The sequence below is a fragment of the Canis lupus genome, chromosome 21 (assembly GCF_003254725.2).
Source record: "Canis lupus dingo isolate Sandy chromosome 21, ASM325472v2, whole genome shotgun sequence".
Taxonomy (NCBI): domain Eukaryota; kingdom Metazoa; phylum Chordata; class Mammalia; order Carnivora; family Canidae; genus Canis; species Canis lupus.
Genome location: NC_064263.1, coordinates 45,748,221 through 45,892,399, shown reverse-complemented (window position 1 = coordinate 45,892,399; position 144,179 = coordinate 45,748,221). Strand labels below are relative to the sequence as shown.

General features: G+C 35.2%; 1 long non-coding RNA gene across 1 annotated transcript; it reads left to right on the top strand.

Moving 5' to 3' along the window:
• Positions 1-28,878: 28,878 nt before the first annotated feature.
• On the top strand, positions 28,879-139,543 carry LOC112667970 (uncharacterized). The gene is made up of 4 exons (XR_003141356.3): positions 28,879-29,001; positions 31,866-32,048; positions 41,945-42,198; positions 139,072-139,543. It is a non-coding gene; the product is annotated as an uncharacterized LOC112667970 (long non-coding RNA).
• The last annotated feature ends 4,636 nt before the right edge of the window (positions 139,544-144,179 follow it).

Below are 144,179 nucleotides of genomic sequence, written 5' to 3'. Positions count from 1 at the left end.
TTTATCTAATAAACTATGTTCTAGATTAAGGACTGGCAATGATTTTCTGTAAAGGATCAGATAGTAAATACTTAAGAGTTTGAGTCCTATTCCCTCTCTGTCACATATATTTAAGTATTGTATTATAAAATAAATCATAGACATAAATAAATAAATAAATAAATAAATAAATAAATAAATAACAATATGAAAATAAACAGGCACGACCAAATTTGGCCAACAGTGGACTAGATTCAGCCTGAAAACCATAGTTTGTTGACTTTTGATCAAGTGAGATTTCCATGCAAAATGTGAATGCGTTGTCTGGCTGCCTCTTATATAAAGATAGAGGAGTGAGATAAATACAGGAATAAATGTCTGGTTTTTGAGTGGAACATGAAGAAAAGGTACAAGGTGCAACACCATCTTTTTCACATAGAAAAGGATTTTCAAAGTAAAAAAGTGTCTGAGGTTTAAGAACCAATCCAGGGTTGGACTTAGTATCTGTGGTTGAGAACTCAGACTATCTGAGGCGATGACACATAAAACATTTTGGAGACACAAGTGGCCTTCTAGGATCTTAAAGTTGTGCCTTATAGATTCTGTCTCTGAAATAATAAGGATTCTAACATATTTAAGGAAAGGATCCCAGCAACCTTATGCAGAGTCCAAGGTAAAAGATTCTTTCAAAGAGATTTGTGGGCACAACTTTTGTCTAATGGAATGGATTATACCCAGTAGAAAAAAAATACTTGTAAAGAAATCATAAGAGCTTGTACTGAATGAGACAGAGTATCAAATGAAAAGAGGCTTTTGAGTTCCAAATATTTTATGAGGAACAGCAGGCAGAGGATGTTTTCAGAGAAGCTGCTTCTTTGTATTTTTGGTTTTTTAAATATTTATTTATTTATTGAAGCCACTTCTTTTTTATTTAATTAATTTTTAAATTTTAAATTCAATTTAACATACAGTGTATTATTAGTTTCAGAGGTAGACTATAATGAGTGATTCATCAGTTGTGTCTAACACCCTGTGTTCATTATAGCAAGTGCCCTCCTTAATGCCCATCCCTCAGTTACCCCAACTCTCCTACCCCCTCCTCTCCAGCAGCCCTCAGTTTGTTTCCTAGAGTTTCTTATGGTTTGTCTCTTTCTCTGTTATCTTATTTTTCCTTCCCTTCCCCTATATTTATGTATTTTGCTTAATAAATTCCACATATGAGTGAACTTTTATGATATTTGTCTTTCTCTGACTTATTTTGCTTAGTATAATACCCTCTAGTTCCATCCACGTCATTGTAAATGGCAATACTTCATTCTTTTTGATGGCTGAGTAGTATTCTATTGTAGACATACACCTCATTTTCCTTATCCATTCATCTGCTGATGGACATACACATTAGGGTGCAGGTGTCCCTTCGAGTCACTATGTTTGTATCCTTTGGATAAATCCGAAGTAGTCCAATTGCTGGGCCATAAGGTAGCTTTATTTTTAACTTTTTGAAGAACCTCCATATTGTCTTCCAGAGTGGCTGCAGCAGTTTGCATTCCTACCAACAGTATAAGATGGTCCCTTTCTCCACACCCTTGTCAATTGATTTTTATTGAAGTTACTTAAATGAAAAATGGCCTGTGGGGCAAACTTAAAGTCTAGAAGATGAACCTAAGAGCTATGGAAAACAATTCATTGGGAGGTAGAATGAGTCCTAATCAACAAATTAACAATATATGTAGATTTAGAATCTAGAAATGGTATATGCATCAATTTCTCCTATGCCTTCTTATTTTTCTCTTCTTTGAAAGTATCTATTGAAGTGTTTTTTTTTTTTTTTTTTTTTATGTCTGTCTCACTCTCATGTGCTTTGAGAGGTGGTTACTATACTTTGCATTAGAATGAGTATAATTTGTTGAGGCCAGGAGGATGGGCTCAATATTCCAATAGCATCTGTCCCAAATAATTTTCTAGAATTTCTACTCAATAAAGAAATGATATCTATGCCCTTACCTTTGCATATGGACAGTTTTATGATTTCTTTGTTATCAGTAGAATGCAATAGATATGACTTTGTATGACTTCTGAGTCTAAGTCAGAAAAATAGAGTCAGACTTGTATCCTGGCGCCCTGTCTAAACATATAATTAGATTAAGGTTATAGTCCCAAGAATATCTACCTTCAAGAATCAAAAGTACATCATCTCTAATGGAAGAAAGTATTATCGAAAATTCCATTTAAAAATCCATTTTACCTTTTTTTAAGCATATAAATGTTGTTACCCAATATAAATAGCAAGATACACAAAGAGATAAGACAATGACCAAAAAAAAAGGAAGGAAGGAAGGAAGGAAGGAAGGAAGGAAGGAAGGAAGGAAGAAAGAAAGAAAGAAAGAAAGAAAGAAAGAAAGAAAGAAAGAAAACATGATAAAACCAGACACACAGAAGATGTAGGCAATGCAATTTATCAGTTATCAAAGTATGTCTGTAAGATGACTCATATCTAGAATACATAGGGAACTCAGTCAAAAATAAAAAAGGCAAAGAACCAGTTAAAAATGTGGACAGAGGACGTGAATAGACATTTTATTAAAAGTGCATAAAATTTACTTAAATTATTTAAAATACAAATTAAAATCACAATAAAGTATCATTTTACATACTCTAGAATAGCTAAATTTTAAAAGATTGGGAATATAAAATGTTAGCATGCATGAGAAACAACTGGACTCTCTTAATGTGTTTCTGGGTATGTAAAATTACATATAATCATATTGAAAATGACTTGGAAGTCTCTTATAAAGTTAAATATAAACCTATCTCCTGTCCACACCTGGATATTTACTGAAATTAAAAGTAAATGTATTTATAAAATACTTGTACAAGGGTCTCATAGCATCTTAATTCATAATAGCCCAAAGGTGAAAACCAACCGAATGCTTAGCAGTAGAAGAGCAGATAAACATATTGTAGTAGATACAGTGAAATGCTCCTGTACAATAAATGTTCCAACAACTGGTGCATGTATATACAGCCTGTTGTGCAAAGGAATCCAGACATGAAAGAGTCCATGCAGGAAGATTCTATATTTAGGAATCTCAACAAACAGTGATAGACCTCAAAATCCTGGTTATCCCACTGGTGGGAAATTTACTAGATAAATGCATGAGAATTGTCAAGAAGGTGAAAGTGATTCCTATATTTATCTGGTGGTGGGTAAAACGTGTTAAACTGATTGAATTCTATACTTAAGATCTTTGCATTTCATTACATGCAGATTTTTTAAAAAGTGATTTATGACACCTGGCTCACTCAGCTGGTAGAGCATGTGACTCTTGATCTCGGGTTGTGGGGTCATATCCCATGTTGTGTGTAAAGATTTCTTAAAAACAAAATCTTTATAAAACTCAAGTGATTTTTAAAGGTTAACCAAATGGTTTTGAAAAGAAAATGAAATTTGGAGTATTTAATCTATAGAATACCAATATTTGTTTAAAGCCAAAGCAATTTCCTACTGTGGTGCAGTCACAAGTACAGACAAATAGAATAAAGGACCCAAACTATAAAGCTCTAAATATTTTATGTGCCTTTCTGATCCCTTTGTGTGGAGAAATATAAATTACATGATATGCACAAAATTGGAGTTTTTCAAGATCCCAAGATTACTCTAAAACTTTTTGGGGGATTTGTACCAGGCTGTGTGCATTGTCTGTGCAATATCATAAAACAAATTCTGGCCTTCAAAAAGTATTGTTTTTATAGTAAAAAGGCTTTTGATATCTTCACTTAAATAAGGGTGGTGTTATGAAAAATATGTTGTGCCGTCTTATTAAATAAAATGGTTACCTAAAAGTGTACCAGGTTTTTTACATATTTAATGCTCACAACAAGCCTGGGATAGGTTTTAGGTGAAGAAACTAAAGCTCCTAGAGCTAGGTGGTATCTCCAAGATCATACGATAGGACCAGGATTTAAATCCAAACTAACCAATCTGCAAATCTCTGCTACTTACTATCAGTTTCTTTGACAAGCATTTTTTTAAAAAGTATACATAAACAACAGATCATCTACCTCTAGATTAGAAACACATTTCAAGAAATTAGCAGCATATTTTAAGAATAGTTTAAAATGTTTTGAAATGAAAAAATAACTAGCAATAAACCAGTACTATCTCTCTCACAGAAGGACCAACCAATGTTTATGATATTTGTTTCTGGTTTTTTGTTTGTTTTGGTGAAAGAATGCTGGGTTTGTATTTTATCATGGCTACAACTGTGTTTTTTCCAACCACCAGTAACATGAAGAGAATCACTTTGGCCGACACATAATTCTGGAAATAACTTCAAAAAGGAGCCTTATATAGGAAACAGACATTTCTCTAGGACCATCTTTACACTGAGGATATCACCTTTTCAGATTCCCTCATCACTTCAGTTTTCTTATGTTTCTTATGTTTTGTCAACATCTCAATATTGACATTCTAGTCATGTATTTCTTATAGCATTATTAAAGCTCAATTTCGAAAGAAAAAATAAAAACACCAGGGCACATCAGTTAAGCTGTTTGACTAAATGTCTAGATCTCCAAAATGAGAGAATGAACCAATCAATGATATAGATTTAGATTATAATATTTTCCATAAAATAATACAAAGGATCTCTGCAAGATACTGCCTTTTAGGAAGCACTTAAGGATAACAAATTTACATCAAAATGTAAAGTTATATTCCCTTCAATTGACATATTTTAATGCATGCTGAGATTTGGATTACTAAATTATGAAAACTAGTTTCATCGTTCAAATACCATTGTTAGGGATAAGTTACTAAGAATTTTATAATAAATGCTGTGATGAGTATTTAAATGTTACAAAGGAAGGTCTCACTGTCCTCAGGGATCTCAGATGTTCTATGAGGAAATGAGGTTGGATTATGTGAACAATATTGAATGCAAAAGAACCAAATAGCATCTGTGAGAGAGCAAAGAACTCAGACATGAACACTAGGAATGTAGACAAGAGAGCTCTTAGGCTTCTCTAGAGAAGCAAATTTGATTTTCTTCTACTTAAAAAGTCACTAGAGTTGTAATGAAATACTTATTGACATAATTTCATGACCTAATCCAAGCTTCAAGTTGAGATAATATTTTCTGTTACTATGGATCCTACTTTCCAACCAACTTTCTTCAATGTCGCTCAACCAGTCTGGGCATTCCTGCCTATATGCCTTAATATATGTTTTTCCCCTCTTCTTGGAATGCCTTTCCCTGTATTTCCTTATGTCCTTCATCAAAGACTTACCAAGGTTTAGTTCAAACATCACTGAATACTTCTATGATCCCAACACCTAGTCGAAATGACCTTCCCTTTGTGATATTATCATACCATTTTAATATATTGATTTATATTTCCATTTTGACACTTTTTTGTCAGCTATGAACTCTTTGGAGTTAGGCTATGCAGTTTCTCATTTCTAGCACCTACATGACATAGTTCTTGGCACTTAGTGATATTGAATAAATAAACAAAATCTTCAGAGAGTTGATATAGTTAATTTAGAAATTATTCTTAAGCTTATCAAAGGCATGTGCACTGCCTGTTTTCTCAGGCATATTCTCAACTTTGCAATCCACCAGGAAGTCCTGTCCCTAACACTACTCCCAGTAGCTCAACTAGCCTGTGTTAAAATACCAAGAAGCCATCACACAATAAGTTCATTATATGTTTTTCCATTCTGTGAAAAAACTCAGCTGGTTGACCTGAAACTAAAAAAAGGAAAAGTGCCAGGTGAGTTTTAAAAATAAGCAAAATAAAACAATAAAATAAATAACTGCAAGCTTAGTCTTAACCAGCTCAAGCTGAAACAGGACAATGTATAAAGAAAGCCAAATGAGGCCTGGTTGTGCCAGAAGGTTCAACAATCCTCTCACCTTCAGGAAAAAATAAAGTATTACACCCTAGCCACAATCCACTTCAAAAATCCATGGAAAATTGTGTCTAAACCCCTGTATTTCTCCTTGCAATTATTCTATACTGTAGGAGCAAGTTTTCTCATTAAGTTATGAATTAAAAGTAATATAGTTGTAAACTCACAAACTGGGCCATCATATTCAGCCATATACAGTACTTTATTGCTGCTATTCTGTGCTCATGGGATTTTCTGTAGACTTCTAAGGAAATTTATAACCTCCCTGAGAAATAGATATTCCCATTCCTTGATGCTTCAAAGGATTAGCAATAGAATATGTGAATCGAGTAAATGAGATTCTACTGAGTTCCTGTGGAATTTTTCTTAGTGCATTTGATTGCATTTCTACATATTTTGGTTTGTTTATTATTCTCCTTCTATGCCTCTGTGTCTTAACCCTGATGTTTTTCTTAACTCTATCTCTGTTTCTTTCAGTTCCTATGAGGATGTTCTATAATAAGTTTTTAGAGAATGAACATATCTTTCTGATAAAACCAAATATGTAAAAAAGAAAAACTTTTAAATATAGGAAAGTCCCAGTTTGGTTCAAACTATGTTTTATTTCTATCATCATGTTTATTTTATTGAAATGTATTTTGATTGTGTGATTATGCAGAAATTTTAAGAAATATTCCCAGTATTACTCCCAACCACATCGTTTAGAGGCAATTCAGGACTGTTTAATCTCCCATTCAAGATTTTTCTATTACCCAAACATTGTATAAATTTTATTATCTGCTTCTATTATTTTCCTTTATTTTTGAGGTTATAATCAATCATATCTACAACCTCCCATCAGGATATATATTTGACTTGTTTTAAGTCACAGAATAGAATTCCAGAAATTCACTGTTGAAGTGAGTTAATCTAGTACCAAATTTCCTACTTCAACTCCCTATGCTTTCCAAAAATTTTGGATCACTAGAAGATCTTTTTTTTTAATTAACTTTATGGTAATTATTTTTTGTTTTGTTTTTAAGATTTTACTTTCTAATCATTTCATTACCTCAGAAAGCCAAACATAAGGAGGCCGAATGATTTTCCAAAGTTTGCAGATATCTTTGGTCTTCCTGAGTTTTGTCTTCTCTCCTATAAAATGATTTGAGTCCTATATTATTAGTCTCTCTTTTCTCAAATCTTTTTTCTGTTTCTTTAAAATATGAATTCAGAACTTAACATTACATCCTAAGGATGGTTCGATCAGTAGAGAAGTGAAGTTAATGATAGACCTGGGATGATCAAATAAGGAAGCATAAGACCTCCTGGTATTTTATTTTTCAAATCATACAATATCTATCTTACTTAGCACCTTATCTTTGTCTTAAGATTTCTCAGCAGAGTTGAAAAATCATCACTTGAACTGACTACTTTTATTGATAGAAATGTGTTTACACTTATAAACAGAAGTTTAGAATCATTAATGTATGTAATAATATCCTTCTATCAAACTTGGCCCACACAACAAAACAAAACTAAATTTTGTGCACATCTGTGTTAGTTAAAGCAAGTTTTCTTATGAGTTTTTCATTGATTATGTGACTTGAAAACAGGATCCAGGGTTAATTACTTTTAAAAATTAAAATAGAATCTTTGGAAGTGTGGTAGTATAAGAATGAGCTTACAAACTCTTCTCAGAAAGATACAGAAATGACCAAAATAGCACATTTTAAATCAGGGCATTGTCTTAATTTCCTAGGGATGCCAGGACAACTTACCATACACATGTAGACTGAAAACAACAGGCATTTAGTCTCTCCTAGCTCTGGAGAACAGAAGTCCAAAAACAGGGTATCAATAGAGTTACACTCTCTCAGAGGCTCAAGGAGAGCATCCTGTCTCGCCTTTTTAAGCTTCTGATAGCTCAAGGTTTTTCTTTCCTTGGACTCCAACCTTTGCCTCAGTCTTCCTCTTTTTTTTTTTTTTTTAGGTTTATTTATTTATTTATTTATTTATTTATTTATTTATTTATTCATGAGAGACGCAGAGATATAAGCAGAGAGAGATGCAGTCTCCTAGTGGGCAGCCTGATGCAGGACTCGATCCCAAGACTCCGGAACTATGACTGAGCCAAAGGCAGATGCTCAACCATCGAGCCACCCAGGTACCCCTGCTTCAGTCTTCATGGAGATTTTCACATGACGTTCTACCCTGTTTCTCTGCATATCCATTTTTGTCTCTCATCAGGACATGCTCATTGGATTTAACATCCATCCTAATTCAGTATGATCCCATATGGATCTTGACCTCAATTACATCTACAAAAACCCTATTTCCAAATAAGTCACATTCTGAGGTTCAAGGTACACATTATTTTGAGACAGAGAGAGGACAATATTTAACCCACTACAAGTATGGTGACAATCTTATCCCATAAGCTTTAAGAGATACCTGATAGATACAGTCCAGTTGGGGAATACTAGAAGTTTACTTATATATTTTCTTTTCTTTACAATACTGGTTAGCAAGCAGGGAAACATTTTGTAAATCCTACTATTCTGTTTTGGGAAACAAAGGTTAGAGACATTGGCACTTTGTGTGATTGATGTGGACCACAATATATAGAACATTTCTGCTACAAATAAATACCATTAAAAGCTTGAACTTACTGGGTAAGAATAAAAATTACATTATTATTCAATATCATTTTTAAATCTCATTTTACAATTTCTACAATATTATTCTAAAATAGAAGTACTCTTGCTAATTGGAGCTGTTAAATATTAGAGGGTAGAGAAGCTAGTACATGAGTTGAGAGCTCACCTCTTGATCTTTTTACAAACATCATGAGAATCTTGAAGGAAATTGCACTTGGTTTGACATTTTTTTGAAAAAACCTTTTATAGGGAATATGATTCGTTGAGCTAATTTCATTCCATTAGATATGTCTTATTATTATTAATCTGTTGAGTAGTTAGTTTAAAATGGGTAAATCCCAATTAGCTCAATTCACTCCTTGACACAGCGCGATGGACCTTAGGTTACTGTTAGAAGACAATTAAACAAAAAGGACAGGAAAGACATGAAACAAACATATTAGAAGCTAAGTTTCCTGATTATAAATTCTAAGAACCCCCAAACTCTTCCTTATATCTCATAAGACTGCTACTGTTGAAAAAATTAGAAAAGAAAAAAGAAAAGAATGGATACCCATTTATCAAACAGTATCTTAGTTTAAATTCTGACAGGAGAATTTTTCATGCATAAATAGGAAGTGGTAAAATAGTAATGTAATTTTTTCAAACCCACAAAAGTCTTGGGTAGATGTACCACCTGTAAGAATGTGAAAAGCTGAATGTAAGGTATTAAAATATATATATATTATATATATATTAAATATATTAATATAAATATATTAAATATATATATAATATATATATATACACATACATATGGCAGCCCAGGTGACTCAGTGGTTTAGCACCACCTTCAGCCCAGGGTGTGATACTGGAGACCCAGGATCAAGTTCCATGTCAGGCTCCCTGCATGTAGCCTGCTTCTCCCTCTACCTGTGTCTGTTCCTTTCTCTCTCTCTCCCTTTCTCTCTCTCTGTCTTTCATGAATAAATAAATAAAATCTTAAAAATTCAAAAATATAAATAGTAAACACAAAGCTTTGTACATGAAATTTATATATATGTATGTGTGTATATATATATATATATATATATATATATATATATATATATCCTCCCCAAGGGAATATAAATTGTTTTGATAGTCTCAAATTATTTTAGTGTTTGACCATGTGCATTATGAAACAAAAAATGATTGATAAAATTGAAATCTGAGGGCAATGGAAATTGGAAGAAATAAAGATGTATAGTAAGGAGGAAAAAAATTATGTCATTGCAGAACTTAAAATGGCATTAGAAGCCAAAAGAGAAGGGGAAAAAAACTAGAGAAAATGAAACTGATAATGTGAACAACAGGTTTGAGAAATTGACTGAAATTCAAAGTGAGACCAAAAAAAAGTATTTTTAGAGAAGTATATAGATAGATATAAATGGTTGGAAGTACAGAACCAAAACATAGGCTTAAAAGAGACAGACACAATTGTCCTAGATATACTGGAAGAAAATTGTACTGACATATGAATTAGACTAACTTTTGAGAGAACTAATCCAATGATAAGTGAAACAAAGATATGTATTGTGAAATTATCAAATTTAAAATTAAAAAAATACAATAAGTATTAAGGCAGAAGAAGTAAGCAGACCGCTATGTCTCCTAAAAGGAGAAAAATGCATTCATATATCACATAAATATATAAAATGTTGAGGGTGCAGAAAAAGGAGTTTGTGACATCAAATTCTAAATATAATTCCCAGGATGTTATCTACATTTAAAAACTACAAAAATATTTTTTTTAATTGTGGTATCATTCATACAACACACAATCTATAATCTTAACCATTTTGAAGTATATTGTTCTGTAGTGTTAAATATATTCATATTGTTATACAATGAATACAAAAAATAATTTTTAAATATCCGAGGTCTCATGAATTTTACTATCCAACTAATCTTCCTAAAACTCTGATTTCAATAAAACATAAATTAGAATAAAGTATTAAGTGTTGGGAGACTCATTAATGAAAAGAAAATATGGTCAATTCTATTTAAATAATCAAGCAATCTAAATACAAATTTATATATAGCCAATGGATAAAAATTTAATTTGAACCCACTAGAATTAAACCTGTTATTGCATATCAACTAAAACTGGAGTGGAGGTGGGTAAAGAGGTAGAGAAAGAGGAAAATATTTATTTTTCATCTTGAATAAGAAAAGATATATGATTTCTGAGTGTTCTGAATTAAAGTCAGAAGTTATATTTATTTAAATATATAGCATTAGGAGCACTTAAAATAGTTACAAATTATCAATTATAAATCAAATAATTGAAGAAAATTATACATATATAGTAGCACATATATACATAGAAACAATCACAGAAAAGGAAGTAGTAAAAACTATAACATGTAAAATAAAATAACATCGATCAATCTGTTATGACACTAAAGTAAAATGAGATAAATCTACCTCTAAATGTTAACTCAAAAAATACACACTTTATGAGAGATAAACCAGATATAACAGCACTGAAATAAAAAGATCAATGTTCCTACTTCAGGGTAACGGGCCTACCTTCACTCATAAGAACATTGGAAATGACAATAAAGGGAACTACAAATGGGGATAGATTGATAAATGATTGAGAAAGTGTTCTACAATTTCTTAAAGATAGAGCCAATTGTGTTCATATTTGTGGATGAATCAGGGCTGAGCGATCTACAGCTCAGGATACCCCAGAGTAGAAGGCAGAGGACAGGGCAGCTGGGGGGCTCAGGGGTTGGGCATCTGCCTTCAGCTCAGGGCCTGATCCTGAAGACCAGAGATCCTACATCAGGCCCCCTGCATGGAGCCTGCTTCTCCCTCTGCCTGTGTCTCTGCCTCTCTCTCTCTCTCTCTGTCTCTCATGAATAAATAAATAAAAAATCTTAAAAGAAGAAGAAGAAGAAGAAGAAGAAGAAGAAGAAGAAGAAGAAGAAGAAGAAGAAGACGACGACATAGGGGCAGTTTTCTCACAACTGGCTACCAATGAGATCAGAATATAATATATAAGAGTTATAAGCTGTTATAATCTATTTTACTGAAAATACTTTAAGGCCGGAAAAAAAATGTGCAGGATAAATGTAAATTTAAACAGAAAGGAAGCAGATACAGGACAACCCAGGTGGCTCAGCTGTTTAGCGTCGCCTTCAGCCCAGGGCCTGATCCTGGAGACCCGGGATCGAGTCCCACATTGGGCTCTCTACAAGGAGCCTGCTTCTCCCTCTGCCTGTGTCTCTGCCTCTCTCTCTATGTCTCTCATGAATAAATAAATAAAATCTTTAAAAAAAAGAGAAAGAAATCAGATACAAATATTAATGCCTGAGAAAGTAGATTTTGAAATAAAAATTATTAAATGAAAGAATTGTGTGAGTTTTATTAAGCTATTTTCTCCTTACAGTATAAGCCCCAAGTCATTACATAATAAATAGAAATCATTTTGTAGATGTGTATGCATGTATAAGTAAAGATGGATTTTAGATAGAAAGAGAAGGGATAGACAGATAAAAGAAATAGTTGAAAGGCGATATTAATGATTTTTCCCTTATGGGTCTTTGCAACACACCTAATATACATTTATAATCATTTATTTATCTATCTTGTATAGGTTTTTTTTAAGTGTCCTCTAGATACTATATTTATAAGAAAAATACAGAAAATTCATACTCTTTTGTGCATAGTTAAGGTATGGCATGAATGCAGTTGAAGTTCCAATGTCAATATAAGTCTTCTTTAAGCTCAGACTTTTCTTTCTTAGTATGTGGCTCATTCATGGTAAGTGGCTCATTGAATACATTGTCCTGAAAAAACCAAACAAACAGAAAATCATCTTCCATTTCACGAGTGCTTGATGTTTCCTTTTGCCTAGTTCCCTGAGCTGATGGGGCCTGGTGTTAATCACTCTGTCACGTTCAGACTGTACCTGCAATGCTAGAGAGAAAGCCAGTCAAGTGTTCACTCTTATTCCCCATCACCCCCGTGACAGTCTCATTCTCCCCCTTAGAGTCAGTTAATTTGAGAAATATTTCTGCTCTGACTTTTTATTTTTCCCCTAGGATTAATCTAAACATAGACTTGTTTTCCCTTCTTATCTGCTCAGCCAAATCATGGAAATGGGAATGTCTCTCCTTGGTGTGTTGGAGGACTTCTGATCTCCACATTTAAATGTATTACTTAGGGTTGGAAAACATGACATTTGGAAACTCAAAGACAAAATCAAATTTGCTTTCCCCTTATCTTTGTGTGTATACTCAGTAAAATTTTATATAAATTGTACCTGGAAGTTAGAAGTAAGAACTCTCAGGATTTCTTGTGTTGGTTTTGTTTTTATATACATGTACAGAAGGTAAAGAAATCTTCTAAGCCCCTCTATGGTATGTGGCTTTGCATTTCAATAGCAGTTCTATGAGATAGGTAGTAACATTCTGACTTTTCAAACGAAAAAAAAAAAAAAAACAGGATCTCTGATATGAAATAACATGTACAAGACCCCAAAACTAGTGACCAGCAAACTTGACTTTTAAACCCAGGCTTTCTGCCTTGAAAAACTATTTTATTTCTGATTGCACCCTATTATTGTTTCATCCTAAATACACATTGCAACGAGAATGAAAATTAAAGACCAGCTCCTCTTCCAAACTCTGTTGTTCATGGCAGGTTGTGCTGAGAAAAGCTTTCCTGAATGCTAAACTGGACCATCAGGAGAGATGCATACTACCTGCCAGGCCAATATAAGTACTTGGGGTCAGCTGTGGTGTTTTGTTTTGTTTTGTTTTAATTTTATTGTTTCCGACTATGATGAAGTTGGACCACTTAACCCTAACCATCATGATTCTATGGGTTTGATGAAGTAATGTTACTTGCTTCTCTCCGCTTACTGGAAGCAGTGTCTTAACCCTTAAATTGGTGAATTTGCAAAACGAAAATTTTCCTCTTTTCCCTTCTTCCTGCCGAGCCCTACCTGAATGCAGGTAAAAGGCATTTTAGTTGGTTCTCTGCTGTGTGGTAAAAGAGGTCTGCCTCAGTACGGGCTGGTGAGTACTCCTTGAGCCCTAAGGGGAATTATCAAGCCCATATTCTACAAGGCCTAGCGTATCTATCAAGCTACCATTTGCTAGTATAAAAGTTGATACATTTCCCCCATCTGTGTAACTCCCGTGTCTGCTCCTCCCCTCCTCCTCCTCCTCCTCCTCCTCCTCCTCCTCCTCCTCCTCCTCCTCCTTCTTCTTCTTCTTCTTCTTCTTCTTCTTCTTCTTCTTCTTCTTCTTCTTCTTCTTTTCTTCTTCTTCTTTTCTTCTTCTTTCTTCTTCTTCTTCTTCTTCTTCTTCTTTTCTTCTTCTTCTTCTTCTTTTCTTCTTCTTCTTCTTCTTCTTCTTCTTCTTCTTCTTCTTCTTCTTTTCTTCTCTTCTTTCTTTTTCTTCTTCTTCTTCTTCTTCTTTTCTTCTTCTTCTTCTTTTCTTCTTCTTCTTCTTCTTCTTCTTCTTCTTCTTCTTTTCTTCTCCTTCTTTCTTTTTCTTCTTCTTCTTCTTCTTCTTGTTCTTCTTCTTCTTCTTCTTCTTCCTCTTCTTCTTCTTTCTTCTTCTTCTTCTCCTCCTTCTCCTACTTTTCTTCTTCTTCTTCTTCTTCTTCTTCTTCTTCTTCTTCTTCTTCTTCTTCTTCTTCTCCTACTTCTCCTTCTTTCCTTCTTCTCCTTCTCCTTCTTCTCCTTCTCCTTCTTCTCCTTCTCCTTCTCCTTCTTCTTCTTCTTTCTTCTTTCAACTGGCTAGGGAAATTATCAATTGAATCCTTTCCTGATCTGATTCATACTACCTCCTAGACCTAATACTTAACCCATCTTGCCTCAGACATTGATCCTGCTATTTCTGTTTCCTGTTCTTCCTAGAAGACAATCTCTTCTCCCTCAGAATTTTATACTTGATGCTCCCTGGGTCTCCTTCCTTTACATGATTATCTAACTTAATTCGGATCCCTCCTCAAATGTCACTGACATGTGAATACCATGTCTGGTTTCTGACATAAAAATAGAAAACCTGCTGTAAATATCACTGTATTTTGCCTTTCATTCTTGACACAATTGAAACTGCATTGTATGTTTATTTGCTTGCTTATTTGTCTCTGCCACTAGTATATAAACTTAATGAGGGCAAAAACTTGGAAAACTTAGGCTTTTTTTTCTTTCTTGCAGTCTCCAAAGTATGTATTTGTATATATATATATATATATATATATATATATATATATATTTCTTTTTTTTCTTTCTTGCAGTCTCCAAAGTATGTATGTATATATATACATGTGTGTGTGTGTATACACACACACACACTCACACTATATATGACCAAAGTATGTATTTGTGTATATATATATATATATATATATATATATATATATATTTCTTTTTTTTCTTTCTTGCAGTCTCCAAAGTATGTATGTATATATATATACATGTGTGTGTGTGTGTGTGTGTATACACACACACACACACACTCACACTATATATGAAACATCTCTCTTCCTCCTGTTTCAGCCAATTCTAAACCTAATTCATTCAATTTTGGTGATTCCTTTACTATTTATTTTGCCAGTAATAAACTGTTTTATGTCCATTCGCAACATGCAAAAATTCCTGAGACAAGAGAATGCTGCGGCCCATATAAAACAGATACCTTCTTATTTTACCATGATTTACTTAAATATTTTTTCCAATACCACCTAGGTGTATATATGTATGTGTTTTTCAGTTATAAATATGATGCAGTAAGTATCTGTATGAATTTATGTCTGCCCATATATCTGATTATTTGTTTGGAAGAATTGCTGAGTAAAAAACATCAACAGCTGACAGTTCTTTAACTGTCAACCTGACATCTTTAGGATTGTAACAATTTGCATATCCAGTGACAAGAGTATGCCTCTGTGTGCGCATGTTATAATTTTATATTGCCATTCATTTAATCTGTTAGTTCCATAGATGAAAAATGAAACTTCAATATAATTTAATTACTGAAGAGGTGTAATTGTGTGTGTGTGTGTGTGTGTGTGTGTGTGTATTCATTGGTCACTTCCATTTGTTCCCTGGACAATTGCCTGTCCACGTGCATTTAAAGACAATCAAGGGATCCCTGGGTGGCGCAGCGGTTTGGCGCCTGCCTTTGGCCCAGGGCGCGATCCTGGAGACCCGGGATCGAATCCCACATCGGGCTCCCGGTGCATGGAGCCTGCTTTTCCCTCTGCCTGTGTCTCTGCCTCTCTCTCTTTCTCTCTCTGTGACTATCATAAATAAATAAAAATTAAAAAAAAATAAAAATAAAAAAAATAAAGACAATCAATATACCAGACAGGTAAATAACTAGGTATGTGTGATTGTGGGTAAGAGCTCTTCCAGTTACTTTACCTCTTTTGTGCCTCAGGCACTCTGCTTTTGAAAACAACTCTACATTTAGATTTTTATAAATATATTTCATACATGCCGCCAGACTAATTCTTCCTGCTAGTCATTCTTATCCTGATGATATTTCATTTGTTGGTATTCTTTGGAATATGAGATAAAGTCTACACATTCCTTTGTTCTGTTACAACATATTTTTGACTGCATTTTCATCATTTGTGGAAGTCCTTAGAAAATAATATGTCCTCCTTATAATCTCCTCTCTGTTCAGGGTCATAAATTTATATGCCTAAAAGTAAAAACAAAAAACAAACTAATTAAAAACATAACTAACCGTACCTTATTCTAAATGGTTAATACTAGTTCTATCCATTGACATTTATTCACTTATAAGAAGAATCTAAGGTGACTAAGGTGATATTCTTGGAAAATTTGGATTTTTTCCCATCATGTGATACATGTGATTTTATGTTTTTGTTTTATTTTTACTTTCTTTTTCTTCTCCTTCCTCTTCTTCTTCTTCTCCCTCCTCCTCCTCCTCTTTTCTCCTCCTCCTCTTCCTCTTCCTCCTCCCCCTCCTCCTCCTCCTCCTCCTCCTCCTCCTCCTTCTTCTTCTTCTTCTTCTTCTTCTTCTTCTTCTTCTTCTTCTTCTTCTTCTTCTCTTTCTTCTTCTTCTTCTTCTTCTTCTTCTTCTTCTTCTTCTTCTTCTTTCTTCTTCTTCTTCTTCTTCTTCTTCTTCTTCTTCTTCTTCTTCTTCTTCCTTCTCCTTCTCCTCCTCCTCCTCCTCCTCCTCCTCCTCCTCCTTCTTCTTCTTCTTCTTCTTCTTCTTCTTCTTCTTCTTCTTCTTCTTCCAAGAAACTGTTGATCATCCATCAACCTTATTTCCATTTTCTGTGCCTTTGTGGAAAAGCAGCTTAAGGCCACTCAGTGGTTGTTCCTACCCATCCAGTGGCCGGAGTAATGGGAGCTGTGTGCCAGTCTTCAGTGGCAGGCAGAGCAGTCCAGTCTTCAGTAGAGAGATGCTGAGTAGGCACACAGGCCCCTGTCTGCCTTCAGATCAAACTGTAACTTCCGGTGGCCTAACAGTGAACTCAGGAGCTGGAACAGTCCATTCACTCTGAAATTCCTTCTTTGTCACAGTCTTTTCATCAGTGGCTGCTTTTCCTTTTCAGTCTTTTCAGGGTCTCTGCAGAAGGAGAGATCAAGAATGACCTCCCATGGGTGTCCACACAAGCTCAGAGCTTCCTGGGCCAACACCCAGCAGGCCAGATCCTTTGAGTGAGCTCCTTTGTTGCTGCGAAGGATGGCTGTGTCCACATAGCACAGAGGACAATCTCTTGGAGAGGCTCTGTGGGAGCCCTGTGGAGGCTGGTGGTCAGCTCTGGTATCAGTAACCATCAGAAGCCTTGGCTCGTGGAAAGCTGCCTGGACCTGATTCCTGAAGGTTCCAGGTGTGAACAGCCAGCAATAGGAGTGGCTGCAGGAGCAACAGCAAACTCCAGCACAGCTTAATGGCCACTATTCCTGGGTAATATGACATCGGTATCATCCGGGTTTTATATGGCAACAAAAGCACAAGCTTCCCGAAGCTTCAGATTTATGATGTAGTTACCATCACTTTTCCTTTTGGAAAGGATGCTCTATTCCAGTTGAAAGTCAAGGTTGGTACCACCTAAATGGGTTCCTGCTGTAGGAAATTCTCCTTCAGGCTCAAGGTCTTTGGATATAGTGAAAGTTTTCCTTTAAGTTGTGATGGGAACAGGTAACAGTGCTGCATGGCTTTCCTTGGGTAGTGCAGAAAAGCTTTACTTTCAACTTAAAGTCAGGCTTGTGGCTACTCCAATCTTGACTTCTTAGACTCAGGTTCCTTTTTTATCACCTGTGTCAGGGATACATCTTCTCAAACATAGTCTTGAACATGGTTTTCTTCTTTCTTTCTTTCTTTCTTTCTTTCTTTCTTTCTTTCTTTCTTTCTTTCTTTCTTTTTCTTTCTCTTTCTTTCTTTCTTTCTTTCTTTCTTTCTTTCTTTCTTTTCTTCTTTCTTTCTTATTTTTCTTTCTTTCTCTCTTTCTTTCTTTTTTTTTACATTAAAAAAAAGATTTTATTTATTTATTCACAAGAGACACAGAGAGAGACAGAGACACAGGCAGAAGGAGAAGCAGGCTCCCTGCAGGGAACCCCATGTAGGACTTGATCCCAGGACCCAGGGACCACACCCCAAGCCGAAGGCAGATGCTCAACCACTGAACCACTCAGGCATCCCTATACTTGGATTTCTAGAACTAGTAATGTTTCTAGTCCTGCCAATACCATGTCCCTTATATTTTCCAGTGGATTTCCTGTTTTTTATTTCCAGATCATTGTCTTTCTAGGAACTGACTGCTGACAATTACCTCTAATTCCACTCTTTGTTCCTCTTTCAGGATTAAGATGGCTCCGTCTGCCTGGGGCCTAGCCTTTTTTTCAGCCATGCTATCAAGAGTTCCTTTCTGTACTCCAAGTGGGTGTTTTCCTCTAGGGATAGCTCCACCCATGAGCAAGATTCCAGTACAAATTATGGCCTTGCAATTCAACCCGATTCTACTGTAGGTATGCAACATTTTTGAGGAGTAAAGAAGCACGCTGAATCTGCCAGGGCTAAGTTAAGTTTTTATGTGAGATAGTTATTCCTCTTTTAAGTGACTTTTTTTTATATGTATTATATTTCTTAAGTCACCTCTCTATCATTGAAAAATCCAAGATTATAAAAAACTGTTCATCCTTTGCTAATTGATAAATATATTTTGGTGCCAGAGTTGCATGGTCATTGAAATGAAATGCATGGCAGCCTTGCAGAGCCAACAGCCCACTATGGAGTGATAATTATTTTGTCCACAGGACTTAGATTGACCCAGAGTTATTTGGAATACCTATTTCTTCTCCTGTGTGTTGTGGTTTCTAAGCTTTTACCTATAAAGTCAATAACAAATAACTTAGAAACTCAGAAAAACTTAGCTGCTGTTAATATAAGGAAATTAGATGTGCACATGGCTTGAGGATCTCCTTTTGTTTTGTTAAGGCACAGAGTGCCAATTAATTATATCTATAGCAGCCATGAAAGTTTTCAGAAAATTATTAGGTTAAAGAGGACTTTGACAACTGAATTTAATTTGTTTTCCTATCCTATATAACTATTACATATCTTTTGTACTTATTAGATTGTTTTAAAAATGCATAGATCAAATACAAATTTGATTTCTAACTTTTAAGAGTTCTAGTGCACAGAGATGATGACTGAGTTGAATGTGAATTGAAGAATATTTTAAGTGGCTTATGATATTTCAATTTGAGGGCTAACATGCATCAGTAACATCAGAGATCAGTTGAGATGTGTGAGGACTGAGATTGCAGGAGAAGATTAAGAAGGTTAATGAAAAGGGTTAGGTCAGAACTCCTCTTGTAGAGCAAATTTTGCAGTAATTTTTTTCTCATGAATAATGGAGCTAGGCTTCAAAATAAATAAATACATACATACATACTATATATATATATATATAATATATATGTATATATTATATATATCACAATCAAAATCCACCATGCTCAGAATTCAATTTTTTTTTTCTCAAGTAAATAAATTTTGGTTTAGTTTTATGTCTTTTATTTCTTTTTTTTCTATTTGGGTCAAAGATATTACATAGTCATTTTTCACAGGTCCCTAGAAGTCTCTTTAGTCAAATGAATTATAAGTTTATTTCCATTATTCTAAAATGTAACAATTTTATAGATGAATAATTATAAGTATTTGACATCATCTATTAATAAAAGGGTTATTACCATGGTCTATTGATTAAATATATAATTTCATTTTATGTTAAGTTTAGCAGCACTCATTTTTTCCATAAGTTGTTCTGAATAATTGCAGAAAATTATGCATGGGTCCTCTTTTATATGCAGAGAGTTAGTTAACAGCATAGCTACACTAAAGGAAATTTTAGAAGGTTTTTTTTTTTTTTGGAAGTTAATAACTCAGCTGAAAAGAAGGAATGGGGGAAAAAGAGAAAAGATAAATATGTAGAATAAGGTAAAAATACATGCTGACTATAATTATAATGTCTTGTGTGGTTGAAAGTAGAAATAGAATTAAAATACATTATAATTAATTTGAAAGCAGCACAATAATTTGCTGTGGACCAATCTATTCACTGAGAACAACTAACTGAGCTGGAAAAAAAATAAGGCAAAAGTTATATGTAAGAGCACACTACAACAAAGACTTATTAATTTATAATTTTGAGAGAAAAAGGAAGCTAAGCAAAATGAGCCAGACATTTGGAAACACTTTTCCCATTAATTTTCCAATTTGATATGGGGGGTGGGTGAGGGAGGGATGGTTCTTGTGCTGAGAAACTAAGCAGAAATCTGAGCCTGAGCATCTGAGTGTCCAAACTGTACCTTCATTCTATCAGAACACTGGTAGGCTAAAAATTAGAGTTGAGCTCCTGTCATATTAGAGAGGTTCTATAAACACCCAGGATTTTCTACTGAAATCCAAATGACTATATCCAAGGAGTAAAACTAGACTAGAGTTAAACCAGTTGTCACTGAAAATACATTTGAAGCACCTAGTTTTTGAGAAGATTAAGGTAATCTACCCTAACCAAGTTTCCTGCCAGAAGAAAATTAAACCCTATCTGGAACGTATGTACCCAGATACCAATGAGCTATATAGTTTTTATCTACAGTTCAGTCAAACAGCTCCACAGAAACATTTCCAGGTAAGATGCTGCAGTTTGCAGCAGACTAATGTCCCTGTTCCACCTAGTAAAGCCACGTAAATTAGAAAAGCATATTTTTAAAGGCATCAGAGGACTTTAGGGGCAACAAGGCCTGGATAAGCTAAAATCCACAGAAAAAAAACTGTTGGGATGTTAAGGATGCCCAGCTGTTTTTGCATTCCTTGTAACATTGGCTGGTTTCTGCATGTAGGCTGATGATCAAGCTTGTTCTGGATAAGATACTTTCCACAGGCAGAAGGATTATCCAGTAGTGTATTTTGCAGAAACTTGGGTCTAGAGTGACATGTGAACCTTTCAATGGTCTGAAATTTGAAGCTAGTTCTGAGTTTTAAGGTTGCGTACAAGGCTGGAAAGCTAAGCCAAAAACTTATATATAAAGGAGTTCACTATCTTGCATGCTTAGGGGCAAAATAGATACTCATGGGAGAGGTCCTGCTTCATGATAAATATAGTCTCTCTTAGTGATATTTATAAAATTTGAAATTGCATGGGCTGGGAAGCTGAGGAGCTAACTTAGAAAACCAAGAATAGCTGAGACATATTAATTATTACAGGACTGAAAGACAAGAACTCTTAGCCCTGAAAGATTCATGCAGGAAAAATATAGATAAATGTGCTGTAGACTGAATCTCTCTAAAAATTATTAGATATGGAATGAGATAATAAACAAAGACAATAAAGACAGACTTACCAATGAACTGGATATTGGAATTTAGATGTAAACATTCAACTTGGAACACAAAAAGAAAACTGGAAAAATATAAAAGCATAAGAGACATATGAGACACAGTCCAATGTGTTAACATACATGCAAATCAAGTTCCATGGAGGAAAGAGAGAGAAAATGGAGAAAAGCAGTTCTTGAAAATACAACGGCTGAGCAGTTTTCTAAAACAAGTGGAAGACATGAACACACAGACTCAAAAAAGCAGCAGACTCAGAGCAGTATAAACACACACACACATACACACAGGCACAGACACACATAAACACCTCACTTCTACACATCAGGTAAAACTGCTAAATACTGACACAAATGGAAGTCTTGAGAGTATACAAGGGAGAAAAAAATATATTACTATCAAAAAAAGAAATATTTGTTTATGCTGACCTCTTAAGAGAAACAATGGAAACCAGTAGCAATGGTATGGCATATTTAATGTACTAAGAACAAATAACAGCCAACCTAATAATCTATGCTCAGAAGAAAAAAAAAAAAAAAGTCCTCAAGAATAAAGGTAAGATAGAGAAGGAAGAAATTGGAAGTGAATAGGCTTACATGTAAAGAAAGGAATTTTTCATATTTTAGTCAAAAGATAGCAATGAAAATATGGATATATAAGAGAAAATGAAGAAAGCTGGAAAGAGTAAATAAATGGATAAATATAAATACATGTTGATTAAAAATGAACAATAATAACTTAATAAAAATGAACAATATTTATACTACTTTGATGAGTTTAACCCTATATAGGACTAAAATTTATGGCAACGAAAGATGCATATAGTGGATATAATTTAATAGATATAGGGCAGTATTAGAAAGATATAAATATTGTTTTTATTAGACTATAATAAGATAATGGTTGATGTTACAACACTTTGAGTAATGATTTAAAAAAGAATTAAACAATGTGTAAATATTAAACAATGTGTAAATAATTTAAAGAAGAATTAATGTGTAATATATAAGCAGTGTTTAAGTTAAAAAAGAGATAAATGCATGATTTATTCAAAAGAGAAGGAGAAAAAAAACGAATATAAGCCAAATCACACAAATGGGAATAAATAATAGGAAGGTAAAAAAAAAAACATAATTACATCAGTGATTATAATAAATATAAATACATATTATACTCCAAGTAATTGACTCAATTTGGGGACTGTATAAAAAATAAATTCCTCTTATATACTGCTTACATGAGATGTATTTAAATACAAGGATGAGAACTTTTTAAAAAATGCTATATAGAAAATTGAAAGCAATTTGAGACAACTACATTATAAATATAAATAATATAAATAATATAAATTTACATGACAAATATCAGAGAATTTTTTTATTTTTTAATTTTTAATTTTTTTAATGTTTTAAAAGAATATTTATTCATGAGAGACAGAGATTGAGAGAGAGAGAGGCAGAGACACAGGCAGAGGGAGAAGCAGGCTCCATGCAGGGAGCCCGATGTGGGACTTGATTCTGGGTCTCCAGGATCACGCCCTGGACCCAAGGCGGGGCTAAACTGCTGAGCCACCCGGGCTGCCCTATTTTTAATTTTTTTTATAAAACTCATGACCCTGAGATCAAGACCTGAGCTGAAATCAAAAGTTGGCTGCTTAACCCACTGAGCCACCCAGGTACCCCACAAATATTATGGTATTAAGTTTATATTGAATATTCACAAAATTGACCAGATTCTTACCATAAAGAAAGGTTCAGTAAATTTCAATAGTTGAGAATATTCGTGGTAAGTTCTCTAACCACAATGGATTTAAATTAAATAAAAATCAATAAAAATTAAAATATAAAATATCAAGTAAGTGGAAATTAAACAACATACTTTCAAATATAAGGCACAGAAGGTGTTAGCAAATATCTTAAATGAATGAAATAATTAAGATATAGGTAAAAATGTGTGTCAGTCTAATATATAGACTTAAAAGCATACAGTACAAAAGAAGAAAAGTGTATGTAAATGATGAATCACTAAATTCTACACATGAAACTAATATACTATATGCTAATTAACTGAAATTTAAATAGAAACTGGAAAAAAGAAAAATAAGTGATTTAAATTTTTATATCAAGGGTAGAAAAAATTATCAAGTAAAAATGAAATAAATTAAAAAAAACACAAAATGTTAAAGAAATAACAGAAAATCAGTGAGACAAATAATGGGTTCTTTGAAACAATACAAAAATTAATAAGTCTTTCAAAGAACAATTAACAATAATAAGGGATAAATATAAGTATCAAAAATGAAAAATTATAGAATCACTAAAAATTATATAGATTGTCGTTACAATGGCTCGAGTTAAAATATTTTGACTTCCTGATATAGTCAAAGCAATATGCATTTAATAGAAATCATATTTTGAGCTTTGAACACTATGATGCAGTAAAAGCAATCCCCTTTTCATAGAAATCATATTTTGAATTTTAAATTTTGATCTTTTGCTAAGCTGCAGATATGATAATATCCTCTGTATTGATTCCGGGCAGAGGCAGTGAGCCACAGCTCCCAGTCAGCCCCATGATCACGAGGACAAACAACTGATATAACTGGTTTGTACCTACACAACCATTCTGTTTTGCACTTTCAGTTCAGTATTCAATAAATTACATGAATTATTCAACACTTTATAACAAAATAATTTTCATGTTAGATGATTTTGCCCAGCTGTAAGCTATCATAAGTGTTCTGAGCATGTTATAAGTAAGCCAGGCTAAGCTTATGATATTCAACAGGTTAAATACATTAAATGCATTTCCTGATAGTTTCAACTTAAAATGGGTTAATTAATTAATTAATTAATGTATTTATTTATTTATGATTTTATTGATTTATTCATGAGAGACACACACACACAGAGAGAGAGAGAGAGAGGGAGAGAGAGAGGCAAAGGGAGAAGCAGGCTCCATGCAGGGATCCTGATGCAGGACTCAATCTTGGGGCTCCAGGCCTCCTGGGCTGAAGGCAGGTGCTAAACTGCTGAGCCACTCAGGGATCCCCACAATGGGTTTATTTTATGTAACTCCATCATAAGTTGAAGAAATTATGTATAGAAGTAAAATTAATATATAGATACTTTGAACATTTTAATTTTATTATATTTGACAATTTGGAGAAAGTGAACAGATTTCTTGATAAATACAACCTTACAAAGATGACAACAGAAAAAAAACAGAAAGTCTGAATTATCCGATGTCAACTGAATAAATTATCTTTGAAAACTTTTCCATGAAGACAAATCAGAAGATTTTACAGTTATTTCTTCCAAATACTTTAACAGAAGACTATAGCTCTTTAATAAACCATTCCAGAAAATATAGGGGAAAGAGAAATTCCCAACTCTTTTTAATTTATTTGTTTGTTTGTTTATTTTTTAATTTTTTTTATTTTTTTAAAGACTTTATTTATTCATGAGAGACACAGAGACAGAGAGAGAGAGAGGGGCAGAGACACAGGCAGAGGGAGAAGCAGGCTCCATGCAGGGAGCCCAATGCGGAACTCGATCCGGGTCTCCAAGATAACGTTCTGGGCTGAAGGCAGACGCCAAACCACTAAGCCATCCAGGGATCCCCCCAACTCTTTTTAATAAGACCAACACAAATTTACTTCTAAAACTTGGAAAAGATAGAGCAAGTAAGGAAAATGTGGGACAGATTTTTCCCTTGAATGTAGATGAAAAAAATTTTTTCTAAAATATTAGCTAATCAAATATAATCATAAAAATGACCATTATTAACAAGTAGGGTTTATTTTAGGTAAACAAAGATAACATCATTAGATAATCACATAGTATAATTCAGCACAATTGAAGAAAAAATCATATAATTACTTCAATAAATATAGATAAAGCATATAACAATTTCTTATAAAATTCAGTAAAAAAGGGGAGTGAAATTATAACTGTCACATTTGCTTCTGGTCTTGTTTTTTTTGTTTTATTATTTTTTAAGCCATTTAGCTTTTCTTCTAAACAATAAAAACACACAACTAATAAAAATAAAATAAATTAGAAAAATTTAAATTAAGGGAAATATCTTTCCTTTACATACACATACACACACTAATTCCAACACTTAAAACTCAATAAATACTAAGTGAATTCAATGGAGAAATAGTCTATGTATTCTCTAAATTCTCTAAGGCAAGAAGCAACACATGAATGCCTTTTTAGTTCCAGTGTTATAAAACAGGGAGAAAACACTGAAAGAACAGGAACTAGAATAGGAATAATAAAAGAAATTCACAGACAATATAGTTATTAATGTTGGACTTATCAGAAAATAAATATTTACATTAATGAGTTAACTTAGCAATATACTTCAATCCAAGTTCTCTGTATAATAACAACCAATTTTTATTTTTATGTGAATGAAAAAAGGCTGAAAAAATATAAAAGTTATTATACAGTAGCGAGAACTTCAGCAATTACTAAAAACAGATTAAACATAAAATGAACAAGACGTTAGTACTAAAAAGTCCAAAAACTGAGAAAAATTTAAGATTTAATAAAGCAATACACCACTATGAATTTAAAGACTAATTTTTATAAAGATAGCAGTATCCTTTAAATTGATCTAGAGAGCCGAAGCAATCTCAATTAAAATCCTAACAGATTTGGTTGTTAGTTTTTGTAGCCATTAACAAATTGACTTCAGGAATTTAAACATAAATGCAAAGGGCAATGTTCAGACAACATTCTGAAGCTAAACAAAATTTGTTAGCTCTCCACTACCAGATATAAGACCCATTATAAATACACATAAAGGAAAAAAATAACTTGTACTGTTTTAAGGCAAAAAAAAAAAAAATCAGATCATCAAATGACATCATTAAAATGCACGATAATCAAGCTGCAGAATTGAAGATATTTGCAATGCATGTTCTGAACAAAGGATTTATATTCAAATCCATAAAAATACTACAAATCAAAAAGAAAATGACAGACAGCAAAAGAAAAATGTGCAAAAAATATGAATTGGCACTTTACAAAATAAGAACATGAACAGGTGATAAAATAGAAAAAGTTGCTTAGTCTTATTAGTCTTTGGAATGTGCAATTTAAAGCTACAACTTAATATCACTACACATTTACTAAAATGGTTAAATTGAAAAATTAAAAAATCCTACCAAATGCCAGCAAGGATATGGAACACCTGGGGCTCTCCTAAATGAACTGTAGAAGTATAATTTGGTACTGACATTTTGGAAAATTGTTTTCTAGTATCTACTAATGCTGAATATATGATCCACTTGTACATATATACACAAAAGGTATGTCTACATATGGTCTTAAATAAATGCACATGTAGACACTCATACAGACGCTCTCAGGAAAATTATTTGTAATAGTCGAAACTGGAAATACTCTAACGCCTATCTAGCACAGAATGAATGAAAAATTGTGGCATATTCATATAATGATATACTACATATCACAAGAATAAATGAACTACAACTACACAGAACAGAATGGAGGACTTACAAGTATAATATTGAGCAAAAATAGCCAGACACAAATAGGTTATGCTGTATGATTCTATTTATGAAAAAGTTTACATCAGGCAAAACTAACGTAAGTACTTAATAGTTAAGATAGCACTGACCGTGGGCTGAGCAGTTATTACTAAGAGAAGCACAGAGACCTCTGATGTCTCATTATATAATGTTTCTAAATATTGGTGCTGGCTACATGAATGGGCTCCCTATGATAAAAATATTTGAGCCCTAACATAATGATTTCTCCATTCTTTGGTATATAGGCTCCAGTAAAATTTAATAAAGAAAGCAAACAAACAAAAACCTTGTAGAATGCAGCTGATACCATCCTTAGACTGAAATTAATAAGGCTGTACATGCATATTTTAGAAAAGAAGACTAAAAGTCAATGGTCTAAGGAGCCATCTAAAAATAAGAAAAGGAACAGCAAACCACACATGCAAGAATGAAGGAAATAATGAAAATAAGAACAGAAAATAATTAAATAAACCTAGAGCAGAGAAGATGTATAATGTAATCTATTTCACAATTTTGTTTTGAAAATGTGCATTTTATGAAAGATAATGCGTGCTTATTTGGGAATAATTTCAGATCTACCTTTAATCAAATTATTAAAGACTTCTTCTACCTAAATTCTCTCAATTCCACATAGAGAAGTGACTGTTAAGCATTCCATGTGTTTTCTTGTAGATAATTATATAGACAGGTGAATATATGATATGATACCGACATAATTATTTTCAAGAATGGGATTACTTTTACATATTGTACACCTTACTTTCTTATTTACTGTAGCTCATATACATCCTTTTTCAGCATATATGATATTTATATGCCTATATCTATATAAATAGGTTCCGATACATAAAATGATAGGTTGTCTCTACAAGTTCTTTTTTTTAATTTTTTTAAAAATTTTATTTATTTATTCATGAGAGACACAGAGAGAGAGAGAGAGGCAGGGACATAGGCAGAGGGAGAAGCAGGCTCCATGCAGGGAGCCTGACATGGGACTCGATTCTGGGTCTCCAGGATCAGGCCCTGGGCCGAAGGCGGCGCTAAACCACTGAGCCACCTGGGCTGCCCCTACAAGTTCTTAATTTAACTATACCATGGGTACAAAAGAAATCCACCTATCATAAATGTACAAATCAGTGCTATCACAAAATAACCAAACCTTTGGAATTATCTCCAATTCAAAAAACCTAAAGCAGGAGCCATAACAAGCATATATAAAATTCATTTTTTTGTTTTGTTTTGTTTTGTTTTTATTTTTTTTATCTTGTAACGAGAAGAAGTTTTCAGGAAAACATATATAATTGCTCAGTCTGTCTTATTTGCTCATATCTTTAAGCTTCCTGCAGTATTTTCTCAGGAATCCAATATTATCTTTCTTCACAATATTCTAGACAGTCTGACAGAGAATTCCAACTCAATTCTATATTAGGAGAGGGGAACTGTTAATGATCTTGGAAGTATTAGAATTCAAATTCTTATGAAATATAAGGTTCAAATCTTGTCACCTTTGAGACTTGAATTGCTTACTAATTCAAAAGGAATTGAAAGCACCTTGTAGCAATTGGTGAGAAGGTCATTGATTTGAAGGTGAACTTTGAGTGACTCAAAGTCAATGGTCTCATCTTCCAGAGCAAGGGGAGCAACCTAGGAAGGAGCCTCATGATTCACAAATTAAGTTAGCATAGATTGAGTCAGCTAGAGTTGAATGTTGGACTCATCTTTTGGGGCAGAGTCAGTATAATCTTCTGATCACAAAGAACCTTAGATTTCAAAACTAGAAGAGAGAAGTACTTGGCTTTGGGGACTTTATCAGTTCATCTCTATTGGAAGATCCAGACCTCCCATCCCTCCAATGGAATTTCTCAATTCCTTTTTAGTTTCCCTGGTCTCTGTTGCCACGGTGACTATTCAGAGCCCCTACAGTTTAGTTCATCACTGAAAAGGCAGCATTTCAACAGTTTCTGACACAAATTGCCAAGATATGTAGCTGCTGGCAGTACTATCTCAGTGGGACCCTGGTAATCTAGTAGGAAATGTGTGGTAAGGCAATTAGAAAACACGGGTAGATAACTGAACATTCCATGTATGAGAAAATGCCTTTGGGAGATCTGCTACGGTACTCCTAGTGTTTGGAATGCAATGCAGTTTAGCAGCAATCTTCAATTCAAGGAGCACTTTTTGTGTGCATACAGATATCACACCGGCTGCAAATTGCATAGGAACAAATTGACGTGATCTCTCACCTCAAAGAACTTGTACTCTACTGGGTACAAATACCATTTATCCGATCACAGTGAAACCAGGTCTTCGTGTGCGAGCACAGAGATAGGAGAACTTATTCTGAGTGAACTATCCCAGGAAGGCTTCAAATATGTGATAAAAGTTCTAGACGGCCTTTCTTGTCCCTCTCATAGTAAGGTTAGGGGGAGGGCACTGGAGACAGCAAACTGCAACAGTAAAATATAAGCATGGACACTCTTTGGCCAGATTTGCTAAAGAAAGGCAGAAAGTCCCCCCACAATGAATGCAGAGTAGGTATAAAAAAAGTGGTGGAAGATACAACGGGAAACGTAGATAATTATTCATTTATGTATATTTTACACTAATCTTTCAAATTACTCTATAACAAAAGCTAAGTTATTTTTTTTCCCCAGTAAGTAACCACAGGACTCACAAAAAAGAAATAGATTTTCCTTTATTCAAGTTAAAAAAAAAAAATCCAAATACTATTAATACTACTTCTACTAATAGTATTAATTAACATCAGCTTGATGCTAAAATAAAACATAAGATTAGATTGAACCACTTAAAATGACCAGTTTTAGAAGTACAAAGTTTGATGTCCAATCATTACATCAATTTAATACATAATACATAAGTATTCCATATGCTTCAGCATTGATCAATTCACTAATTTATAATTTTGCAGGAATTTTTAACATTCAAAGACATTTGCAAAATTGCTTTTTCTTCTGAATAACTGGGTCCTGGGACTACATACATGTACATTTATGTATATATTTTATATGTGACAGCTGCTCTAAATGTGTGTGAGGAAGTAGCTCTCAAACAGCACTGGAATATTTCATGTGTATGGTTCACGAATATGAAGGGATGTATCTTTGGAGAATAAGAATATCAGTTCACACTCATCCAGGCTGCACAACACAATCAAATGATGGAAACAATGGACTAGAAGACCTCGTGACTCTGATGGTTTCTAACTCAATAAAAGTGAAAGTTCTATCAAGCATCATTTTTCTATACTTTTCTAAGGACGTGCTTCCTGTCATATTACTAGGGCTTTAAATTAAGCTAAATTGTGCTGTTGGTTTTGGTTTTGTTTGGCTTAGACTTTGCTTTCTGAAAAACATGTGCAACTGATCACTTTCTACTTTGAAGCAAGGTAACTCATATTACTGATTGGTGCCTGAGATGAAGGTAGAAAATAACATGTCACTCATGAAAAGGGATTTTTGTTGCACTTATTTAGAAGAAAGATTATTTCCCTTAGACTAATTTCCTTGTAGAATTTTTGAAATTTTGAATTACTTAAAATATTAGAGTTTTGTCATGTTTGGGATTAAGTGTGTTTTTCTTCTTCTTCGTCTTCGCCTTCACATTTCAAACTGTTTTACAATAAAGATGGAATTTCCCAGAGAAGAGTGTACATAGGTTCAAGAGATCTTTGGAATTGTCACCTTCATAGAAAGTAATTATACTTACTTTCTTCTATTCCATTTGTTTTTATTTTTATTATTTTTTTTGTTTTTTTTTCCATTTGTTTTTATAGATGAATAGAATTCCAACAAATGACAAACTTAGTGAAGGACTATTTGAAAACTATGAAACTTTAGCTATATAAGATAGAAACTCCCCCAAATGGTTTTCATTACTGATGTATGAGGCAAACTGCAGATGAGATTTTCACCTAGAGACCAGAGAGAGATACAGCAGAGGCTGGAAACAGGGTTCTAGAACGGCCATGGCAGTAGGTGTAACATACTACACCCCCCATAGGAGATCATTTGCAGAATGTCACTCTCAAAAGAGATCCTTGTGCCATCGACGGAAACATCCAGACAGATTGCTAAACCTCAGCATAGCAACAATTGTCTATGGAGTTGGTGGCTGTGCAGTAGCATATCTCTTAGGTGCTCATGGCAGGACTTGTTCGTAGAAAAATAATAGTGTGATAGGAAAGATAATGTATGTCTTGGACACCAGAAGGATTTGAGTGGTGCTCTAGGCAGCACCTTAGACTGATCCTCAGTGACCCACGGCCTTCCGTAATCCCCTTCCCTGGAGTAACTGTGAACATGAAGGCATATTACTCCTTTGGTTATGCTGCATTATATGGCAAACGTGAAGTGATACAGCCACGCTGATATTTTATTTCCTCACTAATAATTTAGATATAAAGAAATACTGTGTGGAATGTTCCTTGCACAATGTCTGTGACAAAACAGTACCAAATGATAGTTATCATCATTTGTATTAACATAAAAAACCCTCTATCATTCTATGACTCTTTGTTAAGCTTCTGTACATAAATCCTACCAAGCTACCTTCTGTAAGAAGGCTTCCTTGATCCCTAAGACATATATAATGTTTTTTTAGGATCTTATTTTATTTATTTATTCATGAGAGACACAGAGAGAGAGGCAGAGACACAGGCAGAGGGAGGAGAAGCAGGCTCCCTGCGAAGAGCCCAATGTGGGACTGGATCCCAGGACTCTGGGGTCATGCCCTGAGCCCAAGGCAGACGCTCAACCACTGAGCCACCCAGGTGTCCCGAGACATGTATAATTTTGAGAGCTTTTTAAATGTGTACTCAATGCAGTTTTGTCATATTCTAGTTTGTATTCTGGTACTAATTCTGGTTTCTCCCTTCTTCACTGTAGTGCATTGTCTACCAGATTTAGTGATTGATCAAGTACTACTGAGTCTACCCCTGAAAAACTCTGACATCACAGAAAGTTTTGAAGTTGCTGGGACTGCTGAGGTCGAGAAATAACAAATTTCAAACATTACATCATAAGATACAATCTCATCATTAGCCAAATGTGAAGATGGGTGCTAACAAGGTAAGTCCTGTACCATCAGAGGTCTGGGTCCACTTTAGACCTTTCATAACAAAAAGATCTTGATTTTGTACATGCAACTTGCCAAGATATTTGAAGCAGATTTTCAGTAGATCACAAATAAAATTGATACATAAAATCCTTAAAACCGAAAAATACGGTTTTCATGTGAACTCTTTTTTTTTTTTTCCTTCCTAAAATTCTCTTATGCTCAAAGCCAGGAAAGGTTGAAATATAGGAACTTCAGAGTGTCTATTATTTCTCAAAATCATCAGAACTTAATGCTGAACTTCAGATCTCTAAAAGCCTAAGTGGCAGTTTTGCTTTTTATTTTGGGAAAAGTGTGAATTGAATAGAGTAAAAATGAAAATGGAAATGTAATATATTCATAAGCAGTATTTACATTTCTATTATGTGCCAAGCATTAAGCCTGATGGCAGAGATTCAGTGGAGACTAGCAGGGATGTGGCTTCCACGTACTCAACACTTACTGAAAAACCAAAATACTGTTGTGTGTGCACCTGCTTCAAATTTTCAGTTGGCTCTTATTGTTTATGTTTCTTTGTTTTTACTTTTCTTATTTGATTTTATGTATATTGTGTTCATTGGGCTCCAGGTATAAATCCCATTGCTTTAGAGCCCAATATCAATACTGTCTTTTATTCCAGAGTGTTTATCCCCAAATGTTGAGTCTTCACTGAGCTGCAGAGATAGGCAATAGAATTAACTGCATGGGTTTAAAATATATCTTTAGTAAGATTTTTAAAATAAGCTAGAATATTGTATGAGTTTAGAATCAAATATTAATATTGAATATATTCTCATTTATAAGCACTCTATTTCTTTTATTATCTATTTACTTTTACTTTTTATTTTGGAAAATATTTTTTCTCAGCTTCCTCATTTTTAATTTATGTTTTTTTATTTCTTTATATTTCTATATGCAAATTTATCAGAGAGAAGATTCTGTACTCAATGTCTTCTCAAATACAGTACTTTTTCATTTGATTTAACCTTATAACTACAGTATCTCTAATCTGACCTCACCTCCTCACCTGACCCTAATTATTGTGGTAATTAGGTTTTTAGTTAGTTTGTAGTCTCAGATTCCATCCCATACACTATTTTCCGGAGCAATCTCCACCATTTTCTGGAGACTTATTCCTTCTTTTCCTGCTCCTGTCCAGATAGCCTCCAACTAGCAAGGTTTTTGAAAATAAATTTTATAATAGAGCAAGCACTGTGAGGACAGAGTTTTTGTTTCATTTATTATAATAGACAATGCCAACAAATGTTTCTCAAATCTGTGTGCTCACTGAAATATATTTGTTAAACGGAGATTGCAATGAGTCCCTGTAGCGTAGTATCTTGTAGCGTAGCATCTACCATTCTCTTCCTAGTCTTCTCAATTTGGGAATTTTTGCAGCAACCTATTGACAGACCATCCTGATGTCATCTATCCTGAAAGGGCAAGACTAAAAAACTGAATCAATTTTATATATATTTACTAAATTGAAGAAATTATTCTACTCTTGACATGAACTTCCCTGGGAAAAATCCTTCCATAGACAAACATACCATCTTAACCTGTTAATTTAAGTCTATAAAAGCCCTCGTGCTTTCTGTTTCCATTCCTGACAGCTATACTGGCCTTTTGAGAATTTATTTCAGTAAAACAGTTAATTTGATTTTTCTTTTTCCAGTCTCTTTTACTAATGCTAATCAAGTCCTTTGTTTCCCGTGCCTCTGTTTTCAGCTTCCTAAATGACATGGATATAGCCGTCTACCTTGCTTATCACTAGGGGTTGATAACTGTGGCCCTGGGGGAATCAGGTTAGATGCCCTGCTAGATTTCTGGACCTGTTAGACTCATGAGCGAGAAGCTTCTTAATGTTTCTATCTTTACAACATGGGTCAGAAATTAGGGCTTTGGGGCATTTCTTCTAATTTCTATTCCAAAAAGCAGAGTTTGTCTTTTCCGGCCATCTTTTGATGTATACTTTAAAGATCCTACAGTTTTGCAAATTATATCTTGATAAAACTAAAAAATATATATATATACACCTCTAGACTGTTGCCTCTCAACCAACGGTGAAATACATATCCACCAAACTTGGTTATAAATTAATTCTATTGCTGTTATCAATTGTTGTACATGTCCTACGGTGCAGACCTGCAGATGCATAGCAGTGGAAGTCCTGGGTGCTGATGCAGACAGAAGTTGGACCTTAGTAGCTATTATTACTGCTTGTATCAGTTTAAACTCCCACTAGCCATACGAGTATTCCTGATGCTGAACATTCTTGCCAACACTTGATGCTATCAGTTTTCTTTTTGTTGGTTTAATTAATTTTAGTGATTCTTCAGGAACTGGGGTGACATCTCATTGGAACTTTAAATAGCATTTCCTTGATGACTAAATATACTGAACATCTTTTCATATACGATGTTTTCTTATTCAGATGTTTTCATCCATTAGGAGAGCTTTTATGCTTTCATTTTTCTCAGTATTTTTTATTATTAAAATTAAAGTAAATTTCACAGTCAATGAAAGAGATCAGTATCATTTCTATTTTGAAGGTTACTTTTGAAGATTATAAGATTTTATCATAGAAGTTTATTCTTTTACCATTTGAAAAATATATTCTATTTTCCATCATCTCTTTTGATTGGTCACCAGTCTTATGTTGCGCCTTGAATATAATATGTCTTGTGTCTTTTTTTTTTAACTGCATCGAAAATTTTATCTTTGGGATTTTTATCTTTAGCAGATTTATTATAATGATCTGAGTATTGATTTTTTAATTTATATTCTTTGGGTTTGTTGTAGCTTTATGAATGTCTATCTTAGGGTGTTATATATGCTTAGGAAAATTATTGTTCTATATCTACTGAACTATTGTTTCTTCCTCATTTTCCCCTCCTTCTATGGCACTGTAATTATATTTGGTTAGGCTTTTTGCCCACAAGATCATATGTCTTTTATGAATTTTTCCCATTTCCTATTTCGTATATTAACCTGTCTTATGTTCTTCTGATCCTCTCCTCTGTTGCATCTAGTTTATGTGTAAACTCACCCATTTTAAGTTTTCTATTTCAATTATTACATCCAGTTATTTTAAATTTCATTTAAAAATTGGAAATATCCAGGGCACCCGGGTGGCTCAGCTGTTGAGCGTCTGCCTTCAGCCCAGGGTGTGATCCTGGAGACCCGGGATCAAGTCCCACAACAGGCTCCTTGCCGGAAGCCTGCTTCTCCCTCTGCCTGTCTCTCTCTCTCTCTCTCTCTCTCTCTCTCTGTGTGTCTCTCATGAATAAATAAAATAAAATCTTTAAAAAGAAAATTGGAAATATCCTCAATTGTCATCTATTTTCTTGAAAAATACAACCACAGGTATTTTGATATTATTTTTGAAAACTTCAATAACTACCTCGTCTGGCTGTGTATTGTTTTTGTTTTTCTCTCTCTTGGTTCAACTTGTTGTGATGTGTGGAAAATGTTTATAAAAATTGAGGAGATCTGAATGATAATATATTCTTTCAGTGCAGGTCTATCCTATTCTCCGGTAGGTTGCATAAGTGAAGTCAAGTCACTTCATGCCAATTAAAAAAACAAAAACAAAAACAAGCTCTAGTTGGCCACAGTTATTATAAGGTCAGTGATCACCTCCTTTTGCCCTCTCCAGCTGAGCACTCATTTTATGTACTAGGGGCTCTCATTCTTAGTGAACCATCCGTCTCGCCTCCCCCTGTAATACTATAATCCACTCTGGTTTTTAACAGCCTTTTGCTGATGCTGTGGCCTTTTGCCTGATGCAGCTTAAGACTTCAGCAAGTGCCTCAAATGGAAGAAAATACAGTATTCAGTTTATTTACTTGCATTTCCCTCTTGGAAATCTTGGCCCTTCAGATCCGCTCTCTTGATAGCTTCACACTTTAATTTTTTCTTTCACCAGCCTATGAGGTAGCCCAAAGCTATGCCAGCTACCCTGCTTCTTAGCTGAAATTCTCCCACTGAAATCCCCCTCATCCTAAGACTGGGCCAGGTTCTGAACTTTCAGAATATCATTTTCCATCCCTCTAGGTGCCTTTTCTCTATGATCTTCTATCCTCGAGTTTTCATTGTCTCAAAAGCCCCTGTTGCCTTGAAACATGGTATTTTTGTTTTGTTTTCTTTTGTATTCAGCTTTTTTTTTTCTTCTCAGAATACTATTTTTCTGCAAGGATATATGCCATAATTAGAAATGGAAGACTGAAGGATTTAATTTATATGAAAAATATTGGTTCAAGAATGACTGGAATTTTTCTTGATTTCAGAGGCTGAATTTCTACCTCTATTAGATCGGGCTGAGCAACATGGTATCTGTGTTAGATAGATCTTTCCTTCTCTTTCTGGCTTCCAAAACTCCTAACCTAGCTATGTACAGATACAGATGGAGGCCAAAAGTTGAATCCAATATTTTCACTCAGTTTCTAACAACTGGAGCTGTTGAGGAGTTAGGAAAGAGGAGAAGTTGTATAGTGTCTTAAAGAAAAACAAAACTGTATGACTCTGCGCTAAGAGTTATCAATAGAAGACAACTTCATTTTTACTACTTGATTCTTGTTTGCTTGTTTTAGCTTAGCTAGTACTAGGATCCAACATCCTTTGCAATAGCATCAGGGTTGTCCTGCAGGATATCAACAGCCATGGTAGCAACGTAATTCAGAATTCAAGTGGCTTTTTGGACAGAAGGCATCCAAGAGGAAGCTGAGAACAAATGTATGGTAAGAATGTTGATTAGTACCTGAGAGATGCAATCTGGGATTCCAGCAGGCTAGTGGGAAATGAAGTAGCATGAAAGGGAGAAAGGTTTAGTGAAATTTGGTGAGATGAAGACGTAGTCTGTTTATGTATGTTTAACTTTAAATTTTGAAATTCTGATGCAAAGTCTATCTCATTTATGCTGTATATTACAAAAGACCTTGATGTTCTCTGACTATACACATTCTTCTCTTCTTCCCTTTACCCACATTTAAATTAATTTTATACATTCTCTTAGGTTGTAATTTCTAACTATATAATTAAAGAGAAATAAAGGTGATGATACAGTGTGCATTATATTTTTAAAAGATTCATTTATTTATTTTAGAGAGAGAGAGAGAGAGACTGAGAGAGAGAGAATCTCAAGCAGACTCCCCATTGTGTACAGAGCCCCATTGGGGGGGACGCTCAATCCCAGGACCTGAACCGAAATCACGAGTCAGATGTTTAACTACCTGACCCACCCAGGGGTAGAGTGTGCATTATTATCCTATTTTTGCTGTAGCAAATTGCCACAAACTTAGTGGCTTGAAACAATGAAAATTTATTATCTTGCAGTTTTATAGGTCAAAGTATCACTCAGCTAAAGTCAAGGTGTCAGTAGGGCTGTATTCCTTCTGGATGATCTAAATGGAAATATCTTTCCTTGTCTTTTTCACTTTCTAGCAACCAGCTTCATTCTTTGGCTTATGATCTTGTATATCACTCTGTCTTCTGCTTCTATTGTCATGTCTTTCTGTGATTCTGACTTTCATGACTTCCCCCTTATAAGGAACCTTATGATTACCCTGAGTTCACTCAGATAATCAACAATAATCTTTTCATTTTAGGGTCCCTTAATTACATCTGTAGAATTCCTTTTCCTATTTTCAATAATACATTCACACATCCGAGAGATTAGGGAATGGACATACTTAAAGTCCATTGATCTACCTACCACACTGAGTACACAATTTCTTTTATATTCCTCCTAAATCAATTAATAAACTATTCTAAAAAGAATAAGGTGCTCAGAATATCTGTTGGCTCATTAGAATAATCTTAAAATCTAGTGGGTACTTAGAAACTACTTGGAAAATATTCACTAAAGTAGACTGATGGTTGGCAAATCTTCACCAAAATTTCTGAATAGAATGAGTAGGCATCAATGGCCTATTTAATATAAGAATATTTTTATCATATTTGACATTGAGAAATGGTATCTCTAGAAGGGTCTGTAAAAATGAGCGTATAAAATATGTTCAAAGGATGAAGATTTCTATTTGAGCATAATAAAATTTTATTGCTTGTCCATATAGACTATACTCTGGGCTAAATTGTTCTGAGCTCTAGGCTTGGGAAACAGGCACATCTGTATAGTTTGGATAATCTTTATTGTATTTCTGGCTTGATTCTTCTATTGAATTGTTCACTTAGAAATATCATGAAAGTTCATTACTATGCAATCATATGTACATTGGGGCCACACATATTGGATCCGATCCTATGTTTAAATGCATTTTATACTTTTAAAATTCAATGACTTTTCCCACTCACCAGCTGGCTTCTTGAAAGGGCTGGTTCATACCAAAGAGCTAGTACTATTCTTGAAAAAGAGAACATATTTTACTCATCTAGTTACCTCATAAGACTGGTATCATTAATTTAACAACATATTTTCATGGATTATTTTTTGTTTAATGAATTAGACTATTAACTTTGGAACTGTGAACTTTGCAAATAGCAGATGGTCATATAGAAACTTCTAATTTTCCTTAACACTTACATAACTTAATACGCTATGGTTCCCAGTGTTAAAAATATAATTATAAGGAAAATAGTGATTGTGTGTTAAAACAAAATAATTCATTAGAATGAAAATACATATTTAAATGTGAAAAGTGTGTTTATAACATCAGATTTCAATGTTATTGAAGCAGGTCAAAAGTTTTTTCAGAACAAAACCTTAACTTTGTCAGTGATTAACCAACAAGAAGATAATTGGTGTGCTGCTTTTAATGCCAAAACACTTGGTTGAATTTTTTTTAAATTTTGTTTTAAAATATCTATAGAGTTACATTTCAGAGTGATAGTTCAATATATGGGGCAAATAAAATTGTGCAGTGAAGCAAAAATAATGACAGTAATAAAACAGCAACTACAATGTTGAGTGACAATCTTCTAGGCAGTAAATTACATATTTACCTACATTATTCCTTAAACCTTCACAATTAATTAATCAATCCAGTGTATCAGGTAGTAAAATCTCCATTTCAAAGATGAGAGTGTGAGGAAGGTTAAGAAATGTGCCCAAGATGATCCTGTTGTTGTTTCAGTACTCCAATTTACAAGTTAAATGTTGGCAAAGAAGGTCTTAACATTCCCCTCACCTTGATTAAATTTTGGGCAGGCTTTTTCTTTTGCTTTTGTCATTTTAGGACCCAGGTCTGTTTTTCTCTAGGCCCTGGAAGTTATCACATTGAAATGTAATCATCCAGAAAGATAACTCCCCTGTCTCCCAGTCTCTGTGAGAGGAAGGGAGCCTAACATGGGTGGGTGCCTTGCTCCAAGCTGCAAAACTACCACTTGTCATGAAGATACAAGAGTTTAATTTTCCCTTAGTTAAGGCCAATTAGCAAACACACATGTCCTACAATGCCTCCTACCCTAACTCTTAGAGATCCTTCTACATTTTATTTCAGTGAAGATGAGTTCAGAGTGTATCTAGTCTCTCTCCCCTACTGCAATACCCTTGAATAAAGACTTCCGTACCCATTCACATTGTCTAGGGCAATTGTCTCAGTTTCTGAAACATTAAGCCCATGCTTTCTTTCCAGTATGATGATATTACAGGAACAATGATGTTGCTTCCTGGAAAAAAAAAAAAATATATATATATATATACATATGTATATCTCTTTGCTTTAAGGTATACATCAAAAATGTTTACACAAAGTTATGGAGTTACATTTTCCTCTTTTTTTTTTCAAAGCCATATATCTGCATACACCATATTGTGCATGTGTGTATGTATTGTGTGTTTTCTGATCCCCAAACACACTAAAATTCTGTTGATATGCATGAGTGACATCTTTACTTCCATTCACAGCTTAACACCCTGCTTTTTGTGTATCTGTGCAGACACAGACACGAATGAAATAACTACAAGGAGATAGGTTTGGCATCCATGCTAAAAATAGAGCAGCAGGGATAAAACAAAATCATATATATTCTCATGATGTGACAAACAATTTTAAAGCACTTTTTGGATGTTTATTCATTTATTTTCCCAAACAAAACTATCCCTAATCCACAATGTGGACATTAACCACATTGTGCATTGTAGATGAGGAAACTGAGACACAGTGAGGTTTCTAAACCATTTCAAAGGTAAAAAATACCAAAGCACAGTGAATTTAGTAAATTCCCCAGGTCAGAAAGTTAATAACTGACACAACTGGGATTTGAAATCCTGACCAGTTTACCTCTATAACCTGAGGACTTAATCTTTCTGTGACACTACTCCATATGCCAGGCACCATGCAGAGGCCACAGAACCTACCAAGAAGTCATCCATCTGATTCTTGAATTTGTATGATCATGCAACTCTAATTGTTCATGATTATCCTAGAAGCCCAATTAACTCCAGATAAATTGTAGACCCCTCTGAAAAATAGACTCTGAACTGAGTCTGCAGACAAAATTAAACCTCTAGAGGTCATAAGGCAAGAACATGGTGATCACTGTGACCAATAACAAGTACCTAAAAGATTTAACCACTTTAGATTTCCATTACAGAGCAGAGGCTGAGAATGGAGCTGCTGCTCGACTAAGCTGTTGCAGAGAATTATTCCAAAATTGGTCATTTTAGATGTCTAGCCCAGAGTTCACAAAGACTACAACTCAAAGAGCATAAAAATACTCCTTAAATAGGATTGTCTGTGGTTTACATTTGTATGGCCTCTTAAGACCAGGTAATTAGCACAACAGATTGACACTGGATATTTTTCAGGATAGTCAGAAATATAATTTCTCTCGTCATATTATGGTTAAATAAATTGACTGGGGAAATACAAGGTCCCACATTCTACCTACGTGCAATGTAACTATAAGATGCAGAAGGCAGGGGTCACATGATTCACGTTAGGAAGGGAGACACTTGTCTTCAGCTGGCAGTCAATGCCATATCTGTCAGGGGTCTGATGTGCCAGTCTTGCCCGCTCACCTAAATAATGATGCCAGCTTAAGTAGTGGGAGTGTTACATACAAAGAAGTACCAGGACATGGGGTGAGGTGGTGGGGGAGGTGCCTGACCGGCTTCAGTCAGTAGAGCACATAGCGCTTGATCTCAGGATCATGAGTTCAAGCTCCATGTTGGGTATAGAGCTTACTTAATAGAAAAAAAAAAAAAAAAAAAAAAAAGCACCACTCCACACTGTATCTGTTATCAGGATATCCTTGAGTTAGCACAATCATTAGAGAGAGCCACTCTTTATAAGAACCATGTAAATGAAATCAAATGTATTCAAGAGAAACCAGCTAGGCTGAAGATGTGTCAAAACTATTTAATGAACAAATTAAAAAGCTAGGGCAAAGTTCAGCCTGGGGAAGTACATTTGCAGAAAAGTGCTGAACATTCTGTATAACTTGTCATGACCTGGTAACAGGTGTTGGAAACTCTAGAGACATACACTTTTCAATCAGAGCTTTTGCTACAACAAGCTACCCCAGTGTCTCAGTAATAGGCCCCTTAAGGTTCATGCCTCACTTTACAATTTGAAGAAATTGTACAGGATTACATATTCAGGTGGAAAGTCAAATTAGATAGCTGTATTGTCCCCTTTTAACTTTTGATTCTGCAATTCCATTAAGTGAATTTGTTGAATATGATATGGCAATTTGCAACATGTTAGATGTAAGCTCTCAGATGATGAGGGGAATGTGATAAATTATACTTTGGAAATAGGATTAGTAGCTGAATTTCAGTCCATTTGTAATATCCCATGCATGGCCTGGATTCTAAGAGGTTGAGATAATTGCAATTACTAATTTTTGTGCCTTGGAAGAAAAAAAGGCAAATATACGGGATGCAGTCACAATACTTTTTTTTTTTTAGGATAAAAACCAAAGGAACAACTGAAGTTGGTAAAGCAGACACAGCCACGGTCAGTTAGAGGAGGTGTTTCCACCAACAAAATTTCAGCTCAAGGAGTCCTCGCAGCAGAATTTAACTTGAGGAATTTCCCGAGGCTCGGGTGGTCGTTATTCTTGTATTGAAATAAGATGACAAGGCTCCCCTCCACCTCCACATGGACTTCCATTTTATTGGAGCCCTTAGGAAGCCAGAATAGCAAGCAGATGCAGTTTGTGGTGAGTAGGGGATTAGAGAAAATTCAGGGATGGGGGATAGACTAAACTTAATTTTCTATGTTGGTCACTTCCTTTCTCTGAGACTGTTTCTTTCAATTTAATAAACCGGATAGTAGTTCCAGTGGGTTTGGCGAACTTTCTATCTCATCCCATTGTTCGTAGATTTGATTAGTTTAAATCTCAGAGGTCAACTCTATTTTCTTTCTTTTATATCTGCAAGATCCTGTGGAACATCTCACTATTGCTTATGTGCTGTTCACAAAGAACAACATAAACTATAAAGCCAAATACCAGAAATCCATTGGAAAGACTATAGTAAACCAAATGATTACTTCCATCACTTTTCTCCTCAAGGAAATACCTCAATCTCTCCAGTAAACATTTATTATATAGCGAATGAAGAAAATGAAATATTTTTATCACTTTCAGCTCTGTAATATATTTTTAATCAAGCTACAGTAAGAATCTCAAGTGGATCGGACACCTTCAGGCACCTCTGCTAAGATAAGTTAACCAAGGTGACTGAATTGCGGTCCTGGCTTAATATTTTTAAAGAAATGAAAAACCTTTTGGCCAGAAAGTGCTTCAGTGGATAAACCCATGTCCTCATCTCCTTGCTAAATGCCTCCATTTCTGTGTTAGGAAGGATAAGAGAAAATCTCTTCCCTAGTGCTTTATCCAGGTTTTATTTTTCCTAAATTCAAATTACGTTTTATATTAGGTGATTTGATCAACTACAGAAAATAATGCAAAGTTAGTTTATAAGATCAAATTATCTTTTAATATTTCCCTTCTCACTTAACATTCTCTGATGACTTACAGAAGGCCTACAATATTCTGGGCACATAGGTTAGCATAGGTGCAGAGCATATGCTTAAATAGAACTTATAGGGCCATTACATTAGTATTCTCTAGACACGCAGAGGAGGACATAACCATACTAGAGTGATCAGGGGCATGGTCAGGAAGGCTTCTAGAAAGAAGAGATTTTAGTTTTGTTTTGTTTTGTTTTGTTTTTGTTTTTGAGCTGAGGCTTGAACCAAAGAGAGAGGATTAGAGGTAAGGGGATCTTGGCAAGTGGACTAGCAAATGTGAAGGCCCAGTGAAAAGGAATAGCATATTCAGAAAATAATTGGATTTTAAAACTTTCTTAAATATGAGATTTTATATTTTAAAATTAAATCCAGTCTAATGCCATAGATTGTTCACGTAACACCAGGCTTTCTAATACACATTTTTGATCTGACAGGGAAGAATGAACAAGAAAACATAGGGCAGAAAGTGACATAGAAGTAGTTTCATGCACTTTACACAAAACATAGGTTGAGATTAATGTCAAAGGCCAAAGGGCAGAGCAAGCACTTCTAGTCCAGGGTTTTTGTCTATTCTTTTTCTATCTTCTGCTGGATCAGAAAACCCTTCCCCAAGAGCAAACCTCGAGTGTCTTAAGTAACTTGTCTGCTGTGGCAGCAAAATCTTCATGCTAAATTGGCTTAATTACGATATAGATAAGGAATTAGGTTTTTACAGTTTGTGTATATTAACTATTCTCTACTTGTGCTCAGATCTCAGAATTGCCAAGTGCCTTAGCCTTCCTGAACATTAGCATTCCCAACCATAGGATGGGAATATAATATTTTATCTATTCTGAAACACCTTTGATCCTAAGGTACTCCATTCTCTGATAAAACTGTAAGAAAAAAAAAAATCTGCCAACTCAACTTTATTTTTAGTAATTTTTATTTTATACTGATTGAAATAATTATTTTAATCTTCATTAGGTAGAGGTTCTACTACGATAACACTGGTGTGTATATAAAAGGAAAATATAAGCAAAATATTGATTAAGACTTTTCTAAATATTTTCACATTCAGAGTTTAATGATTCGAACTCAATTTTCAACTCAAAATTATTAATTTCCTTGTTTGTACATACAATACCATCTTTTGTACCACAAATTGCACTGGTGATACAACAGCTCAAGGTAATTCATAAAATATTTAAAAACAAAATGGCACAGAGCTCTTAAACTGACCGAAATTAACTAAATCTGGCCTAATTTTTGCTTCAAGTTTAACAATGTTTATAAACATGTTTGATTCACCATCTCCCCTTTCCACAACTTTTTGGTCCCTCAAGGTTAAAATAATGATTAAGTATTGTCTCTTGGATTTGCCTCCAAGCTTTTGACACCCAATCTACAAATTTTGATATTGCTACTCTTGATGTTATTAATGCTTAGGCATCAGCAACCATATCATAGCTGACCCCTGGCCGATGTCAATTCTAAGATAGCATTACTTTTAAGATATCATTACTAGTAAGATTAACTTTGATTTTAGAGATCTTAAAATTAGATATGATTCTTGATATACATGAAAAACAGTATTAGTGGTACCTCTCTCCCATATAAATGTAATTGAAATAATTTAATAAACAAGAATTTATTGAGCACTTAGCAAACTGTTTAGTGCAAAATAAATACTTGTTTTTGACCAGTTTGAAAGCTGTTCAGCACTTTTCCTAGGATTACTTTTCTTCAGAAATCAAGATACTGTGTTGCCTCGAAGAATAGTGAACAATAAAACCATTATTTTTCCATTTAATATTGAGTCTAAGTCACTACGTAAGTATCAGATTTGGCAGCAACGTGGTTACCTTTAGTATAAAAGAGTGTTTCTGATCAAATATAGTTCAATGTTTATGTTTTTTCCTAGCAGTTCATTCTAGAATTTCCTGCAAGACACAAGGACTAATATTGATAACATTTCAGTTATGAAGCTATCATTTCTTTTCTTTGCTTTTGCACACATTTTATTCCTTTAGTGTGTGTTACAAATAAAATAGTGTGGGGCATGCTAACAGGGAAAGAAATTCTAGTACACTTTAGACACATCACTTTATAACAATAGATGGAGAAAAAGTGAAACCAAACATAATTATGCTTTTACATCATAATTGAGATATACTTTATTGGAAAACCATTGCCATACTTAAATTTATTTCTTTGCATACATTTTTATAATAGTTAGAACTTTGAATCTATTTACATTGCTTTTTTTTTTTTTTTTTTTAATGAGTATCTAGTGACTACACCTTTAGGAAAAATACCTCTTAGTTTTAATGGTTTCTAAAATCAAGCATAATATATGTCAAAGTATCATGTTGAAATTATGGAAAGGAAAGCCTAAGAATTATCTAACATGTAAGGTGTAAAAATTAGATTTATTTTACTAGTTTGCTATGTGTAAAATACCATTGATGTTTACATTTTTTTAGTTTTTTTAAAAATAATTTCAATTTAATAAATGTGTTAACACTCAATAAAGGCTCTTCTAATTTTGCCAGTGACTTTGTTTTACCAGCTTTTCCATCTGTAGGTATTTGTATTTTGGGAAGTAAATAGTAGGAAAAAAATGAATATTATCAGTCCTGAAATCTAGTATTTCTCTTTACCAAGAAAACAAAGAAGAAAAGACCTGGTCCCTTTTAAACATGTTAATGATTAATTAAACTAATAATATTTACTAGCTAGAGAATTTTTGTCTAAAGAATGCTTCCATGAAGGGTGGAAGCACCTTCCATGAAGGAGGATGCACCTGGTCTAAGTTGCCTATTATAAATAAAACAAGAATGTATGGTTTCTGACTCCCTACAGAAGTTGCATAAACCCATAGAATTAATGGGATATATAAGATATAACATCAGTGAAATGGTGAGGCAAGTATGGCCTTACATGAATCCTTAGTGAGGTCCTATCTGAACCAGAATGTATCTGCATGCAGGAAAAAGGACCTGAGGAGTTACACTAGTTTCAGAATGATCTTAAAATGTTTTGACATTTCCTCTGTTCTTTTGATTACTAAAAATTTTGGTTCTAAGTAAGAACTGTAATTTCTCTGAGTTTGACCTGAAAATCTAAGCCTTTCTGATATCTCAAATAGTAAACAACATAAAGTATATGACCCTCTTAGATCATTATTTTTATTTTTAAAGCATAATACTCTCAACAATATAATAAGTCCTATGATTGGAAAAGAAATTTTGCAAATGGAACTCCCATATCAATTTTTCATTATGAGTGTCTGGATATTTCAGCAAGTTACATTTATATCTGAATATTGTTCTTTTTTTACTCTACCAGAAGCTAAGTTTATCATCTTAATAATTGCTAGTGATCTGTGAGTCTGAAGAATGTTTGAATATATTTCCTCTGTTTGATTTTATTTTTACATAATTTAAAAATTTCAGCTATGATTGCTTTTTTGTGTGTATAATATATAACCCAAGTTGAGAGAGTAAATTTGGATGAAAATCATCATATATAAATATTTTTTCAAAGATGTAAAAGCTACTATGTTCATATTTCTTATGGATATGAGCACGTATGAATGAATAGCTCATGGATAAGGAAGTAGTCAAGAAATTTACTGGCAGAAGAGGAGTCACTTGAATTCAGGACAAGATAATACCACGTGTCACTTTACTTTCTGTAAAATAAAGGGAACCATTGAAAGAAAATGGTTAGAAGAGGGATAGGAAAATGCATTTTTCCATTTTAAGACATTATAATTAAGAAAGGGTATAGGACGTAAGTTTTTTTCAATTTTTCTTGAGAATTTACATTAGATCTTAAGAAGCTCCTAGGAATGGGTTTGAATCAGGGAAAATAAGTATATAAAATTTCTATGGGAAATGACAGAAATATTGAACTAATTCTGATAAGTTTGTGGATTTTGAATTTCAGGATTGACAATTTCCATACCTGTGATCCTTTAGAAGAGTGAGGTAATTTAAAAGAAAATATGGTTCATTGAACCTTATAGAACTTATTAATTTATGTTACTGGTCTAAACATTATGGGAGTATGGCAATGAACACACATTGGTTCAGACAAAATTTCTCAAAGATTCTTAATAAAAACCACCTAAAAATTGTAAACCAGTTTTCCTTTGAGATTTCCACCTCTTACCAACATCCTCATTCCCAGAAGGTGTTCATGAAGAATCACATTTCCATCTTGATCTCTGTATCAGCATTTTTGCTTTTTAAGGTCCTCATTTATTTTTTTTGTGATATCTCAGTGACTGTGACATTCAACACATTTTATTATTTTTTATTTATTTCATGTATTTCTAAAAATATTTATTTATTCCAGAGAGAAAAAGACACACATTGTGTGTGTGGGTGTGTGTGCATGTGTGCTGGATCACAGTGGGGCTGGATTCCAGGACTCTGAGATCATGACCTGAGCCAAAATCAAGAGTTAGCTGCTTAACTAAGCCACCCCCGGCACCCCTTAACCCAATATTTTAGAGTTTGAGTTCTTTACCCACACCCAAAATTGATAGATGATAAAAACCTAGAATATTAGCATGCCATCTACAGGAAGGAAAAACATAAAGTTGTTTAAAAAAAATAAAGATATGTAACACTTCAGATTTGGAGCAGCTTTGATTCATTCCCACACCATTCAACAGGGACTCCATGATCATAAGACCTGTCTCACTGTCTCTGAAATATAATTGTGATTATTGTCATGCAATTCTAAATCACAAATAACCCATATCTCCCTACACACATGCAACTAGCAAAACAAAATAAAACTTTGAAAAGAAAACTTTAAAAATAAGTAAAACAAATAACCACAAATCGAAATACAAAAATGAAAGAGATAAGCCAAGACACAGTAAAATCCTAGGTTAATAAATTCCATAAACTCAATTATATAATAAATTCAAATTCAAATTATTTTATATATGTTTCAGTAACTTGATGAAAATTGTTTCAAATAATCAGATTTTAAGTAGGTGGAACTAAATGGATTTTGATTGTTAATTCTAAGGTGAGATTAGAAACTAGAGTTTCAATGCAATATACATTGTAGTTATCATCTATATAGTTTGGTATGTAATGTAATGTTTTATGTGTTTCCTTTTTCTGCAACCCAAGATTGCTTCATATCAGAATTGCTAAATGTCAGAATTAAAATGGATATTTGGCATGGCATATGTAAAAGAAACAAACACATTCAACCTCTCATGTGAATCTCATTAGCTTCAGCCCAAGCATTGGAAAACAGTAAGCATAAAGACTGAATTCTTAGACATCAATATTTTCTGAAAAGGCCTTTGGGAGAAATCTTCATCTTGTTGGAGTCTTTATCACATTCTCATTGTTTAACTTTGCAATGATCGCATCTCCAGTTTTGAAGCATAGTGGAAATTTTATTTGTACGTGGAGATGGATATGTATCCATCTATTATACATATGTATAATATTGCATAGTGAAAGATTTCTAAAAACAAAATTCTGTACATACATACTTGAATTTCTGTCTACATGGATAAAATAATGGCAGCAAAGGGAAGTAGCTAAAAATGATAAGCATTAAATGAGGACTTGGCCAGAGAAATGGTGCTAATGTAAAATCCTGCAGTGAACCTGGAGGACAGAGAAAAACCGTGGCTCAGTAGAGGCTGTAACAAATAGGGAGGAGAGGATGGTAGCTTCAATGGCTGAATTTAAGGCAATTCATGTGACATAATTTTACCCAGCAGAATGGTGGTGAAAAACAAACAAATAATAATAAAAACAAGATAAAACTCAGTGACTTCAGAAATGCTCATCTGTCTTCAGGCCACCCAAATCTATTCAAAGCTGCGTGTATCCCCTTGGGTGGAGAGTCTTGACAATTCAGCAATGATGAATGAATCATTGGAGAAGACATAATCCTCCCCTTCCATTTTCTTTCTCTTTCTCTTCTAACCATTGGTATAAATTCTCACCATTGGGAAGATGAGAATCAAAAAATATCCTTTAAGGATGACAAATACTTCTCTTTTTTTGTTCTTTTATGTTAAAAAAAAAACATAAAGCAATTCTGACTCAAAGGGAGAATAAGGTGAAAGAATGTAATTCTTAAATTCAAACAGAACTCACCATATTATCAGGGCATTTGAAACAAAAAGGATTAACTGTATGTATTGTGATAACGGACGTTGTGGTTACATATGTTATTAGCATCATTAAGAGGTAGAATTAATGATGCTTATATTAGAAGATCAAGTTTCATACAGAAATATGGAATGGGAAATTCAAATTGAAGTAAAACATTTAAACAAACATAACAACTAACTTGGAGTTTAAAACACAGGCATTATAGAACATTTTAGGGGGGGAAAAGGCAAAGTAGAATTAGAATCTAAGAAAATTTATGTTAAAATTAGAGGTGAGTTGTTCTAAAGATTTGGTTTTTCAAGGGAAGAGACAACATCTAACAACTATTGATCACTCATTCTGGGCCAACTTTTGTTCTTAGTATTATAATGCTGCAGTTAAGCTTTACAGCAATTTTCTGAGCTCAGTACTATAACTATCATTCTTTTAAAGACTAGCAAACTGAAACACAAAGTAGTTCAGTGTCTTGCCTTAGGTTCTGTACTTAATAAGTCTTTAACCAAGATCCTACCCTGAATAGTAGAATCCAGACAATTCTGGAAATCAAGGCTACTTAGTGACTTGTTCAAACTCATAAAATGATTTCAGTGGCACATGGGACACATTATCTACCTGAATGAATAGGAAAATAAAGCATCGTACGGTTTTTGAATGTTTAAATAAATGGTAAAAGTGCCTCCTTTAGCTCTAAATCCTATTGTCCTAAGAGTAGCTGTGTGTGCCAAGAACATACAAAACCTACTATCAAAAGGAATAAAGTGATTCCAGTCATTTCTGTTGATGCGATCTTACTTTGTTTTGATGTAACTCGTTCCCATTTAGGATCACAGCCCTCAGGAAAGTGTAATACAGGGCAGCTCTAATCTTTGGAGAGAGTAGATAGAAAATAACGCACAATTTAATGAATTTCACATTAGGCTTTACTCTAGTTTGTTTTGCCAAATGTGAAAAACAAGGTTAACCAGTATTTGAGAACTAAAAACTGTCTTCTTATTTTTTATCTCCCCCTCCGTGTTTTCCTAGTTGTTTTTTTTTTAAAGATGATTTCACGCTATTATGATGTCTCCTGAATTATCAAATTTGAGGACAGCAGTTAACTTTTATTCTACTGTTGCCATGTGCCTGACACTTTGCATACGGTATCTCCTTTACCCATCTGCACATCCAGATCAGGATCCATATCCCTGTTTATAGACAAACTGCTACAGAGTAATGGAAGTAGACTTTGAACCGATGTCTTTCTAGCTCCAAAGCCCAAGCTCATCCATGTGCCAAGTGACCCAACATGGGATTAATCTCTGTATTATAATATCATATTTTTAAAATTATCTTCCACAAATGCTTGTCTATTTTATAGATTTTTTAACTTTAAAACTTTGATCCATATATGGTATGATAAATGTCATAATTCTTTAATTAAGACATTTATTTTCTGCGAATGCCTGGGTGGCTCAGTCTAAGTGTCCAACTTTTGATTTTGGCTTGGGTCATCATCTCAAAGTCGCAGGTTTGAACCCCTTGCTGAGCTCTGTGCAGGGCGTGGAACCTGCTTTTATCCTGCCTGAATTCTCTCTCTCCCTCTCCCCTCTCTCAAAACATTTTATTTTATTTTTTTACTTTCTGTATCATTTAAGAGTTTACCATATATGTATAGTATATATATATGTGTGTGTGTGTGTATACACCTATATATAATACATAAACATAAAACAATTCCTATGGCATTTTTATATAACCATAAATCTCTCTCTTTTAAAAATTTTGTATTTGTTACCTGGATTTGGATAAATTCTTTTAAAAGTTGTGAGAAGACTTATTTTGAAGGTTTGACATGAATTATAGTTTCTAATCTAACAGTAGAAAGTCATCATGTAAAAAACTAAAAGTATTCAATATTCGGCCATTGGCATTAACGTTTTCTACGGCGAGGAATCTAACTTAACTTTGTACCTTCTGAAAGGCATAACCGTGTTAGTCACAAACAAGAGAACAAAGACATATAAGAAATCATCTCTGATTTCAAGATAGTTCAAAGTTAGAAGAAATGATTTTTTTAAATATTTTATTTATTCATGAGACAGAGAGAAAGAGAGAGAGAGAGAGAGAGAGAGAGAGAGAATGAGAGAGGCAGGACACAGGCAGAGGGAGAAGCAGGCTCAATGCAGGAAGGCCTGATGTGGGACTCGATCCCAGGACTCCGGAATCACACCTTGAGCCAAAGGCAGATGCTCAACTGCTGAGCCACCCGGGCATCCTTAGAAGAAATGGTTTTAAAATATATAAATTATTCCATTTATAAATCCTATTGAAGAGGCTATCGTCAGCCTGGATATGTCAACATTACTCATAATCCAGGAAATACAAATCAAAACTACAAGGACATATCACCTCACACCTGTCAGAATGGCTAAAATTAACTAAACACGAGACCACAGGTGTTAGCAAGGATGTAGAGAAAGAGCAATCCTCTTACACTGTTGGTGAGAATGCACTGATGCAGCCACTCTGGAAGACAATACAGAGGTTCCTCAAAAAAGTTAAAAATAAGACCACCAGATATCCAACAATTGCACTAGTATTTACTCAAAGGATACAAAAATGCTGATTTGAAAGGATCCATGCCCCCTGATGTTTATAGCAGAATTATCAACAATAGCCAAATTATGGAAAAAGCCCAAATGTCCACTGAATGATAAGTGGAGATTTTTTTCTAAAGGAATAATATTTTTCCTACAGGAATTTTGTTAATAAGTTGTATTTTTGTAATAGTTTTCTGTACATAGCATGAAAGAGCATCATTCAGTAAATCTACTTTTGATTTCTTCACATTTTACTGAAGAATATAGGACTTTCATTTTCTATCACAACCTGTGCTTTAAAATTGTTCACATTTTTATCAACTTTATATCTGTATTGTTAATTGCTGTGATAAATAAAATTTAAAGCCTATCAAACAAAGCATAGAAATAGAATTAGTACAAAACTAATTCCCCTATTTCTGTTCTTTGAATTCTTAAAGGCTGTACCTTCCTGTTCCATCATTGTAAGGCAATTAGTTGTCTATATGAAGGATAAAGAAAACGGTGTTTCCTAAAATTTCAGTTAAGTTTTAGCCTAGGCAATTATGAAAAATGATGTGAATGTATTGAGAGACATGAACAGTGGGGTTAAATCTGACAAAGAAACCACAAAATAAGAATCCTACTATTAAGAGTTTGGAAGCACAAATCCTAAGTAAAATAGTAACAGTACATCCACTTCAAAACCATTTATCTGCCAAAGCCTTAAAAGTATCATTTTACTGTCATCCTTTAAGATACCTCATAAAATAAACATGAAAATTCCCTACGATCTGTTTACCTCTACAATAATTTAGTTTTATTGTGAAAATCATTAAAATTTTGCAGCAGGTGATTAAAATACCTGTAAATTGCATTAACACTTTAAGTGTAACATTTATAAAGAAAACTGAAATGTAAAGGAAAATTAGAGCCATTGAATGTAGAAAAATTATAAATTATGCAACTGAGTCTGTAATGGGAAAAGATTTTTTAAAGTGTTAAGTCCAACACTCACACACACAAACACACTCTCCCCACAAGGAAATAGTTTGTCCACATAAATGTTAAGAATCTCTGCATGTCAAAAAGTCATAAATGGAGTTAAAAGACAAACAGAACTGTGGAACGTAAGTACCAAACACACAGGTCTGTCTAAAAGAAATTAAACAATTGACAAAAAAATACAGAACAATCAAAATACTTAAATGTGTACAGGACATAACCATATAATAGTAAAAATAAGATATAATTTCCATTTCACCCCTATGTTTATTTTTAAGATTTTATTTATTCATGAGAGACACACACACACAGAGAGAGAGAGAGAGAGAGATAGAGAGAGAGAGAGGCAGAGGGAGAAGCAGGCTCCATGCAGGAAGCCAGACGTGGGACTTGATCCCAGGACCTCAGGATCACGCCCTGGGGAGAAGGCAGGTGCTAAACCGCTGAGCCACCCAGGGATCCCCTCATGCCTGTTTAAAGATGAAATTCAAATAAAAATATCAATGAAGTATTTTCCTACCAAGTACCTAATATTTCCTGTGAACAAAAACACAGTGATGTAATTCAACTTTTTTGTTTTATTAAATATGAGTCTGGCTGCTGAGAGGAGAATGAACTAGAAAAGCATGATTGGATGAGACAGACCAATCAGTTGCAGTCATCCTGGCAGGTGTGAGAGCAGAGAAGGGAAGTAATTGGCCATTTCCAGACACACTTTAAAGATCTTTGCTCCAGAGCCTGTATTGGACAATGGTGAGGAGAAGGAGGAGAAAGCAGAATGACTTCTAGGCTTCTGGTCTCTGACGGGCTTTTCCATCTTCAGACATAATAAACATTGAGAAGGAACCAGATTATATCGACTAAATCTTACTTCCCATTTTTTACAGTGAGCATAAATGATTCTTAATCATAAAGAAAAATAATAATAATTATCTAAAGTGCTAGCCTGCCTTCATTATCTGTTTATAGCGGACATAATTTCCAGAAGTATTAGTCACTCATTTTTGTTATGCACACTTCAAAAATAAGCTGTAAGTAAAGTATTTCATATAGGGGAAAGAGCATGATCTTTGAGATCAAATAGTCCATGATCATTACCTTATGCAAGTAAGCTAAGTTACTAAAGTCTCAATACCCTCACCTCTAAACAGGGTAATAACATCTGCCTCACAGAATTGATACAAGATTAAAAAAAAATTTAGATATGAATTACCTTGTAGATTGTCATTCGTATGTAGTGGATGCTCAAATCTCTTAGTTTCGTGTCCTTTTCCAAAAACTTGGCACATTCTCTCACTCTCTCTCTCTCTCTCTGTGACTATCATAAATAAATAAAAATTAAAAAAAAAATAAAAAAAAACAGCACAGAATTGAAATTCTACTGAGGTATATTTATTTTGATTAGACATTGTCTCCTAAAAAAATTCAAGCTCACAAAACGGGCAATTCAGGAAGTTGCTAAAATTCTTGTACATTAATAAAGAAAAATACATTAAATACTTCATTGCTGTGTGATATAGGGTGGATTTAAGGACAGCACTAGAACCCAGGGTAGTTGGGGAACTTGAAAGGATAATATATGAAATAATATTTGAAATTTGGGATAGGTGGGACAGAAATATTGAAACTAAACCTCCCTACCTTGGTGATCTAATTTCTTCTCTCTTCTGTTATTGTTTTATACTCACTACAGTAATCACCTATTTACTTTAATACATTGCATGTCAGTGACTTCATTTTCAGAGTTCTATTTTGCTTAAATTATAGTTTTAAGATATCCATTAAGTCACTCATCACACATTGAGCTATTACTTGCTGAATTCAATTTTTGGACTATTCATGAAAATTAATTGAGTTGATTGTCCAAAAACGTATAGCAAGTAAAAGGCATATTACAATTGATAGTCTATTTCATAGCTGTCACAATTCTATGAACCATATATAATTATAGATATGATTACAATAATCATATGAGATAGTTTTTTGCAATGCCGTGTTAATAGTTGCAATGAAACATGATTATTTGTACAGAGAGAAGGTTTAAAATGCAAATCTACATTAATACTGATTTTTATTTTATTGGGGCCTATCTCTATTCCATGCCTCTCTGATCATACAGTGTTGAATATTTTTTTAGATTCCTATTTCTTGCTGCTGAATTCATCTTATAAGTGAAATCAGTAAGTGGATAGAGAGGAGCCTTAGTTAGTCTTCCTTTTAGACTAAACTTATAGTCTTCAAAGTAGAGTGTAGGATCACACTATCAAGCCATCTATTTATATTCATTTTTATCTAAAAATATTTAAAAGACAGATTTACACTAAAGATGTCAGTTCTCCCATATGTCAGATTCCCATGTCACTTACATAACCAAAGTATTCAAAGCAAGCTAGTCATTCATCCCACAAATGTCGTTTAAGGACCCCTGTGTGCAGACCTTGTCCTACGAGCTAAGGACACCACAGTGAATGAACAGATGAAGCCCCTCCTCCCAGGGGACCGATGAGCCCAGTCACCTTGGGCCTTATAAAGTTCAGGCTGACGTTAGATCTGGAAATACAGAACACGAAGCTCTGAGCAAAGGTTGGCCTGATGACAATATGGGCTTCAACGTCCTAAAGATGTTCACCAAGACAACGTATCTGGTGACATTGACAATAACCACCAGTGGAGGCTTCCCCTTTTACTGTGGATGGAGGTGAGCGTCGTGGACTCTCAGCAGTGCTGGCGATGCACCTGTGCTGATTGTCCTCTTTCACATACTGCTTGCGTGAGTAAGAGAGCTAATCATTGTTCTAGTAAAAATATAGGAAGATGGCCTCAAATTCTTGAAATCTGGTGAAGCTCTATGGCTTATATGATTCTTAGAAAGTTCTTATGTGGCAGCACACCGTTCACATCTTCCTTCCTTGGGTTATTTTGCTGTATGTAATATAAAGCAGATTTTGCTATGAGTGGAATTAAGACAGTTGACAAAAAGATTACTAAAGCTGTCAAGATTCACAGTGTGTGCCCAGGAAGCTCAAAGCGCTAAATTGATATTCTGCGCAATAGCTTCTTTACAACACCAGCTACCAAAGCTGCAATCAGTGGCGGGAGAATGATTCTAGAATCAATGTCGCAATTGATCTGCTCTAGTTTTCTTCTTGTCAACTGTCCTGATGGCATCCACAGGTGTTTTACTCCTTTTACGCACAAGGGATTTGTGTATTCAGATTGTCTTCCCTGCGTGATTTTTTTCCTCCTCTTCATATATTAATAATCAATGCCTTTATATGTCAGCTCAGGAATTACTCATTCTTTCCATTACCTTTCCTCTGTCTCTCTGAAGGAATCACATTTCCCTACCGTAATATGATCTAAGCATCCTACCTTTTTCTTATTTATTTATTTATTTATTTATTTATTTATTTATTTATTTAAATTTATTCATGAGAGACAGAGAGAGAAGCAGAGACAGAGGCAGAGGGAGAAGCAAGCTCCCTAAGGAGACCCAGATGTGGGGCTGTATCCCAGGACCCAGAGGTCATGACCTGAGCTGAAGGAGATGTTCAACCACTGAGCCACCCAGTACCCCTGCATCTTACCTTTTTCAAACACAATTCTAATTTTATAATTCAAGTGTGGCTATATTTTTTAACATTTAGCTCTCTTTTTGATTTATAAAATCCACATGTAGAGAGAGTATCTGTTTTGTTCTTCCTACCATGGTGCATGACAAAAATATAGCCACCCAAATGTTTTTTTTTTTTTTTTCCTTTTTAAATACATGAATGAATCATCCAGAGAAGTTGCATAATAGCAGATTTGAGCATTCCAAATGTAGCAAATTCACAAAATTGTTGAGGTAATCTCTGTTGGTTTTTTTTTTTTTTTTTTTTTAGTTTTTATTTATTTATTCATGAGAGACACAGAGAAAGGCAGAGAAGAGACACAGGCAGAGGGAGAAGCAAGCTTCTTGCAGGGAGCCCAATGTGGGACTCGATCCCAGGACCCTGGGATCATGCCCTGAGCTGAAGGCAGACGCTCAACCACTGAGCCACCCAGGCCTCCCGAGGTAATCTCTGTTTTTATTCCCAGGATAAGATTTATTACTATTTCTTTATGTACATATTTTCCCATATAGTTTTCATTGACAAATCATATTTTTTTTTCTGTAAAAAGAAAGAGGAATTTCTAAATAAACAGACTGGAAGACTACTTATAAGTTCATTATGACCCTTTCCCTTGTAATAATTGGATCTTATCCACCTGAAATCTATTATACCCTCAGAATTCTGCAGAATGATGTTTATTAGAAATAGTCTAAACACTTGTGTCTTTCTGGACCCCAGGGACACTTTATATTTTCCTTTTATTGCAAAGCCCAAGTTATTAAAAAAAATAACCCAAACCTACTAAATGGTAAAATTGACTTATCTTTTTTTCCAATAACCTCTCTAAATTTTATTTTCCCTAAGGAATATTTTTGCCCAAAATAAATGTGCAAAAGACATGAACAGGAGCTGGATACTCTGTGATAGATGAGCTAGGACCCAGGGAGTAGCTAGTCTGCAGGGAAAGCAGGAGTATATAGGTAAATATAAAATGTTCATAATCTGCATCTTTAACCTGCTGCTAAGATCAGAGCACATTAACATTTGGCTCTCAGCTACTCAGGCTGGGCCTCAGCCGTCCCATCCTACCCAAAGCCTTACTCTTCCTTGGTTTTGCCAGGGAGATCTTTGAAGTCAGAAACAGGCCAAGAATAAGTCAGCTCACATTTCCCCACTCTGGTCCATCCATCAGCCATGCCAATGACTACAGTGTCATGGAGAAATGTCACTGCAGAGTAAAGCCATGCTGAATTGACAGGGTACCTTGTAGTGAGTCTCAAAAACCTTTCCATTAGTTCAGATTGGTTAGCTGCCGGCCACGACCTTCCTCTCCAATATATCTTGAAACCAGTCCCTTAAGCTAAGTAGGAGACTACGTAACTTATCATTTGCCTTCTTCATTCTTTCTTCTTCTTGTGTTGATGGAAAAGTGACCAACTTCTTCCTTCACCCTCCAAATCCCAAATCTATCACGGATATGAGTTTTTCCAAGTGGAATTACAGTGGATACAGCCTCACAACCAGAATTTGAATTAGTCTTGAATACATAGGAAATCTGTGAGTTCAGTTACTAGGATTCAAATATTACCTAAGTTTAGATGCTGGGAAACAAAGAAGCAGAAGCCTCATTAAAGGTGTGACCATTACTGCGGGTAATGTCCATTAGAAGAACGTTAACCAGTGAAGGGCGTCATCAGTATCAAAGTCAGATTTCCTGAGATGTGGTGGCCAAACTTGCTTATTCGGGAATTTTCATTTTTGCTTTAAATATATTTTGGATTCTTTATGTTTTGAGATACTGGAGACCAGTGGTCACGATGTATGCTTTTGATTCAAATAGATTTAGTTGAATTTCATTAAGTATAGCAACAACAACAGCAACGACAGCGATGTCAACAACAAACTCTTGTACCAGACACTAAACGTCAGGCACAAGGTTGGATACCAAAGACAGAAGTAAAAAGCAGGTTGTTTTTAGATTTGGATTTGTACTGTTGATAAACTTGACAACTAGCATAGTGTTTCACATCTAGTCAGTAAATAATTAGAAATAAATAGTTGAATTTGTGAATGAGTATCAGCCTATTTGTTTCACTTTGACAGATTTATATCAAAGCTCTCTTAATTTTAAGCTGTGCTACCTCTACCTTCCCTTACACAAACACCCAGATATAAAGGGGATTTTTTTTTTTTTTTTTTTTTTTTTGGCCAGATCCTGTATTTATCTCCCTGAGTTCTAATAGCTGGTAATTATAAAGTGAAATCATCACTTAAAACACAGTTTTTAAAATGTTCCTATCCTTAAATATGTTCTATTAATTCATGTAATTCTTGAGGATACTTTCTCCCCATAAGCAAAGTGATAATGATCTCAAGAATTGTCATCTTCTTTAAAAAGTCTCATCTTTGGGGTCAAAGAGAGCTGAACCTCGATTCTCAGCACTAACTGTTAAAAAAGTCAGGATATTTTGACAGGTGAAAAGTATGCCTGGGATTTATGCACCATTCCTCACTTAGACCTCAAGAGCTTGCTGCTGAGTTATTTGAACTTGACTTATACTGAACGAGAGTATGAGTAAATCTCTATTTTTAAGTCGTCACTGAGACAGCATGGAACAGTGTTTTCTTTTAAAACTCTGTATTTATTATAAAGTAATAAATTTTCCACTACAAACAGTTGAAATAATATGAAAGTGTGCTGTTTAAATTCTGCAGCTTACTTCCCCGAGGTAACCACTGTTAACATTATAATAAACGTTCTATCAGGCAATTTTCTAGACACCCTCACACGTATACATACACTCTTCCATCTGCTATTTTTATTTCTTAAAAGCTAATATACTATATATTGTGCTTCAAAATGCATTTTCATTTGATATGCTGAAGACAATTTTCCATGTTAGGACATGTACATTCATTGTATTTATTTTAATTGGAGCTGTATTGTTTCGAAAAAAAACATTTACGGGTTTTCTCTCTGTGCCCTACTAGATGAGAAAATAGTGTAAAAGGGCAAGATCTGGGGTTCATACTACTACTTTAACAGAAAGCTCTGCTTATAGCTATTTTATGCACTGAAGAATCACATAGAATTTTATTTAAATACAGTTTTATTTCTAAAAACTAATGTAAATCTAGGATCTGTAAAATAATATTACTTTCAGAACAATGATACATGGAGAAATACAATGATTTAAGATTTCTTTCTATATACCTTTGATTTAAGACCTTTTCTCATAATTTTTACAAGTTTTTTCAAGTTTGAAATTCACTGCACAGAAAGTGAGAATGAATGTTCTCTGGAGACCCCGTTCATTTTTTTTTTTTTTCTTTTATGAAGAGTCTGATGCTAAAAATTTCTCTCTGCTGTAATTGTGATATTTCTGTTGTGTTTTCTGATATTCCTCAGAATATCCTGAGAATGATGTATAAAAATTCCATATACACAAATACGGAATTTTTGATACAGTTAAGCTTTCTTCATTTTGCTTCCTCTATGCAATATTTTTTAAATAATAAATTTCCATTTAATTTTAATTTTACCCTAAAGTCATTTTCTGTGTTTCTTTCTTTTTTTTTTTTTTAAGATTTTATTTACTTATTCATGAGAAAGAGAGAGAGAGAGAGAGAGAGGCAGAAGCAGGCTCCATGCAAGGGAGCCTGATGCAGGACTCGATCCCTTGTCTTCAGGATCACGCGTTGGGCCAAAGGCAGGCGCTAAACACTGAGCCACTCCAGGATCCCCATTTTCTGCGTTTCATTGCAATAAATTATGTAATCAATATAGTGTGGTTAGCTGGATTCTTTGGGTACTGTTGAGAAATTTATCATGGATAATCTGTTCAAACTTGTAGGATCTTTTTTTTTCGTTTAAGTTTGGATTTTGAAAACTTTGCTCAGATTTCTAGGGTGACTCTTCTCTTTAGAAATAATTTCTAATCCTTGTTTCTTCAGTTATATCATATTCAAGTTTCTTTAGTAATAATTATTAGAATTTTTTCTTTAAGTTCCTACTCAACATGATTTCTCATAGCAGCTCACCATCACGGACAGCTGTATGAAGACTGTAAACAGGCCGCTCGCATATGAAATCCACCTCTATTACTCATTCTCTAATTTCAACTACTCCAACTGTCCTGTCCCTTATTTCCATCACTGGTAAAATAGAAAAGACAATAGCAATTACTGCAGAGGCACTGTATGGATTAAATGAACTAATAAACATGAAGAACTTAGAGTGATACCTGAGAGCTAGAAGACACTCATTGTGTATTAGATAGGATTATTATTCTGAGATTTCATGCTTTCCCCTCCATGTCATTTAACCACATCCCCTGCCATTATGACCATTGTTTCTATTTTTTTAAAGATTTTTAAAAATTTATTTCAGAGAGAGAGAGAGAGAGAGAGCACAACAGGGCGGGGGGTGCAAGTGGGGAGGAGAGGGAGAGAATCTCCTGCAGACTCTGTGCTGAGCATGGAGCCCAACCCGGGACTTGATCTCACCACCCTGAGATCATGACCTGAGCTGAAATCAAGAGTCTCATGCTTAATGGACTGAGCCACCCAGGATCCTGGGACCATTGTTTCTAATCATAACCATCACTTGTCATCCCTAACATTTATCCAGTGTTTTCCATTTCTCAAACATACTGTGGATTGCTTTAAGTATATTAACCCATTTAATCTGCACAGCTCTATTTTCGATCTATGTTATTAATATGATGGTTTTATAGCTTAATACATGAGATTTTGAGATTCAAGAGGTTAAACAATGTACAATGGATGATCCCACAGCGTGTATGTGGAAAAATGGAATTTGAATCCAGATCATGTCCATACTTTTAACCAGTTACTGAGCTTTCTACCATAAGATCTATGTTTACACCATGCTTTAATCTATTTTTCTATTCTTAATGTCTCATTGCCCAGATATAATTATCTCTATTAATTGGTGAAGGTCAGCCTGTGCCACTTGTGCCACTTTATTGATTGTCTGGTGCTGCAGTCAGCCCTTAATCTCCTGAGAGCTCCTTACCCCACTTTGTCACAGACACTGTTCCTCATTTGGTGCTGGTTTCCAGCCTTCCCACCCTAACTAAGGTTTCACCCATGATCCTCTAGTATTTCCAGGTCAATTGCCCCTTTGACCTGGCCAATGGTAAATTATTTCCATGATCCCAAATATTGGGTAAGCTCGTTTTGTATTCAATTCCACTGAGGCAATTTTACAAACATCCTCAGGGGCTGAAGCAAGGGAATTTATGTGCAGTGAAACCCTCATTCATTATAAGGAATGTATCTCCCGACCATGGATGTTCCACTCTATGCCTTACACACAGGCGCCTTGTTTGTCTTCCTCATCCATTTGGGTAGGTTATTAGCTTTCTGTGTCTATGCCACTCCATCTCTTTCGTCCAGCGGTAATCTCAAGGCAGCCTTTGTGTCTCATCCTGTGCAGAAAACTCCGTTCCAGGGTTTCAGTTACCCACCCTCAGCCTCTCCATCCTCCTCACTATTTCACCAGATGGTTTGGGAAACAGTGTAATCTGTGGGAAGAACAAGAACTGGGGCTCCAGTCTATATATTTTGTTTCAGCTTTATAAAAGATTATTAGGGATATTATGGATACTATATACAAAAATATTTTTTAAATGTGACAATCTGGAAAAAGTGGCAAAACAGAACCAGAGTAATAATAATGTCACTGCTATGATTTATACACATAAAGGCATGTAAAAAATTCGCTGAATATGAATCCCACTTTATGTATATACGTGTGTCTGACGTGTGTGATGTAGATGTATGTGATATATGAGACTATGATTTATTTCTTAGAATGAGACAAATGAGATATCCATTTATGTATGTCCTGCAGAGAGAACATAGAATAAGGGCTTTCTGCTTAGTTGATAGGTGAAAATAATATACAGCCTGAAAATAGTATATGAATTACTAACATCTGGAAAACACGGCTTATAGGGTAAAGTTCAAGTGGTACAGGTTGTGAGGCCATTCATAACTTTCTCATAACTTGATTACTTTACCCACTTCAATTCCTATCATTTTTCATCTTCCTGCCTGTATTTACTGCCCCCTTATTATTCCCATCCTATGTATGTATATGTGCTTTATACACACTGTCATAATACATCGCATTTGGACTATATTTCTCATACCTGCTAGAAGATACTGTGATTTATTTAATGACTAGGGCTTTATCTTATTCACCCTTGTTCCTTCAAGGTCTCACAAACAGTAAGAGCTCCGTAACATTTTTAAATGTGAGCATACAATTATGATTTACTCAGTATCCTCTAAAATCCATCTTGTAATAATACACTAGCTGGAAAAGTACCCTACAATATGTATCTCTTAAATCGGACACCCTACTTTCCTAATAATTTTTAATAATATTGTAATAGGCTATTAAAAAGTAAGATAAATGCTTAAGTCAGGGTCATACTAACTCATGTTCAAAATGCCTACATTGCAGTGCTCTATACATTGCTGAGGATAAGCTTGAATTTAGGCTCCGAATACTGATTTAATGTCGAGTGAATACACATAGAAAGTAAAAAAGGTATATGCAGCATCGTGTTCATTGTCGTACTTTTCAAGGTGATTATTATGCTTAAAGACCATAATCAATTTCTCAATGAGAAGTTGCCTGAAATGCCATGAACAAAAGCTGCACACAGGCATTACATGTTCTATCTTTGAATTTCCCCTTATCTAGGGGTATTATAATTTTATATCATTGTCATTGCCTGGGAAGTATTTCAGCTAGGAGTACTATCTTAGGTTTTTTTTTTTTTTTTTTTTTTTTATTGCTCCTGTAACAAATTACCACAAACTTAGTGGCTTAACATAACACAGATTTATTATCTTACAGTTCTATAAATCAGAAGTCTGACATGATTCTCACTGGATAAAATCCATATGCCAGCAGGGCTGAGTTCCTGTTTTGTAGGCTCAAAGGAAGGATCTATCTACTTGCCTTTACCATCTTCTAAAAGATGCCTACATTCCATGGCTCATGACCTTCTGCCTTCATCTGAAAGCCCGCAATATCGCATCTCTCTCACCATGACCAAGTGAGGTTTATCTCCGGAATACAAAGATGTTTGATATCTGAACACCAATTAATATAATACAATGGAGGGAAACCACACAATAATTTCAGTCAACATGGGAAAAAAATTTTCATGTTTTCCAGACAGATTTTAAGCCAATCTCTCATACATGATATGCTCTAGTCCAGGAATTTTCATCGTGCACTAAAGTTGCTCTCACTTTTTAAATGAGCCCAAAGTTTCAAAATGAGACATTGGTTTATCAAAAGAAAGGTTGGGGGAAAAATAAGCTAGTCATTAACCCCCACGATAGTTACCCCAAGAAAATGATGTTTTAGAACCATCAAAACACACTGTAATTTAGAATTACATTACTGTTTTTGACAGGCATTTAGAATATATGGGCAGAATGTATCTGAAAGGAAAAGGTATTCAAAAAAGTCGTAAGAACAAAGATCAAAGTTATTTGGTCAGCCTAGCTAAGATATCAGACAATAAATCTTTCACAGCTTTTAGAATTTCAATCTTTTGGAATTTCAACTTCTAAAATTAAACAAAACTGAAAGGAAACTTTTAACTACAGGACAATTGATATGTGATATATTTACACAGATTGGACACAAGAGTTGGACACTTAACCATCTGAGCCACCCAGGTGCCCCAAACTCTTGAATAGTTAATTTTATCATATAATGTACATTGTTTGAACGTTTGATCCATTTGTGGATAGTAGACAAGTCCTATGTTAAAGTTAATATTTCTTTTAAGATTTATTTATTTTAGGAAGAGAGCACAGGGGGAGGAACAGAGAGAAACTCAGGTAGAGCACAGCATCCCGCCGCCCACCAATGCAGGGCTTGATCTCACAACCCTGAGATCACCGCCTGATCCCAAACCAAGACACTTAACCAATTGTGCCACACAGGAGCCTCTTTCCTTTATAGTATTTTAGGCAATATTTAATGGACATTAAATATTCAAATATGAAGAAAAGCTTATGAAAATTATGCCCCACATCTTACTACCCCATCCCATTTCTATTTTCCTTCTCCCCCCATTCTTATTTCCTAAAACAGCCACCTTTTTGCAGTTCTTAACTATTTCATTTGGTAAATCTATGATAACAATGTTGTGTCTGAAATGATTAATTTGGGGCATTTAAATATTCCTTGTTGACCACCTATCTTGATATATGAGAATTCATCTCCTTTACCAACATCCAACCTACTGTGATGAAGAAATCCAGGTGGTATACACAGTTATTATTATTATCATTATTTACTGAGATTTTTATTTTGTTGGAGATTTCTCTTTTAGTGTTTTTATATCTTGATTGTAGGATGGTGTGCATGCTGAAAAATGTATGTAAAACTTTTTAAAAGTGCTTAAAAAGCCTTTGCCCTTCATCAAGCTTCATGAATTGAACACCATCCTACTTTTAACTTCCTCTGTAAGCCTCACTCTGATTGTTTCCACCTCCCCAAGAGGTAACCACTGTCTTTGACTTTGTGTTAATGATTTTCTTGGTTTTGTGATTTTACCCTAATAGTATATGCTGTTTACATGTAAATTTTATCTTGATGTTTTTAAATGCTAACATACGAATTTTTATCTTACATATTTGACTTAACAAAAATAGGTGGATGATCAGTACTTTCATTCCATTTTTAAACCAGAGAGGAATTTATGCTTTAACTCTGTCCTAGTTATTTATTGTTGAATAGCAGCCATTACAAAGCTTAGTGGCTTAAACAATAATATTTTATTATCACTTACTATCACTTAGCCAGACAAGTTTTTTTTTTTTTGTCACTTTTTTTTGTTTTGTTTTTGTTTTTGCGATCTCTGACCCACATACTATTCCAGACAAGACAGGCTGTGTCTGGAGTCATTTGAAGGTTCAGTTAATTGCATATCTGGCACCTTGGAAGGAAAAACTTAAAAAACTTGGAGCTGAAGGAACTCTATTTCGATCTCCATGTGATGTCTACACATGTCCTCTCTAGCATGTCAACCTCAAGAGATATGGATTTCCTTCATGATGTCTCAGACTCCCAAGACATCTGTCCCAAGGAAAGAATGTCAAGACAAAACCATTTTGTCTTTTATGATGAAGCCGTGAAAATCAAGCAATGTCAGTTTTACTGCATTTTATTCATTGGGGCAGTCACAATGTTCCATCCAGCTTTAAGAGGACAAAAAGTAGGTCCTACATGTTTATGGGTAGTAGAAAGGAGACTGTGTGAAACCAAATATATCACCATGACTACTTTCAGAAAATATAGCACAATTTGTCCTCTGGTCAAAACAATTTATACTCCTCTTTACCAGCAAAATGAAATCAACCCTTCCCCAGGATATTTCATCTCTTTATAATATCAGACTCAAGGCTTGAGGTCCAGGATTTCATACTATAGATAAGGTTTATGTGTGGATGACATCCCTCGGTTGCAGTTAATTTTAAATTAACTAATTTTAAATTAACTAATTAACTAATTAACTAATTTTAATTAACTAATTAACTATTAAAGACCTGTGTAAACTAAAGATATAATTTATGTGCACACGCTCACATACCTCCCCCGCACACACAACTGACATACAATAGTGGGACAGTCAGATGATAGCAATTATAGACCATTCTACCCAAAATAGTGAAAAATACAAGGTGCCAGAAGTCATTGACCTGTAGTAATTCCAAAATGATGCATTTCGATTCCGACTAAGTTCTACTGTTTGGAAACTATCTGCAATGGCTCTTCAACCTCTGGATTCTTGGTTCTTTCTTCTAATCCATCCTTTCTTTTCCATAAGAAAGAACGATACTTACATCTGAGTCAGTTTTGTCAATGATAGTTCCAGGGTCCAAAGACCTTTTTCTGATTTTGTACAGAGACCTGTCCGTTTTTGACCTAGTTGATGGTGTTTTGCCAACATAATTCTTTTTAAAGCATTGGTGGTTCCTATAATTCTTATTATGATTCACTGTAGTAGACTAAAGCCACACCCCCAAATCTCTTCAAAACATGCCTTTTCTGTTTGGCTTTCCTACAAGGTCACTAAGGGACAATGCTCTTAAGGCTTTAAGAAATTCTATTGCTTAACAGAAAAGATTTGTAAGACACGTTACGATGATCCTTAAAGGAAATTCTGTTTATGCCACCTTCCTTAAATCTTTCCCAGATGTCAACCAAAGGCTGTAAGTCACATCTTATCTCATGCCTTTTTTTAAACTTGAGTAGAGTTGACACACAATGTTACATTGGTTTCAGGTGTACAATTTAGTGGTTTAATAACTGTATAAATTATCCTATGCTCACCCAAGCGTAGCTACCATCTCCCACCATGTAGTGCCATTACAGTATCATTGACTATATTGCTTATGCTGTGCCTTTTATTCCCATGACTTATCCATTCCCATTTAAACTATTTTCTTTGACAGCACTCTGGATTTTATTTCTCCCCAGAAGCCATTTCTCAATTTTAACATTGAGAATATGATCATCAGAGTAAGAATCGGTTTTATTTTAGGTCCATGCAGATCGCGGTGCCTTTCTCTCTACCAGTTATCTCACTGGCTTATCTCTCTTTTATTATATTGTATTCTCCAGTCCTAAGACAATCAGCACCTTCAACTGTCTGCCTAGTTTAATAGGTACTTTTTCTGTTTTCCATGTCACTGCAGGTAACAGTGTCATTAAATTTCCTGTCACCACAGGACAAGTCCCCATTTCCTACAGGTCCTGAGATCACTGCCCTCACTTTTAGGTTCTTATTGACAGCCTCCTCAAGACCCCTCAGGCTTTTGCTAAGTTCCTTTAAGGCAGCATTTTTTTTTTTTTCCTGTGACCTGGCCTGAAAGCCATTTCCACGTGTTCTAGCATTACTCCTCTGTCACGTACCAAACTGGCTTCCAGTTATTATCGCTGTGTGGCATGCCAGCACAAATCTCAGCAAATCAAAATAACCACATATTAGATTATTATCTGTCATGATGTCAAAGATTAGCTGAAGTTTCAGTCAGATTGTGGCTGGGGCTGGAATCTTCTGAGATCTCTCTCTGCTACACATCAGTCGCCTGTGCTAGGAAACTCGAAACAGTTGAGAACAGGAATAATTGGGATTGCTTGAGAATTTCTCTCTTTTCGTGACCTTTCTATATGGTTTCTCCAGAGCCAAATAGAAGCCATATCAACTTCTACAACCTTGTATCAGAAGACATTAAATGTAACTTCTGTGACATTCCATTGGTCAAAGCAATCACAAGGCCTGCTCAAGCTTAAAAGAAGAAAAAAGTACCATCTTTGGAGAAGGGAGTGACCAAATTTTAGAGGAGCATAGGAGATCATAAACGTTCTGGTCCTTAAATATATATATATATATATATATATATATATATATATATTTATGGTGAATTTATGGTGAATTTCAATCCAATCTCCATCCAAGGTAAGTATCATTGTCAAGATTTTACCAAAAACCTTTCTTTTTATGTCATTCTCTTCCTTCTAAATACTACCGTTAGAAATATCTTTAGTAAAGAACAGCCTGTTAACAGTGGACTCTGAGATTCTCCTTGGTAGGAAATGTTTCTGTAATTCTCATACTTTAGAGGAAATGTAGACATAAAATTCGAGAATGACAGTTATTTTTCCTCAGGGCTTTGGAGATAGGATTCTACTGTATATCACTATTCTTCTATTGGTTTCTATCTTGATTTCTATAGCTGATTGTGAATATTATCTCACCAGTACCTTTGGCTGCTCGTAGTTATTCTTTACTTCCACATCTTTCTCTTCATCTTTGCTGTTCTGTAAATCATGTTATGAAGTCTCTAAATGTCAGTGTCTTTTCTCTCTTTTTATTCTGCTCGGAATTTATTGAGCTTCCTCGATATAAGAATTGGTAGACTTCATCAATACTGGGAAGTCTTTGGCCATTATCTTTCCTCATATGTCGCTTTCCATGTTTTCTTTCTACTTTTAATTCCCATTAGATTCATATTAAAAAAATCAAAATAAATCAAAATTAAAAAAAGATTCATATTCAGTTTTTTCACTCCCTACTCCATATTGTTCGTTCTTCACTGCAAGTATTTTTCTTATTTTTGTGTCTGTGAAATTTATTCTGAGTTACTTCTCCTGACATATGTTAGATTTTTTTTTTTTTTTTTTTGATCGTCTGTATTTCTCTCTTTGGTTTTGTTTAGCCAATTTAATCTTGTTATTAAATTCCCAGTATTAAAAAAAAATCCCAGTATTTTTTTTTTTAATTTTTATTTATTTATGATAGTCACAGAGAGAGAGAGAGAGAGAGAGAGAGGCAGAGACATAGGCAGAGGGAGAAGCAGGCTCCATGCACTGGGAGCCCGATGTGGGATTCGATCCCGGGTCTCCAGGATCGAGCCCTGGGCCAAAGGCAGGCGCCAAACTGCTGCGCCACCCAGGGATCCCAAATTCCCAGTATTGATGTATATTTTAATATATTTAAAAAAACTTATTGCTTCTTAATTATTAATATGTCTGTTATTTTACACTCAATTTGTTCTTTTTTCCAGTATGTCCCCTCAATATCAATAGCTTCATATTATTTTATACTACTTCTACCTTTTTACTTCTTAGCTACATTAAGCTTATTTAATTTTAATATGATAGGAGAGAGGGCATCCATTTTGCTGGTCTGGTTTTATAGATTTTTTAAAAACATTTTTTTAACTAACTTTCATGGCTTGTTTTTTTAAGGACTTAATGATAACTTTTCTGTAACCACACTTCTCTGGAATTATTTGAACCCACTGTCTTAAAGAGAAATTATATTTGTACCTGTTATGTTTCTGCAACTTTAATTACCAGTGAAAAATTAACTGAATTTTTTGCATTTCTTTTGAAGGGAGCATAAACATGCATGAATTCTAGACCCAAATACACATGAGGGATAGCCTGAGTTCAAGAGTCTTTTTCCCATCCTCTTCCAGTTCCTTCTTTACCAACTCCTTCTCTTCCATTATCTCCATTATAACCCATAAGGATGTCACACTCTTATGAGTCTCTGCTTTGAACAGTTGCCTCTGATCTGATCACTATTCTATTAGCCTCCAATTTTGCATCTTTTATTCAATAGCACAGACTCTCCCACCTGTACCATAAGCGCTCTGGGTTGGGTGGCCCACCCATAGTTAGTGCCCATCACTGTGTACTGACATGTCTTCAGTGAAGATTCAGACTCTGGGATCAGCAGAGGCCTCAAAGTCAAAATATGAATCCAGTTATAATTCGCACCCTTAGATTAAATTTGTTTTATAATGTTTGCCTTTCATGAAAGACCAGCTCAAACATGTTTTCTACTACATACGGCATTTTAGGGATAGTATATTAGAAATGATTTATCTGAACATATAAATTGCTACAGGATTAGAAGCACTGTTTTGACTATTTGAGCCTGTGTCTCTGATAATCAGTTTTAATTATGAATTAAATGAGAGCTCTCTCTAATAACTTTAACTTCACCCCATCATGTTGATATATTAATACATATATTTGGGAGGAAATTTTTCAAATTCATATCTTAGTTTTGCATTCACTACATTCTTAGTCTTTCACCTCTGTCTTTATATTATCATTATTATATTACATTATGTTATTATAGCATAAGACTTCTGGCCCTATGTTACTGTCATTGTCTTATCTTTGGAAACTTTGTGCCCTATAATTTCCTCTTCCACATATTACATCTTCTTTCATAAACGAATTATCTGAAATAGTTTCTCACATTTTAGCTACATTAAGGTTTTTGAAGTTTTATGTCCTTAGGGGCCCAGTGAAGACCAATATGGTTTCCTTCAATGACCAATGCCACCTCAAGGTCATCAAAAGCATATTGCTTTATGACACGAATTTTCCTGCAGCTAGAGACTATAGCCCTCAATTCTCTCTATTTTTCACTAGCACACCTATTCAGCTTTCTTTAGTTCGTAGCATTGTAACCTACTTTTTATGCTGTCTCCTTTTGCTTTTCTTTTTTTTTGTACAGTATCATTGCTCTTCATTAGATCAGAGCAGTGTGCCATCATTCATTTTACATTCTGTTTGCTTGCTTGCTTTAAGGCCAAGTTATTTGTTCTGATTATGTACTTCTCTATATTTGAATTTATGGATATCCTCTAAAGCAAGAAAAATGAAGTAAACGACAGTTCATCTGTTCCAATATATTTGGCTCACCTCCACCTCGCTAAGCAGATAATTCTACTCAGGAAGTAGCTCCATGCATTCTCATTCTTCTCAAGACAATTTTCCATATGGCTTATCTTTTCTGAAGAGATTCAATCTGATGTCCGTGCTGGATATGGATGTCACCCAATTGCCTTACTTGCACACCAGCAGAAATAGCTATCACCTTGAATCTCATCTGATAAAGCTTGATATATTTCATCAACTCATTCCCTTTAAATTTCCCAAAGTTTTATGTAACAATAGAATATTTCTGTTTTAGACTTCTCAGTTATTTCTGTTAACTCTTTAGTTACAGCTTTGAGAGCCAAACTTCAATATCTTCTTGCTTATGATATTTCCTCAGGGGGAAAGTATTCAATTTGTTTTTTTTAAGTCTCACCTATTTTCTTCCATTTAATCACTTTTGCTCCCACTAACTCTCATGACAACCAGATTAGCTTTTATATTCTTAGTTTGACCTTGACCAGTAGTTGGTTTTGAACATATATCATTCTCCTCTTTACTTTTGGCTTCCTTAACATCCTAGATGTTTGTATTTTACACTTATTTGATGAACACTGAGTAATACAGAATTGTTGAATCACTATATCGTACACCTGGAACTAATATAACATTGTATGGTAACTACACTGGAACTAAACTTTAAACAATAATAAAATAAAAAATAAAAATAAAACCTAATTGGTTCTCTAAATGAACTGGTCTCTTACTTTCCTTCTGTCTCTCTCCTTCTCCCTTTCTTTCCTTCCTTTTCCTTTTTTTAAAATATTCATTCTCTATTCTCTTACTTTTGATTCTGAGACTAAAATATTTTTTAAGACTAATCTAGTTACTCTTTGAATTCATGAGGACATCTGATTCCTAGAGACACACAAATTTAAAATTGCCTATTTTTAGATATTGTGTTTATAATTACACTCAGTTTGGGTTTTTTCCTCAGTCCAAGAATATTAATCATATTCTGCAAAATAAGGACCCTTGGTTGTTTCTGTTTACTGACGTGGTTTATCACTTTTGTGTCATTTAAATCATAACCAAAATCCTACAGTCTTGGTCAGAGCTTAGAGAATTTTATTCTTTCTTCCTGTATTTGTTCCTTGGTTGAAAAATAATTGAAACTTGACTTCTTTGGGAAGTATTGAGAAGAAAGCTTCTAACTTTTTACCTCTTGACCTCCCATGCATGTTTATCTGATTGTAAGATCTGGGGAGAAAATGGTTGCTACATGTACAAAGGAGGTATAGACTCCTTTTGGATCTGTCTTTTGATATCTTCCTATTTTTTCAACATGAAATCATTCTCCAGTGAACCATGGAGTAAGCCGACTGGGGGCTTCCCTGCCAGCAATCCTTCCTCTTGTTGTGTGTGTGTGTGTGTGTGTGTGTGTGTGTGTGTATATATATATATAATTTTCATCAGTGAGGAAGCTACCGAAAGTCCACTTGCCCCTGAGTCATATTATGTTCTCCAGTGCAATTACCACAACAAGCATCTTGGTCCTTGTGTCTTTCCCCTGTTTCTCCACTTGGCTTCCTAAGAACTCCCATGGAACTCTTTCAGGAATGATAAGATACTTCATATGATTAAATGTCTACAGATTACAGTCTATTGTCTTTTTGGATTTTTATAATAAATGCCAAAGGTATTCAAGTTGTTAAACTGTATTAAAGAAAAAGAAACTGAGACCTGAAAGACCCACCCACCCCACATTCTATGTGGATGCTAAATGGCAAGAGCGGAGGCAACAACTAAGATCCATCAATATTATATTATACTCCAGGAACATTGCACACCCTTAAAATGCATTTAGGTAATTGAGCTGAAGAGTATGGTGCATTAGTCCTGGAAATCTGAACAATCACAGTCAAATCGTCAGGTGGTAGATGTCAAGATATTTGACATTTTTGCCATTACCGAACTCTCTTGCCGCTAGCGATCCCAAGGCTCTGTGTCTCTCTAGACCAAGGACACTCATGCAAATGATCCACTTAATGTAAGGAATGAAACTTTTGACCATTGTGTTCAGAGAAAATGTGAAGTAGTTTAAGTAGAGAAGTGTGAGCTAATCATCATTTTAGCTGTCTGAGCAGCTAAGAGTCTTTCACAGTATTAATGAGGTTTTAACACTGTTCCTTCTTGTTATTTGTCTTGCTTGTCCTACATTAGTAACCCTTTTTTACCACATTAGAGAGGCTTGGAAATTGCTTGATGAAACACCTATCCACTCTGGTGAAAGTGCTTTCATGATTAGATTTCTGGCTGTGTAATTTTGCTTTCATGGTACTCCATCCAGCTCCATAATCAGAAAGGTCACGAGTGTAGCTCTTTCTAGGCCAGGCAGTGTTACAAAGCTGACACAATGCTGGAAATGGATATCATTATGTGTCACTGATGTGAAAGACTCAGTAATGCTAATAGTTTTAGTAAATATGATTAAGTATAAGTTTATTCAAAAAAAGCACATATGATAATTAATAGCCAGGAAATGGCCAGAAATGTGTACAGAGATGAGAGTTGATTATCATTGACTCAAGCTGTATTTGCTAAACTTTGCTTGGCAATTTTTGTTCACTTTTTCAAAATAACATGATTATTTATGTGTGTGAGTCTATTTTTGGACTTCCTCTTCTGTTTCATTGTTCTCTGTGGCTATGTTTGCATCACTTCCATAGTCTTGATTACTCTTCCTCTTAGCAAGACTTGGAATCAATCGGCACAAATCCTCCAACTTTATTCCACTTTTCAAAGTTATCATGGCTAGTCTAGTTCCTTTCTCTTGTAATGAGTTTTGAGATTAATTTATTGATCTATCAAAAATATAGATACAATTTTATGGTGAATTTATAAATCGGTTTGGGAAGATTTGATGTCTTAACATTAATACTTGCAGTGCATAAACATGACCTATCTCTCCATTTCTAACATCTTAATTCCTCCCTAAATGTCTTTTAGTTTATACCATGAAAATCCTCTAGATATTTTCTTAGATTTCTATCCAGTTATTTGTGATTTTTTGGCACTATTGTTAACAGTATTTTTTATATCTTAATTTCCAGTTGAAACATAATTCAAATACTAGCAACAAGTTAGTATATCAAAATAAAATCAACTTTAGTGCAAAATCTTCTATCTTGTGATCTTGCATAATAGTTACTAGCTCTAAGAGCTTTTTTGTAGACTCAAATGTTCTGTGTAGACACTCATGATATCTACAAAGAAAGACAGTTTTATTTCTTCTTTTCTAATCCTTGTGCCTCTAATTCAAGGTTGAATTTAAGAGAAGAATGTATTTCTGGAACATCTTTTGTTCTTTATTGATCATTTAAAGAAGTGATATTTTTCCTAAGTATTTAAATGTCACTGGTTCCTTGTTACTTATTCCCAAATTTCCTATATTATTTGTCCCCATGTATATGGGAAGGTGGAGTTATGAAACTCTTAGGGGATGAAAAGATGAGAGAACAATGCAGGAAGGATATACAGACATCCACAAAAGACAAAGGGAAAAACATACAAAAATAAACTGGCCTCATCAATTTCAAACAGGATTAGATTATTCATGTTCTCTTGATATACTGTACACTAAATGATATATGGCTGGCAATCCTAGAAGATACTACTGCTGGCCTATAGTATTTGAGAGTAACCGATCTCTTCGTGGTCATTAGACAAGACCACATCCTTATTCATGGTTAATGGGGTTTTGCTGAAAAAGTGGATATTTCAGTTGTTAATCATGGTATCTAAGAATAGATCTAGTGCCAAGACAAAAGAACTGAGGAAGACATTGAGAAAGACACTCATCTGTAAAGCTGTAAGGCCTTAGCACTGGCATGGACACTGGAGATGGGACAAAAGTTGACACAATTTGTGAAGAAACAGCCCTGTTCTCAACAGGATCACTATGGCAGTGGCGCTGCATAGGTGGGCTTATTAGAAATTATAAATTACTCATTTTTTGTTTTATACTTCTCTTTCCTTTTATCTAAATTTGTATCTAATATCTCATCACATTTACTACCTGGTGTTAACTGGTACTGTGGGTAGATAAAGCAAAGGTTTGTGACCACACTTGGGACAAAATAGTAAAAACAAAAATGGTAGCAGCCTGAGGGAAGAGGAGTGCCTTAGGAGAAAATCCCATGAACTCCAATAAAAAGGGTCTAGGCCCACGGAGAAAGTGCACAGAAACCATTTGGAGCAGAAGGCCCCATACCTAGGATGGGCTTCTGACAGATGGAGCTCCTTCATCAATCTGAGATACACTTAACAGGCAACAGTGGGAACATTCAAGAATCCCCAAAGTAAAGCAAGAGCAAAGAATGGATTGATTACAATTTAGCTTATTTAAAAAAATTTTTTTTAAAGATTTTATGTATTTATTCATGAGAGACACACACACAGAGAGAGAGAGAGAGAGAGGCAGAGACACAGGCAGAGGGAGAAGCAGGCTCCATGCAGGGAGCCCGACGTGGGACTCGATCCCGGGTCTCCAGGATCATGCCCTGGGCCAAAGGCGGCGCCAAACCACTGAGCCATCCGGGCTGCCCACAATTTAGCTTATTAAGAAAAAACAAAAAACTAAACTGACAAAAATAGATGATGGCAGATTCATATTATAAAAAAATTAAGTCATTCTAGACTGATCAATTTAAAATGATCATTCATATGGCCAAATGAAAGTGTGACAGCTAAAGCATGAACAAAGGATTTTTTTTAAAAAAAAAAAGGAAATACAACATTCCCTTCCCATATATAAGAGCAGCAGCAAATGTATTATATTACTTAATTGCTATTAAAGGGCAAAGTGTTTTGAATCCGGAGGGACTGCATTCACCTTTGCATCTGACCTATTTGTGCTCATTGTGACACTGCTTTGAGCATATGGATCTAGGAATCTAGACCACCTCCCCAAATAGGCAGGAAATTCCTGAAAATGGACAAGAGAGCTTGCTGATGGTGGGATGCTTTTTGAAACTGCTTGGATGCACGACAATTGCCATGCCTGTAGAATCTCACATCCTGAGTTTGTGTTTGCCAGCTGTAATAAGTCAATCTGAAAATAAGATCAAAAAAGGATTTGTTTTTGCCTGGACTTGTCTGACAAATCACATTCTTAGACTGATCTTGTAGTGGCTGTAGTTGTTTAGATAAATGGCTAAAAACACCTCCCCTTCCCATCCCTACCATCATACATTCAGCAGGATAAGTGTTATGACAACTTTTCTTTATTTGCTCATTCATCATATATTTGTTGATTCCTATGATGTTCTGCTGGCCAGTGGGGATACAGAGGACATATCCTCATCTGTCAAGGAGTCCAATCCAGTGCTCAGAGAGGGAAGCAATCATACAATTACAATAGCTACATTAACAAAGCTGTTTGACCATTGACACCTCAAAATGCTACCATTATCTATTCCTGTCACAAAGGAGTCACAAAAGACTGCTGAATCTATGATATGGAGAGTTGGGTTAGAAGTCTTTCCAGCGGGAAAAAAGTCATGATGCTTATGAATGATAGAGATGCTACATATTTTTTTTCATATTGAACAATATGTGCTTAATATATGGAATTGAGTTAGGAAACTCAAGTTTTTCTGCTCAAGAGATGGCATGCATATTAAACATATATATATATATATATATATTTTTTTTTTTAAGAGCAGAGATGAAAAATAACAGGCTGGCAGGTCCACTCTTCTCCCTAACACCCAGTGCAGATATTTCTAATAGAGCCCGCAGACAAGCTTTCCCCTTCCCAATAAACTACCCCCACGAGTCACTACCAGCCATCAGGCTCCCTGTGTGGGATGAGACTCCTTATTTATTTATTTATTTATTTATTTATTTATTTATTTATTTATTTTGAGTGCCTGCTTTCTGGTATGGTAGAGGGAGTCTATCTTTGTTTGGGATCTCTCCGAAATGTTCCGGAAGATAAATAACAACACTTCCTATAAACAACTGAGCCAAGTTTTGGTTTGGTTTTACAATTTTCTAGTGCTTATATTCTGAGCTGTTACTTAGTGTTTCTGCCAGAGCTGCCGAAGTGGAATATGTGCTCGTGAGGGCAGACGATTTTGCGTCTTATTCACTATGAAACCCTAGTACCTTAGTGAACTTCTCAAATCTTAAATGCTTAATCAAAATATGAAACAACTGCAGGAGGCAGGCATAGTATAAGCCCCATTTTGTGGATAAGAAAGCAACATCAGAAGGGTCTCTTGATTTGTTTAAAATACACGCAAACATCACACACACACAGTGAACAGCACCATCCCTTCATCTATGCTGCCTTCCTTTTGGCCCAGTCTAAAACTTAAGGTCACTCAGTACTTGTTGATAGCTTGTTCTCACTGGAATGAGGTTGATAAGGAGAAACAAATAGAGGAAATCCAATGAAACTCAGTACTTAGGGCAAAAAACTGATACACAGAGAAATCTGGCAAGAATTCAGAATCATTACCTTTTAAAAAGATACCAGAACTTGTGCGAGGTACAAGAATCTCCAGGATTCATTAAAGTTGCTCTCTAGAAAACTCAACAGGTCAGGAAACTATTGAAAAAGACATTTCAGAGGCTTTCTTTTATGCCTCATCACTTGTCAGTGAACACTCTCAAATTATTTCAGTTAATCCTCCATTTGTATGAAAACATTTATTTTATTTATTTACACCTACTATCACAGAAATCCATTTAATTGATATTATCCTTAATAAGCATTTAAGAGAAACAGCTAAATGTATTTTCTCATGTCCCACTACCTTCTTTTTTCCTGCAAGTTTATCTCAACTTTTCTGCCTTAAAATAATAATAATTGCTAGGTAAAGAAACTCAATATTTCAACATTAAGTTTGCTATATACTATGAAATAATAAAATGACAAAAGAAGACTCTCGTAAACGCTTAGGATCCATTTAGAATTGAACATACCTAATGTTATGAATATGTATGTACTTGATATGAGTTTTTTGAATTTCTGTCTTTATCAGAACTCTTTTTTTTATCAGAACTCTTAAGGATTCAGTTGGTTAACAGTGGACAGCTACATTTTTCATACCTTCTAATTTAACACAGCAACCTTAAGATAATCTAAAGTAACACAGAAAATAGGGTTTACCATTTAACAGAGATCTCCGCTTACCAAACTCAGCCACACAACCTTCTTTCCCTAAGTCTATCCAAAACACAAAGCTAATACAATATGGGCGTAAGCTCATTGCAATGACACCCAGATGTACGGTTTCCCCAGAGCTCTTTGAATTTCATTTACTTTCTTAGAGCTGGGAGAGGTGAGCAAATCACCAATGATACTGAAAGTGTCATCTGTGTATTTCTTTCTATCCTTTCTTTTGTTTTTTTTTTTTGTTTTTTTGTTGTTTTTTTTTTTTTTCTATCCTTTCTTTTGAATACAGAGAAATGGTGGTGAATTGCTTGGGAATGAATTCTATCCCAACTATCCCCTGTGAGCCGCTTTTCAGTGATGCATGTTCTATTTACAGTGTATGCTGGCTTCCAAATTTTCAGAATAGAATACTTCTTGAAGGAACTTGAGTGTTCTTTTCCCCATACATTGATTTTAATAGAGCCTCAAAACAAATTACACAGTTAGCAAAATCCATCCACAATATGTGTAAAGACACACACACACACACACACACAGATTAGCCTATGTTCCTTCAAGGTGTGGTGGATGTAGGCCCAATGTCTACTGGAGGAAATGTCTGTGTTTCTACTCCCCGGGTTCAGAGGCTACAGCATCTACATAAGAGGCATTTGACTCTGGGCAAGTTGTATAACTTCTCTATGCCACTGTTTCCTCTTGTTAAATGAGAATAATAATAATAATCTCAAAGGATGGCATGCAAATAATTTAATAAATATAAAATATTTAGAAGAGTCTATTGCCTTATGTACTTTTATGTAAAGATTTGGTATCAGATTACTAACACACACACACAAATGCTCTCTTTTATTACTTTCGGCATGAATTGTGTTTTCTTCTCTCCTTTTTAAATTGTTCCATTCAAAGTCACAGGGATAAAAGCCATGGGCATATAGTCAGTGATATTGTAATGGTGTTGTATGGGGATAGATGATAGTGGTAGTTCACTTGTAGTGAACATGGTATTATGTATAAACTTGTTAAATAACTATATTGTACACCTGAAACATTGTGTATTAATTATGCTCAAGAAGTATAAAGTGAAATAAAATAAAAATGTTCCAACCAAAGAAACAAATTAAAAATATTTAACATTAACAATTACATTCTAAATCTGTGGAGATTACACATATTCAAATAATGGTTAATGGTCACTTGGTTTGACTTTTAAATCAATATTTCATTAAAAAAACAAAACAAAACAAAACAAAAAAAACACCTAAATGAATGCTGACTACATTCAAGTAATCCACTCTGAAGGTAATGAATGAACTTCTTTTTTTAGGACATTTGAGAATGCTTGAAAAAATCTTACTTATCTTGTGTAATCTCTACACCCAACATGGGTCTCAAACTCATAAACCCAGGAAAAAGAGTCCCATGCTCCACCAACTGAGCCAGGCTAGTGCCTTGAGGGTAGTTTAAGCACAATGTTATGTATACCTACTGAAGTCTTTTCTCTTACTTTATTTCATACTTTATTTTTAATGCATTTTTTATTTTAATCACCCATGATAGACTTTACAGATAACTTTGAATAATGTTTTGCATGATCCTAAAACCAAACGTACTTACAAATGACACATATGTAACACAGCTCAGAAAATTCTTATGAACAAGATTCAAATTCACTCCCAAAACAAATACGGAGTGAAATTCCAAAAGTACGTTATAAAGTGACGTTGCTCAAGTGGATATTTAAGCTCAGAAATATACGTGCACTGGAGGCCTGTGGGGCTCAGTTGGTTAAGTGCCTGCCCTCTGCTCAGATCATGATCCCGCATTCCCAGGACAGAGCCCCACATCAGGCTCCTCCACTCTCTTTCTCTCAAACAATTAAATAAAATAATTAAATAAAATCTTAAGAAAGAAATACATCTGCACCAGGAAATTCACACAATTCAAATTGCTTTTGAAAAATCTCAAACCTGAAAATCCAGCCCAACAAAAATATATAGTTTTTTCTGTTGTGCCAGGAAAAGTGCCTAAACCATAAACATGACAGAGTCTCTGCTTTCAGGGTTCAAAATTTAACAGAAGAGTCACCCCTTAAACAAATAATTATCAAGTACTTAATCGCTAGTAATACTGAAATTGTTATATGTGACCTTAGGCTAGTTGTTTCAGTTATGTGATCTCAGTTTTCATCTATATGAAATAGGAATTATAAAGCATATTTTGCAAGTGTGTTAGGATGAAAGATGTGTAAAATGTTTGACATATGTTAGGCACTCATTAAATAAGAGATATTTAGAAAGGAAGTATTAACGTGTTTTACTGCTACCTGTATTTTTAAGTATTTAGGAAGATCACTAATCACTATTATATAGTTTAATAGAAGAATATACTTGTAATGTTTTCCTATAATTGTAACAATTAGTAAAGAACTATAAAAATGGTGATTTTATGACACAATCTAATATACCATAGTTTTCATTACTCAGAGCACATATGAATACATTTACTCTGCTGCTTACTGTGGGGAAAAGATTGAATATTTTGCATGTAAGAAGGTAAGAAGCAGCCAGGTAAAAACCAAAGCCTACAATGTAGATCTGCTTTGGTGAAGCTTATTATAATCTAAAGAAATTTTTTAATGATTTTTTATTTTGAGGAACTGAGTGATACCTGGGTGATAAATACTAACTCTTTTTCTTTTTTTTTTTTAAACTTGTTAATATTTTGTAGACTCAAATGTCATGTTCTTTTTTTTTTTTTTTTTTCCTCCCATGTCTTGTTTCACAAACTTTCTCCAATTAAGATTGTCAGTAGGGTCACAAGAATTGGTTCAAACATGATCTTATCAGTGATCTACATTATAGCCCTAGTTCCTCTTTCTGAGTCAGAATTTACATTAGTGGAAAATTTGAAGTAGTGAAATACTTGATCAGTTCCTTAATATAACATATTCAAAATATTATTTGAAATCATCTGAGCTTCTTTCATTCAACACATCCTAATACCGTTGACTTGTCTCTTCCAATTATCTCCTGAATATTACTCACTCTGGACTTTAGTTTTATTTCCTGATCCTTGAGTATATCATATCCAATCAGCAGTCCACCAGTCTGTTCATTTTACATCAGGGCTAATTTCTCTGGAATTCAGAGTCTCTCTTTAGGGGCTATATTTCCTTAAACTTTTTTTGTTGTTCTTGAGAAAGTACATTCCTGAGTATCAGGACTGTACTCAGGAATGAATCCTGAGTTCATAAATCCTTTCAAATTGATTGGCTTGCTAGCTATATATATTTATATATAGCTAGCAAGCCAATATATATATATATATATATATATATACACAGTATATTTGTATATATGTGTAATATCTATGTATATATGTATATATAATATTTAAAATATATGTATATAATTGAAAACATGTATATGTAAAATATAATTAAAAGTATATTATAATATACTTTATTATAATATAATAAAATATAATATCTACATATATATTTTAAAAAACAATATGTAGACAGACACCCTTTTTTTTTTTTTAATTTTATTTATTTATGATAGTCACACAGAAAGAGAGAGAGAGAGGCAGAGACACAGGCATAGGGAGAAACAGGCTCCATGCACCGGGAGCCCGATGTGGGATTCGATCCCGGGTCCCCAGGATCACGCCCTGGGCCAGAGGCAGGCGCTAAACTGCTGCGCCACCCAGGGATCCCGACAGACACCCTTTTTTAAAGAATTCCCTAGAGGCCCTCCCATTAATACATATATAATTCCAACACAACATATGGTTTATATTTTAAGTCAAACTATCCTGACCATGCCTTGCCAATTTGATAAATATGTTTAAATTATATAAGTCCATGTTGGTAGGCAGGTAACACAATTCCTCCTCTCTGGAAGGAATTCTTAGTGATGGCCCATAAGGGAACAAGATAACTTTTATAAGTTGTTTTCCTTACCTGCTACAAAAGGTGGACACTGTCTAAACTCTTAGAGATCTCTCTTATATTCTAAAAGAGTACTTGAAAAGGCAAGAGTGATGGAAAATTTGAGATGAAAAATTGGAAAATTAAAAGAACTAGTTCAACCAAATGATCTAAGTCTATTTCTTGGGACTCACAGCTCTAAGTCATGTGGTAGCTGAGCTTTTTAGTACAGCAGTGGGAGTATGAACCAAGGCAGTAATTTTCATTTAAAATGCCAAGAATATATAGTGCTAATACCAATTATCACAGCAGTGGTCATGGAAACTTTTCACTTCAAAATTACAGCTCCACACAGTGTAAAATGTGTGAGTATAACTTGCTGTTTTCACTCCCTCACACCCCCTCACTCTTTAACCATTTTTTAATCTGTTTCCAGCCACTCCCTTCTGAGAAATGGCCATCTTGAGCATTACTAATGACCTCAAGATGCACAAATACAGTCACCTTTTTAGCAACTCAATTGAAAAATTTGTATTGAATACATCCTATGGTCTCAAGGCTCTGAATACAGAGTCAACCAGGGCAAGAACTCCTGTTCTAAAAGAAATCCCTGCTCCACGAGGAGCCTAAAAACATGTAAATATTTATGACTCAAATCAGTGTGTAATGTATTGATGCCAGTATAAAGTGCTATAAAACTCTAGAGGTAAGATCAATGACTCAAAAAAGAATCTGAATGATTTCACTGAAGATTTTAAATTTGAGGTACACTTTGGTAGAATATACAGTTTCCAGAAAATTAGCAGTAGGAGCCCCCTCAGAAACTTCTGGTGAGGAAAAAAGTTTCTCGACAGCTAAAAGGTGTTTTACAGCTAAAAACACTTAGTTTTTAGTTAAAAACTAAAGATTAGTCTCTCCACTAATCACATCTATTAGTCAGAAAGCATTGTATTTCCAAGGAATAGGTCTGAGAGTTCTAGAATGAAACTCAAATAATTGAGAGAAGACACAAAATACCTATATCAGAAATGAGAGAAGTAATATCACCACAGATTGTATAGACATAAAAAAAAATAGTAAGGAAATATTTTTAGCAATTTTATGCAAGTGAATCTGACAGCTTATATGAAATAGACACACTTCTTAAAAGACAAATTACTGAAGATCACTATATTAGAGTTCCCCAGAGAAAAAGAATCAGTATATATATGGACAGGAAGGGGGAGAAGAGAGAGAGAGGTAGAGAGTGGGGGGAGAGAGAGAGAAGGAGAGGGAGAGAAAGAGAGGAGAGGTATTTGTTGTGAGGAAGGGCTCACATGATTATGGAGGCTAGCAGATTTCAACATCTGTAGGGGGAGTTACCATGTTCTCGCAACCAATGTCTAGCAGTCTCAAGACCCCGTGAGAGCCAAAGTTTTAATTTGAGTCTGAAAGCAGGAAAAGGCCAATGTCCCATCTATCAAATAGAATAGTTCTCTTTTACACAAAGGAAGGTCAGCTTTTTTGCTGTATTCAGGCCTTCGACCGATTGGATGAGGCCCACCCACATTAGGAAAGACAATCTTCTCTACTCCATCTAGCAATTTAATTATTAATCTCATCCCATATACCCTTACAGAAACTCCCAGAGTAATGTTTGATCAGATATCTGGGCATCCTGTGGCCCAATCAAACTGGCACATAAGCTTAGCCATCATGCTCACTCAGGAAAAAAATAGAAAACCTGAATAATTCAATATCTGCTAATAAAATTGAATTTTAGTTACAAGTCATCCTACCACGAATCCTCCATTTCCATGGCTTCCTGGTAAATTCTACTAAGTACCTCGCCAGAAATGGTACCAATTTTACACAAATTCTTCTAGAAAATTAAAGAGGTAGAAATGCCAGCTCATTCTAAAAGGTTGGCATTACTCTGATACCAAAATAAACTAAGTAAAGTAAAATTACAGACCAATGTCAAATACCAATGCAATTTAACACACTTTTGGAAAATCACATGTAACAATCCATCAATCCCAAGTAGATTTTATCCCAGAAATGCAGGTTTAGTTTAACATTCGAAAATTAATTAATATAATTTGTCATGTTAGCAGGCAAAGAAGAAAAATCATATGATCGTCTCAACATGTGCAGAAAAATCATTTGACTTGGGTTAACATTTCCTGATTAAAATTCTTATTAAGCTAGAAATAAAAGAAAACTGTTTCAACCTAATAAAATATATTCAAAAACCATTAGCTTACATCATACTTAATGATCGGGATCAAATGCTTTCCTCTTAAAATCAGGAAAGATAAAGATGCCTTTTTGTGCCATCTTTGACTTCATACATGAGAGTCTAGGTAGTATAATAAGAAAAATAAATACAGACACTCAGTTTGCCTGTATTCACAGACAAAATTTTCAACTATTTAGAATATTCTATAGAATCTACAAAAGTGCTAGCATAAATAAAAAGCACATTTATCATGGTGGTAGGATACAAAAGTCAATATCCCCAAATCATATTTCTGTATAGTAACAAAGAAAAACAGAAATTGTCATTTTAAAAATATAGTTTATGATAGTATAAAAATGGGATTTTTTAGAGATAAATCTGACAATATATGGATAAGATGTGTACCTGAAAATTAAACATCATTGATGGAAATTATAAATGACCTGACGTAAATAGTGAAACTTATCCTGCACATTGATGCAACAATTAATATTTTTAAGATAACAATACTTCCAAAGTCAATCTATGAGCACATAAGTTTAGAAATTGGCAAACTGATTCTAAAATTGATATAAAAATATAAAGGAACTAGAATAGCTAATCTAACTTTGAAAATAATAACAAGGGGCACCTGGGTGGTTCAGCAATTGAGCTTCTGCCTTTGGCTCAGGTCTTGATCCTGGAGCCCAAGTCCCCTCAGTGGGGACCTCTATCCAAGTCTTCCCCTCTATCTGTGTCTCTGCTTCTCTCTCTGTGTCTCTCATGAATAAATAAATATTTTATAAAAAGAAAATAATAACGAATATGGAGGATTTAAGATTATTATAAGTCTATAGTAATCAAGAGAGTATGGAATTCTTTAAAACCAAGGGTCGTGAGAAAATTTTTGCTGGTGATGGATATGTTGCCTTTTTTTTTTAAGATTTTATTTATTTATTCATGAGAGACACACACACAGAGAGAGAGAGGCAGAGACAGAGGAAGAAGCAGGCTCCATGCAGGGAATCCGATGTGGGACTCGAACCTGGGACTGCGGGGTGACAGTGTTTATTATTTTGTGGCCAAAGAGACAGTCAATTGATTGAGTGAGTGAAATTGCTCATCTCTCATAATGATCAGAAAGTACTTGGGAATCAGAAATTCATCTATTTATCACCAAATAGTTAAGCTCTTGTAAAAGAATAGATGGAACTAAAGGATTTGCCACATCAGAAATATTGGAAAACTAGAGATCCATTTCTACTAGTTCCCATACTATTATTAATATATTCATGAAAAAGTGCTTAGTGGACGCCTGGATGGCAGTGGTCGAGCGTCTGCCTTTGGCTCAGGCTGTGATCCCGGGGTCTTGGGATCGGGTCTCATGCCCAGCTCCCCGCAGGGAGCCTGCTTCTCCCTCTGCCTGTGTCTCTGCCTCTCTCTCTCTCGGTCTCTCATGAATAAATAAATAAAATCTTTGAGAAAAAAAAGAAAGAAAACAAGCTTACTTTTAGGCCAGGGAAAAATGTCTCATATTAGAAATATAAATTTAGAGTGAACCAATGATTCCTTTTGAGAGTTGGTTTTCAAAAGAAGGGACAAAATGCCTAATCGTTTGCCAGAATTATTATTTATCTCCCCCCCCTTTACAGCCATCCAGTAAAAGTAGGAGGTCACAAAACTAAATTTCTTTATGCCTATGAAACACTGTGACATAGATAATCTTAGCCAAGAGTAACAGTGAAGAATATCAGGGCTTAGGAATAATAAATAATTTGCTTAGTTCCTAGTGAGTAAATGGCGCAGTTGACACTTAAACTGAGAACTTGCTGGTTCCCAATCCATGACCATCTTTTCCATTATAGGTGGAAACTGTGGACAGCATATCTAGGAATATTGTTCTTTCAATCCTATGATAAATGGCTTCTACAATTAGGCTACAAACAACAATTTATAAATGGTGTTCTCTCTGATTTTACTATTTTTCTTCTAAGGGCATTTACTTATTAGGAAGGCACAAGTTTTTTTTTTTTTAAGTTTAAATTATGCCTCAGGTGGTCACTTCTGACCATTTTCTTTATACACTGCCGACTTTTAGCTCTTGGGCTGAGATTAAGAGAACATTTTGTGTTGAGATGGACCAGAGAGAAAGAGAAGGAGGCAGGAAGTGAGCAGAAAGAAATGAGGCCTGCTGAAGTCAACGTGTAGAAAAGTTAAGTGACTTAGGAATTCAGGAAATATAAAAGAAAAACGAAGTGATAAAAAGAGGACTCAAGTTGAGGCTTACTCATGAGTTTTTAAATTAGGTCATCATCAAAGTTAGCAAATACAATTTACTGGCATTTGAACCAGCAGTGGCAAAAATATGAATCTAGCTTTTTTTTTTTTTCCCCCTTCAAACTACTAAGAAAAGCAGAAGAAAGGGTGAGAAAAGTGAGAAAAAAAGAGTGCATTTCTCAGGAGTAAGTGAAAGATGTGCTTGAAATAGAGATCACACCAGCATCGACGATCAAAGAGTTGGGTGAGGCCAAGGAATAGCAGGAGCCTGGGCAGAGCCGAGCTGCAGCATGGCTTATGCAAACACCATCGGCTGACCCCACGCTCACAGGCCCCACAATCCTGGGAGAGGGGACCTCGGTGGTCATCTGGTCAAGAATTCTCGTTTGCAGGTGAAGAAGCTAATGTCCAGGGATTTAGCCAAGTTAACCAACTCATACATTCCCATCAAATTGCCCTTAGACCATCCTGCCTTTGTTGGTAACCAGAGGTGGCTTGTACTTGGTTTAATTTTAATGTGTATGTGCATGCGTCTGTGTATCCTTTCAGTGAAGGAGTAGAGGGGGCATGTGACCGAGAGAAAATGGATCTCATCCATCTGCCTACCAGTTATTTTGACCATATGGCAAAATACAAAAGTAATATCACCCTCGCTGGAGCCCTTAACTCTGCCCCATGTCCTCTAAACCTTTGAGCTCATGGGAGGATGAGTCTGTAACGTATTTCCAGCTGCCTGAGAAACCCCTAAGAAGAGGATGTAGGGATCAACTAGCTAGTGACTAATAGATGGAAATATTTTTCTCCATGTAATGCCTCAAATGACATTCCCCTATTTTTCTTTAATTCATCGTAATTTTCAAGTGAATTATATTGTATGCCACTGAAAAGCCTTCCAAGAAGTATCCTGAATATAGGCTATGAAAAGAATACATAGGCTGGCCTGGGAGTCAGAGGTTTTATATCAGTTTTACCATATATTTGCTGTGTGACATTAGGTTTTTTGTTTAATGTCGCTGTGCTGGGAGGTTTGTTCAGAATAATGAAACAGATGATCTCTATTATTTCCTCCCACTCTGACTCTCTGTAATCTATTTTAAAATGATACATAACAACTTTCCATAGATTCACAGCAGCCTGGAAACTCCTCTTCTCACTGCCCACCACCCACATCTTATTCCCGATTTCTGTCGCTCCATCCACACTCCACCTCCACCCAACCACCTTCAAGCAGAAACCAGTGTGGCACGGACTGTATTCTACAAGATGACCAGGGCGAGGGCTCTTTATGAAACCTGTGGTATGTGTTAGTCTTTGCTTATTTATATAATAACTATTCAGATCTTCAAGAATGCAGGTTATAAATGCCCACCTAGCCAAATAAAAATATGTATCTTCAGACTATACTCGAAGACCTGGAAAAAATAATGTATTTCTACTGTTGGGGAACTATTTAAAGATAGGCCCTCATCATCACCAATAGCAACCTTTTTCATAAAACAAAACAAAACAAAACAAAACAAAACAAAAAACAAAACAAAACAAAAAAAAAACAGGAGCATATATTTAATCATTGGGACTGATAATAAAAACACAGGAAATTCTGATTAAGCATAACTTTTGACAAGAGACTGCTAATAGTAGTTGCCCTCCCCACACTCACAAATGTTTAGTCTAACATATTCTCACAAAATACCTGACTGAGAAAGGTGTCCCACTACGTTAGCTGGCAAGATGAAGTTTCAACATTGATTGCATCCCTTCCTTTTTATTAACCTTAGTGAATTCAACAAACACTGATTGAAATCTAGTATACATAGCATCATACAGGCTGCTACAAAGAGAAGGTTGAGTAACGTAGGCTTTTTTTTTTTTTTACTTCAAATTCAATCTTTAGCAAAAGAGCCAGAAATCTAAGTAGAAATTTACCAGACACAAATGAAGGCCAAAATAGAGGTTTAAATAACGTGTCTCTGAGAACAGAGAATAAATGGCAACTAATTTTGCCTGAGAAATCTGGACAGTTCCATGAAGGAACTGGTTTTGTTGAATAAGACATTCCCCCCACTCTTTAAGGGAAGGGGGGGTGGGGAGCATTCCAGATAGAGCAACCAGAGCAGAGAGTTGGATATAGAGCATGAATTTAGGTAGTGGATAACGTGTGATGTTGGAACATAAGGCTATCCAAGAAGTGTTATGGGGGAACTAATAACTTGGATAGAGACAAAGTAGTAAGAAGACTTGTATATCAATCTGAGAAATACAGATGGGATGACCCATGCTAATTATTAAGAGAATCTTCTGTATAGATACTTTTCCCCACAGTCTGACTCCTCTCTGCTGTTTTTCAAAAAATAATATCATTTCTTAAGTGAAAGATCCCTGTAGAGTCGATTAATACTATTTTACTAAAGATGAGTCTAGTATTAGAATCTAACGGAGGCCTAATAGATTGTATATGGTGTTTGTTCTCTTGACAATGATAATTATTTAAGAATGGATATGACTCATGTTGGTGCACTAAGAAGACAGCTGAGAAACATTGCTTTCATGGATAAAAGAAGAGAGACGAAAGCCAGAGCCTAATTTAAAGCCAGAAATGCTCCTAATTTTTCAATTTGTAAAGCATTTAGAAAAGGGGGGGGGGCATTTTGCTGAAGCTGTTTGAATTGAGATCCCTTCATTTGCAACCAAAATAGAATGAGGATTTAATATGATTATATTTCATAACGTTACTTACAATTGTATTGCCTTACCCATTTTACTCCACCTGGAACCACTAGGTCCAAGCTCAGAACCGGGCACAGAGGGGGCCTAATCCATAGTCACTGGCTAGGGAGATTCCTTATAGAGGGGAGGGTGATAGATGATATGAGAAGTGGTTAAGGAGAAAGAGGAATTTATTAAATTGCATCTATTTCTAGTGAGAGCAACTAGCTGGATTGCAATAGCACTACATAAATGAGGGACTGAAGAGAAAGAACTAAAAACATGGACGTAGGATGAAGCAGTGGCAAATAAAAAATTGAGTTTTGCACATTCGGGGATATGGTAGGCAAAATTCTAAAGTGACTCCCAAGATTCCTGCTATCTGCTGTGCCTATCCTGCTTAATCCCTCCTCCTGAGTGTGGGCAGGATGTGTGCATTTGACATTCATGTGACTAGGCTACCTTATATGGCAAAGGTGAAGGATTCTTTGAATGTAATTAATGCCTCAAATCAGTTAATTTTGAGTTAATGAAAATGGACACTACTCTGGGTGAGCCTGACCCAATCAGATGAAAACCTTAAAGAAAAAAAAAAGAAAGAAAAAGAAAAAGGAGCTGAGCCTTTGCTTAACAGGGAAAGACCCTTTTGCTGTATTTGAAGAAGACAGCTACCAGGATGTGAGACAGCCATGTGACTACATATATATATTGAACACTTTCTAGGCACCAGGCTGTGGGCTTGGACCTCGGAATTCAGGGTGGAATAAAATAAGCAAGGTTTCTAGTCTCCATTTCTAGGATCACCTCATTAATCTAGGCTCTTATCACTATTTTCCTGAGATAAATACTGTCTTATTAACTATTTTTAGGACATTCTTCATCTTTTAGTGCAAATTGTAAGTAATGAAAAAAATTAATTTTCTATTCAAATTTGAGTCCTCAAGATCAATACCATGCTTCTTTCCTCTTGGTATCTCTCGGAGTGCCTCGGAAATGCATGGCACTGGGTATATGCACAGTAAATATTGGTTTGAAAACATTAAATTAGAAATCTGAAATTCTTATATTCATAATAAACTTTTTTTTTATGGAAATATAGTGGTATGTGTGTGTGTGTATCACACTTCTAGGTTCAGGCTTTAGCTTCAAACTACATCCCAAATCTAAAGACATCTGACTTCTGAACCAGCTGCTTTCACTACTCTGTTAAAATCTTCTCAGAATTTACCTCTCTATGCTAAAGCCTGCTTATTATGCAAACCATGAATCTTTGCCTGAGGACTTTTGACTTGCAGTAGGAGCATTCTTGACCAGAAGAGGGCAAACCAAGAAAGGTCCCTTTAAGTAGTCCTCAACCACTGATTAACAAATTTGTCAGAAATCTTCCCCAGCTAACTGACCTGGCCCCTTGGCTGGAATAACTCTGAAGTATATTCTATACTTTCTCCCAGAGTTTTCCAGAGGAATAGGGCACCAGGTGCCTGCAAGCAAAGTAACTTATTAGATGACGTGTTCTCTATTGACTTTCTGTCTTTCTTGTCTACTTGTCTCCTACTATGTCTCCTGTTGACTTGCCCTAAGATACTTGCCTCAAAATCTGCATCTGGGGAAGAAACACATATAAAGCCTCCATCTCCATTGCTACACTTGTTCGAACCACCATTATCCCTTGTCTGGATTTTTGAAATAATTTCTGTAATTTTCTTCTTGCTTTCATCTTTGCAGCTCCTAGAAAATGTCTTCATTTCATAACCTAGATTTTTTTTTACAAACTTTTCAAATAATTTCACTTTTTTTTTTAATCAAAATCTTCATTATTCCCCCTCATTTATTAACATCAAAGTACATGGAAGGCCCTACATGATCCAACTCCAGACTCCTCCTCTGACCTCTCTTTCTTCTCCTCTCTTTTGTTCACTCTGCTATAGCCACACTGTGTGTTCCTTGCTGCTTTTCCATACAGCAGGCCCAATCTTCTCCCAATGCCATCAGCCAGGGATTTTGTATGTTCTGTTACTAGGGCCTGGATTATTTTCTCCATTTATATTTGAATGATTCTTTCCCTTGTATTTCAGCTGTCTCAAATGCTATCCTCTCAGGGAGGATATCCCCAATCAGAATTAAACTTTTCTGATGTATGGGTCTCCATTTTATCCTTATCACTTTCCAATCTGCATCAAAATATATGCCTCCAGCCTAGAACTCTGATTCTAAACTTGTATATCTACCTTCTTTACTTCTCCATGTGGATGTCTAAGAGATATTTCAACTCAGCATGTCCCAAACTGAACTCCCAAACCAGATTCGCCCATTCAGTTGATGGCAATCCTATACTTAAATTTCCTCAATTGCTCAGGTCACAAATCTCAAAATCAACCTTACTTCCTTCTTTTGTTAAACCCCAGGCCCAGTAGATCAAAACTTCTGTTGGCTCATTATTTAAAATATATTTATAAATTCACCACTTGGCACATCCAATGTTACCAACAGCTTGAGCCACCATCATCTCTCATCTGTATTATGCTATGACCTCCCTGGTTTCATTGCTTCTACTGTCAGAATTGAGGAGCCAGAGTGATGATTTTCAGACATAAGTCAGACTATTTTACTCACTACTCAGAAACTTCAGGGTTTGTCAGTTTTACTTAGATTATAAATCAAAGCCTTTGCAATGGCCCACAGGACTTTATATTACTATATTCCCCATTATCCTTCTTAACATTTTAGCAGTTTTAGTCCAGCTGCTCCCATTTCTTGGAGTACTGTACCATAAGATATTTGGCAAAATCCCTCACCTTCTTCAAGTAATATCTACCCGGATCATCCTATATACTCTGCAAAAATGTGACTACTCAAGAAATACCAACCTCTTCAGGTCTCCCTCACAGTGTTACCTATTTGCATTTGATTTATCATCTTTTAGCCATACTGTAATTCTATTTTTAGCTTTTTAAAATTCTTTCATTATTTGTGCTGCTGTTTTTGACTTTTTAAAATGTCTGCTTCCTCTCAATAAAATACAAAATCTCCATGAAATTTGGAATTTTTGTTTACTTTATTCTTCAAGGCATTCTAAGTATCTAGAACAGATAAGTAAATAGTACATGGAAGTAGTCAGCAAGATATACTGAATAAACTGAATTGCGTGTTCACATTGTTTAGTGTGTGTCTGTGTACTAAAGTGCCACATTGCACAATATATATATATTATAGTCTGTGTGAATGCTATTGTTGGTAAAACTCTATGCACAATCTCAAAAATTGAGAAAACTAGACAAAGATAAAGATTATCATCTATTTTGTTCCTGGCTGTATCTTCAGTTCCTAGAACAATGTGTGATATAGAGTAAGCATTCAATTAATCACTATTTAATAAACAAATGAATGATAAAATCATCCATCATAAAAGTATTAGAAGGTTGCAATTCAACAGAGGTTGACGGCTTAGACATTTTAAATGTAGGGCTTCTTGACATTAGCACAGTGAATGAGACATTTACCTATATTCTGTCAAATAATAGATAAAATCAACATGGCATTTAGTGAATGTTTATGATTTAGCTGGAAGAGTAAAAACCAAGAATAGTAAGCTATAAATTGTATTTATTCACGTTCATGTTCTTTCAGACTATACTGTACCATTGTTAATAGCCATGAGGAAAGGAAAAGGGGAGAGCAGATCAAAGATATAAAATATATTTTGCTACATACAAGTGAGGAATTGGTATAAAAGACTCCATGAGTTAGGTCTGCAATAAACAGAGTGAAATAGATACTCATTACGTGCTGGATCTCTGACAGGGTCTAGCATATGCCAGAGAAGTCGATGAGTGAGGTACACAGCCATGCTGATATCCTCTGTCAACAGTAAGAAATAAACAGAAATTTAGAAATGGCAAAAGAACAATTCCAGAAAAAGAGAAAAGGGATGCAATATGCAGTATTCACATTCTCTCTCTCTCTCTCTCTCTCTCTCTCACACACACACACACACACAAACACACACACACACACATCTTGTTCCAAATTCTTAGAGTTTCTATACTCTGAAGTAAGATGGTTAGGGTGAGGGTAGTTAGGGAACCTTTATTTTCTATTCCTGCTTATTCATGATCAGATTTCACTCTGGAAAGAATAAAAACAGAGGCTGTAGGTCTACAATTTTAGTCTCAATATGATGCTGGGAAAGATTTTTGGCTATGGTTTTCTATTCTGCACCATTGATTGCCTAAGGCAAATGCTTGTCCACATTAATTTCTCCTAAAGATTCTATTTGTGTTAAAATTATGAAACTTTCAAAAAAATATGAAACTTTCAAAGCTTAGTCATAATCTATGCAGATAACTGCTTTTTGGACTGTAATGCCCACCTTTTATACTTAGTCACTAAGCATCAAGTGATAAGGGCTACTGGATAAAAAAGGATAAGAGATAACAGACACCTATTGGTAGGTGGTAGGAATTTTGCAGGATTAAATTGGGTAGTTACATCAGGTTCTCAAGAAACTGATCCAGAAGTCTAAGTTAGTGTGCAAATGACTTATTACAAGTGCTATCAAAAGAAAATGGTAATAGATTGGGGTAAGCAGGATAATGATGAGAAAGAAAACAAAGATTGAATTTAAAGCATACTATTGGCTGCAGCTTGATACCACAGAGGAGCTCTGGAGTGTAAATCAGCTTCTGTCTTAACAAGAGATAAGAGGGCTGGATTATAATACTTCCACATCTCCACATTGGGCCAAGAGCTTCCCTCCGTGAGGTAAGATCATAGATTCTGGGAGAACTGTGATGTAAGTTCCCGGGCACTTCCGGGGGTCTCTGCAAATGGAAAAGCAGCTCCAGTAGCACCAGAATAATCGTCCATAGAGTGTCAAAGATGCAGGTGTCAGAAGAAAAGCTAGGGAAATGGCATAAGGAAGTGGAAAAATGAACATTAGGGGATGTGAATAATGGTGTCTGCTACAATAGTCATAGTAGATTTCTTTGACAAGGTAGATTTGGACAAAGACTTGAAAGTTGATGTCATTAGTCAAGCAGAAGTCAAAGAGGAGAGCATTTCAAAAAGTACGGAGATCTAAAGCACAGGCTAATCATGATTTAAATAAGTCCACAAATTCCTTGGGACTTCCTTCAAAAACTGGATCTAAGTTTCCTTTCTTTTTAGCATGGACTGGACTTTGTAATTTGCTTTCAATGAATCCAATAAATCAAAAGTGATGGTATGTGACATCTGAAACTAGGTAACAAAAACCATTGAAGCTGTCTTGGTCTCTTCTTTGATCACTCTTTCTGAGTGAAGCCAACTGCCATATTGTGAGGACACACCAAACAGCCATGGGAAGAAGCTCTCTGGTGAAGAAGTTAGGCCTCCTGCCTACAGCCATGTGAATGCACCATTTTGAAGTAGATCCTCAAAGCCTAGTCAGTCTTTCAGATGACTACAGCTCTGGCCACCCTCTGGACTGCAAGATCATGGGAAACCCTGATTAGATCCACCAATTTGAGCCATTCTCAAATTTCTGACCACAAAATGTGAGATTATATAAATTGGTTGTTTTAAGCCACTGAGTTTTAAGGCAATGTGTTGCACAGCAGTAGATCATTCAGGTCCTATGTGGAAGACATACCTAGAAGGTTCAAGAAACATCACGACAACTAGTTTGAAATATTAAAGATTAATTTAGTAACAGGAAGACAGTTATAATGCCAGATTATTCTCAATTAGCTGTATGGTTTATAGTAAATTTTTTGAAACTTAATCACATATGAAAGGTCAGTTTTTCCATATAGGCAACAGTCACAGATTCTTGGAGACCTGGATATGTTTGGGGGACTGAATAATGATTCAGCTTACCAAGGTCTTATTTGCACAAGACAGGACTTGAAAAATTAAGATCTGTGAAAGCTATTTTCTGTAAAACAAACAAGGCAATTGAGTTTCCTTTGCTATTTTTGATTTTTGTTTTTTTGTTTTTTTCTATTCAGCCTCTTGAAAACATATGGTACCATGGTTCTGATTAGGTCTGATTAGAAAGAACAGGCCTCAGCAGGCATGTCTCTAATTTCCTTGGGGAAAGAATAGCAAAACCTCAATAGTGGGGGTTGAATGCTTTTTTGTGAATTGTGTTTTTCTTTTTTCTTTTTCCCTATTTCAAAGGCTAGCAGTCAGAAGACAGAATGAAATTATAAGAATCTATCCATGATTCATGTTGGCAAAATGTCCAAAAGATTCATCACAGGTAGAGCAGGTGTGGAGAGCCAAGGTGAGCCAAGGCTAAGTTGTGGCCCTGAGATGTGGGAGAGAAGCTACGGGCACAGGATGGTTGTTTCCTGGTATTAGAACAAAAGTTCTTAAAGACCCCACAAGGTAGAAAAGAGAATTCTGGGAAAATGCACAGTAGAGGACTATATATATTTGAAAAGTCCCATGTGATGTTAAAATATTTTATATCTGAGAAATGAAAGAAGGTATCATTGTTCTTATAATACAAATCATAAAATACACATACAGCCCAGAGACATTTTCATGAATTGAGAATTAGGGGTTAAAAAATGATTGGGAAATGAGGATCCCTGGGTGGCTCAGTGGTTTAGCTCCTGCCTCTGGTCCAGGGCATGATCCTGGAGTCCCAGGATCGAGTCCCGTGTCGGGCTCCCTGCATGGAGCCTGCTTCTCCCTCTGCCTGTGTCTCTGCCTCTCTCTCTCTCTCTCTCTCTCTCTATGTCTATCATGAATAAATAAATAAAATCTTTAAAAAAATGATTGGGAAAGACTGCTTCAGAGAAGGTTCATGCTTAATCAATTAAATAGACAAATAGATCATTTGCTGAAAAGCTTCCATATTTGACTACATTTTCTTTTTTAAACTCTTCATTATATTAGGAAACATTATAATGCATCAATTTAAATACAGGAATATTCCAGAGTCTCTATGACAAGTGCAAGCAAGGCAGAAAATTTTTTTTTTTTTTCTGTAAAAGAAAGGCGTTACGATGGGAGAAAACGCATGAAGGTGTCTTTAAAATTCTTATGTATTAAACCTGTACATGGTGCATTTGCACTTAGCATAGAGGATGATGGTTGTGTGAATGTAATCAAACTGAAGAGATAAGGGCAGTTGCTACTGCATGCTTGGAATAGGCCTTTAGGGCGGGTTTATTGAGGTGTGATTGACACAGATGGGATTTAGCTGCTCTTCTAGGAACACAGCTCTATGGATTTTACCAGCTGTATACAGTCATATAAACACTACCACAGGAGAGATGCAGAATTATTTCCAACGCCTCCAGGAGTTCCCTCCTGCAGTTTGTAACCAATCTACCCCTTCTCCCTCCATTCCTGGAAACCGTTAGTCTGTTTGCTTTCCAAACGTGTCAGCCCTCTCCAGGACGTTGTATCAATAAAACCATGTGGTAGGTAGTTTCTAAGTCTAGCTTCTTTACTTGGCATGACGCTTTTGATATGAAATGCATAGTATTGCTTAGAGTTTGTCCATCATTATTGTTGAGTACTCCAAAGTATGGAGCTAATGCAGTAGTTTCAATAAAGCTATGCAAAGACTCACACACAATTTTTTTTTAAAAAATCAACATAAAATGAATGTCATATACTTAAGAAATACAATTAGGTAAGTTTGACATTTGTATGCACCTATGTCAACATCAGAAATCCAGTTACGAACATACAGATGATCTGAAAATTTTCCGTATGTTCTTTTATAATCCTCCTCTCTTGCCCCGGCCTCATTTTCATGCAACAGTTATCTGCTTTTTTTCTTAGTCCAAGAAGCTTGCATTTTCAAGAATTTTCTATAAATGGAATCACACAGAATGTAGCCTTTTTTTAACGGGCATATTTCACTCAGCATAATTATTTTTAGATTCATCTGTTATTGCTTATATAGTCATTCCTTTTTGTCCCATAGTAGAATTGTATGGATATATTTATGCATTCACCTATTAATGGGCATTTAGGATGTTTCCAATTTTTGGTTAATACAAGTGAAGATGCTGTGAATGTATATATACGTGTGTGGTGGACAGCTTTCATTTTGGGGGGTAAATACTTAAAAGTAGATTGTAGGAGAAAATTTAGCTTTTTAAAAACTGCCAAACTGTTTTTCCAAAGTGGTAGTATCATTTTTCATATCACCCATTAGTGCATGACAGCTCTAGTTGTTTCACAACCTTGCCAAAACGAGATAGGGTAAGTCTTTTAAATTTCAGCTATATTTGTAAATGTGCAGAAGTCTCTTATTGTGCTTTTTAGTTTGCATTACCCTAATGACTGATGGTTTCAACCATCTTTCTAACGTGCTTAATTACCATTCATATAACTTCTTTGATTAAGTGTCTATCCAATTTTTTTTTTTTTTTTTTTTTTTTTTTTTTTTTTTTTTTACTGGCCTGGTTCGATGTTGTTGTTTTACTATAATTAGATTTGAGAGCTATCTATACAATCTGGATAAAAATCCTTTCTCCAATGTATGATTTGTAAATATTTTCTCCAAATCTGGACCTAATGTTTTCATCTTCTTAACAATGTCTTTCAAAAAAGAAAATTTTTTAATTTTGATGAATTCAAATTTATCAATTTTTTCTTTATAGACTATGCTTTTTGGTGTTGCAGCTAAGAAATATTTGCCCAAAAGAAATATTTGCCTACAAAGACAGATCTTTTCTCGTGTTTTATATTTATACGTAAGTCTGTGATCTATTTTGTGTTGATTTCTGTATGTTAGATGAGGTATGTATGAATCAGTGTTTTGTTATGTTTTGTTTTTGTTGTTTCTTCCATGTGAGTATTCAACTGTTACACCACCCTTATCTGAGACTTTTTCCCTTGAATAGCCTTTGCTCTTGCATCCTAGGAAAAACCCTGCTTGATGATAATGTGTTATTCTTTTTATAATTGCTGGATTTAATTGGATACATTTTCTTTCAGAATTTTTTCATCTATATTAATAAAGGATATTGGTTTGATGTTTCTTTTCTTTCAATTATCTTTGTCTGGTTTTGATTTTAGAGTAATTCTTGCTTCATAGGTAAGTTGAAATATGTTTACTCCTCTTCCATTTTTTGGAAGCCTTTCTATAAAGTTGTTATTATTTCTTCACTAAGTATTTGACAGAATTTTCAGTGATTTCATCTACACCTAAAATTTTATTTGTTGGAAGTTTTCAGAAAAAAAATGTCTTTAACAGACATAGGGGATCTCTGGGTGGCGCAGCGGTTTGGCGCCTGCCTTTGGCCCAGGGCACGATCCTGGAGACCCGGGATCGAATCCCACGTTGGGCTCCCGGTGCATGGAGCCTGCTTCTCCCTCTGCCTGTGTCTCTGCCTCTCTCTCTCTCTCTCTCTCTCTGTGACTATCATAAATGAATAAAAAAATTTAAAAAATAAAAAAATAATAAAAAAACAGATATAGAGTTATTCAGATTATCTACCTTTTTCCAAAGAGTGTTTGGCATCTTTCAAAATAATCATTCTGTTTTTTTTTATGTTGTTCAATCTCTTGGTATGAAGCTGTTCACAATACTCATGGACAATCCAATATATATCTAGAATCTCCAGTGATATCCCTTCTTTCATTCCTGATATTGGTAATTTAGATATTCGCCCCCACATACATATAGCAATTCTTTGATCATTCATCTGCAATTGGATGCAAAATTACTATGAAGGTCATGAAAGTGGTTCTTGCCAGTGGAAGAGAGGAGTGAAAAAAGTCTTGTTTTATGTATAAATCACAGAAATATATATGTAGAGCACAGGAGTAGTTATACACTATACTGTAATATTAAAATTTCAATAGAAGATTAGGCAATTTTGGGGGGGAAAATCCACTTCAGGGCTAAAAATGAGCAAAAGGTTGAGAAACATTGACCTAGAGCTAATTTATTAATTTTATTGATCTAAAGAATTATTTTTTGGTTTTATCATTTTTCTTTTAATATTTCACTGATTTCTGCTCCAATCGTTATTATCTCCTTTTTATTCAGCATATTTTTTATGTCATTTTCTCCTTTTTACTCTTAAAATGGAAGTAGTGTTCACATTTGAAAACATTCTTTTTTCATATATGTTAACTACTATAAATTTCCCTGTTAGGACTTCTTTAGCTGGATCTCACATATTTTGCAATGTAGACCTGTCACTCAATATTCAGTACACATATGGACTATTTTCTATTTTGCCTTTTGACCTTCTATTTAATTAAAGTTTTTTTTTTTTAAGTTTATTTATTCAAGAAAGTAACCTCTACACGCTATGTGGAGTTCAAACTCATGACCCAGAGGTCAAGAGCCATATGCTCTTCTGACTGAGCCAGTCAGGCACCCCTGACCCATGAGATATTTAGATGTTTCTATTTAGTTTCCAGATATTTGGGAATTTTCCCAGACATCTTTCTCTTACTCTAAATTTCTAAATTAATTCCGTTTTCTAGAAAAAACGCATGTTGATGACTGGAATCACTTAAAATGTATCAATATTTGTGTTAAGTCAAAGAACAGGGTCTATTTTAATAAATTTTCTGTGTGTACTCGAAGAAAACACGTATTCTGTTATTCATAAATGGAGGGGCCTCCATATATAGGTCTATATACCCAGTATTATGTGAAGTAGTTCATAGAATTCAAGTTTTCTTTATTCCTACTGATTTTCAGTATACATTCTACCATTACTGAAAAACTTGTGTAAAAATTTCTCAGTGTACTTATGGTTTTGTGTAATTCTGCGTGTGATTTTATGTTTTTATTTCATGTATTCTGAAGGTCCGTTATTAGATACAGAATCATTTGGGGCTATTAAGTTTTCTTAATGAATTAAAGCATAATCATTATAAAATAATCTTCTTTATCCCTGGTAATGTTTGTTGCACCGAAATATACTTTGCCTGATATAAATAAATGAATTCCAGGGGCTTTTTTTTTTTTCCTCAATGCTAGTGTGGTATATCTTTACATCCTTTTGCTTTCAACATAACGATGTCTTTAAGGTGGGTTTCTTGTTGGCAATGGATAATTGTGCCTTGCTTTTATTTATTTATTCATATTTTTTTAATAAAATAAGAGAGGTGGAACACCTGGGTAGCTCAGTCAGTTAAGCATTCAACCCTTGATTTCGGCTCAGGTCATGATCTCAGAGTCCTAGAATCAAGTCCTGCATGGGATTCTGCACTCAGTGCAGTCTGCTTGAGGATTTTCTCTTTCTCTCCCTCTGCCTGTGCATGTGCGTGTGCACTTGCACACTCTCTAAAATAAATAAATAGATCTTTAAAAAGAAAATAAGAGTCTTTGATGAGAAGTTTTCTATATACTATATTCCATATTTTTTAGTTATCTGCATAATGCACTTTGGAGCAAATATGCAATATTTTAACGGGACAGACCTAGAAATAGCAAACATCACCTCTGCCTAACTTGTGCATAAGCACTTTAACTATGAAAGAAGCTGGGAATACTATATGTTAGCAAATTGAATTTAAATAAAATATTAGGAAAAAGAGCCATGACTACTTGTAAATAATTTCCCACAAAAATATATTAAATCTTAGGAGTATTTATGATTATTATTTCTATCACTATGAATAATAGTACATTGGTTTAAACACATTTAGAGTGCTTATGTAAAAATAGGACTCAAATTAGTTCATTAAAATATTTTAGCTACTTAGTTGGAAAGATATTCTGCTAAAAGAAAATAATCTATAAAGTTATTATTAATAGATTTTTAATAAATAGATTACTGTTTAAAAATTAATAAAAGAGGCTGGAAAAAGGTAGCTTTGCTATGTTTCCAGGGAAAGGAGAAAACAGGTTTTGGTGAAAACATAATCTCTGCCACATTATATCTTATGGATCACCAAACATTCACTTTACCTTCCTTCAGTGTATAAAAATATCATATTCATCCTTTTCCAAAGGGAACAGCACAAATAACTGCTTTGAACTCAAAAGTCCGATATTTCTGTATGATGTGCAATCTTCCCCTGTTAGATCTGTTTGTAGTTCCATATTGTCTGGCAACCTATGAAATAAAAAGTTAGCTCATTTATCCTCTATACACACGTGCATAGCCCACACATGGTGGTGAATTGAGATGCTAGCTCCACCATAAGAAATAGTAATTCCTCCCATTCAAAAACAAAACAACAACAACAACAACAAAAAAAAAAACCCAAAAAAACAAAAAAACAAAAATGGGAATAATGGAAAACACACAGCATTCACTGGCTCATAGCAATAAAGCCTGGCAAAGATTGCGAAACTCTTTACTGTGGGCAGAGGGCCACAGTAATTTTATAATTATACCTCATTATTCTGAGTCACATGAATTTCCTTGTCCCTTTTTGCTATGACCCCTGGATCTCCCTTCTGTGTAAGAGATTATCAACCCTTTGCTTTCATTCCTTTTGCTAACGTCCCATCTGCCCTGGCCCAGAGTCAATGGTGGAGAAGACTAAACAAAGAAGCAAATTACGAACAGATGGTTCATTAAGGGTCATCGATGTAGGACAAACCTACTCTTCAATTAGCTCACATCCTGAGGTGAGGAAAACTAGTGGAATTGGAATTGAACTCTAAATCAAGTCCCAAAATTTGGGCTTTTTGTACTCTCTAAAACACCAGAATGCTTGAGCTTTCATTAGACAAAAGGTATTTGGAAAAAAAAATAGTGTATCAAATTGATAGTTTTATGAACAGAGGCTTTGCTTTCATGTTCAAAGTGAGCTTCGCTATTTGGTTTATTTTTTTCTGAAGACACAAGGTAACACCACAAAGAAAAGAATCACATAAAATCATCCTGCAGCCTTCATGGGAAAACCAAGAAACTTAGAATTCCATAATTGCAGCTTTGGACCAAGGACAAGGCTCTCAGTCCTTGAATTAGAACCATACAGATCTTAGAGTTTCAATCCAACACACAAAAAAACCCTGCTCCTGCCAGTCCTTTGATGTTATTTTAGAAATTGGTGATAAACTCTTGAATATAAGAACTTTAAAGGGACATTGAAGATCTTCAATTCCAATCTCCTTATTCTATGTGCGAAGATAATTAATTTCAGAGAGATTAAATGGATTTTCAAGGGTCATGTAATTAATTAATAGTAGAATTTCCAATTTTAGAATTCTTTCCTGTAAAATGATTATCCAACATATTTCTATTGCCTGTCTCTTTTATGGCAGATTATGCCCCCCTCCCAAACTTTTCTGTCACAAAAAAAGAACTGCTTTTCTCAGCCAGGCAGCATCCTTTCTCATCAAACTGGAAAGAACATAGTTTTAATACCAAGTAGTGTCACAGCTCTAGAAACTCATTATTGCTGTCTTTGTCCTGAATTTTCACATAGGAAAAGCTGCCATGGTTTGACAGCTGACGAAATGCTTTACTTTTAAGATAGATTTTGATGGCATGCAGATTTTCAACATTTTTATGCTGATAATTTTTGAAACTATGCAAAAAATAAAGAGTTATTCAATGTATTATTCATAATATGGTATGTGTGATCAAGCGCAGAGAAACTGATCCTACTCCTTAAAGTGTTTTGCATACATGCCTAAGTAACATACCTTGTTTTTAGTGTGAGAAGGTGAGAGATTGACTTCTCTAATTTTATCTTGTTCTTGGATTCTGTATTTCCCTGTACTATAACCTAATGGCAGATCTGAATTCATCCAATTATTTAAAAATGTGTTCAGTAACAAGAAAAAAAATCATAAAAATGAAATATCGTTGTTGTCCTTTCTTATCAATTTTCCATGTAACAAAAATTATATCCTAAGAATTGTGCTAACTGTAATCTAAGACCTGTGAAAGCAACTTTATTGAAGTATATTGATAAAAGCACTGTCCATATTTAAAGCACACACTTCGATAAGTTTGAGCATATACATGCCCTCATGAAATTATCACCAAAAAAAGAAATGATCATCACAACCAAGATAACAGACATATGTATCATTTCCATAAGTTTCCTTATGTCCTTTTTTTCTTAAGTTTTGTGATAAGAACACTTAAAGTCTACTCTCTTAACAAATTTTTATATGCACAACACAGTATTGTTAGCGTACAGATTGTATATGAGGGCTCCAAGACGTATTCATTTACATAAGTCAGACTGTACTCATTGAAGGAATTTTCTATTCTACAATCTAAAGCAAATCTTAGCGTTTGAACCCTGGATTCATTCCCTATTCAAGGACAATGAACAAGCAATTTTAAATTCATGTCAATATTATGTAGACTGAATAATAATGACCAGTGACTGTATCATACTTTCCAAAAATGTGCAAAGGTTGTACTAAATAGTCCTCTCATTTTAACGTTAGGTCAGTTCTTAAGGGTTACTCTTCCATGATACAACCATCATTTCTAAAGAACAGAGGATTTAAGTTACTCTCCTAAGGCATTTATTGCAAATGCACTGGCATAAACCCTAGTCCAGAAGCAGAATTTACTTGTTCTTAAAAGAGTAGTCTAGGCGTGCCTGGGTGGCTTAGGTTAAGCTTCCACTCTTGGTTTCCACTCAGGTTGTGATCTCAAGGTTGTAAGATAGGGCCCAGCATTAAGCCCCACATTGGGCTCCCCGGTCAGCACAGAGTCGGCTTGGGATTCTTTCCCTCCTCCTTTCCCTCCCCTTCTGCTAACCCCCAGCTCTGTGGGTGTTATCTCTGTCTCTATCTCTAAAATAAATAAATAAATAAATAAATAAATAAATAAATAAATAATTCTTTCAAAACAAAAGAGCAGTCTATCAAGCAATATAATTACACTATATTTTCAGCAATTTCATTCAGATGTTTACTCACGTACTATGGGTCACATGGTAATCTAGGCTTTGTAGATATTGCCATGAGTAAGACGGTGTTATTTCTTTAAGGAAACTTAGTATCTAATGGGAGATAACCCCCAAAATGTGCATTATTTAAAAACATGTGGTAGTAATATATGTATGATAATATGGATTTGCTAAATGCTGTAGGGAAGATTTACTCTCTCTAGGGCAGTAACAGAGGAATTCATACAGGGGGGAGACTATGATTTGGGTCATGAATATATGTTTAATTTCATCAAGTTTGTAAGGAACAAAATAGTAGGTTTATCGCAGAACAAACCAGGAAAAGCTTGGAATTCACTTAGTGCTGCTTCTCCATTTTAAGAATGATCAAACTAAAGACCAGAGAGGCTATGGGACATAGCCCAGTTTTCATAAAGATTTTGAAATAGAGCCGTTGCATAATATTATACCTCAGAATGTGAAGAAAGAATGTTGGGTTTTTTTCTTTGAATCTTTCCTTAATAACTAGCCACTTCTTAAAATAAATAAAAAATAGATAACTAGCCAACTTCTTTATTAACAAAACCTGCACTTTTCCCCTCTTCTGTTCACCCCCAGTGTTGTTAAAAGAAGTAACTGTAGGTAACCCTTGGAGGTAACCCCTAGACTGGAGGGAACTCCTGACAACTGTAAATTCTTTTACCCTTTTAGCAATTACTTTCAGAAAAAAACATCTGATACAATTCTGTCCAATGTGCTGTGACAGAAGTTTTGGGAGTGGCTTTTTGGTAAATCTTTTATCCCTGTTAAAACAGAATATGGTATATCAATCGGGGTTCCATCAGAGAAAGAGAGCATTTGAGATTTGATTGCAAAGCATTGATTTTCACATTTTGACGGCTGCCTAGGCAAGTTCAAAATCCATAGGGCAGGCTGTCAGGTAGGCTGGACCTCTCAGACGGGCGCTGATACTGTAGTCCACAGGTGGAATTTCTTCTCCCTTAAGGAATCTTCCCGTTTATTCTCAAGGACTTCCAGTGAATTGGACAAGTCTCATTCAGAAAGCCCAGAATAATCTCCTTTATATAAAATTCACTGATAATAGATGTTAATCACATTTACAAACCACTTTCACAGTAACACATGATAGATGAGTGTTTGATTGAAAAATATATACTATATAGCCTAGCCAAATTGACACATAAAATTATCATCTGCAGTGGAAGAAAGGCCTTCTTTTTCCGATGAACATCTTTCTGAAATGCCTGGAAATTTGCCAGTTATCTTGCAACTGTGGATCAGATTAAACTGACACACTGAAAATGTCAGAGAAGAAAGATGAAAAATCCTGGATCCTTATAACATTGTTAGGCCACAGATTTAACTAACCCCGGAGCCACTTCTGTAAGATGATAAATCTTCTTTTCTGTGCAAACCAAGTGAGTCAGACTTTTGTGTTGCTTGCAGCTAAGAGCATCCTGTTATACTTCGTTCTGAATGGATCGTCCAGTAGTAACAATCTCAAAAATAGGCATTAAATACAAGTACTTGTAAAATTACAAAGTTCTTACACTTAGTTTTTTTCTTTCTCTTCCCAATCCCCCAATGAGCTTTACTCACAACCGTACCAGGAAAATAAATGTGGCCTCTGTCTAATTTTAAAAGTCTGCCTAACTTTCTGGTCTTAATTGGTTTAATTATAGAATACCAGCATGCTTTACAGTAAGGTGTTTGATTAGTGAATGGTGATTTGAGGTCCCTCATTAAATACTATATTCATATTTGGGGATATTTTAATTAGCTAAATCCAAAGGCCTGCCTACCAGCATGTGGGCTCATTTTGAAGTTAAAGTAAACGTGGGGTGTCCAACAGGAGTGAACGTGGAAAAAGTGAGTGCCTACCTGCTGGGAATAACCCAATTTACTGCTGGTAATGATTTGTCCCTAAATAAAAGGAGAAATATCTGATGGACATCAGAAAACTGGCATATATAGCCCTGAGAGTAAACAGGAAGAATGATGTGAGATCAAAGATGACTTAATATATATGTAGATCTACACAGAGTTTAACAGTGGAGGCATGTGTCCTCTTGGCATATATCCAGGCTGACAGAAGAGTTGTTGGAAAAAATTATACCAAGTTGTTAGCGGTGGCTGTCTCTGGAATTTGGGATCACTTTATATTTGTTTTGTTTTTTTTTTCCATTACTTCATATTTTTCTGTAATGTTCATTGCTATTATAATGAGTAAGTGTGAATGAAGTTAAAATCATGTTAGTGAAATTAAAATTAGGGTGGTGATGATTTCTCAATCCCTTCAATAGATCACGATTGGTTAATAACTCAGATACTGAGATCCGATGGCTCTTGATAGTAGTCTTGGGTCTACTACCTATTAACCTGATAATTGTTCTAGTTACATCTCTGTGTAGTTTTGTTGTTTATAAATTGGGATAATAATGGTACTATGTTCACATTGTTGTAGTGAAACAGTGAAATAATGCACATGAACTACACAGTAAGGATCCAATAAAGGGTAGATATTTTGCCACGTTCTATTTAATGGAGAAATAATTGACATATAATATTGTGTAAGTTCAAGGTGTACAAAGTATTGATTTGATACATTTATATATTGCAAGATGACTACCACCTTAATGTTAGCTAACCCTCTCTCATGTCATGTAATTATCTTTTTTTATAGTGAGAACATTTCAGATCTAATGTCTTACCAACTTTGAAGTATATAATATTGTACTGTTGACTATAATCATTATGCTGTACATTAAATCTCCAGATTTTACTCATCTTCTAACTATAAATTTGACCTCTTCCCAAGTGCCCTACTCCCCAGACCTTGGTAGTTACATTTCTTCTCTTTTTTTATAGGTTAAGCTTTTTTAGATTCCACATATAAGTTATACCTCACAATTTTTGTCTTTCTCTGTCTGACTTATCTCACTTAACATGTTACCCTCAAGGTACATCTATATTGTCACAAATGATAAGATCTCCTTCTTTCTCATAGTTGCAAAAATATGGTCCATTTTATATTTTTATCTATTGATATATGTTGATATTTATCAATCGATCGATTGATAGAGAAATATTGATATATATCACATTGTCTTTATCTATTTAATGGGATTTGATTTATCTATTTCTAGAAAGCAGGGGAGAAGCAGAGGGAGGAGGGGGAAGAGAGAGAGAATCTCAAGCAGACTCCTCCACTGATCCTGGAGCCCATGATTCAGGGCTTGATCTTACAATCCTGAGATCATGACTTGAATTGAAATCAAGTGTCAGACACTTAACCAACTGAGCCACCCAGGGTCCCTGTCCATTTATCTTTTGATGATCACTTAGGTTATTTCCACATCTACTTTAGATACTGTGGATAATGCTGCAATAAACGTGAGAGAGCAGACAGCTTTTCAATAGCTTATTTTCACTTCCTTTGAATATATACCCAGGAGTAGAAGGGTGGGGTCATATGATTGTTCTATTTCTAACTTTTTGAGGGATCTCTAAACCATTTTCCCCAGAGGCTGAACCAATTTATATTTCCATCAATAGCACACTAGGGTTTTCTTTTTCTCCACATCCATGCCAACTTGTATCTCTTGTCTTCTTGATGACAGCCATTCCAACAGATGTAAGGTGATAGCTCATTGATGATTAGTGATGTTGAGCATCTTGTCACTATTGTTTCCTGATAATTAGTGATGTTGAACATCGTGTCACTATTGTTGATGTTCCTGGGTCATGAATGAAGTTTTACCTTTGTAAAACAAACAAACAACATACACGTGCATGTATACGCCCATGATTAAAATCAAACCTTTTAAGCACTGGAGCAGAATATTAACGCAGCAGGTTTCTAGGGCAGGCACCAATGACTCTTTAAAACACCTGGCATCCTTCTCTACTTGATGTGTAACTTTAATTACTATCATAATTGTGGGGCCCCAGTTTCAGTGATTGGAATCTATATCAAGAAACTTTTCACTTCTAGGCTGTAGCTTACCAATTCTTATAACAGGCTAAATGGTTAATATCTCAGATACTTTCAACATCTAAAGTCTTGCTATTTACATGTTTGCCCAGTTGAATAGAAAAAAAAAGGAGCAACAACTCTGACAGAAGGATAAATTATAGGTGAGAATCAATAAATCTGTAAATATTTATTGAGCAGCTGACAGGTAGGGTATATAGGAGATATACATATACATGTACAGAGATCTTTATATATTAAAAGAGAGAATGCATATCCCAATATTTCTCCTCCTACCCAGATAGTATAAAGCTCTCTCTCTCTCTCTCTCTCTCACACACACACACACATACACACACTATAGGCTATAGACAGAGATACCGTGACAGGAAGGATCTACACCGTGCAAAAATTTTAGATCTCTTCACAAAATAACACACATACTTTTGTTTTTAGTTGTTTTTTCTGAGAGGGGAGGGTACAGATATCGCAGAGTTTCCACTGTCCTAGAGAAAACAGAATTGTGCTTATGTTCCATAGTAGCTGTTCTGTGCAGCTAATTACACTGGTTTACTGTGGGTATCAGGTGTGGTAGAGGACAGTGTGTCATGCTGCACTGACACAAACTATCGATGACTGAAGCATTCACAGAAGCATGCAATAATATCCCAGTCTAGATTCTTTTTAAGAGTTTATTTATTTACTCATGAGAGACACACAGAGAGGCAGAGGCAGAGGCAAAAGGAGAAACAGCCTCCCCGTGGGGAGCCTGATGCTGGACTCAATCCCTGGACCCCTGGGATCACACACTGAGCCAAAGGCAGAGACGCTCAACCACTGAGCCACCCAGGCATCCCCAGTCTTGATTCGACTTGCAGGAATTTATATGTATATAAATTATAATAAAAATAAAAGTGTAAAATATGTTGTGGCAATGTGCAGTAGAGAGGGGATTCCTACTTACAGATTGCAGGAATAGCAAAGACAGAAATAGAGAGTAGATGGTGAGTTCATAACACTTATATTTGAAATATATGATTCTTCTATTTTTTTATGGTCAAAATTGCTGACTCTTGCCGTTATATATGCTTCAACGTTATATATTACATAATCTAGGAAACCTGTGTTTTAAGAAAAGTGTGTTAGAGAAAGGATATGCTCTTTTCTGTGAAGAATGGACAAATTCTAGATAGACAGCATTTGGGGAGGAAGTTGTTGGGATCAGAATATAGTTCTGGCCCCAGCAAGCTTATGTAGAATAGATCAAGCCAAATACAGCCTGTCAGGTGATCCCAGTGACAGAGACAAAAATCTGCCCTTCCTGCTTAGCTAACATATTCAAATTTTAAGGGAGGAAATGGCTTGGTATTTAGTGGTAGTTGCCTTAATTACTTGCATTCGTTATAGCCTACTTGTGATCAAGTCTCTGGGTATTTTGAGGACAGTAAAAAGTCACTGCGATTTTTTATTCACGAATAATCTTTCTCTTACCAGGACATGTATTTTATAAAGAGCTTCTCATTATAGTCTGATGCTTCATTCCAATCAGATTGCCCACTACAATTTCCAGGAAATAAGGTGTGTTCGAGCATCAACATAGAGCTGTTTGCTGGATGCCTTATGTTGCCAACAGAATCACACTGAATGGATTTTGTTTGGTGCAAAATCTAAATTCTCTGATGCATTAAGTGCAAATGATGACAAGCATAAAAACCGCGTCTGACTCTTGTAGCTAATGAGGAATCCTGTCAGAAGAAGCAGAGTTTCCATGTTGAGACTCTGCTGGGCTAGAGTAGATAAAACAAAGGCTTTACTCTATGAAAATCTACTGTCACAGCTGGTCTACTGCTTAATAGCTCTTTACCTTCAACAATCACTTTAATCCCTCAAACTTCAATTTCTTCATGTACAAAATGGATACAATAACCGAATATACAGTGAATGAGTTCCTATTTCTAAAACCATGACAATATTCCTAATAGTGTCTACAAATGGTAAAGCAAGGTCCATGTGCTTGTTTTGGGTGAACAAAGAGTTTTTAGGTCCTTATCAATTGTCAGGTACTGGATCTACCTCTGGAGATCCACAGGTGAATGCACCAGGGTCACTACTCTCAGAAATCTTTCTAGTCCAGTAAGGAAAGCAGGAAGACATAATTTCCCTTCAATGTGAGAAGGACTAGTGCAATACATAAGATTTATTGAGGTTTTCCTATGTTTTAGGTCCTCTGCAAAAGACTTTATTTGCATAATATCATGCAATCTTCACATTCTGATGAGTTAATTATCATTTTAAACTTCATTTTGGAAATGACAAGAGTTTCTTAGAAAGGTTAAGGTAATTTTAAAAAATGGAAGAGAAGAGATTTGAATCCCTATGCATTGATCTTCAAAGCCCCAGTCTTAGCCACTATACCGTAATACTAGGATGGAGGGATGAGAAGTCTGCTAATGCAAAGGTAGCTTACCAGCACATCCCTGAGATTGGGACTGTCTGAAATATATTACTGGAGAATATAATTGAGTTTTATATCACAGAATGAAGATAGGTTACTTACTGTAAACATAGAAATTTTTAGGCACAGGCAAAGGATTTAGTAAAATCTCAGAACTTTGAAATTGTATGGTGTTCTTTAGGAATCACAATAACTTTTTTGTTACTGGAGCATTCTTTGTGAAAGAGGAATAGCTGGTGATAAAGTGGAAGAGAGGCAGGGCCTAAACCAAGGCAATCCCTGTCATCTCTGCTATAGAATTTATCTCTGCCCAAAAGATGATGAGACATCACTGAAGTAGACTAGGGAAGGATATGGTCAGAATTTTCTTTTCAATATGGCATTCCCCAGGGGTAGAGAGTCAAAAAGGGCATCACAATAGTTTGAGTAATAGATAATTAAGGCCCTAAACTTGGGCCATGTAAGTAAGGACGATGGGTACAGAGGAAATATGAGAAATACAAAGATGTACAATTAACAGGACTTTGTGATTGGTTGGATATAGGGAAATTTTATCTACTAGTCTCAAATTTCTTGCTGAGTGATATAGACAAGTTACATGGTGATATCACGATGTGTAGAGATATGAATATATAAGAGTAGTTACTACTACTATGATCGATGTTACTGAGAGACCAAATTCAACCACAAATGAACAGGTAAATGAACATTTCCCACCTGGGAAATGCTATATCCAATACAGAAAGATCAAATATATTTGTAAATTCCCATTCATCTGTATATGCAAATTTAAAAATATTTAATACGTAGAAAGTCTCAGGAAATGAGGGTTCAGTGTGATAAATGCTATGTTTTTAGTAGCCACACAGTTCCAAGAGCCTACAAAATGAGCTCTTAGAATATAGCAAGTTATATTTTGATTCATTCAATATTATTTGTATAACATCTTATTTTTCCCATGAGATATTGAATTTCTTTTTTTTTAAGATTTTATGTATTTATTCATGAGACACAGAGAGAGAGGCAGAGACATACGCAGAGGGAGAAGCAGGCTCCCTGTCGGGAGCCCGATGCGGGGACTCGATCCCGGGACTCCGATATCACAATCTGAGCCGAAGGCAGGTGCTCAACCACTGAGCTATCTAGGCATCCCTAGATATTGAACTTCCTAAGATCAACGACTGTCTTACAAAATTCTTTTTGTCTAGCAAGGGTTTTAACTTTTGGAATAGAACTATTTCTAACTAATTTTCCTTTGGATTGATTTAAGTGGGAATATCATCCAGATGAATCAAAAACATTTTTATGGATTCTTGAATATTCTTCAATGTTCAGTTTTGTTGTGTATTTTGGGTTAAAGAAACACTCGATTTTTTTTTAAAGTATCATAAATATCTCAGTTAGTTTGCAATCATCAGCCAGCTTGTGATTTTAGAGAAAAAAAAATCAACTAGTGTCCTTAATGCCATCCTTTCCATCAGCCTTATTCTTAATCGGTTAATCTTATTCCCATTGGAACTTTCCAAACTGATGGCAGTAGGTGGGGAAATCCTGCTGGGTGGCATAGAAGCCCAGGGCTTGTAGCAACCACAGAAAATAATTATCCTTATTCCTTTTTATAAAGAGACAGAGTCAGGGAATTTAAATACTGTATGTTAGGTCAATAAGTGGCGAAACAGAAAATGAAGCAGTGATCTTTAATCGATTATCCATTAAGACTTTCACATATTTTCTTTTTCATTTCTTCTATCAACTCTAGGAGATAACTGGGTCAAATGCCATTATCATCATTTTAACAGTGAGAAAATTGCAGTTTAGAGGGCATTGGTATTTCAATATCGCGTCTGACGTTTCAATATTGTATTCTTTTGTTTTGGAGAAATCACCTTTTAGTGGAGATGGAATTTCTCTGTGCTTGTGCTCAACTACAATAATCATTTCCTATTTTTCCTCTAACCAATCAGATTAGATAGCAGCATTAATTATACCCTGTGTTAAGTATTTATATACCCCCTTACGAATAAACATATCCTAGGAAATGTTAAGTCACTAGTTTTTCTTTTTGACATCTTCATTTTTTCCTTACCCTACACTATAGCCTAGGATTCTAGAGCCCACTTCTCAGCAACTGAATTTTTTTCATCCATATATTTCATCCTCATTTTGCAATATCAACTACTGAACTAAGTGCTACAATGTGTAAAAAATCTCAAGCGCCAAAATACCTAAGGAGCAAAAACATCAAGAAGAAAAAAGGCACACATGCCCGATGTAGTAAGTGCAATACATGAAATAACATGGGTGCTAAGGAGGCAAGAAGAAGTGACCTATTAACTTTACCTGGAAGATAAGCATTTTATTTGAGACAAATGTCAGTTATGTTATTTGAATGCTCACTTTGAAATCAGAATTTTGACTGACTCAGTTTAGAGAAGACTTGGTTTCAAGATATCAATCAGAAGAGGCAACCTGGAAGCCGTTCCATTTCCTGTCTCACATAATTCTCAGTTAACAAGCCAATCACACAGCCAGTCAATTTAACGATGGAACGGCTGTGCGCCAACAGAAAAGAAGTTATGCACTACCTTGTTCCAGGACATTAGTCTCTTTACTACTTTTGCCTGCTGTTTACTCCTAAATATTACTTGCAAGTGAGCTTTTGCGTATGTTCTTTAACAAACATTTCAAGGTGATGGAAGCAACCTTTGGCCATTCCTGAAACAGTACACATCCTGGTCAATACTCTCGGAAGAGACCGGTGTGTGTGTGTGGTGGGGGGGGAATAGTCTGTGTCAGAACTAGGCTCATTTCACTAATTAGGGTCCTGGACCATTTGCAAACAGCTTATGTTTTACTGACATAACAGTGGATCATCCCTATCAGTACTTTCATATCCTAGTAAAGAAAGATGGGACTTACACATATCACTTGTATGCAAATCATGTCTTCATAAACGTACTTACCATTTCGTACTATTTATGGCATAGGCGTGTGCATGTCTGGCAGTTATCAAAGAAGAGGTGAGCTAAACAACACTGGTTTGTTTTTAAGCGAAGCAACTTTCATAAACCACTCATATATTTTAGTAAATTAGCCTGGTGCACTAGCCACAATGATTAAAAGTTTAAATTTATTTTTTATTTATTTATTTTTTTACTATTTTATTTATTATTTATTCATCAGAGACACAGAGAGAAAGGCAGAGACAAAGGCAGAAGGAGAAGCAGGCTCCCCATGGGGAGCATGATGTGGGACTCAATCCCAGGACATGAGATGACATGTCATGAGAGACAGAGAGAGAGACAGAGAGAGAGAGAGAGAGGCAGAGGGAGAAGCAGGCTCCATGCAGGCAGCCCGATGCAGGACTCGATCCCAGGACTCCAGGATCACACCCTGGGCCAAAGCAGGCGCTAAACCGCTGAGCCACCCAGGGATCCCACAAGTTTAAATTTAAACATGTATTCATTTACAAATTGTTTCCTTCACCCACAATGGATACTAATAATTAATACATAATTAATAAGTTAAACATATGAAGAGAAGGAGTGTGAAGGTTAGCAGATGATGCCATAGGCTATGTGATGAGCTGGAATTAGTCTGAGCTAATGAGTCAGATTACATGGATTTACATTCTCATACTTTCATTCACTTGCTGTAAGTATGCTCGTAAAGGCTTGTTGACTCTAGTTTGTAGAAGGAGTTAATGGCTAAAATCCCAAATCATTAGGCTTTGCAAGATTTAATAAGATCAAGTATATATAATATGTGCCCATAGGAGATAGTCAAATATGTAACATTCAGGGATCTTAAGAGTAGTGACGATGTTAAAATATGTTATTGAGAGTCTAATGCTGAGTGAAATCAGTTAGAGAAAGACAAATACCGTATGATCTCACTAATGTGTGGAACTTAAGAAACAAAACAAACAAGCAAAAGAAGAAAAAAGAGAGAGAGAGAGAGAGAGAGAGACAAACCAAGAAATAGACTCTTAACTATAGAGGACAAACTGATGGTTACCAGAGGGGAGGTGGAGGGAACAGGGGAAATAGGGGATGGGGATTGAAGAGTACACTTATCATGATTGAAAAAAATAAAATAAAATGAAAAAAAAAAGATAATAAAATCTTCCTCCCCGTTATAAAATAAAATGAAATAAAATATGCAACTGAGAAAATTTATTTATTTATTTATTTATTTATTTATTTATTTATTTATTCATTCATTCATTCATTCATTCATTCATTTATTCATTCCACAACCTGGAAAAAGGCATGGCTAGATTGAAAGTGGGTCCTTCAGAATGTCTTTTTTATTTATAATTATTATTTTTTAACTATCATACCTACCAGTGATGAAGTTTTAGGAAAACGGAAACTTAGGTGCTGCTTGTAGGAATAGTACAAATACTTTGAAGTACTATTTATTCAAAAGGCTTAAAATCCAGAAGCATCACCTACATCATCCCAGATTCCTGGTAGATGACAACAGTATCCACTGTAGCTAATTGGAGGCAAGAAAGATTTATTAAAGAGCATCCATTAGCATAATCCTATGAAGGAGTGAAGAATTTAGCTTGGATTCCATAAATCTTCCCCAACCATCAAGTTGGGAAACATAGACAAGACGACTGAATAACAGTATGCATGAATAACTTCTTCTGGGACTGCAGATCACTTGGTCATCAGGATGCGAGGGGCTGGAAACCAACACTAAACACTACTACCTCTATGCTTGAAGGGGGACCAAACTTCTTGTCATGGCCTTGAACCCTGGAATCTAGTAAATATAGTTTCTCAAATATCAGAGTGCAGAGGGGAATCTAGAAGGGAGTCAGAGTCAGTATTTAATGAGCCCATCTGCAGTACCTTCCTCGCTATTATCATTCTCTTTTGTATCCCGAAGGAGAAAAAATAAATAAACGAGTTATAATAAAGCATAAGTGAAAATCTGTATTATATCACAGTGAAAAGTTTTGAAATAACATAAACACACAATGATAAGAGTACGATTAAATAAGTTATATTTCATTTCATACAAGGATGTAATATTTGGCCAGTTGAAATGCTGTGAGTGGAAGCCATTGAACTGCATGTGCACATATGTGTGTGTGGTTAATGTGATGGCTTGGGCTGCTTTTGTTAAAAAAAAAATAGTATTGAAAGTAGCAAAACTACTTTAAAATTTTTATATATATATTTTTTAATTATTTATTTATTTATTTATTTATTTATTTATTTATTTATTTATTTATTATAGTCACAGAGAGAGAGAGAGAGAGAGAGAGGCAGAGACATAGGCAGAGGGAGAAGCAGGCTCCATGCACCGGGAGCCTGACGTGGGATTCGATCCCGGGTCTCCAGGATTGTGCCCTGGGCCAAAGGCAGGCACCAAACCGCTGCGCCACCCAGGGATCCCCCTAAAATTTTTATATTTTTAAAAAGTGTGAGTGAGAGAATGTTGAAATCTACAGCCCCCCTGCAAAGGGAGGGAATGTAGACAGAGCCCCATGGTCCCTGCAAATGGGCAGATGGAATGATGACTAGATGACCTGCTCCATGATAATGACGTCTCTCCATGTCTATGAGCAAAGTACGGCCAACGACCCGGCCATTGCTGTATTTCTTTCAGCATATAACACATGCGTGCAGAAATTGCACTGAATTTCAGAAATAGTTTTGGAATGGATTCTGGACATTTCAGAAGGTAGAGTTTCAGAAGTGGTAACAGCCACATTATTTCTTTGGTACCTATTTATTAATGACCTATTATTTGTTAGAATTTGGGAAATAAGGCCCAGATCTCCTTTCAATACATTTTCATAATCCAGGACCCCTGGGTGGCTCAGTGGTGGAGCGTCTGCCTTTGGCTCAGGGCATGATCCCAGGGTCCTGGGATCAAATCCCCCATCGGGCTCCCTGCATGGAGCCTGCTTCTCCCTCTGCCTGTGTCTCTGCCTCTCTCTCTCTGTCTCTCATGAATGAATAAAGTCTTTTTTTTTTTTTTTTCACAATCCGGTATACAAGACAGATATAACAAATGATTTCAAACACCTGTTAGGATTCTCCCACTATCTACCTAAGTTAGCGTAGAGACAAAGGAAGGGATAAGCAGTCAGCCTGCTGCAGGGGGCAGAAAGGGGTGATAAAGGTCTACAAAAAGGAAATGAGCAAGTTTTGACTTACAATGTAAGGCTTAGCCAAAATATAATAGTAATAACTGATGTTTTGGGTTTCTTAATATGTACTAAGCAGTTTGCATAAATTATCACATCGGATCACATCACAACTTACGGTGCAGGTATTATTATTATCTCTATTTTGAAAAGGAGGCAACGAGGAGAGAAGTTCAGAACTTTGCCCAAAGACAGCTAGTTTGATAGGGGAGGGCGCCTGATCTTTGCTAAAGCCCTGGCTTAACCCGTACACTCTGCTGTTGTTCCCTGAGAAGGACGGAGGACTATCCGTGGCAGTAGTCACATGTACAAAAGCCAGAAGTGCAATAGCACTGTGCTTTTGGAGAATAGTAGGTCAGAGGGACGCCTGGGTGCCTCAGTTCATGACCTCAGGGTCCTGGGATGGAGCCCCACGTCAGGCTCCCTGCTCCATGGTGAGCCTGCTTCTCCCTCTCCCTCTGCCCCTCCCTGCTCAGGCTAGCTCTCTTGGGCTGTCTCTTTCTCTCTCACAAATAAATAAGTAAAATCTTGAAAGAAAAAACTACAGGTTGGGTAATCAGCGGGAGAGGACCACCGTAATCAAGGTAATAGCATGCTGGCAGCCTGATTGAAGCAAACAGTAAATTTTATATTTATTATTTGGAATCAAGAGGAGGTGTCTTGGCTGAAGATAATCATCTGGAAATCCATGTTGGGAGTGGAAATAATTCTAAGTGAGGAAAAAAAGAAAAATTCCGATAGGGCAAAATTTTTAGATGTTAATAAAGAGGCAGACGGTGCTGAGCAAGGGAGTGGTGATGGAGGGTGGAGAGTTTGGAGGTTGGTTGGATGTGGTGAATAAAGAACACCAGAATGACTCCCAGATTTATAACCGAGGCCAAATTGGTAGTTGTTAATGCCATAAGCCAGGGACCAGGGAAGATTGCCTTCTCAGAAATTAGAATCCTTCAATCTGCTGTCTTTGACAGCTTCATGTGCATCTTTTAGATATGCCTAGGCCCCATGAACCATTGCGGAAGCAGTAACTATTCATCAGAAATTTGTTCAAGGCAGGTAAGCCTCTCTCCTTCCGCCTCCATGTAACCAGAGAGCAATGATGTCCCGTGTGCAGGCGGAGAGAGAGAGGATCTCCCTTCATCCCTCCCCAGTACCCATAAAGTCACTGAAAGAATCTCGTTTCACGGGTTCCCTTTTCAGCCTTGGGTCAGAAATTCCAGCAAGCTGCTTTGAAAACATTTGGCACTTTTTTTCTAAGACATTCAAATTGTTTCATAGACATTATCTCACCAATAGCCATTTCATCCCGGTGAGGTAGGCCAAGGAACAATTTATTCCTATCTTTAAAGGGTAAAGAGAGGTTAAATGACTCATCTGGGGAGCTGGAAATAGCTCCGTCTCCGGAATCAGCTCTGTGTGTAAGAGCCACTGCCAAATGACTTCATAAATGGGTGTGAGTTAAAGGTTCTTGGTATTTCACAAGACTTGAGTTGTTGGAGTCATCATTTCCCGGTAAATAAAGAGCTCAGAAATGGAAGAGGAATTGAAGATCATTTTCTGAAGATCGGCAGGTTTTTCTATTTGTGCGTCAGCTTCCCTCTGACCCATAGATTCTGTAAACAAGAATCACAGGGGATTTTCAATATCAGCCGAATATCCACAGCACATGGGCAGAATATATTTACTGAGTTTAAAGTAGTTTTCTATCATCTATCATGCGTAGTGCTGCTGCTAGTCATCCTCATACGAGGATGGAGTGGTGTGGATGATATTTATTATCTAATCATTTTATAGGATCCAGATGTTTCCACCATTCAAAAATATCTTAAGAACCGACTCTGTTCCTATAATTATTATACCTTGGTAAAATCTTGGGTGCAACACTGTGGTGCCGCATTCCCAATGAAGGAACTCCTCCCCAGGAAGGACAGCAATGGTCACTTTCTCTTCCTTGAAATACTTTTCTTTCTTTCTTTCTTCTTTCTTTCTTTCTTTTCTTCTTTCTTTCTTTCTTTCTTTCTTCTTTCTTTCTTTCTTCTTTTTCTTTCTTTCTTTCTTTCTTTCTTTCTTTTTCTTTCTTTCTTTCTTTCTTCTTTCTTTCTTTCTTTCTTTCTTCTTTCTTCTTTCTTTCTTTCTTTCTTTCTTTCTCTTTCTTTCTTTCTTCTTTTTCTTTCCTTTTTTTTTTTTTTTTTTAAATCCGGCTTTCAGGATTCCTCACTCAATTTTCTTTGTACATCTCTGGTCGTTCTGTGCCAGAGCTTAGCTCTCACACTCCTTCTGTCTTTTGTGTGTCCTTGGTACTTAGGTGATCTCATGCACTTCCTTCTTTCACTGTGCATACTTTTACTTATTTATATTATTTGTTTTCCATCTGCTCACTGAATTGTAAATTTTGTGAGGATAAAGAAATCATCTTTTCTGTTCTCTGCCCTATGCATAGCATGCATGTGATCATGACTCAATAAATATTCACTAAGTGAATGAGGAAAAGCTGATTTTATGATTACTAGCACAGCCTAAAATTTTACACCACATATAGATCATAATTTCAGCTAGCTCATCATGAAAAGGTTCTGCTACCTGTTACAAACTTATCCTGTGTCATTTTATCTTTTAAATGGAATGGAATGAAACTACCAATAATTGACTCATTTTGAACTATGAAAACATTAATTTCATATGGTTCAACCTAGGATGTTTAATGAAACCTAGGGGAAAAAATGCACAGCAGTCTAGGCGAATATACTGTGAATAAAATTGTTTTGTTTTTTCCTGAATGATTATCTTTTCCACCTTTGACTTCCTGCGGTTCACAAATATAATTCTCCGATTATAAAATCTAGAAACCAAACGGATACCTGTTACTTGCATTAAAAAGGTAAAATAAAAAAGCATGACAATTACCCAGAACCTAGCCATAGTGACATAGCCCTACCTCTGCAGAAACCTGGTGGTATTCTGGTAAAGTTTTATGCAGGAAAGCTGATACAGTTGGCAGCTGAAATGTGTGTCCTGTGGATGGTTGACAACTACATAGCTGAAGAACGGCGATGTTCAACATCTGGTTGAGTGGCAGCAATGATGGAAACCAACATATGTGCAGAGTAGCAAGTTAATGGGTGGGCTAGGGCAACTGAGTCCTGAAACACTCAGTATATGGTGAGTGCATGTATATATATATATATAGTGAGTGTATGTATATGTATATGACACTTCATATTTAAGTTAAACAACTTTTGTGTGGTAGGAATCTCTTTAACCTCAATTTTATCAGGCAAGTAAATACATCTACAAGAATAGTTATTGTCAGTATTGGAATTTTTCTTTTTTTTGGGGGGGGAGGAGGAGTGCAAGTGAGCAGGATGTGGAGAGGCAGAAGGAGAGAGAGAATCTAAGCAGGCTCCGCACCCAGCATGAAGCCGACACGAGACTCAATCTCACAACCTTGACATCATGACCTGAGCCAAAACCAAGAGTCAAACACTTAACTAACTGGGCCACCAGGTGCCCCCGAGTATTGGGATTTTTCAAACCTCACAATCAAGTTGTTTGCATATCTATTTAGAAGCACTGTTTACAGACCTCAGAGATAGGGGCCAAACACTTGCTTAGAATTTATCTGGTCTATCTAAGAAACATGTGTTGGAACTCAAGGATATGGCAACAGTGACAATATTGGATCTCTTTGGTTTTCCTGAAATAACTTGAATAATTTGAAATTTAAGTTGATCATATATGAGAAAGTGCTTTGGAAGATATAAATGGCCATAAAATATGCATTGTTGCTTTATTTCTATTACTATCATGCTAACTTCTGTTGTAAGTGTTCCTAGCTGATTTAATAAGGAAGGAGCCCAAATTCCAGAAATATTGTTCCCCTAAGTGTTTCTTTTTTTTTTTTTTAATTTTTATTTATTTATGATAATGAGCCTATTTACATTCAGTTGGGTGGTCATTGTGGATCCTTGTGCCTTGGTCAAGTCTCCTTCCGCTCAAGCCCATTGCCTAAAAGCAGTGTCTATAAAAGGTAACTATAAGGATGGGTTTGACAAGAAATTGCTGTTACACATTCTAATTCCCACTGCCCTAACTGTTGCCAGACAAATCTGTAACCTTTTTCTATATGTCTGCCCTTTTAGTCCTTATGAACCTCTTATTACTTATATAGACCTAATTTTCCTCATTTATAAAATATTGGCAATGGGATTAGATCTTAGAATACAAAGATATTACTAAGAAAGCCTAGCCTTATGATGTGTTTGGGAGATAAAACGAATATTTGTTAAACCTTTTGAGAAATGCTAATTATATGGCCCTATCCAGGAGCTGAGTTGGTTAAGTGCCAGATTCTTGATTTCAACTCAGGTCTTGGAATAGCCCCACCCCTACCTCCAATTGGGCTCTGTGCTCAGTGGGAGTCTGCCTGGAGATTCTCACTTTCCTCTCCCTCTCCCTTTCCCCTCTCTCAAATAAATAAATAAATCGAAAGAAAAAGAAGAAAGAAAGAAAGAGAAGAAAGAAAGAAAGAAAGAAAGAAAGAAAGAAAGGAAAGAAGAAAGGATAAAGAAAGAGGACAGAAAGAGAAAGAAGAAAGAGAACGAAGAGAAGAAAGAAAAGAAAGAAAGAAAGAAAGAAAAGAAAGAAGAGAAAGAAAGAAAGAAGAAGAAAGCACAGAAAGAATAAAAAGAAAGCAAAGAAGAACGAAAGAAAGACAACGAACTTAGGAAACCTGTAGGGAAAAAAAAAGAAAGAAAACCTGCTTATGTTTGCTTAACCTACGTCTTATCAAAATAATATCTAAATTTGTGAGGCCATCAGCCCCACCCAGATCCCCTTCCTCCTTTCATTTCTGTGCAAATCTGCCCAACTCCAGTCTGCTGATACCTGCTTCCTCTTGCCTGAGGACTTTCTCTGTCCCAACCCCAGTGTTTTGTCTGCCCACAAGAGGGCCAGAAATGCTGAGGAGATAACTCGGCCCTACCCCAGCACCCCTCTGCAGGAGTTGATGTGCTAGTACACTCTGAGGCACCTGTGTGACTGGCTTCCAGTAGCCCCAGTGATGAAGCTCAGGTCACCCTCAGTAGAATCTGTCCCCAATCATGTACCCTTTCAACTGGAATTCCTTACTTACTTTTTTCTGATGTTTGCCTTACCTCCCACTAAACTATTTCTACTCCAAGATGGCTTGGGGTAGGGGGCAAACATAAGATAAGATACATATTTGGAAATTAGTGGGCTACAATATCTTAATGGCTATTTCCAGCTCCTCTCTTCAATGATCCAAATGCATTAAGAGATTATTTCTGACAGTTTCAGGATACAAGCCTTCAGTACCTGGCTTTTATGAGTCACTTAATAAATGTTTCCTGAATAAATTAATTTCTTCAGAGAGCAATACCATAGGTCTTTGCAAAGGAAAAAGCATAATTCAGAAGACCCCACTTGTAACCTTCCTATCTTTTAGGAGACTTAATGGACATGCGGGCTACGTCCTGGTTGTTTTTCCACTACTTCCGTGATAGGCCTCTTTGTCTCTCCTGTGACACTTCTCTCTAGCAATGCGGTGTTTTAATGCCATTTTCTTCCCTGTCTACACTTTTGAATAGAAGAAATTTTTGAATAGAAGAAATTCTTATTTTCTCTATGTCCTTGCAATTCATCTTCAAGAAATACAGGAAGAGGAACTCATTACATCCACTATCAGTGCTACTTAGTAAGAGCCTACTATGTGCACTATAGTACTGTATACACATACACACACGTGTATATATTATACATGTTATACATGTATACATACACCTGTATACACACACACACACACACACACACACACACATAGTGAGTTAATCAGATCTTCAAAGAAGTCTCAATATTATTAGTCCATTTTACAGATGAACAAATGGACTCTGGGGGCTCAAGTAATTCTTCCCAAAATCATATAGTTAATTAGGGGCAGAACCACAAGTTTCTAAATGAGCATATAGGATGCCAGAGTCTACCTCTTAATCTCAATACTGTATTGTTGTCAGCAGTAGTCTAACTCTATTTATTTTGCATTCTAGATAACATTTATCACTATGCTTTTAACATAAAAAAGACAGAACAAAAACGACTCACACTTTCATTGCCCATAAGAAGCATATTCTTTTACTTTTTAAAAAATTCAGCTTTAATAATTTCATACAATAAAATTGTCCCATTTTAAGTGTACTATCGCTGAGTTTTGATACCTGGCTTAGAAGTTGATTAGAAAAAGCAGAAGTGGCTTCAAATATTAGGTCTATCACTTTCTAACTTTGTGACTATAGTAAAGAATCAAAGATATTGTAAGCATGTTTGCTCATCCTTAGAATGATGCAAATAATACCTATTTCATAGCCATTACTAAGCACAGTTTATGGCAAAGAGAAGTGGGATACCAAAATAATATGTCTGTAGACATTTGTTTGTGTGTCCCCAGAAGTTAGTAAAAGTTTAATGATCCCTGGAGAGACATTTTTAGGCACCAGGACAAACCTGATGATTGATTGATTGCTCCAATCAAGATGACTATTAATTGAAGTGCTTAATTAATTTAGCAAAGGAGTTAAACAACGCTAGATGTTATGGAAAGGAGGCAGAGCAGGAATCCTGTTTTCAGTGTCATGGTTCTGCTCCCTAAGCATCAGGACTTCCTTTTCTTTCCTGTGTCTCACTTTATAAGCCATCCCTTCTTTTGTTTTCTTCCTTATGGGAAGAAGGGATTTTGTCAGGGTTGGCTCTTATGGAGAGTTACATTTTCCCCGTGCGATGGCAACTTTCTCCCTATCCCAACTCTTCTGTGCTTTTCAGACCTCCTTGACATGCCCACGGGAGATATATTTTAATCAAATCTTCCAATTGCCAAGTGTTTACTAATAAAATAGTTACTGGGTATTGCTATTTTATTTTGGGTCAGCAGATCAAATACAGGGTGTGTTTCTTTAGTATGAGTATGTCCTATACTTTGAAACGTGCTTATATTAAAAAAAAATACTTGTTATTTATCTGAAATTCAGATTTAACTGGATATCCTTTATATTTCTTTGTTAAATCTAGTAAACAGCTCTATATCTAACTCAGAATTCTTACTCTATTTTTTAACATTGTCTGTATATGGCTAATTTCTTAGGTGGCCTGTAGACCGGTTTAACATCTTAATGGCTCTCATTTATTAATAAATTATCTGAAATCATTTTATATTTGACTGAGAGCCATGATTTTACCTTTTGAAAAATTACAAGTCAACAGCTTATATTGATCTGTTTATTCACTGGTGCAAATTATTTCCCCTGAGTTCTGATATATTGTTCTTGTTCAGTATTAATTATTCCTGTTTAACAGTTAATTTTAATGGAAAGTTTAATGAAAATACACTGCAATGTCAAAATTGTACTCGTTTCATGTTAAAACAAGATGGTAGTAGTGTTTCTATGATAATACAATATTCAAATATTCATAACTTTTGAATATACCTAGATCATTTCAAAATCATGCACATTTTGAAAACATTGGCCTAGATAGAATTCCAGTAGGTTTTAATCCCACTGAAAAAAAATTAATACTCTTAGAAAACAGTTATAAAATAATTCTCAGAAAGACAATTTCAGTTTTCATTTTGAAAAAAGAGTGGGAAAACATAGTAATTCTTTATTCTTAATAAAAGTCAGAGAAAAACTAAATTTTACTCTTAGACAAATTACATTTCATTTACAACAAGTTAAGCCAGAAAAATCATCCAAGGTAGTAAAATGTATAAAATGCATTTTAATGTCTTTAAACACTCTGGCTACATGTGAGAGCACTTTGCTTTGAGAGTCTGTAAAAGTTTTCTATTTTTCTATTAAGAAAAGGTTTTGAGAGGTGCCTGGGTGGCTCAGTTGGTTAAGCATCTGCCTTTGGCTCAGGTCATGATCCTGGGTCCCGGGACCACCCTCAGCTGGTCTCCCTCCTCAGTGGACCTTGCTTCTCTTTCTCCGTCTCCCTTTACCCCTTTCCCTGGCTCATGCTCTCTTTCTCTCTCTCTCTCTCTCTCTCTCTTTCTCTCTCTGTACTCTCTCAAATAATAAATAAAATCTTAAAAAAAAGAACTACTTAAAAAAAAATAAACAACAGAGGTTTTGATAGATTTACCACTTTGCTAACAAAGGGGGAAAAAGTGTAAATCACAGGGGAAAAAAGTGCTTATGAACAAAATTAGATCAAAACGAGTTTCCTGCCTTTAAAAATCTGTCCATCATTATGTTTAATAATATTTATCTATGAACTTACTAAATACTTTAGGTATTAAAAACTTTTTTGGCATAAATAATACATACATTTTTTTTTCTTTCAGTGAACAAAAGACATAATGATCAAATAATGATAACAATAAATTCTAAGATATAATATAGGAAGTATTTTAATAACTTTTTCAGAATCAGACTTGATGTGTTCTTAAATATTCAGATTATCAAATCAAGGTAATTGAATACTTTACAGGCGCTAAAGAAATAAGGAATGTTCTCTTTTTAATTGGAAAATCAATTATCATGTCTTATGGAAAAGAAGTGCTATTCTAACCTGTATGTGCTGTGCATGTTTGTTATACACCACACACGTTCTTATATAGTTGGAAAACATTTTGCAGTGAGAAAAGTTACCACTGTTAAAACCTGTGGTTAGCATGTCAAGGTGCTGGAATCACAGGTAATTTCTATTTTCTTTCTTTTCATTTTTCGTGTTGTATGCATCATTATCTTTTTTGCTTTCTCCGTGTGTAGCACTCTGTTGTAGAACTATGCCACGGGTGCTTCTCCATTTCCCTCTTGATGGACATTTGCAGTATTTTCACTTTGGTATACTTATGAAAAGGTTGTTGTAAACATTAATATTCATGTACACAAGCAATCATTCTCTTGAATATTTACTGAGGAGGAGTAGTATCACTTAGGTACTGGATACATGTAAATTTAATTTTATTATAACATCGAAAGAATTGTCTTGAGTGTTTGCACCATTTTACACTCCCACCTGCAATGTATAAAAATCTGTTACTCTATATCTTCGTCAACACTTGGATTGTTAAACACCTTATTTAAAAAAAAAAAAAAAAGATTTTATTTATTTTTTTGAGAGGGGGAGAAAGAGCACAAGTGATGTCAGGGCAGGGGAGGGGGAAGGACAAAGGGAGAGGGAGGAGCAGACTCTCCACTCTGAAGGGAGCCCGATGTTTGATCCCAGGACCCTGAGACCATGACCTGAGCCAAAGGCAGATGTTTAATCAACTGAGCCACCTGGGCACCCCTGTAATATTTTTTTGTTTGTTTATTTGTTTATAGATCAAAAGACAGAAACTTTTAATTCTATTTTGTGTCAGGGAAGTCTATTGAGTTTCTTTTAGATTTTATTTTAATTCCAGTTAGTGAACATACAGTGTAATATTAGTTTCGGCTGTACAGTAAAGTGTTTCAACACTTCCCTACATCACTCAGTGCTCATCACAAGCGCCCTCCTTCATCCCCATCACCTCTTCACCCATCCCCTGCACTCACCTCTCCTCTGGTAACCATCAGGTTGTTAAGAGTCTGTTTCTTGGCCTGTCTCCCTCTCTCTGCCTCCACCCCTTTGTCCGTTTGATTTGTTTCTTTTTTTTTTTTTTTTTAGTTGTCAAAAGGTGCTTGATCTTTATTTGTTTTTTTTTTTTTATTGGTGTTCAATTTACTAACATACAGAATAGCCCCCAGTGCCCGTCACACATTCACTCCCACCCCCCGCCCTCCTCCCCTTCCAACACCCCTAGTTCGTTTCCCAGAGTTAGCAGTCTTTACGTTCTGTCTCCCTTTCTGATATTTCCCACACATTTCTTCCCCCTTCCCTTATATTCCCTTTCACTATTATTTATATTCCCCAAATGAATGAGAACATATAATGTTTGTCCTTCTCCGACTGGCTTACTTCACTCAGCATAATACCCTCCAGTTCCATCCACGTTGAAGCAAATGGTGGGTATTTGTCATTTCTAATAGCTGAGTAATATTCCATTGTATACATAAACCACATCTTCTTTATCCATTCATCTTTCGTTGGACACCGAGGCTCCTTCCACAGTTTGGCTATCGTGGCCATTGCTGCTATAAACATCGGGGTGCAGGTGTCCCGGCGTTTCACTGCATCTGTATCTTTGGGGTAAATCCCCAGCAGTGCAATTGCTGGGTCGTAGGGCAGGTCTATTTTTAACTGTTTGAGGAACCTCCACACAGTTTTCCAGAGTGGCTGCACCAGTTCCCATTCCCACCAACAGTGCAGGAGGGTTCCCCTTTCTCCGCATCCTCTCCAACATTTGTTGTTTCCTGCCTTGTTAATTTTCCCCATTCTCACTGGTGTGAGGTGGTATCTCATTGTGGTTTTGATTTGTATTTCCCTGATGGCAAGTGATGCAGAGCATTTTCTCATATGCATGTTGGCCATGTCTATGTCTTCTTAAATTCCACATATGAATGAAATCAGATGGTATTTGTCTTTTTCTAACTGACTTCTTTCACTCAGCATTATACTCTCTAGCTCCATCCATGTCATGGCAAATGGCAGGATTTCATTCTTTTTATGGCTAAGTAATATTCCATTGTATAGATATATCACATCTTTATCCATTCATCTATCAATGGGCACTTAGGCTGCTTCCATAATTTGGCTATTATAAATAGTGCTGCTATAAATATAGGGGTGCATCTATCTATCCCTAGAAAAGGTTATTCTTCATACAGCAGTATTATGAGCCTATGGTACATTAGGGACTGGACTAGATGGCTCTTACCAAAAACTAAAAGCAATAAAGAATCCTCATCCCAAAAGCATGCATGATGCTTATTTAAAATGAAATTAGATAATTAAGAATAAAAGGCCCCTTGAAATTCTGACCTTAAGCAAAAATTGAAACCAGGACCTTCTATGACTACGTTGAGAATCATCTTGTTCTTTGCAACCATGGGGCTGCCATTGCTGAAAGATTTGTAATACTTTAAATGTTAGCCATTCTGGGAGATATGTAACAGTATTTTCCTATGATTTTAGTTTGCATTTTCTTGGTGACTTGAAGAGCTTGGTACATTATTATATGCTTCATGGCCATTTGGATATATTTTATGAAGTACTTGTTGAAGTCTTTTGCTTTTCATTGTATTAAGCTATTTGACTTTTTGTTATTGTCAAAATATTTGTATTTGGAAAATATAGGTTTTTGTTGGATATCTATATTGAAAAGATTTCATATGATTGTGAATTTCATTTGTTTAATGGTATCATTTGGTGAGTACAAGTTTTAAATTTACAGGTATGCATATATATATATATGCATACATATAGGTACATATATATATATGCATACATATATATGCATACATACATATTTATATATATATAAACTCTATAAATTTACCATATATAGACATTTACATCACACATATACATGTTATATATATATGCACATACACACATGCATTAATGGAGAGACTATTAACGTGTGTTGTTTAAGAAATTTTTCTTATATCAAATAACAAAGACATTCATCAATGTTTTCTTCTAGAATCTAAATATTTTTTACTTTCACATTTATATCTATATTCCATTTTAGATTAATTTTTTGACATAGTGTGAGTTAAGGGTTCACTTCTTTCGATATGGATAGCCAATTGCTTCAGCCTGGTTAATTAAGTAGATCTTATTTTCATAACAAACTAAATTTATTTGAAAATAAACAAATAGGATACTACACACACACACACACACATTTGATCTTATATATTCTATTCTGTCCCATTGGACCCTTTGTGCCTCACATTAATCCCTCACCATATTAATAATCACAGCTTTTTGATATATCTTAAAATGTGGCAGTTTCAATCCTCCAGGTTTTTCTTTATTTCAAGATTATACTTCTATATCATTAGTAGAACCAAATTGTTGATAACTTCAAAAGATTGTATTGGGTTATCGATTAAGATTGTGCTGGACTTACACATCAAAATGGAGCAAATTTTTATCTCGACTAAAGAATCTATCAATTAATAAATATCCTTCCATTTATTTAGGGCTTAAAAAAATAATTTCAGAAAATTTATGTAGTGTTTTATTAGCACTCTTGCATATTTTTGTTAAATTCATTTCTAAGTATTTGATGTTTTTAAGGTCACTGTAACTGGTTTTGACCTATTTTCAAATTTGTATTTGGTAGTATATTGAATTATAATACATTTTTATAATATTTTGTGACTAGGGACCTTGCTCCATAAATTCACTAATTATGATTATTGTTGCAGATTCCTTAGGATTTTCAAAACAAAGTATGTCAAATGTGAATCCAAATATTTGCTTTTTTTTTTTGCATGTTTATATCTTTTATTTTTCTTTCTTTTTATACAGAGCTGTCTAGTACATCTAGTAAAATGTTGAAATGAGATCATAGTGGATATCTTTCTCTTATGGTGACCGAAGGAATTCATAAGCTTAATATTTTACCATTAAATATGATGCCAGTTTTTTTTTTTTTTTAATTTTCTGTGAATACACTTTACCAGATTGAGGGGTTCACCTGTATTTATAATTTACTGAAAAATTTTATATAAATGAGTATTAAATCATAGTAAGTGCTTTTCCTAAATCTATTGAGGTGATCCTCTATGGGGTGCCTGAGTGACTTAGTTAAGCCATTGACTTGATTTCATCTCAGATCATGATTTTGTAGTCATGGGACTGAGCCCTGCCTCGGGCTCTACGGTCTGCTTGTCTCTCTCCCTCTGTTCCTCCCCATCCACTAAATAAATAAATAAATAAATAAATGTTCCTCCTTTATTTGCTAATATGATAAATTACATTGATTTTCAGTTGTTAAAACTTTCATTCACTTTGGTTATTCATGGTTATGTATTACCCTTTTGATATGTTGCTGGTTTGATTTTCTAATACTTTGTTTAGACTTTTTGTGTTTATATTCATGAGTAATATTGGACAGTAGTTTTCTTCTCATGTCAGGTTTTGTATTAGGATTATGTTGGCCTCAAAAAAATTGATTTGAGAAGTGATTCCACCTTTTTATTATCTAAAACATTTTGTGTAAGACTGATAATATTTCCCCTGAGCATATTTGATGGAATTCACCAATGAGATTATTTAAGAATAGAGTTATCTTTATGGAAGATATTCAATTATTTAATTTTAATTATCTTAATTTTCTATTATCTTTTCTCTGATTTAATAAGTTGTGTTTTTCAAAGACTGTTAACTTCATATGTCATCTATATTGTTATAAAAATTACTTGATCTATATCTCTGCTGTAATTTTGGTTTGTTCTTAATATGGGTAATTAATACTATTTTCTTTCTTTTGCTCATTCTTGTTGGGACTTTATCAATTTTGCACACTAGTATAGCTAACTTAAAGTTATATATTATAGAAATTCTTCAATATCTCCTTTTGTTGTTTAAATTATCAATAGTCTTTTATTTTTTAATATTCTTATTCCTCACAGACTTTTTATGTTTTCAGTAATGATTGTTCTTCCTATAATTTCCTACTTCCTTGTATATTCATTTTAATCATCCTTAAGAATTTTCTTCAGTATTTCTTAAACATAAGGAATACTATTGGTAAAGTATTTTTGCTGCATCTTGTCTTTAATAACATTTATTACCTTATCAATCTCTTTGAGTTGATTTTGAATGACCTACAAAGATCTAATTGCTTCTGCAGTTTAATAGAAAAGAGAAAAAAAAGATACAAGTAACGTAACAATGATAGAAAGCCATTTCCATTGACAGTAAACACACCAGGATGTGAATTTAACAGCTAGAAAAAAATTACTCAAGACTTGCTAAAAGAGTAAATTTTGCATTCCCCTTTACGCCTCCTAATTGAGTAAATCTTGTTCACTCGGACCTATATTTTATCAAAAATATTTTATGATATAAAGGCCTACATCTTTCTGTGAAAATAAGGGAGAAACAATTCTCAATTTGAACTTTAGACACTGGAAGGAAGCCTATGCCAAAAAATTTTCCCCTTTGGGTAACAATCATGTTACTAAGGCTGTGCTCTGCCTCACTTGGTGAAAATAGAAGAAAAAAAAAAAAAAAAGGCCATCAAATATCTTTTTGCTCTACAAAATTGTCATTTACAACAGATAGCTTCACAAATAATTTCTAAAAAAAAAAAAATCATCACTATTTTATGACATTTTTAATGCATGTTTTCTAATTCTACTGAAAAAGAAAAATAAAACAGAAACAAACAAACAGAACACCTGGCCCTGACTGTTGTCAGCTTGGTGTCAGCTAGCTCTAATAACTATTCCATACCAAACATGATTAATGCCACTGAATACAACATAAGACATGGTCATTATCTGATGGTAATGGAAGGAGATAAAATGAAGACCACATTGTAATTATGTCAGAACACAGACAAAAGATAGGAACGAAACCACAGACATGAGCAAAAGTCCACTTCGATCAAACGATAGTGACTACGGTATCTTTTTCAATTTTGCCTTTGGTTCTGCTCTTTACCTCTCACCTGCCAAGTAAAAAACCATTTAGATACCTGATTAAATAATTTGTCACAAGTCCGATCCACTAAGAACCCTTCCTTATTACCTTTAAATGAGATCCTCACACTTCACTTGAGGGGTATTGACATTATCAATGAGATATCTTCTCTGAGAGATCTAATGTCAGATGAGGGTTTCTTTCTTTCTTTCTTTCTTTCTTTCTTTCTTTCTTTCTTTCTTCTTTCTTTCTTTCTTTCTGTCTTAATTTCCATTTTCTTTAAATTTTAAATTGGTGAAACAGATTTCCTTAATAAAAGATAGGAGAGCAAAATCAATTTTAAAATTAAAAACTTTCCAATTTGTGTTAGAATTCCCTCTCTCGTTCCCAAGAGACATGAATATGAGAGTTCTGTTTCCAGTGCCATGGAGTAGGTTCCTAACATATAATTCTCCCAAAAGGAATGACTATAAATCCTGAGCAAAATACAAAATGTCTCTGGAGGATGAACAAAAGCAGTGAGATTTGAGTGGTGAGTCAAAACTTGGAATAGGGATTGTGGCACTGGGTGAGTACCTCAATTTTCTAGATTTAGCTTGAAGGGCAACTGCATTTGCAGCACAAGACAGCTATACCTCTGATAAAAAAAAAAAAAAAAAACTCATCCTTCTGGCCCTAAAAGCAGGGGAAGAGAGCTCAGACAATCACAACTATTATGTGTATAAACGAATTCTGTGTCTATACTTTATGCTATTGACAGGCTGATTCCTCAACATGCATGTATTAGTCTCCAAGGAGCTTGCAATTAAGACCAAAAGAACTAAGAGATTGAAAATGTTGTTCTACACAGACAAGACAGAGGACAGTCTGAGTGTAACCTGATGAAACAAAAACATCAACACTTTTTGGAGAAATATAACAGAACCAAGAATCTCAACAACATAGCATAAAACATGTCTAGAAACTGTGATTAATAAGTATTAATCACATTAATACTTTGTAGAGACCCTGAACTCAGTTAAGTTTCTCTGAAAAGTTTTTTTTTGCTGTGCTTTTTGGTTTTGCTATGTTTTTATTCACTGGGACTTTATTTTGCTGGACTCAAATTCCAGTCTCTATCCCACTTATGCAAGGAAACATCCAAAATCTTTGCTCAGTTCTTTCACCTTGCAATTACTGTCTTTACCCAACACTCAGAAGTATCTTCCATGCTTGTGTAGTTCAGCGTTCAGGTAAGCATTTGAAAAGGTTTAGTACAGATTCTGAAGCTTACTCTCCCTGCAACTCTCTCCTTTCTGGGCCTATATTTTATGATTTTTGTGCCGAAAATCTTCTTCTGAAGTATCTAGCCAGTAAATATCAAGCTTTCGATATCTTTACTCTCAGACAAAAAGCCACAGATATTTAAATCTCATCCAATGTCATTATCATCTTCAAATGTTGACTTTCTTCTAGTTTCTGCCTAATTTAGGTAGATCTACAGTTCCATTGTTTTGTTTTGTTTAAATAACATTTTGCAAAGCTTCACAATTTTTTTTTTTTTTTTTTTTTTTTTGGTGACAGGTAATCCAACCCCACAATTCTTGGATGCTGAATTCCCATTGCTCAACTTTTTATACCATTACTTCATTTCATTTGACATAATTTTGCCTATGTATGGATAGGCAGAAACTTAACAGGGTCTTTCCAAGTAAGGTGCATAGAGGAAAGAACAATAGAGAACTAGGAGATCAAACTACATTCAATAATTTTAATAGAAATCGTTTATCGTATATTTATGTATTCAGCATTTATATATATATAATACATTTGTACATACTCTCAGATTCTTATTGAATAATGCAGAGCATCAACAAATTATTTACCTGTGGCTCAAACAACATCAACTTTTTTTTTCCTCTTTTTTAAATTTTAATTGTTGTCCTTGGTTTCCCGTCTCCAAAACTGTGGTACATTTCAGAGTTGATCTTGGAAAATAAAAATTTATAATTTCATGGTAGTCACTACGGCAAAGCAGATCTGTACATAGGAGTTGGGAGGGAGAATAAAAAACAGAGGAAAAAAGAAAAAGTGTTGCTAATTCTAGATTTTAGCAGCTTCTGAACATTACTTGTGATCATTTCCTTGTGGTTTTCCAAAGACCGTTTAAAACGGGGGCTGGCCATATATGGGATATAAGAAATAGTGAGAAGGACCATAAGGGAAAGAGGGGAAACTGAATGGGGAAAAATTAGAGAGGATGACAAAGCATGAGAGGCTTTTTTTTTTTTTTTTTTTTTTTACTGAAATTCACTCTGGGAAACAAAGGGTTGCAGAAGAGGCTGTGAGTGAGGGGGCAAGGTAACTGGGTTATGGGCATGTGATGTGGTGAGGACTGGGTGGTATTATACTATATATTGGCAAATTGAATTTAAATTAAAAAATTAATTAAAAATTTAAAAAATTAAAAGGGGGTTGAAGCAGGAGGGATTGTGTGTGTGTGTGTGTGTGTGTGTGTGTGTGTGTGTGTGTGAAAAATGGAGGTTATATTACTTTTAGCTCGATGGACATGATATGCCAGTACTTATTTCCAGAAACAATCATGTACAAAAAATCTATGCTAGTGAACACAGCTCTAAGACCACATATAGGAATTTATGATACCTGCTGATGCATTTCAGTGCCCAGTGGGTCAAACTGAATGACCTGAGCTTTGGCCTTTATAAATTCAATAGGAGGAAAAATTGTTCTACAAATAATCTAAGTCTCTTTTTATAAGAGAATATAAAAATAATATCTCTGCTCTCTGAAGCTTTACTGTGTTCTCTGCAGATATGATAATACCAGGTCCAGCTAAGTTTCTACAAGTACAAGGGGAAATAAATGGTGTCCTTACATAAATCCAAACATCACACAGCTCATGACCAAAGAAGTCAAACATAGGTAGCCATTCTGTCCTTTCTATTTATTATTTATGATCAATACCTAAAGTCCACAGAAATCTAGGATCCATGTTAAAAAAAAGTTCTATAAAAATAGGATATTAAGAAAAACTGTTAATGGGCCCCTGGGTGTCTCAGTTGCTTAAGCATCTGACTTTGGCTCAGGTCACAATCCCGGAGTCTTAGGATGGAGCCTCGCATCAGGCTCCTTGTTCAGCAGGGAGCCCACTTCTCCCTCTCCCTCTGCCTGCCTGCCCCTCCCTCTGTGTGTGCTTGCTCTCTCTCTTTCTCTCTCTCTCTCCCTGTCAATAAATAAATAAAATATTTTTTAAATGTTAAAATAGGGGATCCCTGGGTGGCGCAGCGGTTTGGCGCCTGCCTTTGGCCCAGGGCGCGATCCTGGAGACCCGGGATCGAATCCCACGTCGGGCTCCCGGTGCATGGAGCCTGCTTCTCCCTCTGCCTGTGTCTCTGCCTCTCTCTCTCTCTCTGTGACTATCATAAATAAATAAAAATTAAAAAAAATAAATGTTAAAATAATATAACTCCTCAACCAGTAAGTATCTGTTTAATATGAAAAATCAAACATTAGCAGACAATGACCTAAGCATAAAAAGCCATTGATCTTTTTCTGGTAGTGAGCATCTGAAATGATTACCAGTGGTTCCCATCTCGTAGTGTCCATTCCCTTCGGTGTATACTCCCCTCTCATTACATGTGGACACAACCTAGTGACTTCTAACCAATAAGATATGGTACCAGTACTGAGATGTCAATTCTGAGATTAAGTCACCATAAAACTGGCTTCTTGTATCTCTCTCTCTCTCTCTCTCTCTCTCTCTCTCTCTCTCTCAATCTCTCTGTCTCCCTTATTCTCTCCCTGGAAGTCTCCACTCTGGAACTAATAGGCTAATACATTGTTAGCTACTCTATGGAAAGACAGATATCTTCTATGAAACATATATTTAGCCAATAACCTATAGGAACCTAAGGACCAACAATAGCCAAGTGAGTCAACTTGGTGACTCTTTCCATCGTCACACTTTGAGACTATCATAGGTCAGGCTGACACGGCAGCTGCAGCTTTGTGAGTAATCCTCATGGAGAATTACAGCTAAGCTGCACCCAGATTCCTGACCCTGAGAAACCATGAGGTGATAAATGTTGTTTTAAGCTACTACATTTTGAGGTATTTGCTATATAGCAAAATACCGTCTTCTCAAGCATCCCTAAGAGATTACTTAGTTTAACATTATAATTATTGTAACTATCAAGGTAACCTCATTTCTATTACATTAGCAGTTGATTCCCCCCCTTTTTTCAAGTCTTTATTTAAATTGTAGTTAGTTAGCATACAGCACTACACATACTTACTAAAGAACTAGAACTTTCCAAGACCTGTAAGGAACTCTCCACAAGCATAGCACCTGCCATGGTGAATCTTTTATTCTAATACTGAATAGAGACAATTGTAATAGCAGGTGATATGTTGCAGCGGTGATGCCAGATGAATCTCTCCCTTTGATGAAAGACTGAGGAGTTCAAAGTTTATAATCAAGACACAGTCAATGAAGAGAGTTCTGTCAATTTGGAAACAACAATTTGATATTGTAACATGAAGAAAGCAAGAAGTGACCTTAAGATGAGAAAACAAGTTATCAAATGTGGGTAATTTAGACAATAAAAATGCATAGAAATAATCTGATCTTGGGCAGTCAAAAAAGATATTCTTTAATTTCCTTGTTTTTGAAAAAAAAAAAGGTAGTTTTGATAAGTCAACTTCAGGGGGTTATGAGGAAGTCTCAAAGAAATCACAGATGTCTAAATATTCTCAGCAATATATTTATTACAAACATATTGATTACATTACTTGTCACCTGTTATACTAAAAAGAAACTAAGATACAACCAACTGTTGCAATAACTATATTTTATTAACACATATCTTTGAATGCCACAGGCTACCACCTCCAGGTGTGTGGATATTGTGATGACCAAGATACATTTTTAAATAAATATTTTATGGGACACCCAGGAGACTCAGTGATTGTCTGCCTTCAGCCCAGGGTGTGATCCTGGGGTCCTGGGATCGAGTCCTACGTCGGGCTCCCTGCATGGAGCCTGCTTCTCCCTCTGCCTGTTCTCTACTCCTCTCTCTCTCTCTCTCTCTCTCTTTCTGTCTCTCATGAATAAATAATAAAAATAAATAAAACAAATATTTTATCTTACCAAAATCTTGGTCAAGATCAATACAAAGTAAATGTTATCCCACACATTTTGTATATGAGGAGCTAAGACTTGGATTGATCAAGTGAATTGACTAATGTTATGCATCAAATATGAGATACGAGTTTTCAACCCAGATTTGAATGAGTCCATAGATCATTATAAACAGCATTTTTCAAGTAAGCTTCCTGAGGTGAGAAACTTTATATAGCTTGATCAACACTGTATCCACCTGGAGGTGGTGGCCCATGGCACCCAGCATGCATTATGTTAATTAGATGACAGTTATGTCACCTTTGTTTCCTCAGATATAACTGCATGTAACCATGTTTATTTTATATTGTTCTTGCTCATCATTTGACATTTAGTTGATATGTAATAAACTATATTATACTTTATTTTATTTTGTTATCCCTTAAGGATCCGTTTACCAAGTGCCTTTCTAGTTTTGTAGTGCGGCATCTTGGCCAAGGCTTATAGCCAAGCATAGAGAAACCTAGTGCCAGGAGTGTTTCAAGCACAAATCCCTTCAGAATCAGTCCTGCTTACGCAGGCTTGAAGAATTCCAGAATGTACCTGCATTGCTCTGAATCCACTATGTTTCTCAAGATTTTGTGATGTACAGGGTGGATACATCTGCTCCATTATTCAACTGGTAAAATCTTACTCAATATCAAGTTGCTGCTTAAGGAGCTACCTTTAGGGAACTGTTCTGTGTACCTCCTTTTCATCCAAAACTAGGTTATATTCCCCCTCTGCAGCATCTCCTTCATGCTCCAAAGGAACTCCTAGTCCCCTTCTGCCGTGTAGATGTCATGGCTCTGTGTCTCTCTGAACAGTGGACAGCAGCCCCCCCCCCCCCCAATTCGGTGTTCTCTGTACTCTCCGTGAATTCTGTTTCAAAAGCACAGGCTTTGAGCTTTAATCCTGTCTCTGAAACCCTGTGTCAACTGGCAACATCACTAAACCTTTTCAGAGCTCAGTGTTTCCACTCATAAGATGAGGGTAACAATGATAGCCCTTCTGTGACAATTGCCCGAAATTAGATTAGTGGGATACCTAACACAAGGTCTTGCAGATATCGAATAAATTAAAGATGCTGATACCGTCATGGCCATCATCACATGAATGCATAAGAGCTAAGGAGGATGTGGACGGTGGTAGATGATGGTGACTGTTGTGGTTCAGTTTCTTGCTTGTTAGCTCTGTCATCCAACAAGTGACTTATCCAATGTAAGCTTGTCTCCCCACCAACTAAGTGGTGGGAAATTCTAATAGTACGTACCTTCTAAACTTGGCATTAGAATTAAATGAAATAATACATGGCAAACTTCTAGGACTGTACTAACTGTTCAAAAAAAGAGAAATACAAATTATTATGAAGGTGATATATTGTATAAGATACTTGCTTGCCCTCGGCTTTTTATTAACCCAAATGTTACCTGTCACAAACAGCCATTTTCAGAAAAACTATCCCTTGCATTTTTAGTAAAGCCTTATGCCTTAAATGACAAAGTTTTAATGGCATTTTCTTATTCTTTTCACTTCCAAAAAATGGTTAAAAGTAAAGCAAGCTTATAACAAATACTTATTTCACAATAAACCTTTGCAAACCACTGAACTCACAATAGACACCTAATAAAGAAAAATATAACCACTGTTTCTTCTGAGCAGTTGGTTATGCCTCGCAGCATTTGCTTGTTACACCTCTTTAGTGTCCTCTAGTCTATGATGTTTTACCAGATTTTTCATATTTTTTTATGACCTTGACAGTTTTGAAGTATACCTGTCAGATAGTTTGAATAATGTCCCTAGCTTAGGATTGCCTGATGTTTTCTCAAAATCAAACTATAGCTATGGGGTTTTGGGAAAGAATAACATAGATATGAAGTGACACTTTATTCACATCATGTGAGAGGATCAAAGATTTATCACAGGTAACATGGATTATTTACTGATTATTTGTTAAAATCATGTCAGCCAGATTTCTCCAATGTAAAGTCACTATTCTCTTTCATACTCTATTTCATGAGTTGGTAAGTCCAGTCCACACTCAAGAGGAGGGAAATTAGGCTCCACCATCTGCATGGGTGCGTATCTGCGTTTATGCTTTGGGAAGCTTCTGTAAGGAAGATTTATTCCTTCTCCACCCTTTGTGCCCTCAATTATTTATTTATATAAATAAATGTTCATACTTATTTTGTTCTTTGGTTATAATCCAATTTATCTTTTTTTTTCTTTGGTTATTCAAATTTTTCCAGTGTTGACTATTGAGAGCTCTTTTAGATTCCTCTGTATCCTCAAGGACTGTGAGAAAAAAAAATTCTGTTGTCTAAGCCTTCAGCCTGTGATATTTTTGTCATGGCAGCCCAAGCAGACAAATCCGTTTCTCCATAGAACCTAACTGACTCCTCTTTATGATGGTTCAAGAGCAGTAGTTCTTAAACTTTGAGACTCAGAAGCTTCTCTGAGAATCTGGTAAATCTCATAAACATTCTACTAGAAGAAAAATGCACTTATACATTCTAAAATTCTACCCAAAAAACCCCAAAAGTCACAGATGTTCAAACTCTCTGAAACCTTTCCGTGGATACCCTGTAATTAATGTGGGTACCCCGAGCAAGGCATAGGCTCTTTCTTAAAAACAAACAACCATAAAGAAAACCAAAACCTACCTTAGTTGGAGTCATTTGGGTACTTGGAGTTTTTCTAGATGGGTCCCACAAAGTAAGTAATGGTGTGATTCATATATCTGTACTAAAAGAGAAGTATGCATATAGCTTTTGTTTGCATCTGTGTACTCTTTATATATTTATATCTGTTAGCTTCAAACACAGACGAGAAGTGAAAAAGGAATGGTGGAAGGATTCAGTTCAGATGTCTGTACAGTGACAAATTGAGTTTCCTAGAGCAGCTCATGGATTAAATAGCTGCTGTGATGTCTGGTCTCTCTCAGCTGCTGTTTTAATCAAATCCTTAGATGCTGAGGCATAGCAGGGACCACGTGGCCGAGTGTGAGCTCTAGCTGAATGTCCCCACTTTGGGAAGTGATACAGATTCATTCCTCTGGCAAGAGCATTATCTTTGCCCTCAAGTTGACTATGATTATCATTTTCTAGGACCAGATCCACTTAACATTTTAATAGGCCACTGTCTATGTCTTCAAGAGCAACTGTGAAGATCAGTGGGATGGCATTTCTGAACCACACCGAGCTCCTGGAATGAAGGGAGGTCTATAAATGAAAGGTGATGACTTCATTACTATAAAGGTGTCTTTGGAGAGCTCCACATGTACAAGCGGAGGAATCATGCCGGCCTGTGGCTTTTCATTTTCTCACTGTAGAGTGTTTCCTTACTGGGTATAATATGCACATGACAAATTTGAAAACCACACAGCAAACCAGGATTGCCAGATGAATACAGCAGGCCCCCTCTTATCCAAGAGGGATGTTTCCAAGATGCCCAGTAGATGCCTGAAATTGCAGATAGTACTAAAACCTATATAGGGTTTTTTATTTCCTACACATACATACCCATGCTAAAGCTCATAGATTAGGCACAGTAAGTCATTAACAACGACTAATAATAAAATAGAACAATTGTAACAAAATAGTATAATAAAATTTAGGTGAGTGTGGTCTCTTTTGCTTTCAAAATATTCTATTGTACCGTATTCACTCTTCTTCTGATGAGGATATAAGGTGATAAAATGCCTGCATGATCAGATGAAGCGAGGTGAATGAAATAGGCATGTGACAATAGTGTTAGGCCACGACTGACCTTCTGACCCTATATCAGAAGGAGGATCCTTTGCTTCCAGACTGTGGTTGACAGGGGGCCCCTGAAACCACAGGAAGCAAAACCTCAGATAAGGGAGACACTACGGTATGGCCCCACCATTAGATATACGCTGCATCAGGTTTGTATCATAAATTAATCATGGATATCTCCTCCATTAGGGAAATGTGAGGTTTGTTTGTTTGTTTGTTTTTAATGGATACACACAGTTAATTAGAAGACAACACATTGCTTACGTATTGACAAGGTAATTTTCTCTACAGTGAGTCTCACATTCTGTGTTGCAGCTAGCCTCTTTGAGATTTTTTTTTTTTTTTTTTTTTTGCCACCTCAAGTCATTCTTTGGGGTTTTTAATCTTTTCCCAAAGCAATCTTTAAAGAATTCTTTTTGAATAAAACAAGCATGACTAAATAAGTACTTAAAAGGGAAAGGTTCAAGAAACCGTATTTCTAATGGTGTCTAAGATTTGGGCTTAGCTATATTTAAATGGCTTTAAAACCTTTCTCTCATCACTACTGAAGCACATTCTTCACTTCAGTGAATTGGACCATCAAGCATGAGTGAAAGAGGCCAACTGACCATTGACTAGTAAAAGAAATTTGTTTAGTAGTTTAGTGTTTTAAAACATATTTGTTTGTGCCTTTAGGAAATACTCCTTATCTTTATCCTTTTGTTTGCTCTCATTCAAATGTCTACCATTTTCTGGCATTTTGATTGATTTTGGGCATAGAAAAATAAGTATGCATCCTACAAAGAGAGAAACCTCTCTCATACCCCGGTTATATATCAGCTATGTAATTAATTGGGGAATACAAGAATGGATATTTTATATATCATGAAATTCCCAGTATCTGGAGTAATTCTTGGCACTTAAAAGATTTTTAAAGGTCAAATATTGAATCCTGCAAATTACTAATGCAATAATCTGACGTAGAGCAGAATTGATTTTTTTTTTTGTGAGCAAAACTGGTTTTATATTTTACTGCTTTAAAGAGGACCACTAATTTTTTTAATGTTTCAAGTTTTTATTTAGTTAGTTACCATATAGTATAATATTAGTTTGAGGAGTAGAATTTAGTGATTCATTGTTTACACATAACACCCAGTGCTCATTACAACAAATGCTAAAGGGGACCACCACTGAGAAGATCTTAATAGCATCTCAGAGGAAGGAGGGGAAAAGTTGGCTCTTATGATGGCTTTGGAGTATGGTTTAGGTAGACCTTTCGCTATGAGGGTGGGATGACAAGTTTGATAAGCATTGGGCAAAGTTCATGATACAGTTTAGGAGGGGTGAACACAGCAAAGTGATTTCTAGCAAGTCTTCCAGAGTAAACAGTCATTTGATGAGCTTTCAAATGTCCTACGAAGGAGGAATTTGCCTACCTGAATCATCTGTTGTTCAGATAAATTTGTTTACCTAAGTTCCTGAAAGAAACAAGTTATTTGTAAGTCAATCTTCCAATGTTTTGGACTCTTAAAACCATGTTAATGTTGATAATAAGCTGTGTGGGTATAAATGGATTTAGTTCTCAAAAGACGTAGGTGCCCAGTAAAATTGAACCTAAGCTGCTAGCTTTTCGAGGTCAATCATACAATGTGATGTGTAAGAGGCAGTTGGGAAAAGTAGAAACAGACAATATGGAAGTTGTGGAAGGAAATGAAATTTAGTGCATTTAAGAAAATAGATGTAAATCATGACTATGCAAGAAAACTTAATGACGGTGTATCTGACTTTTGAATGGAAACCGTGTTTACTCAGAGCCTTTTCTTCTCGTTTTGCCAAAGCACATCTAGCATTCCTTGCCTATGCGCCTCAACTCTGCCCATATCTCTCCAGAACCTGCTACCATCTTGGCTACCAACAAGCTGCTCCTTAAGTCGGCTTGTTCTGCCTACTTTCACTAAAGGCTTTGTCCTAAAAGACTAAACGTCACTTATAATTTTAAAAGATAATAACAACATCACTAAAATAAAAAACTCAAGGGCAAGGGCTCATGCCAGTAGGCATCCTGATGTAAATACAAACTCTATCACCAGTGAAACTGACTCAGACAAGATAATTAATCTCTGAGCTTCAGTTTTCTTATTTTAAAAGTGTGGATATCAACTTAAAAAAATAAACAAAAACAAAGATTAAGGGTTTTTTTGTGTTGTTGTTTTTTTTTTAAGATTTTATTTCTTTATTCATGAGAGAGAGAGAGAGAGAGAGAGAGAGAAAGAGAGAGGAACAGACTCCATGCGGGGAGCCTGACATGGGACTCGATCCCGAGACTCCAGGATCATACCCTGGGCTGAAGGCAGCGCTAAACTGCTGAGCCACCCAGGCTGCCTTGAAGATTACGTTTTTAATGCAAAATCCCCTTTAGATAAATATTTTGTGTTCTTTTACTTAGCAAATATATTGATTGTAAAAAAAAAAATTAGCATAAAAATACAAATTGAAGCTCAAGATGTAAAGTTGATAAATAGATGACTGGTTTGATCTGTGCAAGAAGACTATTTCTGTGAGAGAAGACAGGGAAAGTGAGGAGTGCTCTTTCTAAAGGGGTAGTGTTGGATGGGGTGGAAAAGGTAGAAGGCAAACATAAAGAAATGAAAGGAGGAAATAGCTCAACAAGTGATAGAAGAGTAGGGACAAGGTGGAAAACTTTTAATAAAAGCATGATATATAACAGAGACAGAGGCCACATGGTCAAGTCTTTGGGGCCTCAAAATATGTCATTTCTTCACTCATCTGGAGAATGTGTCAAGTCTAATTCGCTAGACAACTCACAGGGGAAAATTCCCCATTGCTTTACCAGGTAGTCTCATCCTGATGGTTGCATACTCTGGTGTAGCTGTCACTCAGCACTTTCTAAAAAAGGCAGTCAGCAGCTTTGGGACACTTTTTTTTTTCCACTTATTTATTTATTTTTTTAGCACTGTTAGCCCGCATTTCACTTTAAAGGGATTTTGGAATGTAAACAATTTTTTTTGAAATTCTGCATCAATATTATGAATTACTGAGTATACATTTGCATTGATTACAAAAATAGCCAAATTAAAGACATGAAATGTCCTTTTTAAAAGGCACAGGTGGCATAATAAACAGCTATTAATCAAGGTGACCGAGAGCGCCAATTGGCATTCTTCCAATCAGCCGAGGCCATCTGCAACCCTTTAGATATCATTGTTTAGTATCAGATCCCAACTTATTGTTTTAAAAATGAATGTTTCACATGTTGTCTTGCTGTCACCAGGTTGCTACTTTCCAACAGTTTCCAACAGGCACAGCTGTTTCTTGTTACCAATCACAAGGAATATATGTTGAGGATTCATTTTAAGTAGATATTGAATCCAATAGCTTCACAATTGCTTAGCTTCATATCTTCAGAGAACACTCTACCTAGTTCTGGATTTTCTAAATTTTGTAAATTGACCCATTAGTCTTCAAATCCAGATTGGGTTTGCTTCCCAGCAAATAATGAAATTTTAGCTCTAAAGGGTTATTTGAAGAACTATTAGAGAAAATAAAACATGACTAGAATCCCCTTCTACAAATCCCTTTAAGAGTTTTCTCCTTATCTTTGCTTCCATCATCTCTTCTGTTGCATTATATTCTAGGAATAAGTACAACCTACTCTAACTACAAAAGTTTAGAAAGAAGAAAATAGGTTTAAAAAAGTCTTAAAATAATCATCAATCTTTAAAATTAAAGCTCAAATGGGTGGTTTATTACTAACTTGATTTCCCCTTTTCTTTCACAGAAGGAGGAAATAACCTTCCTAAATATACAGTGATAACTTGCAAGGTTTTTAGTTCAAATAAACCCATCACTGTGGCTGCTATGTCAGGATAATCAGCTACATGCGGAATTATAGAGGTGTGCCCATTTAAAACTTGATATATACTCCCCAAACACCTTCTCTAAATTCTGTATTACATTATCGGCAAGCAGTAGTGTTTGCCAGTACCCATTTGCCCTTCTCCTAACCACAAGCTACCAATTCTCTTAAACATGGCGCATCTGATTATTAAAAAAAAAACCTGATGATTTATTTTATGTTTTTAATAATCAGTGAGTGTACTTTTCAATATATATACTATCCATTTGAATTTATTTTCAGTTGAATCATCTATTTTATATTTATGTGTATATACCTAATGTTCTCACTAAACTTTCATTAAGAAGTTAAGATTTATTGTCTCTGTTTTATCACATTAGGAGTCAAAGTATTTTTTAATATAGTGTATGAAAAATATGCATTTATTACTGGCTACTTACCAAAAGAATACAAAAACACTAATTTTAAATGGCATATGAACCCCTATGTTTATTGCAGTATTATTTACATTAGCCAAATTATGAAAGTAACCCAAGTGCCCATAAAGATGAATGGATAAAGAGGATGTGGGTGTATATATATATATTATTTATAAAAATCC